The sequence below is a fragment of the Platichthys flesus genome, chromosome 11 (assembly GCF_949316205.1).
Source record: "Platichthys flesus chromosome 11, fPlaFle2.1, whole genome shotgun sequence".
Lineage (NCBI taxonomy): Eukaryota > Metazoa > Chordata > Actinopteri > Pleuronectiformes > Pleuronectidae > Platichthys > Platichthys flesus.
In genome coordinates, this window is record NC_084955.1 from 162,072 (window position 1) to 283,967 (window position 121,896).

Below are 121,896 nucleotides of genomic sequence, written 5' to 3' on the forward strand. Positions count from 1 at the left end.
GTTTTGTTAGGAAAAAGTGAAATACATGGGAGAAAAGATTCACCAGCACCAGCCACGCCCAGGGACCCACTGTAAAGCCCCACCCTGAGTGCTGAGAAATGCCTAGAAATGTCTCACTCTTTGTGTTAGGTAAAAAAATTACATCGGACACTTGTAGGCACTTTACATTATAGCAAGAATGCCTAGAAATGTCCCAAATGTTTTTTTAGGGAAAAACGCAAAACATGGTAGAAAAAAATCTCCAGCACCAGCCAAGCCAAGGGACCCACTCTAAAGCCCCACCTTGAGTGCTGAAAAATGCCTAGAAATGTGTCACTCTTTGTGTTAGGTAAAAAAATGACATGGGACACTTTTAGGCACTTTACATCAAAGCAAGAATGCCTAGAAATGTCCCAAATGTTTTGGTAGGGAAAAATGAAATACATGGTAGAAAACAGCACCAGCCAAGCCAGGGGACCCACTCTAAAGGCCCACCTTGAGTGATGAAAAATGCCTACAAATGGCTCACTTTATGTTGTGGCTAAAAAAAATTAAAATACATGGGACACTTCTAGGCACTTTACATTATAGCAAGAATGGCTAGAGATGTCCTAAATGTTTTGTTAGGGAAAAATGAAATACATGAGAGAAAAAATTCTCCATCACCAGTCACGCCCAGTGACCCACTGTAAAGCCCCACCTTGAGTGCTGAAAAATGTCTAGAAATGTCTCACTTTATGTGTTAGCTAAAAAAAAAAAAAATACATGGGACACTTGTAGGCTCTTTACATTATAGCAAGAATACCTAGAGATGTACCAAATGTTTTGTCAGGGAAAAATCAAATACATGGGAGAAAAAAATCTCCAGCACCAGCCAAGCCCAGGGACCCACTCTAAAGCCCCACCTTGAGTGCTGAAATATGCCTAGAAATGTCTCACTTTATGTGTTAGGTAAAAAAAAATAAAAATGCATGGGACACTTGTAGGCACTTAACAGTATAGCAAAAATGCGTCAAAATGTCCCACAAGTTTTATTAGGGAAAAATACAATACATGGAAGAGATAAATTTCCAGCACCAGCCAAGCCTGGGGAGCCACTCTAAAGCGCAACATTGAGTGCTGAACAAAGCCTAGAAATGTGTCACTCTTTGTGTTAGGTAAAAAAATGACATGGGACACTAGTAGGCACTTTACATTATAGCAAGAATGCCTAGAACTGTCCCAAATGTTTTGTTAGAGAAAAATTAAATACATGGGAGAAAAAATTCTCAAGCACCAGCCACGCTCAGGGACCCACTCAAAAAGCCCCACCTTGAGTGCTAAGAAATGCCTAGAAATGTCTCACTCTTTGTGTTAGGTAAAAAAATGACATGGGACACTTGTAGGCACTTTACAAATAAAGCAAGAATGCCTAGAAATGTCCCGAAAGTTTATTAGGGAAAAATACAAAACATGGTAGAAAAAAATCTCCAGCACCAGCCAAGCCTGAGGAGCCATTCTAAAGCGCAACATTGAGTGCTGAACAATGCCTAGAAATGTGTCACTCTTTGTGTTAGGTAAAAAAATGACATGGGACACTAGAAGGCACTTTATATTATAGCAAGAATGCCTAGAAATGTCCCAAATGTTTTTTTAGAGAAAAATTGAATACATGGGAGAAAAAATTCTCCAGCACCAGCCACGCTCAGGGACCCACTCTAAAGCCCAACATTGAGTGCTGAAAAATGCCTAGAAATGTCTCACTCTTTGTGTTAGGTAAAAAAAAAAAATACATGGGACACATGTAGGCACTTTACATTATAGCAAGAATGCCTAGAAATGTCCGAAATGTTTTGTTATGGAAAAATGAAATACAAGTCAGAAAAAATCTCCAGCACCAGCCAAGCCCGGTGACCCACTCTAATGCCCTACCCTGAGTGCTGAAAAATGCCTAGAAATGTCTCACTCTTTGTGTTAGGTGAAAAAATGACATAGGACACTTGTAGGCACTTTACATCATAGCAAGAATGCCTAGAAATGTCCCAAATGTTTTGTTAGGAAAAAGTGAAATACATGGGAGAAAAGATTCACCAGCACCAGCCACGCCCAGGGACCCACTGTAAAGCCCCACCCTGAGTGCTGAGAAATGCCTAGAAATGTCTCACTCTTTGTGTTAGGTAAAAAAATTACATCGGACACTTGTAGGCACTTTACATTATAGCAAGAATGCCTAGAAATGTCCCAAATGTTTTTTTAGGGAAAAACGCAAAACATGGTAGAAAAAAATCTCCAGCACCAGCCAAGCCAAGGGACCCACTCTAAAGCCCCACCTTGAGTGCTGAAAAATGCCTAGAAATGTGTCACTCTTTGTGTTAGGTAAAAAAATGACATGGGACACTTTTAGGCACTTTACATCAAAGCAAGAATGCCTAGAAATGTCCCAAATGTTTTGGTAGGGAAAAATGAAATACATGGTAGAAAAAATTCTCCACTACCAGCCACGCCCAGTGACCAACTCTAAAGCCCCACCTTGAATGTTGAAAAATGCCTAGAAATGTGTCACTCTTTGTGTTAGGTAAAAAAATGACATGGGACACTTGTAGGCACTTTACATTATAGCAAGAATGCCTAGAAATGTCCCAAATGTTTTGTTAGGGAAAAATGAAATACATGGGAGAAAACAATCTCCAGCACCAGCCAAGCCCAGGGACCCACTCTAAAGCCCCACCTTGAATGTTGAAAAATGCCTAGAAATGTGTCACTCTTTGTGTTAGGTAAAAAAATGACATGGGACACTTGTAGGCACTTTACATTATAGCAAGAATGCCTAGAAATGTCCGAAATGTTTTGTTAGGGAAAAATACAAAACATGGTAGAAAAAAATCTCCAGCACCTGCCAAGCCTGGGGAGCCATTCTAAAGCCCCACCTTGAATGTTGAAAAATGCCTAGAAATGTGTCACTCTTTGTGTTAGGTAAAAAAATGACATGGGACACTTGTAGGCACTTTACATTATAGCAAGAATGCCTAGAAATGTCCCAAATGTTTTGTTAGGGAAAAATGAAATACATGGGAGAAAACAATCTCCAGCACCAGCCAAGCCCAGGGACCCACTCTAAAGCCCCAACTTGAATGTTGAAAAATGCCTAGAAATGTGTCACTCTTTGTGTTAGGTAAAAAAATGACATGGGACACTTGTAGGCACTTTACATTATAGCAAGAATGCCTAGAAATGTGACAAATGTTTTGTTAGGGAAAAATTAAATACATGGGAAAACATTTTTTCCAGCACCAGCCAAGCCTGAGGAGCCACTCTAAAGCCCCACCTTGAGTGCTGAGAAATGCCTAGAAATGTCTCACTCTTTTTGTTAGGTAAAAAAATAACATGGGACACTTGTAGGCACTTTACATTATAGCAAGAAAGCCTAGAGATCTCCTAAATGTTTTGTTAGGGAAAAAAACAAAACATGGTAGAAAAAAATCTCCAGCACCAGCCAAGCCAGGGGACCCACTCTAAAGGCCCACCTTGAGTGATGAAAAATGCCTACAAATGGCTCACTTTATGTTGTGGCTAAAAAAAATTAAAATACATGGGACACTTCTAGGCACTTTACATTATAGCAAGAATGGCTAGAGATGTCCTAAATGTTTTGTTAGGGAAAAATGAAATACATGAGAGAAAAAATTCTCCATCACCAGTCACGCCCAGTGACCCACTGTAAAGCCCCACCCTGAGTGCTGAGAAATGCCTTCAAATGTCTCACTCTTTGTGTTAGGTAAAAAAATTACATGGGACACTTGTAGGCACTTTACACTGTAGCAAGAATGCCTAGAAATGTCCCAAATGTTTTGTCAGGGAAAAATGAAATACATGGGAGAAAAAAATCTCAAGCACCAGCCAAGCCCAGGGACCCACTCTAAAGCCCCACCTTGAGTGCTGAAAAATGTCTAGAAATGTCTCACTTTATGTGTTAGCTAAAAAAAAAAAAAATACATGGGACACTTGTAGGCTCTTTACATTATAGCAAGAATACCTAGAGATGTACCAAATGTTTTGTCAGGGAAAAATGAAATACATGGGAGAAAAAAATCTCAAGCACCAGCCAAGCCTGAGGAGCCACTCTAAAGCCCCACCCTGAGTGCTGAGAAATGCCTAGAAATGTCTCACTCTTTGTGTTAGGTAAAAAAACTTACATGGGACACTTGTAGGCACTTTACATTATAGCAAGAATACCTAGAAATGTCCCAAATGTTTTGTTAGGGAAAAATTAAATACATGGGAAAAAAAATTCTCCATTACCAGCCACGCCCAGGGACCCACTCTAAAGCCCCACCTTGAGTGCTGAGAAATGCCTAGAAATGTCTCACTCTTTGTGTTAGGTAAAAAAATGACATGGGACACTTGTAGGCACTTTACATCAAAGCAAGAATGCCAAGAAATGCCCAAATGTTTTGTTAGGGAAAAATGAAATACATGGTAGAAAAAAAATCTCCAGCACCAGCCAAGCCCAGGGACCCACTCTAAAGCCCAACCTTGAGTGCTGAGAAATGCCTAGAAATGTGTCACTCGTTGTTTTAGGTAAACAAATGACATGGGACACTTGTAGGCACTTTACATTAAAGCAAGAATGCCTAGAAATGTCCCAAATGTTTTGTTAGGGAAAAATACAAAACATGGTAGAAAAAAATCTCCTGCACCAGCCAAGCCTGGGGAGCCACTCTAAAGCCCAACATTGAGTGCCGAAAAATGCCTAGAAATGTGTCACTCGTTGTTTCAGGTAAAAAAATGACATGGGACACTAGTAGGCACTTTACGTTATAGCAAGAATGCCTAGAAATGTCCCAAATGTTTTGTTAGGGAAAAATGAAATACATGGGAGAAAACAATCTCAAGCACCAGCCAAGCCCAGGGACACACTCTAAAGCCCCACCTTGAATGCTGAAAATAACTAGAAATGTGTCACTATTTGTGTTAGGTAAAAAAATTACTTGTGACACTTGTAGGCACTTTGCATTATAGCAAGCATGCCTAGAAATGTCCCTTATGTTTTGTTAGGGAAAAATGAAATACATGGGAGAAAACAATCTCCAGCACCAGCCAAGCCCAGGGACCCACTCTAAAGCCCCACATTGAGTGCTGAGAAATGCCTAGAAATGTCTCACTCTTTGTGTTAGGTAAACAAATAACATGGGACACTTGTAGGCACTTTACATTAAAGCAAGAATGCCTAGAAATGTCCCAAATGTTTTGTTAGGGAAAAATACAAAATATGGTAGAAAACAATCTCCAGCACCAGCCAAGCCCAGGGACCCACTCTAAAGCCCCACCTTGAGTGCTGAAAAAATCTAGAAATGTCTCACTCTTTGTGTTAGGTAAAACAAATAAAAATACATGGGACACTTGTAGGCACTTTACATTATAGCAAGAATGCCTAGAAATGTCCGAAATGTTTTGTTAGGGAAAAATGAAATACATGGGAGAAAAAAATCTCAAGCACCAGCCAAGCCTGGGGAGCCACTCTAAAACCCAACCCTGAGTGCTGAGAAATGCCTAGAAATGTCTTACTCTTTGTGTTAGGTAAAAAAATGACATGGGACACTCGTAGGCACTTTACATTATAGCAAGAATGCCTAGAAATGTCCCAAATATTTTGTTAGGAAAAAATACAAAACCTGGTAGAAAAAAATCGCCAGCACCAGCCAAGCCTGGGGAGCCACTGTAAAGCCCAACATTGAGTGCTGAAAAATGCCTAGAAATGTGTCACTCTTTGTGTTAGGTAAAAAAATTACATGGGACACTAGTAGGCACTTTACATTAAAGCAAGAATCCCTAGAAATGTCCCAAATGTTTTGTTAGGGAAAAATACAAAACATGGTAGAAAAAACATCTCCAGCACCAGCCAAGCCGAGGGACCCACTCTAAAGCCCCACATTGAGTGCTGAAAAATGCCTAAAAATGTCTCACTCTTTGTGTTAGGTAAAAAAATTACGTGGGACACTAGTAGGCACTTTACATTATAGCAAGAATGCCTAGAATTGTGACAAATGTTTTGTTAGGGAAAAATTAAAAACATGGGAAAAAAAATTTTCCAGCACCAGCCAAGCCTGAGGAGCCACTCTAAAGCCCCACCTTGAGTGCTGAAAAATGCCTAGAAATGGCTCACTTTATGTTGTAGCTAAAAAAAATTAAAATACATGGGACACTTCTAGGCACTTTACATTATAGCAAGAATACCTATAAATGTCCCAAATGTTTTGTTAGGGAAAAATACAAAACATGGGAGAAAACAATCTCAAGCACCAGCCAAGCCCAGGGACCCACTCTAAAGCCCCACGTTGAATGCTGAAAAATAACTAGAAATGTGTCACTCTTTGTGTTAGGTAAAAGAATTACTTGGGACACTTGTAGGCACTTTGCATTATAGCAAGAATGCCTAGAAATGTCCCTTATGTTTTGTTAGGGAAAAATGAAATACATGGGAGAAAACAATCTCCAGCACCAGCCAAGCCCAGGGACCCACTCTAAAGCCCCACATTGAGTGCTGAGAAATGCCTAGAAATGTCTCACTTTATGTGTTGACTAAAAAAAATAAAAATACATGGGACAATTCTAGACACTTTACATTATAGCAAGAATGCCTAGAAATGTCCCAAATGTTTTGTTAGGGGAAAATTAAATACATGGAAAAAAAAATTCTCCATTACCAGCCACGCCCAGGGACCCACTCTAAAGCCCCACCTTGAGTGCTGAGAAATGCCTAGAAATGTCTCACTCTTTGTGTTAGGTAAACAAATAACATGGGACACTTGTAGGCACTTTACATTAAAGCAAGAATGCCTAGAACTGTCCGAAATGTTTTGTTAGGGAAAAATGAAATACATGGGAGAAAAAAATCTCAAGCACCAGCCAAGCCTGAGGAGCCATTCTAAAACCCAACCCTGAGTGCTGAGAAATGCCTAGAAATGTCTCACTCTTTGTGTTAGGTAAAAAAATGACTTGGGACACTCGTAGGCACTTTACATTATAGCAAGAATGCCTAGAAATGTCCCAAATATTTTGTTAGGGAAAAATACAAACCATGGTAGAAAAAAATCGCCAGCACCAGCCAAGCCTGGGGAGCCACTGTAAAGCCCAACATTGAGTGCTGAAAAATGCCTAGAAATGTATCACTCTTTGTGTTAGGTGAAAAATTGACATGGGACACTAGTAGGCACTTTACATCAAAGCAAGAATGCCTAGAAATTTCCGAAATGTTTTGTTAGGGAAAAATACAAAACATGGTAGAAAAAAATCTCCAGCACCAGACAAGCCGAGCGACCCACTCTAAAGCCCCACATTGAGTTCTGAAAAATGCCTAAAAATGTCTCACTCTTTGTGTTAGGTAAAAAAATTACGTGGGACACTAGTAGGCACTTTACATTATAGCAAGAATACCTAGAAATGTCCCAAATGTTTTGTTAGGGAAAAATTAAATACATGGGAAAAAACAATCTCCAGCACCAGCCAAGCCCAGGGACCCACTCTAAAGCCCCACCATGAGTGCTGAGAAATGCCTAGAAATGTCTCACTCTTTGTGTTAGGTAAAAAAATGACATGGGACACTTGTAGGCACTTTACATCAAAGCAAGAATGCCTAGAAATGTCCGAAATGTTTTGTTAGGGAAAAATGAAATACATGGGAGAAAAAAATCTCAAGCACCAGCCAAGCCTGAGGAGCCACTCTAAAACCCAACCCTGAGTGCTGAGAAATGCCTAGAAATGTCTCACTCTTTGTGTTAGGTAAAAAAATGACATGGGACACCCGTAGGCACTTTACATTATAGCAAGAATGCCTAGAAATGTCCCAAATATTTTGTTAGGGAAAAATACAAAACATGGTAGAAAAAAATCGCCAGCACCAGCCAAGCCTGGGGAGCCACTGTAAAGCCCAACATTGAGTGCTGAAAAATGCCTAGAAATGTGTCACTCTTTGTGTAAGGTAAAAAAATGACATGGGACACTAGTAGGCACTTTACATTATAGCAAGAATGCCTAGAAATGTCCCAAATGTTTTATTAGGGAAAAATACAAAACATGGTAGAAAAAAATCTCCAGCACCAGCCAAGCCTGAGGAAACACTCTAAAGCCCAACCCTGAGTGCTGAAAAATGCCTAGAAATGTGTCACTCTTTGTGTAAGTTAAAAAAATGACATGGGACACTTGTAGGCACTTTACAAATAAAGCAAGAATGCCTAGAAATGTCCCAAATGTTTTGTTAGGGAAAAATACAAAACATGGTAGAAAAAAATCTCCAGCACAAGCCAAGCCCAGGGACCTACTCTAAAGCCCCACCTTGACTGCTGAAAAATGCCTAGAAATGTCTCACTCTTTGTGTTAGGTTCAAAAAATAAAAAATACATGGGACACTTGTAGGCACTTTGCATTATAACCAGATTGACTAGAAATGTCCCAAATGTTTTGTTAGGGAAAAATACAATACATGGTAAAAAAAAATTCTCCAGCACCAGCCACGCCCAGGGACCCATTCAAAAAGCCCCACCTTGAGTGCTGAGAAATGCCTAGAAATGTCTCACTGTTTGTGTTAGGTAAAAAAATTACATGGGACACTTGTAGGCACTTTACATTATAGCAAGAATGCCTAGAGATGTCCCAAATGTTTAGTTAGGGAAAAATTAAATACATGGGAGAAAAAATTCTCCAGCACCAGCCACGAACCAGGGACCCACTGCAAAGCCCCACCCTGAGTGCTGAGAAATGCCTAGAAATGTCTCAGTCTTTGTGTTAGGTAAAAACAAAAAAATATACATGGGACACTTGTAGGCACTTTACATTATAGCAAGAATGCCTAGAAATGTCCCAAATGTTTTGTTAGGGAAAAATGAAATACATGAGAGAAAACAATCTCTAGCACCAGCCAAGCCTGAGGAAACACTCTAAAGCCCAACCCTGAGTGCTGAAAAATGCCTAGAAATGTGTCACTCTTTGTGTAAGTTAAAAAAATGACATGGGACACTTGTAGGCACTTTACAAATAAAGCAAGAATGCCTAGAAATGTCCCAAATGTTTTGTTAGGGAAAAATACAAAACATGGTAGAAAAAAATCTCCAGCACAAGCCAAGCCCAGGGACCTACTCTAAAGCCCCACCTTGACTGCTGAAAAATGCCTAGAAATGTCTCACTCTTTGTGTTAGGTTCAAAAAATAAAAAATACATGGGACACTTGTAGGCACTTTGCATTATAACCAGATTGACTAGAAATGTCCCAAATGTTTTGTTAGGGAAAAATACAATACATGGTAAAAAAAAATTCTCCAGCACCAGCCACGCCCAGGGACCCATTCAAAAAGCCCCACCTTGAGTGCTGAGAAATGCCTAGAAATGTCTCACTGTTTGTGTTAGGTAAAAAAATTACATGGGACACTTGTAGGCACTTTACATTATAGCAAGAATGCCTAGAGATGTCCCAAATGTTTAGTTAGGGAAAAATTAAATACATGGGAGAAAAAATTCTCCAGCACCAGCCACGAACCAGGGACCCACTGCAAAGCCCCACCCTGAGTGCTGAGAAATGCCTAGAAATGTCTCAGTCTTTGTGTTAGGTAAAAACAAAAAAATATACATGGGACACTTGTAGGCACTTTACATTATAGCAAGAATGCCTAGAAATGTCCCAAATGTTTTGTTAGGGAAAAATGAAATACATGAGAGAAAACAATCTCTAGCACCAGCCAAGCCCAGGGACCCACTCTAAAGCCCCTTCTTGAATGCTTAAAAATGCCCAGAAATGTATCACTCTTTGGGTTAGGTAAAAAAATGACATGGGACACTAGTAGGCACTTTGCATTATAGCAAGAATGCCTAGAAATGTCCCAAATGTTTTGTTAGGGAAAAATATAAAACATGGGAGAAAACAATCTCCAGCCAAGCCCAGGGACCCACTCTAAAGCCACACCTTGAATTCTGAAAAATGCCTAGAAATGTGTCACTCTTTGTGTTAGGTAAAAAAATGACACGGGACACTAGTAGGCACTTTACATTATGGCAAGAATGCCTAGATATGTCCGAAATGTTTTGTTAGGGAAAAATGAAATACTTTTGACAAAAAAATCTCTAGCACCAGCCAAGCCTAGGGACCCACTCTAAAGCCCCACCTTGAGTGCTGAAATATGCCTAGAAATGTCTCACTTTATGAGTTAGGTGAAAAAAAAAATACATGGGTCACTTGTAGGCACTTAACAGTGTAGCAAAAATGCCCTCAAAATTTCACACAAGTGTTATTAGGGAAAAATACAGTACATGGAAGAAATAAATTTCCAGCACCAGCCAAGCACGGGGACCTACTCTAAAGCCCCACGTTGAGTCCTGAAAAATGCCTAGAAATGACTCAGTCTTTGTGTTAGGTAAAAAAAAAAAATACATGGGACACTTGTAGGCACTTAACATAATAGCAAGAATGCATAGAGATGTCCCAAATGTTTAGTTAGGGAAAAATGAAATACATGGGAGAAAAAATTCTCCAGGACCAGCCACGCTCAGGGACCCACTCTAAAGCCCCAACCTGAGTGCTGAGAAATGCCTAGAAATGTCTTACTCTTTGTGTTAGGTAAAAAAAAAAAATATACATGGGACACTTGTAGGCACTTTACATTGTAGCAAGAATACCTAGAAATATCCCAAATGTTTAGTTAGGGAAAAATAAAATACATGGGAGAAAAAAATCTCCAGCACCAGCCAAGCCCAGGGAGCCACTCTAAAGCGCACCATTGAGTACTGAACAATGCCTAGAAATGTGTCACTCTTTGTGTCAGGAAAAAAAATGACATGGAACACTAGTAGGCACTTTACATTATAGCAAGAATGCCTAGAAATGTCCCAAATGTTTTGTTAGAGAAAAATTTAATACATGGGAGAAAAAAATCTCCAGCACCAGCCAAGCCCAGGGACCCACTCTAAAGCCCCACATTGAGTGCTGAAAAATGCCTAGAAATGTCTCACTTTATGTGTTAGCTAAAAAAAATAAAAATACATGGGACACTTGAAGGCACTTTACATTATAGCAAGAATGCCTAGAAATGTCCCAAATGTTTTGTTAGGGAAAAACTAAATACATGGTAGAAAACATTCTCCAGCACCAGCCACGCTTAGGGACCCACTCAAAAAGCCCCACCTTGAGTGCTAAGAAATGCCTAGAAAGGTCTCACTCTTTGTGTTAGGTAAAAAAATGACATGGGACACTTGTAGGCACTTTACATTAAAGCAAGAATTCCTAGAAATGTCCCAAATGATTTGTTAGGGAAAAATACAAAACATCGGAGAAAAACATCTCCAGCACCAGCCACGCCCAGGGACCCACTCTAAAGCCCCATCCTGAGTTCTGAAAACTGCCTAGAAATGTCTCACACTTTGTGTTGGGTAAAAACAAAACAAAAAATTACATGGGACACTTGTAGGCACTTTGCAGTATAGCAAGAATGCCTCAAAATGTCACAAGTTTTATTAGGGAAAAATACAATACATGGAAGAAATACATTTCCAGCACCAGCCAAGCCTGGGGAGCCACTCTAAAGCGCAACATTTAGTGCTGAACAATGCCTAGATATGTGTCACTCTTTGTGTTAGGTAAAAAAATGACATGGGACACTTGTAGGCACTTTACAAATAAAGCAAGAATGCCTAGAAATGTCCCAAATGTTTTGTTAGGGAAAAATACAAAACATGGTAGAAAAAAATCTCCAGCACAAGCCAAGCCCAGGGACCTACTCTAAAGCCCCACCTTGAGTGCTGAAAAATGCCTAGAAATGTCTCACTCTTTGTGTTAGGTAAAAAAATGACATGGGACACTTGTAGGCACTTTACATTAAAGCAAGAATTCCTAGAAATGTCCCAAATGATTTGTTAGGGAAAAATACAAAACATGGGAGAAAAAAATCTCCAGCACCAGCCAAGCCTGAGGAGCCTATCTAAAGCCCAATCCTGAGTGCTGAAAAATTCCTAGAAATGTCTCACTCTTTGTGTTAGGTAAAAAAAATGACATGGGAAACTTGTAGGCACTTTCAATTATAGCAAGAATGCCTAGAAATGTCCCAAAAGTTTTGTTAGGGAAAAATGAAATACATGGGAGAAAAAATTCTCCAGCAGCAGCCACGCCCAGTGACCCACTCTAAAGCCCAACCTTGAGTGCTGAAAAATGCCTAGAAATGTGTTACTCTTTGTGTTATGTAAAAAAATGACATGGGACACTTGTAGGCACTTTACATTATAGCAAGAATGTCTAGAAATGTCCCAAATGTTTTGTTAGGGAAAAATACAATACATGGTAGAAAAAATTCTCCAACACCATCCAAGCCCGGGGACCCACTCTAAAGCCCCACCTTGAATGCTGAAAAATGCCTAGAAATGTCTCACTCTTTTTGTTTGGTAAAAATAAAAAAATACAGGGGACACTTGTAGGCACTTTACATTGTAGCAAGAAGACCTAGAAATGTCCCAAATGTTTTGTTAGGGAAAAATACAATACATGGTAGAAAAAATTCTCCAACACCAGCCAAGACCTGGGACCCACTCTAAAGCCCCGCCTTGAATGCTGAAAAATGCCTAAAAATGTGTCACTCTTTGTGTTAGGTAAAAACAAAACAAAAAATAACATGGGACACTTGTAGGCACTTTTCATTATAGCAAGAATGCCTAGAAATGTCCCAAATGTTTTGTTAGGGAAAAATGCGATACATGATAGAAAAAATTCTCCAACACCATTCAAGCCCGGGAACCCACTCTAAATCCACACCTTGAATGCTAAAAAAAATGCCTAGAAATGTCTCACTCTTTGTGTAAGGTAAAAACAAAACAAAAAATAACATGAGACACTTGTAGGCACTTTGCATTATAACAATAATGCCTAGAAATGTCCCAAATGTTTTGTTAGGGAAAAATACAATACATGGTAGAAATAATTCTCCAACACCAGCCAAGCCCTTAGACCCACTCTAAAGCCCCACCGTGGGTGCTGATAAATGCTTAGAAATGTCTCACTCTTTGTGTTAGGTAAAAAAAAAAATACATGGGACACTTGTAGGCACTTTACATTGTAGGAAGAATGCCTAGAAATGTCCCAAATGTTTTGTTAGGGAAAAATACAATACATGGTAGAAAAAATTCCCCAACATCAGCCAAGCCCTGGGACCCACTCTAAAGCCCCACCTTGAATGCTGAAAAATGCTTAGAAATGTCTCACTCTTTGTGTTAGGTAAAAAAAAAAATACATGGGACACTTGTAGGCACTTTACATTACAGCAAGAATGCCTAGAAATGTCCCAAATGTTTTGTTAGGGAAAAATACAATACATGGTAGAAAACATTCTCCAGCACAAGCCAAGCCCGGGGACCCACTCTAAAGCCCCACCCTGACTTCTGAAAAATGCCTAGAAATGTCTCACTCTTTTGTTAGGTAAAAACAAAACAAAAAATAACATGGGACACTTGTAGGCACTTTGCATTATAGCAAGAATGCCTAGAAATGTCCCAAATGTTTTGTTAGGGAAAAATACGATACATGGTAGAAACAATTCTCCAACACCATTCAAGCCCGGGAACCCACTCTAAAGCCCCACCTTGAATGCTGATAAATGCCTAGAAATGTCTCAATCATTGTGTTAGGTAAAAAAAAAAAAAATACATGGGGACACTTGTGGGCACTTTACATTGTAGCAAGAATGCCTAGACATGTCCCAAATGTTTTGTTAGGGAAAAATACAATACATGGAAGAAAAAATTCTCCAACACCAGCCAAGCCCTAAGACCCACTCTAAAGCCCCACCCTGACTTCTGAAAAATGCCTAGAAATGTCTCACTCTTTGTGTTAGGTAAAAATAAAACAAAAAATAACATGGGACACTGGTAGGCACTTTGCATTATAGCAAGAATAGCTAAAAATGTCCCAAAGGTTTTGTTAGGGAAAAATAAAATACAGGGTAGAAAAAATTCTCAAACACCAGCCAAGCCCTGGGAACCACTCTAAAGCCCCACCTTGAATGCTGAAAAAGGCCTATAAAATGTGTCACTCTTTGTGTTACGTAAAAAAATGACATGGGACACTTGTAGGCACTTTACATTATAGAAATAATGCCTAGAAATGTCCCAAATGTTTTGTTAGGGAAAAATACGATACATGGTAGAAAAAATTCTCCAACACCAGCCAATCCCTGGGACCCACTCTAAAGCCCCACCTTGAATGCTGAAAAATGCCTAAAAATGTGTCACTCTTTGTGCTATGTAAAAAAATGACATGGGACACTTTTAGGCACTTTACATTATAGCCACATTGCTTAGAAATGTCCCAAATGTTTTGTTAGTGAAAAATACAATATATGATGGAAAACATTCTCCAGCACCAGCCAAGCCCAGGGACACACTCTAAAGCCCCACCCTGAGTTCTGAAAAATGCCTAGAAATGTCTCACTCTTTATGTTAGGTAAAACAAAACAAAAAATAACATGGGACACTTGTAGGCACTTTGCATTATAGCAAGAATGCCTAGAAATATCCCAAATGTTTTGTTAGGGAAAAATACGATACATGGTAGAAAAAATTCTCCAACACCATTCAAGCCCGGGAACCCACTCTAAAGCCCCACCTTGAATGCTGAAAAATGCCTAGAAATGTCTCAATCTTTGTGTTAGGTAAAGAAAAAAAAAATACATGGGGACACTTGTAGGCACTTTACATTGAGCAAGAATGCCTAGAAATGTCCCAAATGTTTTGTTAGGGAAAAATACAATACATGGTAGAAAAAATTCTCCAACACCAGCCAATCCCTGGGACCCACTCTAAAGCCCCACCTTGAATGCTGAAAAATGCCTAAAAATGTGTCACTCTTTGTGCTATGTAAAAAAATGACATGGGACACTTGTAGGCACTTTACATTATAGCCACATTGCCTAGAAATATCCCAAATGTTTTGTTAGGGAAAAATACAATACATGTTAAAACACATTCTCCAGCACCAGCCAAGCCCAGGGACCCACTCTAAAGCCCCACCCTGAGTGTTGAAAAATGCCTAGAAGTGTCTCACTCTTTGTGTTAGGTAAAAAAAAAATACATGGGACCCTTGTAGGCACTTTACATTGTAGCAAGAATGCCTAGAAATGTCCCAAATGTTTTGTTAGGGAAAAATACTATACATGGTAGAAGAAATTGTCCAACACCAGCCAAGCCCTATGACCCACTCTAAAGCCCCACCTTGAATGCTGAAAAATGCCTAGAAATGTGTCACTCTTTGTGTTATGTAAAAAAATGACATGGGACACTTGTAGGCACTTTACATTATAGCAAGAATGCCTAGAAATGTCCCTAATGTTTTGTTAGGGAAAAATACAATACATGGTAGAAAACATTCTCCAGCACGAGCCAAGCCCAGGGGACCCACTCTAAAGCCCCTTCTTTAATGCTGAAAAATGCCTAGAAATGTCTCACTCTTTGTGTTAGGAAAAAAAAAAATACATTGGACACTTGTAAGTACTTTGCATTATAGCAAGAAAGCCTAGAAATGTCCCACACGTTGTATTAGGGAAAAATGCAATACATGGTAGAAAAAATTCTCCAACACCAGCCAAGCCCCGGGACCCACTCTAAAGCGCCACCTTGAGTGCTGATAAATGCCTAGAAATGTCTCACTCTTTGTTTCAGGTAAAAAAAAAAAATACATGGGACACTTGTAGGCACTTTACATTGTAGCAAGAATGCCTAGAAATGTCCCAAATGTTTTGTTAGGGAAAAATACTATACATGGTAGAAGAAATTGTCCAACACCAGCCACGCCCTATGACCCACTCTAAAGCCCCACCTTGAATGCTGAAAAATGCATTGAAATGTGTCACTCTTTGTGTTATGTAAAAAAATGACATGGGACACTTGTAGGCACTTTACATTATAGCAAGAATGCCTAGAAATGTCCCAAATGTTTTGTTAGGGAAAAATACAATACATGGTAGATAACATTCTCCAACACCAGCCAAGCCCTGGGACCCACTCTAAAGCCCCACCTAGAGTGCTGAAAAATGCCTAGAAATGTCTTACTCTTTGTGTTTGGTAAAAACAAAACAAAAAATAACATGGGACACTTGTAGGCACTTTGCATTATAGCAAGAATGGCTAGAAATGTCCCACATGTTTTGTTAGTGAAAAATACAATACATGGTAGAAATAATTCTCCAACACCAGCCAAGCCCTAAGACCCACTCTAAAGCCCCACCTTGAGTGCTGATAAATGCCTAGAAATGTCTCACTCCTTGTGTTAGGTAAAAAAAAAAAATACATGGGACACTTGTAGGCACTTTACATTGCAGCAAGAATGCCTAGAAATGTCCCAAATGTTTTGTTAGGGAAAAATACAGTACATGGTAGAAAAAATTCTCCAACACCAGCCAGGTCCTGGGAGCCACTCTAAAGCCCCACCTTGAAAGCTGAAAAAATGCCTAGAAATGTGTCACTCTTTGTGTTATGTAAAAAAATGACATGGGACACTTGTAGGCACTTTTTATTATAGCCACATTGCCTAGAAATATCCCATATGTTTTGTTAGGGAAAAATACTATACATGGTAGAATAATTTGTCCAACACCAGCCAAGCCCTATAACCCACTCTAAAGCCCCACCTTGAATGCTGAAAAATGCCTGGAAATGTGTCACTCTTTGTGTTATGTAAAAAATGACATGGGACACTTGTAGGCACTTTACATTATAGCAAGAATGCCTAGAAATGTCCCAAATGTTTTGTTAGGGAAAAATACAATACATGGTAGATAACATTCTCCAACACCAGCCAAGCCCTGGGTCCCACTCTAAAGCCCCACCTAGAGTGCTGAAAAATGCCTAGAAATGTCTCACTCTTTGTGTTAGGTAAAAACAAAACAAAAAATAGCATGGGACACTTGTAGGTACTTTGCATTATAGCAAGAAAGCCTAGAAATGTCCTTAATGTTTTGTTAGGGAAAAAAACAATACATGGTAGAAAAAATTCTCCAACACCAGCCAAGCCCCGGGACCCACTCTAAAGCGCCACCTTGAGTGCTGATAAATGCCTAGAAATGTCTCACTCTTTGTGTCAGGTAAAAAAAAAAATACATGGGGACACTTGTAGGCACTTTACATTGTAGCAAGAATGCCTAGAAATGTCCCAAATGTTTTGTTAGGGAAAAATACAGTACATGGTAGAAAAAATTCTCCAACACCAGCCAGGTCCTGGGAGCCACTCTAAAGCCCCACCTTGAATGCTGAAAAAATGCCTAGAAATGTGTCACTCTTTGTGTTATGTAAAAAAATGACATGGGACACTTGTAGGCACTTTGCATTATAGCCACATTGCCTAGAAATATCCCATATGTTTTGTTAGGGAAAAATACTATACATGGTAGAATAATTTGTCCAACACCAGCCAAGCCCTATGACCTACTCTAAAGCCCCACCTTGAATGCTGAAAAATGCCTGGAAATGTGTCACTCTTTGTGTTATGTAAAAAAATGACATGGGACACTTGTAGGCACTTTGCATTATAGCCACATTGCCTAGAAATATCCCAAATTTTTTGTTAGTGAAAAATACAATACATGGTAGAAAACATTCTCCAGCACCAGCCAAGCCCAGGGACCCACTCTAAAGCCCCACCCTGAGTGCTGAAAAATGCCTAGAAGTGTCTCACTCTTTGTGTTAGGTAAAAAAAAAAATACATGGGACCCTTGTAGGCACTTTACATTGTAGCAAGAATGCCTAGAAATGTCCCAAATGTTTTTTTAGGGAAAAATACTATACATGGTAGAAGAAAATGTCCAACACCAGCCAAGCCCTATGACCCACTCTAAAGCCCCACCTTGAATGCTGAAAAATGCCTACAAATGTGTCACTCTTTGTGTTTTGTAAAAAAATGACATGGGACACTTGTAGGCACTTTGCATTATAGCCACATTGCCTAGAAATATCCCAAATGTTTTGTTAGGGAAAAATACAATACATGTTAGAACACATTCTCCAGCACCAGCCAAGCCCAGGGACCCACTCTAAAGCCCCACCCTGAGTGTTGAAAAATGCCTAGAAGTGTCTCACTCTTTGTGTTAGGTAAAAAAAAAATACATGGGACCCTTGTAGGCACTTTACATTGTAGCAAGAATGCCTAGAAATGTCCCAAATGTTTTGTTAGGGAAAAATACTATACATGGTAGAAGAAATTGTCCAACACCAGCCAAGCCCTATGACCCACTCTAAAGCCCCACCTTGAATGCTGAAAAATGCCTAGAAATGTGTCACTCTTTGTGTTATGTAAAAAAATGACATGGGACACTTGTAGGCACTTTACATTATAGCAAGAATGCCTAGAAATGTCCTAAATGTTTTGTTAGGGAAAAATACAATACATGGTAGAAAAAATTCTCCAACACCAGCCAAGCCCCGGGACCCACTCTAAAGTGCCACCTTGAGTGCTGATAAATGCCTAGAAATGTCTCACTCTTTGTGTCAGGTAAAAAAAAAAATACATGGGACACTTGTAGGCACTTTACATTGCAGCAAGAAAGCCTAGAAATGTCCCAAATGTTTTGTTAGGGAAAAATACAATACATAGTAGAAAACATTCTCAAGCACCAGCCAAGACCAGGGACCCACTCTAAAGCCCCACCCTGAGTGCTGAAAAATGCCTAGAAATGTCTATCTCTTTGTGTTAGGTAAAAACAAAACAAAAAATAACTTGGGACACTTGTAGGCACTTTGCATTATAGCCACATTGCCTAGAAATATCCCAAATGTTTTGTTAGGGAAAAATACAATACATGGTAGAAAAAATTCTCCAACACCAGCCAATTCCCGGGACCCACTCTAAAGCGCCACCTTGAGTGCTGATAAATGCCTAGAAATGTCTCACTCTTTGTGTCAGGTAAAAAAAAAAATACATGGGACACTTGTAGGCACTTTACATTGCAGCAAGAATGCCTAGAAATGTCCCAAATGTTTTGTTAGGGAAAAATCCAATACATAGTAGAAAACATTCTCAAGCACCAGCCAAGACCAGGGACCCACTCTAAAACCCCACCCTGAGTGCTGAAAAATGCCTAGAAATGTCTCACTCTTTGTGTTAGGTAAAAACAAAACAAAAAATCACATGGGACACTTGTAGGTACTTTGCATTATAGCAAGAAAGCCTAGAAATGTCCTAAATGTTTTGTTAGGGAAAAATACAGTACATGGTAGAAAAAATTCTCCAACACGAGCCAGGTCCTGGGAGCCACTCTAAAGCCCCACCTTGAATGCTGAAAAAATGCCTAGAAATGTGTCACTCTTTGTGTTATGTAAAAAAAATGACATGGGACACTTGTAGGCACTTTGCATTATAGCCACATTGCCTAGAAATATCCCATATGTTTTGTTAGGGAAAAATACTATACATGGTAGAATAATTTGTCCAACACCAGCCAAGCCCTATGACCCACTCTAAAGCCCCACCTTGAATGCTGAAAAATGCCTGGAAATGTGTCACTCTTTGTGTTATGTAAAAAAATGACATGGGACACTTGTAGGCACTTTGCATTATAGCCACATTGCCTAGAAATATCCCAAATTTTTTGTTAGTGAAAAATACAATACATGGTAGAAAACATTCTCCAGCACCAGCCAAGCCCAGGGACCCACTCTAAAGCCCCACCCTGAGTGCTGAAAAATGCCTAGAAGTGTCTCACTCTTTGTGTTAGGTAATAAAAAAGACATGGGACCCTTGTAGGCACTTTACATTGTAGCAAGAATGCCTAGAAATGTCCCAAATGTTTTTTTAGGGAAAAATACTATACATGGTAGAAGAAAATGTCCAACACCAGCCAAGCCCTATGACCCACTCTAAAGCCCCACCTTGAATGCTGAAAAATGCCTACAAATGTGTCACTCTTTGTGTTTTGTAAAAAAATGACATGGGACACTTGTAGGCACTTTGCATTATAGCCACATTGCCTAGAAATATCCCAAATGTTTTGTTAGGGAAAAATACAATACATGGTAGAAAAAATTCTCCAACACCAGCCAATTCCCGGGACCCACTCTAAAGCGCCACCTTGAGTGCTGATAAATGCCTAGAAATGTCTCACTCTTTGTGTCAGGTAAAAAAAAAAATACATGGGACACTTGTAGGCACTTTACATTGCAGCAAGAAAGCCTAGAAATGTCCCAAATGTTTTGTTAGGGAAAAATACGATACATGGTAGAAAAAATTCTCCAACACCAGCCAATCCCTGGGACCCACTCTAAAGCCCCACCTTGAATGCTGAAAAATGCCTAAAAATGTGTCACTCTTTGTGCTATGTAAAAAAATGACATGGGACACTTTTAGGCACTTTACATTATAGCCACATTGCTTAGAAATGTCCCAAATGTTTTGTTAGTGAAAAATACAATATATGATGGAAAACATTCTCCAGCACCAGCCAAGCCCAGGGACACACTCTAAAGCCCCACCCTGAGTTCTGAAAAATGCCTAGAAATGTCTCACTCTTTATGTTAGGTAAAACAAAACAAAAAATAACATGGGACACTTGTAGGCACTTTGCATTATAGCAAGAATGCCTAGAAATATCCCAAATGTTTTGTTAGGGAAAAATACGATACATGGTAGAAAAAATTCTCCAACACCATTCAAGCCCGGGAACCCACTCTAAAGCCCCACCTTGAATGCTGAAAAATGCCTAGAAATGTCTCAATCTTTGTGTTAGGTAAAGAAAAAAAAAATACATGGGGACACTTGTAGGCACTTTACATTGAGCAAGAATGCCTAGAAATGTCCCAAATGTTTTGTTAGGGAAAAATACAGTACATGGTAGAAAAAATTCTCCAACACCAGCCAGGTCCTGGGAGCCACTCTAAAGCCCCACCTTGAATGCTGAAAAAATGCCTAGAAATGTGTCACTCTTTGTGTTATGTAAAAAAATGACATGGGACACTTGTAGGCACTTTGCATTATAGCCACATTGCCTAGAAATATCCCATATGTTTTGTTAGGGAAAAATACTATACATGGTAGAATAATTTGTCCAACACCAGCCAAGCCCTATGACCTACTCTAAAGCCCCACCTTGAATGCTGAAAAATGCCTGGAAATGTGTCACTCTTTGTGTTATGTAAAAAAATGACATGGGACACTTGTAGGCACTTTGCATTATAGCCACATTGCCTAGAAATATCCCAAATTTTTTGTTAGTGAAAAATACAATACATGGTAGAAAACATTCTCCAGCACCAGCCAAGCCCAGGGACCCACTCTAAAGCCCCACCCTGAGTGCTGAAAAATGCCTAGAAGTGTCTCACTCTTTGTGTTAGGTAAAAAAAAAAATACATGGGACCCTTGTAGGCACTTTACATTGTAGCAAGAATGCCTAGAAATGTCCCAAATGTTTTTTTAGGGAAAAATACTATACATGGTAGAAGAAAATGTCCAACACCAGCCAAGCCCTATGACCCACTCTAAAGCCCCACCTTGAATGCTGAAAAATGCCTACAAATGTGTCACTCTTTGTGTTTTGTAAAAAAATGACATGGGACACTTGTAGGCACTTTGCATTATAGCCACATTGCCTAGAAATATCCCAAATGTTTTGTTAGGGAAAAATACAATACATGTTAGAACACATTCTCCAGCACCAGCCAAGCCCAGGGACCCACTCTAAAGCCCCACCCTGAGTGTTGAAAAATGCCTAGAAGTGTCTCACTCTTTGTGTTAGGTAAAAAAAAAATACATGGGACCCTTGTAGGCACTTTACATTGTAGCAAGAATGCCTAGAAATGTCCCAAATGTTTTGTTAGGGAAAAATACTATACATGGTAGAAGAAATTGTCCAACACCAGCCAAGCCCTATGACCCACTCTAAAGCCCCACCTTGAATGCTGAAAAATGCCTAGAAATGTGTCACTCTTTGTGTTATGTAAAAAAATGACATGGGACACTTGTAGGCACTTTACATTATAGCAAGAATGCCTAGAAATGTCCTAAATGTTTTGTTAGGGAAAAATACAATACATGGTAGAAAAAATTCTCCAACACCAGCCAAGCCCCGGGACCCACTCTAAAGTGCCACCTTGAGTGCTGATAAATGCCTAGAAATGTCTCACTCTTTGTGTCAGGTAAAAAAAAAAATACATGGGACACTTGTAGGCACTTTACATTGCAGCAAGAAAGCCTAGAAATGTCCCAAATGTTTTGTTAGGGAAAAATACAATACATAGTAGAAAACATTCTCAAGCACCAGCCAAGACCAGGGACCCACTCTAAAGCCCCACCCTGAGTGCTGAAAAATGCCTAGAAATGTCTATCTCTTTGTGTTAGGTAAAAACAAAACAAAAAATAACTTGGGACACTTGTAGGCACTTTGCATTATAGCCACATTGCCTAGAAATATCCCAAATGTTTTGTTAGGGAAAAATACAATACATGGTAGAAAAAATTCTCCAACACCAGCCAATTCCCGGGACCCACTCTAAAGCGCCACCTTGAGTGCTGATAAATGCCTAGAAATGTCTCACTCTTTGTGTCAGGTAAAAAAAAAAATACATGGGACACTTGTAGGCACTTTACATTGCAGCAAGAATGCCTAGAAATGTCCCAAATGTTTTGTTAGGGAAAAATCCAATACATAGTAGAAAACATTCTCAAGCACCAGCCAAGACCAGGGACCCACTCTAAAGCCCCACCCTGAGTGCTGAAAAATGCCTAGAAATGTCTCACTCTTTGTGTTAGGTAAAAACAAAACAAAAAATCACATGGGACACTTGTAGGTACTTTGCATTATAGCAAGAAAGCCTAGAAATGTCCTAAATGTTTTGTTAGGGAAAAATACAGTACATGGTAGAAAAAATTCTCCAACACCAGCCAGGTCCTGGGAGCCACTCTAAAGCCCCACCTTGAATGCTGAAAAAATGCCTAAAAATGTGTCACTCTTTGTGTTATGTAAAAAAAATGACATGGGACACTTGTAGGCACTTTGCATTATAGCCACATTGCCTAGAAATATCCCATATGTTTTGTTAGGGAAAAATACTATACATGGTAGAATAATTTGTCCAACACCAGCCAAGCCCTATGACCCACTCTAAAGCCCCACCTTGAATGCTGAAAAATGCCTGGAAATGTGTCACTCTTTGTGTTATGTAAAAAAATGACATGGGACACTTGTAGGCACTTTGCATTATAGCCACATTGCCTAGAAATATCCCAAATTTTTTGTTAGTGAAAAATACAATACATGGTAGAAAACATTCTCCAGCACCAGCCAAGCCCAGGGACCCACTCTAAAGCCCCACCCTGAGTGCTGAAAAATGCCTAGAAGTGTCTCACTCTTTGTGTTAGGTAAAAAAAAAAAGACATGGGACCCTTGTAGGCACTTTACATTGTAGCAAGAATGCCTAGAAATGTCCCAAATGTTTTTTTAGGGAAAAATACTATACATGGTAGAAGAAAATGTCCAACACCAGCCAAGCCCTATGACCCACTCTAAAGCCCCACCTTGAATGCTGAAAAATGCCTACAAATGTGTCACTCTTTGTGTTTTGTAAAAAAATGACATGGGACACTTGTAGGCACTTTGCATTATAGCCACATTGCCTAGAAATATCCCAAATGTTTTGTTAGGGAAAAATACAATACATGGTAGAAAAAATTCTCCAACACCAGCCAATTCCCGGGACCCACTCTAAAGCGCCACCTTGAGTGCTGATAAATGCCTAGAAATGTCTCACTCTTTGTGTCAGGTAAAAAAAAAAATACATGGGACACTTGTAGGCACTTTACATTGCAGCAAGAAAGCCTAGAAATGTCCCAAATGTTTTGTTAGGGAAAAATACAATACATAGTAGAAAACATTCTCAAGCACCAGCCAAGACCAGGGACCCACTCTAAAGCCCCACCCTGAGTGCTGAAAAATGCCTAGAAATGTCTCACTCTTTGTGTTAGGTAAAAACAAAACAAAAAATAACATGGGACACTTGTAGGTACTTTGCATTATAGCAAGAAAGCCTAGAAATGTCCTAAATGTTTTGTTAGGGAAAAATACAATACATGGTAGAAAAAATTCTCCAACACCAGCCAATTCCCGGGACCCACTCTAAAGCGCCACCTTGAGTGCTGATAAATGCCTAGAAATGTCTCACTCTTTGTGTCAGGTAAAAAAAAAATACATGGGACACTTGTAGGCACTTTACATTGCAGCAAGAATGCCTAGAAATGTCCCAAATGTTTTGTTAGGGAAAAATCCAATACATAGTAGAAAACATTCTCAAGCACCAGCCAAGACCAGGGACCCACTCTAAAGCCCCACCCTGAGTGCTGAAAAATGCCTAGAAATGTCTCACTCTTTGTGTTAGGTAAAAACAAAACAAAAAATAACATGGGACACTTGTAGGTACTTTGCATTATAGCAAGAAAGCCTAGAAATGTCCTAAATGTTTTGTTAGGGAAAAATACAATACATGGTAGAAAAAATTCTCCAACACCAGCCAAGCCCCGGGACCCACTCTAAAGTGCCACCTTGAGTGCTGATAAATGCCCAGAAATGTCTCACTCTTTGTGTCAGGTAAAAAAAAAAAATACATGGGACACTTGTAGGCACTTTACATTGCAGCAAGAAAGCCCAGAAATGTCCCAAATGTTTTGTTAGGGAAAAATACAATACATAGTAGAAAACATTCTCAAGCACCAGCCAAGACCAGGGACCCACTCTAAAGCCCCACCCTGAGTGCTGAAAAATGCCTAGAAATGTCTCACTCTTTGTGTTAGGTAAAAACAAAACAAAAAATAACATGGGACACTTGTAGGTACTTTGCATTATTGCAAGAATGCCTAGAAATGTCCTAAATGTTTTGTTAGGGAAAAATACAATACATGGTAGAAAAAATTCTCCAACACCAGCCAAGCCCCGGGACCTACTCTAAAGCGCCACCTTGAGTGCTGATACATGCCTAGAAATGTCTCACTCTTTGTGTCAGGTAAAAAAAAAAATACATGGGACACTTGTAGGCACTTTACATTGCAGCAAGAATGCCTAGAAATGTCCCAAATGTTTTGTTAGGGAAAAATCCAATACATAGTAGAAAACATTCTCAAGCACCAGCCAAGACCAGGGACCCACTCTAAAGCCCCACCCTGAGTGCTGAAAAATGCCTAGAAATGTCTCACTCTTTGTGTCAGGTGAAAAAAAAAATACATGGGACACTTGTAGGCACTTTACATTGCAGCAAGAATGCCTAGAAATGTCCCAAATGTTTTGTTAGGGAAAAATCCAATACATAGTAGAAAACATTCTCAAGCACCAGCCAAGACCAGGGACCCACTCTAAAGCCCCACCCTGAGTGCTGAAAAATGCCTAGAAATGTCTCACTCTTTGTGTTAGGTAAAAACAAAACAAAAAATAACATGGGACACTTGTAGGTACTTTGCATTATAGCAAGAAAGCCTAGAAATGTCCTAAATGTTTTGTTAGGGAAAAATACAATACATGGTAGAAAAAATTCTCCAACACCAGCCAAGCCCCGGGACCCACTCTAAAGTGCCACCTTGAGTGCTGATAAATGCCTAGAAATGTCTCACTCTTTGTGTCAGGTAAAAAAAAAAATAAATGGGACACTTGTAGGCACTTTACATTGCAGCAAGAAAGCCTAGAAATGTCCCAAATGTTTTGTTAGGGAAAAATACAATACATAGTAGAAAACATTCTCAAGCACCAGCCAAGACCAGGGACCCACTCTAAAAACCCACCCTGAGTGCTGAAAAATGCCTAGAAATGTCTCACTCTTTGTGTTAGGTAAAAACAAAACAAAAAATAACATGGGACACTTGTAGGCACTTTGCATTATAGCCACATTGCCTAGAAATATCCCAAATGTTTTGTTAGGGAAAAATACAATACATGGTAGAAAAAATTCTCCAACACCAGCCAATTCCCGGGACCCACTCTAAAGCGCCACCTTGAGTGCTGATAAATGCCTAGAAATGTCTCACTCTTTGTGTCAGGTAAAAAAAAAAATACATGGGACACTTGTAGGCACTTTACATTGCAGCAAGAATGCCTAGAAATGTCCCAAATGTTTTGTTAGGGAAAAATCCAATACATAGTAGAAAACATTCTCAAGCACCAGCCAAGACCAGGGACCCACTCTAAAGCCCCACCCTGAGTGCTGAAAAATGCCTAGAAATGTTTCACTCTTTGTGTTAGGTAAAAACAAAACAAAAAATAACATGGGACACTTGTAGGTACTTTGCATTATTGCAAGAATGCCTAGAAATGTCCTAAATGTTTTGTTAGGGAAAAATACAATACATGGTAGAAAAAATTCTCCAACACCAGCCAAGCCCCGGGACCTACTCTAAAGCGCCACCTTGAGTGCTGATACATGCCTAGAAATGTCTCACTCTTTGTGTCAGGTAAAAAAAAAAATACATGGGACACTTGTAGGCACTTTACATTGCAGCAAGAATGCCTAGAAATGTCCCAAATGTTTTGTTAGGGAAAAATCCAATACATAGTAGAAAACATTCTCAAGCACCAGCCAAGACCAGGGACCCACTCTAAAGCCCCACCCTGAGTGCTGAAAAATGCCTAGAAATGTCTCACTCTTTGTGTTAGGTAAAAACAAAACAAAAAATAACATGGGACACTTGTAGGTACTTTGCATTATAGCAAGAAAGCCTAGAAATGTCCTAAATGTTTTGTTAGGGAAAAATACAATACATGGTAGAAAAAATTCTCCAACACCAGCCAAGCCCCGGGACCCACTCTAAAGTGCCACCTTGAGTGCTGATAAATGCCCAGAAATGTCTCACTCTTTGTGTCAGGTAAAAAAAAAAAATACATGGGACACTTGTAGGCACTTTACATTGCAGCAAGAAAGCCCAGAAATGTCCCAAATGTTTTGTTAGGGAAAAATACAATACATAGTAGAAAACATTCTCAAGCACCAGCCAAGACCAGGGACCCACTCTAAAGCCCCATCCTGAGTGCTGAAAAATGCCTAGAAATGTCTCACTCTTTGTGTTAGGTAAAAACAAAACAAAAAATAACATGGGACACTTGTAGGTACTTTGCATTATTGCAAGAATGCCTAGAAATGTCCTAAATGTTTTGTTAGGGAAAAATACAATACATGGTAGAAAAAATTCTCCAACACCAGCCAAGCCCCGGGACCTACTCTAAAGCGCCACCTTGAGTGCTGATACATGCCTAGAAATGTCTCACTCTTTGTGTCAGGTAAAAAAAAAAATACATGGGACACTTGTAGGCACTTTACATTGCAGCAAGAATGCCTAGAAATGTCCCAAATGTTTTGTTAGGGAAAAATCCAATACATAGTAGAAAACATTCTCAAGCACCAGCCAAGACCAGGGACCCACTCTAAAGCCCCACCCTGAGTGCTGAAAAATGCCTAGAAATGTCTCACTCTTTGTGTCAGGTGAAAAAAAAAATACATGGGACACTTGTAGGCACTTTACATTGCAGCAAGAATGCCTAGAAATGTCCCAAATGTTTTGTTAGGGAAAATCCAATACATAGTAGAAAACATTCTCAAGCACCAGCCAAGACCAGGGACCCACTCTAAAGCCCCACCCTGAGTGCTGAAAAATGCCTAGAAATGTCTCACTCTTTGTGTTAGGTAAAAACAAAACAAAAAATAACATGGGACACTTGTAGGTACTTTGCATTATAGCAAGAAAGCCTAGAAATGTCCTAAATGTTTTGTTAGGGAAAAATACAATACATGGTAGAAAAAATTCTCCAACACCAGCCAAGCCCCGGGACCCACTCTAAAGTGCCACCTTGAGTGCTGATAAATGCCTAGAAATGTCTCACTCTTTGTGTCAGGTAAAAAAAAAAAATACATGGGACACTTGTAGGCACTTTACATTGCAGCAAGAAAGCCTAGAAATGTCCCAAATGTTTTGTTAGGGAAAAATACAATACATAGTAGAAAACATTCTCAAGCACCAGCCAAGACCAGGGACCCACTCTAAAGCCCCACCCTGAGTGCTGAAAAATGCCTAGAAATGTCTCACTCTTTGTGTTAGGTAAAAACAAAACAAAAAATAACATGGGACACTTGTAGGCACTTTGCATTATAGCCACATTGCCTAGAAATATCCCAAATGTTTTGTTAGGGAAAAATACAATACATGGTAGAAAAAATTCTCCAACACCAGCCAATTCCCGGGACCCACTCTAAAGCGCCACCTTGAGTGCTGATAAATGCCTAGAAATGTCTCACTCTTTGTGTCAGGTAAAAAAAAAAATACATGGGACACTTGTAGGCACTTTACATTGCAGCAAGAATGCCTAGAAATGTCCCAAATGTTTTGTTAGGGAAAAATCCAATACATAGTAGAAAACATTCTCAAGCACCAGCCAAGACCAGGGACCCACTCTAAAGCCCCACCCTGAGTGCTGAAAAATGCCTAGAAATGTTTCACTCTTTGTGTTAGGTAAAAACAAAACAAAAAATAACATGGGACACTTGTAGGTACTTTGCATTATTGCAAGAATGCCTAGCAATGTCCTAAATGTTTTGTTAGGGAAAAATACAATACATGGTAGAAAAAATTCTCCAACACCAGCCAAGCCCCGGGACCTACTCTAAAGCGCCACCTTGAGTGCTGATACATGCCTAGAAATGTCTCACTCTTTGTGTCAGGTAAAAAAAAAAATACATGGGACACTTGTAGGCACTTTACATTGCAGCAAGAATGCCTAGAAATGTCCCAAATGTTTTGTTAGGGAAAAATCCAATACATAGTAGAAAACATTCTCAAGCACCAGCCAAGACCAGGGACCCACTCTAAAGCCCCACCCTGAGTGCTGAAAAATGCCTAGAAATGTCTCACTCTTTGTGTTAGGTAAAAACAAAACAAAAAATAACATGGGACACTTGTAGGTACTTTGCATTATAGCAAGAAAGCCTAGAAATGTCCTAAATGTTTTGTTAGGGAAAAATACAATACATGGTAGAAAAAATTCTCCAACACCAGCCAAGCCCCGGGACCCACTCTAAAGTGCCACCTTGAGTGCTGATAAATGCCTAGAAATGTCTCACTCTTTGTGTCAGGTAAAAAAAAAAAATACATGGGACACTTGTAGGCACTTTACATTGCAGCAAGAAAGCCTAGAAATGTCCCAAATGTTTTGTTAGGGAAAAATACAATACATAGTAGAAAACATTCTCAAGCACCAGCCAAGACCAGGGACCCACTCTAAAGCCCCACCCTGAGTGCTGAAAAATGCCTAGAAATGTCTCACTCTTTGTGTTAGGTAAAAACAAAACAAAAAATAACATGGGACACTTGTAGGTACTTTGCATTATTGCAAGAATGCCTAGAAATGTCCTAAATGTTTTGTTAGGGAAAAATACAATACATGGTAGAAAAAATTCTCCAACACCAGCCAAGCCCCGGGACCTACTCTAAAGCGCCACCTTGAGTGCTGATACATGCCTAGAAATGTCTCACTCTTTGTGTTAGGTAAAAACAAAACAAAAAATACATGGGACCCTTGTAGGTACTTTGCATTATAGCAAGAAAGCCTAGAAATGTCATTAATGTTTTGTTAGGGAAAAAAACAATACATGGTAGAAAAAATTCTCCAACACCAGCCAAGCCCCGGGACCCACTCTAAAGCGCCACCTTGAGTGCTGATAAATGCCTAGAAATGTCTCACTCTTTGTGTCAGGTAAAAAAAAAAATACATGGGACACTTGTAGGCACTTTACATTGCAGCAAGAATGCCTAGAAATGTCCCAAATGTTTTGTTAGGGAAAAATCCAATACATAGTAGAAAACATTCTCAAGCACCAGCCAAGACCAGGGACCCACTCTAAAGCCCCACCCTGAGTGCTGAAAAATGCCTAGAAATGTCTCACTCTTTGTGTTAGGTAAAAACAAAACAAAAAATAACATGGGACACTTGTAGGTACTTTGCATTATAGCAAGAAAGCCTAGAAATGTCCTAAATGTTTTGTTAGGGAAAAATACAATACATGGTAGAAAAAATTCTCCAACACCAGCCAAGCCCCGGGACCCACTCTAAAGTGCCACCTTGAGTGCTGATAAATGCCTAGAAATGTCTCACTCTTTGTGTCAGGTAAAAAAAAAAAATACATGGGACACTTCTAGGCACTTTACATTGCAGCAAGAAAGCCTAGAAATGTCCCAAATGTTTTGTTAGGGAAAAATACAATACATAGTAGAAAACATTCTCAAGCACCAGCCAAGACCAGGGACCCACTCTAAAGCCCCACCCTGAGTGCTGAAAAATGCCTAGAAATGTCTCACTCTTTGTGTTAGGTAAAAACAAAACAAAAAATAACATGGGACACTTGTAGGTACTTTGCATTATTGCAAGAATGCCTAGAAATGTCCTAAATGTTTTGTTAGGGAAAAATACAATACATGGTAGAAAAAATTCTCCAACACCAGCCAAGCCCCGGGACCTACTCTAAAGCGCCACCTTGAGTGCTGATACATGCCTAGAAATGTCTCACTCTTTGTGTTAGGTAAAAACAAAACAAAAAATGACATGGGACACTTGTAGGTACTTTGCATTATAGCAAGAAAGCCTAGAAATGTCCTAAATGTTTTGTTAGGGAAAAATACAATACATGGTAGAAAAAATTCTCCAACACCAGCCAAGCCCCGGGACCCACACTAAAGTGCCACCTTGAGTGCTGATAAATGCCTAGAAATGTCTCACTCTTTGTGTCAGGTAAAAAAAAAAATACATGGGACACTTGTAGGCACTTTACATTGCAGCAAGAAAGCCTAGAAATGTCCCAAATGTTTTGTTAGGGAAAAATACAATACATAGTAGAAAACATTCTCAAGCACCAGCCAAGACCAGGGACCCACTCTAAAGCCCCACCCTGAGTGCTGAAAAATGCCTAGAAATGTCTCACTCTTTGTGTTAGGTAAAAAATAATTAAATATTAACATGGGACACTTGTATGCATTTTGCATTATAGCAAGAATTCCTAGAAATGTCCCACACGTTGTATTAGAGAAAAATGAAATACACTTGTAGGCACTTTACATTATTGCAAGAATGCCTAGAAATGTCCCAAATGTTTTGTTAGGGAAAAATACAATACATGGCAGAAAACATTCTCCAGCACCAGCCAAGCCCAGGGACCCACTCTAAAGCCCCACCCTGAGTTCTGAAAGATGCCTAGAAATGTCTCACTCTTTGTGTTAGGTAAAAACAAAACAAAAAATAACATGGGAGGCGGACAGGATTACGGTAAGCGTGCTGCGTCATTTCCTGTTTTCTTGCCACTGGTGGTGGTCGCTCTGCGAATTAGCTCCGCTGCTAAACACAACTGTTTCCCTGTAGCACTACGGCTAAAATCACCGGTCTGTAGTTAAACACTCGCACATACCAACCCTTATTCTATCGTGCTTAGTGATTCTGTGTTCTGTCTGAGCTCACCTTCGTAGCTATATAGCAGCGATGTCTTCTCTCTCTCCCTGTTGCTCTACTGCTCTCTCTTGCTCCGAGTGTCTAATGTTTACCTACTCCTCTGCCTCCCTTAACAGTAGTGGTACATGTAATAAATGTAGTGTGTTGATAGCGATGGAGGCGAGGCTTAGCGACTTAGAAGCTCGGCTCAGCAGCTTAGAAACTCCGTTAGCTGTAGTTAGCCGGCTCCCGCTAGCCGCGGAGCCACCTAGCTTAGCACGTAGCTTAGCCTTAACGAGCAGTCCCCAGACTAGTCCCGTGCAGCCGGGAGCCCAGGGCAGATGGGTGACGTTCCAGAGGGGGCATAGTGCTAGACTTAGAAAGCCCACGATTAAAGAGCCACCAGATCACGTTTCAAATAGATTCTCTCCACTCAGCGAGGCACCCGCTGATAAACAAACTCTGATTATTGGCGACTCGGTTCTGAGAAACGTCAGGTTAGCGACACCAGCGACCATAGTAAATTGTATCCCAGGGGCCAGAGCCGGCGACATCGAATCTAAACTTAAGTTAATGGCTAAATCTAAAAAAGGTAAATACAATAAAATCGTAATTCACGTCGGCAGCAACGACTCCCGGCTTCGTATGTCGGAGGTCACTAAATTGAATGTTGAGTCGGTGTGTGCTTTTGCTAAAACGATGTCGGACACAGTAGTTTTCTCTGGCCCGCTCCCTAATACAACAGGTGATGACATGTTTAGCCGAATGTTGTCTTTTAACCGCTGGCTGTCGAGGTGGTGTCCTGTAAACGGCGTGGGCTTTATAGATAATTGGCTAACTTTTTTTGAGAAAACCTGGTCTTGTTAGGAGAGACGGCGTTCATCCCACTTGGGATGGAGCAGCTCTCTTATCTAGGAATATTACTAAGTCTATAACATGACAACCCATAGTTGGGACCAGGAAGCAGAGCTGCAGTGCTAAACACTTCTCTGCGCTCCCTCTGGATCAGTCACAAAACCCCATAGAGATTGTGTCTGTTCACCGTCCGATTAAATTATTGAAATTAAACAATAATAGAGCGAGAACTCCACACAAAAATTTAATACAAATTAAAACAACCTCTGAAACAATACAGGAAACCCAGACTTTTAAATGTGGTCTTTTAAACATTAGATCACTGGAAAAAAAGGCTCTTTTAGTTAATGAAATAGTCTCTGATTACAACATAGATTTATTGTCCCTCACTGAGACGTGGCTGCATCCTGATGATTATGTCAGTCTAAATGAATCTACTCCCCCCAGTCATATCAATTCACAGGTTCCTAGAGAAATTGGGCGAGGAGGTGGAGTTGCTGCTATTTTTAACTCCAGTCTATCAATTAATCCTAAACCTAAACTCAGCTACAAGTCATTTGAATGTCTGGTTCTTAGTCTTCCACGCCAATCCAGGAACCACCAACAGCCAATCATATTTGCTGTAGTTTACCGTGCTCCCAGGGCTTATACTGAATTTTTAAAGGAATTTTAAAGGAATTTAAAGGAGTTTTTATCAAACTTAGTCCTAAAGACCGATAAAATGATTATTGTTGGTGACTTTAATATTCATGTTGATAATAATAAAGATTGCCTTAGCGTAGCATTTATTTCAATACTAGACTCTATTGGTTTCAGTCAGTGTGTGCACAAACCTACTCATTGTGGTAACCACACACTTGACCTTGTATTATCGTACGGTGTCGCAATTGAAAATTTAACAGTACTTCCGCGCAATCCAGTTCTATCAGACCATAATTTAATAACCTTTGATTTTTCAATAACTGAATATATGCCACTAATAAAAAATTCATTTTCTAGATGTCTACCTGATAGTGCTGTAGCTAAATTTAAGGAAATAATCCCAATTACATTTAAACCCGTATTAGCAGTAGATATAAACAACAAATTCTTTAAAACCCTGAGCTCCATTGAGATCGACCACCTCGTCGATAGCTCTGCAGACTCATTACGATTAACATTAGACTCAATAGCGCCTCTAAAAAAGAAAAATGTCAAACATAGTAAATTAGCTCCGTGGTATAATTCCCAGACAAATGAGTTAAAACAATTATCAAGAAAACTAGAAAGGAAGTGGCGCTCCAGCAACAATTTTGAAAACCTCATAGACTGGAAGAATAGTGTTAAAGAATATAAAAAGGCTCTCCACAAAGTAAGAGCCGCCTACTATTCAAAACTAATAGAAGAGAATAAAAATAACCCCAGGTTTCTCTTCTGCACTGTAGCCAGGCTGACAGAGAGTCACACCTCCACCGAACCCAGTATTCCTCCATCCCTAAATAGCAATATCTTTATGACCTTTTTTAATGATAAAATTCAAACTATTAGAAATAAAATCAACCATCTCCTGCCCTCAATTGGCACTAATACCCTCCCAACAACAGAGATCTCAGAAACGGCTGAGAATCCTACCCATTACTTAGACAGCTTCTCTCTGATCACCCGTGATCAGTTTACCAAATTAATCTCAGGTTCTAAACCAACAACCTGTATCTTAGATCCCATTCCTACCAACTTACTTAAAGACATTCTGCCCCTAATTGATAGTTCGTTACTTAACATTATCAATCTGTCATTATCATCAGGTTATGTACCACAGTATTTTAAAATAGCTGTCATCAAACCCCTACTCAAAAAACCCACCCTAGACCCAGAGGTTTTAGCCAATTACAGACCAATATCTAACCTCTCCTTCATTTCTAAAATCTTAGAAAAAGTGGTAGCCAATCAGCTGTGTGAGTTTCTCCAGGAAAATAATATATATGAAGACTTTCAATCGGGGTTTAGAGCCAATCACAGTACAGAGACAGCCTTGGCAAAAGTCACTAATGACCTTTTAATAGCCTCAGATCAGGGACTTGTGTCTGTCCTCGTTCTGTTAGATCTCAGTGCAGCATTCGACACAATTGACCATCAAATTTTATTACAAAGACTAAAACAGTTAATTAACATTAATGGAACCGCCCTTAACTGGTTTAAATCGTATTTTTCTGATCGCTCCCAATTTGTGCAAATTAATGATGAGTCATCTGTGCGCACCAGAGTTAATCATGGTGTTCCACAGGGCTCTGTGCTAGGCCCAATTTTATTCTCATTATATATGCTTCCACTAGGAAACATTATCAGGACACACTCGGTAAATTTCCACTGCTATGCGGATGACACCCAGTTATATTTGTCAATAAAACCTGAACAAAGTAATCAATTAACTAAACTTCGAACATGTCTCAAGGACATAAAAACCTGGATGACCCGCAATTTTCTATTATTAAACTCAGACAAAACAGAGGTTATAATACTTGGCCCCAAACACCTTAGAGATGCATTATCTAATGATATAGCTGCGCTAGAAAACATTGCCCTTGCTTCCAATGAAACAGTCAGGAACTTGGGAGTGATCTTCGATCCTGATTTATCCTTTAATAGTCACTTAAAACAAATTTCTAGGACCGCTTTTTTCCACTTGCGTAATATTTCAAAAATTAGACATGTCCTTTCACAAAAAGATGCAGAAAAACTAGTCCACGCCTTTGTTACATCGAGACTGGACTATTGTAATTCATTATTATCAGGCTCCAGCAGGAAGTCGTTAAAGACTCTACAGCTTGTCCAAAATGAGCCTACTTAAAAGTAGGCTCAAAACCTTCCTTTTTGATAAAGCTTATAGTTAGAGCTAATTAGTGCGCCAGAACGTTACTTGTTCTATTTTATGACACATGACACACGGAGCTTCTCTTTCCAGCTTCTCCTTCCTCTTCTCCATCCCTATCCCCCTTCCCCGGAATCCCTTTGCTTTATCACCCGCAGATCCAGGGCCTCTGTGGCCGCATCATGGATTACGGTTTGTGGATCGCGCACCGGGGGTCGTGGTGTTGGATCCAGTGTGGCGGATTCTGAGTCATGTGGGCTGATCGTGGTGCTGGTGGCGGACCCTGTGTCGCGTTGGCATTGGGCACGGGTGGTGGACCAGGACCGCAGTGGTGGCTTGTGATGGGTCCTCCTGGTGGGCGGCGGTGGACGGTGACTGAGGACTGAAGTGGCGTCTGGTCTGGATGGTGGATCGTGGTCTAGATGGTTGCTGAGCATGGACTGTGCTTCATCAATGCTGCTAGAGACTTTGATTATTGATGATGTTCTCCTGCACGTGGCATCTATTGCACTTCTGTCCGTCCTGGGAGAGGGATCCCTCACATGTGGCTCTCTCTGAGGTTTCTACATATTTTTACCCTGTTAAAAGGGTTTTTTGTAGTTTTTCCTTACTCTTGCTGAGGGTTAAGGACAGAGGATGTCACACCCTGTTAAAGCCCTATGAGATGAATTGTAATTTGTGAATATGGGCTATACAAATAAAATTTGATTGATTGATTGATTTTATGGAGAGGTTGATGAGTGAGTGAGGGCAGGTGTGCTGCAGAGGAGAAACCAGCCACGCCCCCTGACAAACACAAGACCTGCCGGGAAAGAACAGAAAGGGGAGGGGGAGAGAGATAGACTGCCACTTATTATCATTGTGGCAGTGGTGCTTGCCACGGGGTTCTCCAACATCGTTATTCTCACCACACACGTGCACAAACAAATACTTAAATCACACCCACAAAGTAATTAGCTTTCCAGCTTCCTGCTGCTCTCCTCAGGTATCTCGAGTCTCCATGAGGCAGCTCAGACGCTCCCTCTTAAGTGTGAGGACCCATCAGCTAACAGCTCTCACCTGCGCTGATTGATCCTCTGTGGTGCAGATGAGGGTGCTCTCCCCGCCCCCCCTCACCTCCACAATCATGTTGTTGTAAATTCTGTTGTGTCTTAACATAGAATCAAAGTGTTCACATTCAATTCCATTTCACTCTCAGATTCTCCCACATGTTCTCCATCCATTCCATTCATGACTCTGTTCCACACTTGTTCTTCAGCCGGTCTCCTCCTATCTTTTCCTCTCCTACATTTATACATCACTCTGGTTTTAACATTTGTCAGTCTCACCTTGCTCTCTCCTTCTGCAACATCCATCTCCATTTTATCTTCCTCCCTCACCACGTTCTCTCTTAATCATTTCCAACCATTCTTTGTGTAGCATGAGATAAAGCGGGGATATTGATAGTTGCCACAACGCCACCTGGGGAGTTTCACCTCTAGGAAAATTAACTACGTGCGACAGCACAGGTTCTTGGAATCACTGGGCAGAGACACGCACAAAACGGGGCCTGAAACCTGCGTACGCCACTGCTCACGCCAAAGTTGGGATCTATAAAAACGAACTTGAAGGTAAATCTGCGTATTTCTAAGAAAACTCTGACCCATGCGTACGGACGTTTTGGAGATGGGAAAGTGGCGATGCAGACTTGAGGTGGTGAACTGAAGTCAGATTATTGATCCACTTCATAATTTACATTAAAGCCAACATCTTAGTTTTGCTCACGCGACAGGTCTGTTCAACACAAACCTTTTAATTTATTAATATATAAAAACAACTTACAGCAAATTACGTTCATATTCTATTTTACAGTTGAGTTACAGAGCCGAGTCATTAATAGTTTTTAATAATATCTTCTATAATATCTTCAGTACATTTTTTCACTGCAGTGAACGTGCCCGTACCTCTCCTGGAACCGTCACCTTATCGTGGTGGAGAGGTTTGCGTGTCCCTGTGAACCTGAGGGCTGTGTTGTCTGGAGCCTTGTGCTCCTGGTAGGGTCTCTCATGGCAGAGTGGTCTCAGGTGAGGGGCCAGACTAAGAATGGTTCAAAAACCCTCAATGAATAACGAAAAAAGAGGAGATGGGACCCGGCCCGTGTTGGAGTTTACCCCGGTAGAAGAGAGGGTCGCCTCCCTGCGCCTAAGGGTTGTAGGGGGGAAAACTCTGACTGTTGTTTGTGCGTATGCACCAAACAGCAGCTCAGAGTACTCGGCCTTCTTGGAGACCCTGAATGGAGTCCTGTATGGAGCTCCCGTAGGGGACTCCGTAGTTCTGCTGGGTGACTTCAACGCCCACGTTTGCAACGATGGAGACACGGTTACCGCCCCTCCTCAAGGGGCGGTAACCCTCGGACACCGTGGTGGACACCGGTGGTCAGGGAAGCCGTCCGATTGAAGAAGGAGGCCTTCCGGGATATGATATCCTGGAGGACTCCTGACTCGGTTGCAGGGTACCGACAGGCCCGAAGGGCTGCAGCTGCTGCCGTGTCGGAGGCTAAGCAGCAGGTGTGGGAGAAGTTTTGAGAGGCCATGGAGAAGGACTTTCGGTCGGCACCAAAGTGTTTCTGGAAGACTATCCGGCACCTCAGGAGGGGGAAACGGGGAACCATCCAAGCTGTGTACAGTAAGGATAGACTCTGTTGACCTCAACTGAGGAGGTCGTCGGACGTTGGAAGGAACACTTTGAGGAACTCCTGAATCCGAATAACACGCCCTCTATGTTGGAGGAAGAGCTCAAGGTTTCATCGTCAATTTCCCTGGTGGAGGTCACTGAGGTTGTCAAACATCTCCGCAGTGGCAAGGCCCCAGGGATTGATGAGATCCAGCCAGAAATGCTAAAGGCTCTGGGTGTTGAGGGGCTGTCATGGTTGACACGCCTATTCAACATCGCTTGGGAGTCGGGTACAGTGCCAAAGGAGTGGCAAACCGGGGTGGTGGTTCCCCTGTTCAAAAAGGGGGACCAGAGAGTGTGTGCCAATTACCGGGGCATCACACTTCTCAGCCTCCCTGGTAAAGTCTACTCCAAGGTGCTGGAAAGGAGGGTTCGGCCGATCGTCGAACCTCAGATTGAAGAGGAACAATGCGGTTTTCGCCCCGGACGTGGAACTACGGACCAGCTCTTCACTCTCGCAAGGATCCTGGAGGGGGCCTGGGAGTATGCCCATCTGGTCTACATGTGAGAAGGCGTATGACCGGGTCCCCCGGGAGAAACTGTGGGAGGTGCTGCGGGAGTATGGGGTAAGGGGGTCTATCCTCAGGGCCATCCAATCCCTGTACTCCCAAAGCGAGAGCTGTGTTCGCGTCCTCGGCAGCCAGTCAGTTTCGTTCTCAGTGGATGCTGGTCTCCGCCAGGGCTGCGCCTTGTCACCAATCCTGTTTGTGATATACATGGACAGGATATCGAGGCGTAGTCGTGGTGGGGAGGGGTTGCAGTTCGGTGGTCTGAGGATCTCGTCACTGCTTTTTGCAGATGACGTTGGATCATCGGCCTGTGACCTGAGGCCATGACTCTTAGCAGGAAACCGATGGATTGCTTACTCCGGGTAGGAAATGAGTCCTTAGCCCAAGTGAAGGAGTTCAAGTACCTTGGGGTCTTGTTCGCGAGTGAGGGTACTATGGAGCGTGAGATTGGCCGAAGAATCGGAGCAGCGGGGGCGGTATTGCGTTCGCTTTACCGCACCGTTGTAACGAAAAGAGAGCTGAGCCGCAAGGCATAGCTCTCGATCTACCGGTCGATCTTCGTTCCTATCCTCACCTATGGTCATGAGGGCTGGGTGATGACCGAAAGGACGAGATCGCGGGTACAAGCGGCCGAGATGAGTTTTCTCAGAAGGGTGGCTGGCGTCTCCCTTAGGGAAAGGGTGAGAAGCTCAGCCATCCGTGAGGAACTCGGATTAGAGCCGCTGCTCCTTTACTTAGAAAGGAGTCAGCTGAGGTGGTTCGGGCATCTGGTAAGGATGCCTACTGGGCGCCTTCCTTGGGAGGTGTTGGGGAGGAGACCTTGGGGAAGACCCAGGACTAGGTGGAGAGATTATATCTCAACACTGGCCTGGGAACGCCTCGGGATCCCCCCGTCAGAGTTGGTCAATGTGGCCCGGGAAAGGGAAGTTTGGGGCCCCCTGCTTGAGCTGCTCCACACGCGACCCGACCCCGGATAAGCGGATGAAAATGAGATGAGAATATCTTCTATAATATCTTCAGTACATATTTTCACTGCAGTGAACGTGCCCGTGCCACAGAGCGCACGGAGCACAGAGTGCACAGGAAATTACTTTCCAAATAATATCTCAGTGGAGGTAAGGATCCACTGATGTGAGGGAATAGGTCTGATTCTCTTAACAAATAAATACTATCGTGACAGTGGTGCTGGGTTCTGCGCGATGTGTGCATGCGAATGGAAGAATGAGGAGGAAGAGAGGGTTCAGCTGATCTCAGACATTGTGTTATCCACTGCAGCGGCAGAGTGTCAGTGTATGTTCTTTATTAGTGACATCACTGCGGTTCCATAAAATCGCTCTTCACCTCCACCTCACTAACAAACACCTCGATGTCGGTGTCAGAAACTTCACTTACTTTTCACATCGCTTGATGCCGTGCCTCCGTCAGGACTCAAGGTGGGAACCCATTGGTCAGCGCCATCATTTAATGTCGGTGCCATGCTTTGTATTGACCATTCATGGCTGATGGTGGGCGTGTGGAGGGCGGATTTGGAGACAGATCCACGTACTAATGTTTCCAAGTGGACTGTGAATATTGCGTTTAGGCAGTGTCGGTTTTGGGCACGGACGAACCGGGCAGCCGCCTGGGGCGGCACCTTCTCATGTCACGTGGGGGGCGGCACGAGCACTGTCAAAATGCTGTTATGTGGGGTGGAACTGCTAGCTCTACGTCCAGCCCTCCTCCTTTATCCGGTCTAGGGACCAGCAAAATGATTCAAAAGAGACACTCTGGCAGGGCAAGTTAATTTTTTTTCCTTCTTTAGTTTGGTTTAGTTTTCAGGGCCCTGAAAGGGTTCAGTTTCACCACGATCCACACAAGAGATGAGGGAATGTCTCGATTCTTAGATGCATCATGATGTGCTCTTTGCATCTATGAAGAGACTGAACTCATTGATTCATGTTTTCCCCTGACAGTGAAGATATTGGATGATGTGCGCGGCAGGATGATGTGCGACACATGATGAGGTGTGCCGTACGATGATGTGCGGTGATGATGATATGCGCCGCAGGATGAAGTGCGCCACAAGATGATGTGTTCTGCAGGATGATGTGTGCCCCAGGATGATGTGCACAGCAAGATGATGTGCTCCGCAGGATGATGTGCACCGCAGGACGATGTGCGCCGCAGGATGACGTGCGCCACAGGACCTTCAGCGTGCAGCAGACAAGATCCTGCAGCGCACATCATCACCGCACATCATCTTGTGGCGCACATCATCCTGCGGTGCATATCCTCATCACCGCACATCACCATGAGGCCTGCATTTTCCTGTGGCGCTCATAATCCTGCAGCGCACATCATCCTGCAGCGCACATCATGCTGTGGTGCACATCGGCGCACATTGTCCTGTGGCACACATCATTGTGCACCGCACATTGTCATGTGGCGCACTTCACCCTTTTGCTTACATCATCCTGCAGCGCACTTCATCCTGCGGTGCACATCATCCTGCAGCACACATCATGCTGTGGTGCACATCGGCGCACATTGTCCTATGGCACACATCATTGTGCACCGCACATCTTCATGTGGCACACTTCATCCTTTTGCGTACATCATCCTGCTGCGCACTTCATCTTGCGGTGCACATCATCGTGTGGCGCACATCATCTTTTGGAGCACATCATCTTGCTGCGCACATCATCCGGCGCACATAATCGTGCAGGGGCGGAGCTCGGAGGGGGTCTCGCCCGGGGCGCAATTCCATGTAGCCACTGCGTTCAGGTGTTCGTACGCACGGTTTTATAAATCGGAATTAGCTTTGGCCAACGCCATTTCCGGCTTTTGTGCGTACGCACACTTTTAGTAGGAATCCTACGCACTCTTTTATAAATCCGAGGCATGGGCTGCAGTCTCTGTCGAAGCCACGCCGCTCTGTGTTTCTCTCGTGTAGCAAAACTCAGCAGATGTCTGCCGCGCCGTGCTGTACTGTTCTCCGCAGTCCGTGCTTTTTTCGTTCTGTTTTTTTTCATTGTTCAGTTATTTTCTCCCCTTACTCCCTTGTAAGCAAACTGACTCCCAGCTCTGCAATGTCCTCCGCTCCTTTTTTTTCTCCTCCTCCCTCCCGCTTCGCGCCAGCCGCCTCCACAGTAAAAAACGGAGTGTCAAAATGTCAGAGTAAACCTTTTTCTAACCTAGATGGAGTATTTACAACTATATGCAGAGTAAATCCACTCTAAGAGTAGAGTAAGAGTCCACACAGCACGGACAGCCCAGAAACTATTCGGAATGAGTTAAAATGAATTTTGTGTTTTATTTTAAATTTTAAATTTCATGAGAGGAACTGGCAATTTTGAGCATTTCATTTCCCAGTTAAATATGATTAAAAGGTCCTCTTATGCTCACACTAAGCTAGAAACATTTTACGTCCTTCTGTTCTACTACCCAATATGGACTTAGAATGAACTATTTTGTATTTGTCATAGACTATTACATTCTGCTGTCAGAGTGCACCAGAATGATCCATTTGACTTAAGATCCCCAACTATATTCTCTCAAAATTATGTGAGAAACCAATTTAGTTAACTTATGGCATTATCGATTTGTTAATCTCAATTTAACTATATTATCTTTGTCTTGGTAAGTAGGTTAAGGTTATCTTTGTCTTGGTAAATAGGTTAAGGTTATCGAACAATAGTCCTATACATTAATTTTAATTTAATCATTAAAGGTAACTGTTTAACAGCTGGGATTGACCTATTGGCTTAAGTTTCATCTCAACAGCATTTTGTGAGGACATGACACTCACTCTACTTAGTTGATGTTTTGATTCTCATCATAACAAAATTGTCTTTCCAGTTTGTTGCAATTGATATCATAACCCTTTTCTTTTCATTTACTTCAGTGTGCCTAAAATTTAACATACCAGAAGGCAGGCAACCAGACTTGAAGGTGTTTGACCAATCCGACACAGAAGTTGATGGAGAAGTCTTTGAAGAAATAGTGAAGGAGCCACCTGGAACCTTCAAAGTCATGTTGAGCAAAGAAGAACTAGGTAATCACTCACCATTCACATATGTGTTCATATTAAACTTTAGGGTTGGGACATGAGTAATAACAGCTTAATTTAATATACGTCTGTTTTGTTCATATTCTTTATACACAGATGCCTCTCTATCATCAACATCATCATCATGCTCAGCAGCATCTGACAATACTATCATTCTGAACTTCACAATGTGTGACCCTCCTGAAGAAGCAGCTGCTGTCGAAGGAAGTCAGCCTAAAAAGCCATGCCACATTAGCTTAGAGGCGAAAGCGGTGAGTAGTGGGCATTGTTAAGTCTAATCTGGATATTGTTCCATTTGATGGGGAATATTTTTATGTTATCATTTTCCAGTTGTACATTTGGTTGCATATTTTGTTTCCATTCAAGTTGATTGAAAAAATCCTTACAACAAAGCCTTGTTGTGAAAAAATCATGCAGGAGTATGCAAAAACAAAATCACTGAAAGATGCCACCAGAAGACAGATGATTAACATTCTCACTGCTGAGATGACACAAACACATGGGTAAGAATCAGACATGTAGGCTATAGAAACATTTTTAGTTTTTGTATTGTGGTTAATTGTGCCCAGTTGAGTGACTGTAATCATTGAATTCATACGTTAGGACATCCCCCCCAAAAAGTGTCAGAGTGTTGTATGTGCAGGGGATAGTTGCTCTATTTCCATATCTGGAGGACCCATATTCACAGCATGGATATGTAAGTAAAAAGGTCCTCACTGCGTTAAACACATACTTGTCCTTTGTTGACAGTATAGTCAGTCTGTGTGTATTTGAATTACATATAGGAACATTACTACGACCCAGAGAGTGGGTCCGGATACCTTGCATGGCGGTTGAAAACCATCCAACGAAAAAGTGCAGAGGAAAGAGGTGTGTCTCTGAGCAAATCTCTTAAAAGTAAGTTCAATTACATACAGGCTTGTCACAGTTATCAATAACTTGAATGATCGCAATTATTATGCATAGCTGTCATAATTGTTTTCATTAATCGTTACAAAAAACGCAGGATGAAACTAACAGAAATGTCAGATTTTCATCCCTTCATCACTATTTCAATGTTGTTTCCCACCATCTAAGGTTTGATTGGCCCTCTTTTAATGACATCATGTCATTCAGTCAGATGAGTGTCTAAATGTAGATGGTGCACGTTAACAGACAGTTTAACGTGGTGTAGCTAAAGAAATACAGCCGTTAAACACGGTTGAAAAATCCAGTATTTAAAGAAATGCTGAAAAAGACTGACAAGCAGAAAAAGATTAAAACAGTTAAACGCAATTATTTGTATGGCAGTTATTCGTCAACTTCGTCAAGTGTGACAGCCCTAGTTACATATGATATTGATGAATTGTGTAGGCAGGAGTCAATAAACTTGTGTTTTGTCTTTGAAGGTGGTGGGCCAAGCCGTGTTCAACCCAGACCCTTCACTGCTGACAAAGTGTTATCTGATGAGGATGTGGAAGCAGCTATTGCCGTTTTGAAACACTCTGCTGATGAAGACACCATCCATGAGAAGATGAAAGCTACCTTCATTTATCGTCAGTCAATGGTCAACAATGACAAGAGAGCAGGGGATGTGTTCTCAGTCTTCCTGAGATTTCTAGACACACCTGGACTGGTAAGACATCTCCAGTTGTTCAAAATGAGAAAGCGGCTAAATTAAGTTTCCCCAGAAACAGTCCACAAATGTGGGCATCACACATGCAGTGGGTCTCATCACTCCCTTCTTTGCACTGTATTTTTGCATTACAGATAGAACAAGATTTCAGACTGCTGTTTTGGGAGGCCATAGCCAACAAATTCCTGGAAAAGTGGGCCACTAATCTGAAAACAAAAGTGATAAAAGAAAGCCATGGACTGGTACCGACCACAGAGCTCTTGGATCTAACGCGCAATGCTGAGTCAACTGCTGAAATTGAGAATGGTATGACTGGGACTGTTTTTAATTGCTATTTTTTTGTATTTATGCCAATTAAATGTACATGTGGTGTAAATCTTTCATATTTTACATATCTTACATTCTTATATATTACACTGTGTCTTTATGTTTGATTATTTCTTGAAATAGGCACAATAAAACATTTCACTGTGCATTGTACTATGTATAAAGTTGTTTCTGATAAGTAAATCTTATCTTGTCTTATCTTAATGCTAATGTCTGTTGGTCTGTAGGCTGGGACAGTGACATGTCTGCTATCTTGCTGCTCCTCCATCTCCTACCACCATCTGCACAGGGAAGGAAGAGGCCGGGGAAGGCGGCATGTCAGGCTGTGGAACACCTCATCAGATTCATAAAGGTATGCTTAACAGTTGTTAAAAACATAGTTTTCATCACCTCAGTTTCATGCACAGTGATCTGTTGTGAGTGGTTGTTCACTAAGTATTGCTGTTGAATGTTTGTTTGGTTGTAGGCTGGAACCAGTGTACAGCAGCACCTGGATAACATCAGCCAAATCAGCCAGCCCTACCTCCTCGCTCAGGGGCCTGCAAGAAGCAGCATTCACACCTTCTTTATTGTGATTGACAAGTATGCACTTCCATGTAAGGCAACAGGTTCAGTGGGAGCCCTAGACGAACTCTTTAAGGCCCATTACGTCTTTGGTACCTCTTACAGCTCTTCCTTGATCAACTTTTTTCTCTTTTCTCCAAACAACCATTTACATTATTGATGTTGGGGAAACAAAGGAAACTCCCAGAGTTGCAGAGCTGCGAGCAAGAATTGTGCGTTAGTGTCAAATAATGAAGTGTTTTCTTTGCAAAAGTGACCATGGGAGGCCAAACAGCCTTATAAAGCACCTTAAGGTAATTCATGGTCTCTGTACTGGCCGGACTCTTCATCTTAAATGTGGCCAAGTTGGATGTTCACGTTCTTTTGGTAGCTTTTCAGGCTTTAGAAAGCATCTGAACAAGTGCCATCTAAGTGGTTCATTTGATTCTGTAGAAAAAGTGATTTTTCACCACACCAAAGTGTTGAGTGTAATGCCACTGATGTTGATGTGTCGTCTGAACATTTGGAGGGAAAGTACACCTTAACTTCAGCCCACCTTGTAAATAGTTGTGCAGCAGTAATTTCTGATTTAAAGGCAGCAGGTGTAAGCCAAAGTGTAGTGAACTCTGTTGTGACGTCCATGGAAGAGATTGTTCAAGATATCCAGCAGCATGCTAAAGAAACTGTCATAGAGCATGTATTTGGTGATGAAAGAGAAACTGAAATGTGCAAGAAAGTTGAAGCATGTTTTGAGGAGTTAGAGAATCCTTTCACAGTTCTTAATTCGGAATACAAACAATCAAAATTTGTATCAGGCAAGTGGGAAACAGTGGAACCCATTGAATGTGTAATTGGCTCAAGATTTGACACAAGGAGAAATAAAAAGACTGGAACATATGATCAGACAGTCGTTCAAGATAAATTCATGTATGTTCCCATTTTATCTACATTGGAGTCAATATTTAAAAGTCAGTATGTTGCAGAAATGTTGAAAAGCTCAGACACTGTTGACTCAATACTCAGAGATATTCATGATGGATCTTCTTTTAAGACTCACCCTCTGTTTTCAACTGAAAAGCACACTGTGCAGATCCAAATGTTCTATGATGACTTCGAGGTTGCAAATCCTCTCGGTTCCAAGCGAGGTATTCATAAATTGGGTGCAATATATTTTACCTTAAGGAACTTCTCTCCAAAATGGATTTCTCTTTTGGCCAACATACACCTGTGTGCCTTATTTCATGCACAAGATCTTAAACGGTACAGTTATAGTGAAATTCTTGCTCCTGTTGTTCGAGATATTAAAGTTTTAGAGAATGATGGTATTGAGATTCCACTTTATGGTGGTCGTGTTCGTGGCAGTGTGGTACAGGTTACTGGTGATAATTTAGGCTTACATAGCTTGTTTGGTCTGGTCGAGTCCTTCAGTGCAAGATACTGTTGCAGATTTTGTTTAACTGAAAAAGAGAACTTTCAAACAGAATTTTCTGAAGATTCTTCCAAAATAGTGTTGAGCACAAAAGACACCTACACTGCTCACTGTCAAGAAATGGCTGATAATCTATCTCTTCCTTATGTTTTTGGTGTGAAAAGGTCATGTTCATTGAATTCATTGTCATATTTTCACACAACTGAGAACTTCTCAGTTGATGTGATGCATGACATTTTGGAAGGGGGGGCCCAGTACGAATTGAAGCTCTTGTTTTTGTATTTTAAAGAACAACATGTAACACAGGGGGAGCTGAATTCGAGAATACAAAGATTTGATTATGGATTCATGGAAAGAAACAATAGGCCTGTATCTGTGAATTTGGAGATTTGGTAACCTCTATTGACCAACATTGGGGCCTTCTTCTTTTATTACTACAAATAATGAACATTGTATTTTCTTCCATGTTATCTCAAGGTCTGTGTGTATATTTGAAACATTTGATTGTGGAACACCACAAACTGTTCAAGATGTTGTATCCCCAGAAAAAACTTTTACCAAAGCAACATTTTCTTATCCATTATCCTCGCATTATCAATCAATCAATCAAATTTTATTTGTATAGCCCATATTCACAAATTACAATTCATCTCATAGGGCTTTAACAGGGTGTGACATCCTCTGTCCTTAACCCTCAGCAAGAGTAAGGAAAAACTACAAAAAACCCTTTTAACAGGGTAAAAATATGTAGAAACCTCAGAGAGAGCCACATGTGAGGGATCCCTCTCCCAGGACGGACAGAAGTGCAATAGATGCCACGTGCAGGAGAACATCATCAATAATCAAAGTCTCTAGCAGCATTGATGAAGCACAGTCCATGCTCAGCAACCATCTAGACCACGATCCACCATCCAGACCAGACGCCACTTCAGTCCTCAGTCACCGTCCACCGCCGCCCACCAGGAGGACCCATCACAAGCCACCACTGCGGTCCTGGTCCACCGCCCGTGCCCAATGCCAACGCGACACAGGGTCCGCCACCAGCACCACGATCAGCCCACATGACTCAGAATCCGCCACACTGGATCCAACACCGCGACCCCCGGTGCGCGATCCACAAACCGTAATCCATGGTGCGGCCACAGAGGCCCTGGATCTGCGGGTGATAAAGCAAAGGGATTCCGGGGAAGGGGGATAGGGATGGAGAAGAGGAAGGAGAAGCTGGAAAGAGAAGCTCCGTGTGTCATGTGTCATAAAATAGAACAAGTAACGTTCTGGCGCACTAATTAGCTCTAACTATAAGCTTTATCAAAAAGGAAGGTTTTGAGCCTACTTTTAAACGAACAGATGGTGACTGCCTCCCGAACTGAAAGTGGTAGATTATTCCACAGCCGAGGGGCTTGATGGCTAAAAGCTCTGGCTCCTACTCTACTTTTAGAGAATTTAGGGACGACAAGTAGGCTTGAATTCTGGGAGCGGAGTGCTCTAGTGGGTTTATAAGGTATTAACAGCTCTTTAAGGTATAAAGGTGCTATATTATTAAGGGCCTTGAAGGTGAGGAGGAGAATTTTAAATTCTATTCTAGATTTAACTGGAAGCCAGTGTAGCGATGCTAATATTGGAGAAATGTGCTCTCTTCTCTTTGTTCTCGTCAGGACACGTGCTGCGGCATTTTGGACAAGCTGTAGAGTCTTTAACGACTTCCTGCTGGAGCCTGATAATAATGAATTACAATAGTCCAGTCTCGATGTAACAAAGGCGTGGGCTAGTTTTTCTGCATCTTTTTGTGAAAGGACATGTCTAATTTTTGAAATATTACGCAAGTGGAAAAAAGCGGTCCTAGAAATTTGTTTTAAGTGACTATTAAAGGATAAATCAGGATCGAAGATCACTCCCAAGTTCCTGACTGTTTCATTGGAAGCAAGGGCAATGTCGTCTAGCGCAGCTATATCATTAGATAATGCATCTCTAAGGTGTTTGGGGCCAAGTATTATAACCTCTGTTTTGTCTGACTTTAATAAGAGAAAATTGCGGGTCATCCAGGTTTTTATGTCCTTGAGACATGCTCGAAGTTTAGTTAATTGATTACTTTGTTCAGGTTTTATTGACAAATATAACTGGGTGTCATCCGCATGTGACTCATCATTAATTTGCACAAATTGGGAGCGATCAGAAAAATAAGATTTAAACCAGTTAAGGGCGGTTCCATTAATGTTAATTAACTGTTTTAGTCTTTGTAATAAAATTTGATGGTCAATTGTGTCGAATGCTGCACTGAGATCTAACAGAACGAGGACTGACACAAGTCCCTGATCTGAGGCTATTAAAAGGTCATTAGTGACTTTTGCCAAGGCTGTCTCTGTACTGTGATTGGCTCTAAACCCCGATTGAAAGTCTTCATATATATTATTTTCCTGGAGAAACTCACACAGCTGATTGGCTACCACTTTTTCTAAGATTTTAGAAATGAAGGAGAGGTTAGATATTGGTCTGTAATTGGCTAAAACCTCTGGGTCTAGGGTGGGTTTTTTGCCATCCTTTGACTCCACAAGGATTTACACACACCATGATGTTTAACACCTTCTGTCACTGAAGTTTTGTGGCAATTGTCCTTCTGTTTATTCATCCTCTGTCACTCTGCCTCAAATGGAGTTTGCTTCACTGGTACAAAAAGCAACAAAAAACTATACACATACAGTAGTGTGTAATGCCAATAAAGTCTAGTAATGCTTAGTGTAAGGAATCTACATATAACTCTATGGAGAAAAAACATTGGAAGCTGAGCAATGTAAACCTTGGGTCAAACACGGTCCGGATTACCTTTCCCTTTGGTGGTGTTCTGCTGCTCCACCTGTCTCTCGGTGGTGCTGGCATCCTCCTGCTCCACCTGTCTCTCGGTGGTGCTGGCATCCTCCTGCTCTACCTGCCCCTCGGTGGTGCTGGCATCCTCCTGCTCTACCTGCCCCTCGGTGGTGCTGGCATCCTCCTGCTCTACCTGCCCCTCAGTGGTGCTGGTCTCCTCCTGTCCCACCTGCACCTCATCCTGCTCCACCTGCCCCTCAGTGGTGCTGCTCTCCTCCTGTCCCACCCGCACCTCATCCTGCTCGACCTGCCCCGCAGTGGTGCTGCCCTCCGCTGGGTCACACGGTGTGAGGTTTAGTATTATTACTTCCCCACTGGCATCCTGGGTACAACCTGTTAAATAGAGTGTTTTTCTTACTTAAAATAATGAGACTGACCATGGGCTTTTACAGTACCTGAAGTATTCATCTCTGACAATCGTTATAGTCCAATTCTTCCCGAACAGATTTGTGGTTACTTTAGATTATAGAAGAACTACTGACTACCACTGACTACCACAACTATCATCATATCTATCTTTAATGGTGCATGACTGTAACAAATAGAATATATTGTTTTGAGAGTGAAAGCATACTCATAATATCTATTCAAAGAATGACACCAAGCCTAACGTTTGTTTACAGACTGGGCCAAACTGTTTAGTTCACACTGTGTGTACTAAAAAACTTTTGGTTTTATGCCTCCAAGTTAGTATAAGTGGCATTTGTGATGTATCCAGCCAACATTTTCTTTTTCTTTGAGATACTTTTGTAAATAGTTTATCTGCATCTAAAACTCTAAATTTGAGCACCATCCTAAATGTTGTTTCATTTGTGTAGAGTTTATTAAGACCTTTACTCCATTCAATCATTGACTCTGTACTTTGCAAATTGAATGTCTAATTAGTATATGTTAATACAAAAATGTGTATGTGTTATAATCAGTGAAACATAAGACGACTCTTACATATTCAGCTCATTCAAAATGGTATTAGTAGTATTTGCACATTGTCATTTAATTTCTGCTGCTTTAAATTTACTTTAACTTAAATTGTTTTGAAAACAGTTGATCCAGCGTTCTACTAACTGTGTTGGTTATATTAAAATGGAAACCTTTACTATCAAGGAATTGAGTTGATGATTTAATTTGAGTTTTAAGGGTGAACCACTTCTTTAGGATATAAACATTGATCCAATCTTTTGCATACCCAACACTACATCTGAAATCTTACTTAGAAAATACTGTGCATGCTTCTCACCTTCACAATAGTACTCATACAATGAGGCTATTCGTTCCAATTGGTGCTTGGCAGTGGCAGTTAGTGTGCAGCGAGGGGTCAATACTTCGCTCTTCTTGGTGTCCTTGACTAGAAGCAGCAGTGGCTTGTTACCCACTGCTTGGAGTTTTTCAAGCTGTAATGACAAAAATATGAATTTGCTTTTTAAATAAATGGAAAAGCAACAGTAGAACAGAAATACAACATTATTTGTGAAAGTATCCATGTAAATGCCATTTTGAATTATATTGACTTCATGGTGGGTTTAGCTTTTTTGTGATGATGTATGTGTTAATAGGAAAGACTCAAACAGTAGAAGCATGAACCAACTATATGTTAACAAACAGCAAAACAAATCTAAGTTGGATTTTCCCTAAAATCTCACTCAATCATCAATTAAACAGGGTTCAAAGCAAGGAAATATTGGGACAGCTGGGGCTCAGGAGGTAAGCAGGTCGTCCACTAGTCAGATGGATTCTGGTTCCATCCCCAGCTCCTCCAGTCTGCATGTTGAAGTGTCCTTGGGCAAGATGCTGAACCCCTAATTGCTCCTTGTAAGTCGCTTTGGATAAAAGTGTCAGCTAAATGTAAAAAATGAAAAGTTCAGGAGAAAATGTGGACAGGTATTACATGAATTAGAAACTGCTCTACGCCTGAAAAAAGGCATAGTGCCCGAGAACTTAATCCACGCTTATAAACCACTAGAGGTGTGTGCCTGTATCTGTACAGATTTTTTGTGGTGTGGGTGTAAGATGAGTTGTGTGTTGTTGTTTAGCATATTGTTATTGTTATATTATTCTTTTGTAATCCGAAAATGTAATCTTGATTAACCTACATGTAATTGTTTACTACACAGTCGTGCCTATATTAATATTGATAGGTTTAAAATGTGTATCCGAATGAAGGAATTGTAGTTTTCCGTGGCGTCTTCAGTAATTACGATAAGAGACTGGCAACTGTACCACAGTCACATTCTACTCTTTAAAAAGGTTGATATTTTTTTTTATCGATTCTACCTTTCAGCTGATGGAAATGAAGCATTGCGCTAGCTTATGTTGATCGTAAGCTAGCTAGCAAACCTATTTTCACCGTGAAAAATAAAATTTATGTTGCTGACAAAGTCCAAACTATCGACCAGGCTTTGGCTCATTGGCCTTATGTATAAACTAAGCATGTCAAGGCAACGAACGGCATCATTAATGACATTTCAGGCACACAGGCAGCAGAAACCCAACTTACCCGATGAGCCGATCTCCGCCGGAAACGCGCCGTCGCCTGCAGGTGATGCTGCGCGCGTCGTATAATAATGTCCATTTTACAGTCAAATATAGCTTATCCTGATATAAAAGCTTTACTTTCTAACTGTGCTGACTTAAGAAGGTGCAAATAAAACGTACAAATGATGTTCACTGAATATTGGCTTACATAGTTGGGCCACTTCAGCCAATCAGAAGGCTTCAAATTCTGTTTCCTGTGCTGTTTGTTGCAGGCCAATTTTTAATTATACACTTCTTTGCATTTCAATATAACTGCTACAGGGAAGTATTTCGCCACTGACGATAACCACCCAGCGGCAAAAGAAAACGTTATACTAAAAGCTGGCGTGGTCACCATAGCAACGGTCGCTGAGACTCATGGGAAATGTGGTGTAAATTGCCGCAACAAACCAATGAAATTACGATTTTTCTCGGAAAAGAAGCATAAATATTCCTTCGCGATGGCCACCACACAACTCTGCAGTATCGTCAATGATCAGGAGTATACTTTTATTTTATTTTGACCCGAAAGAATCACCACGAACAACGCTCATGTGCCGCCTACGCATGAAAACATCGCGCTTCCGTGACACATTCATTACAGAAAGACAATATATGGGACATTAAAATCACATAAATGCGATCATCAAAACCAAACCTCAGAGCTGTAAACTACGCGGCGCAAGCATGAGAAGTGCGGAAACGCTCAGACCACAGCTGTACGTGTCACCAGCAGGAAAGATGCTTCCCATAGAAATCCATTCATTTTAAAGTCGTGCTGAGCAGCACGACTTTGTCAGGGAGATCGTGGCAGGGAGCACGAATCTGATACATTATTTTCGTGACAGTTTCACGAAATGCCGTGAGACCGGGTTGCAACCTCACCTGTGCTCTCCTCGCTCAGATTGACTTCCTCACTGTCCCCAGACTCATCTTGAACCTCCTGTTTCACTTTTGTTGCACACACACTCCTCCAATTTATTTAAACACAGGCTGCATTTAGTATCGTTCCTGCTGCACTCCCTTGCGTAGTGCCCCTGGACCCCACATTTGTGACACATGGAGTCCGGGCATTATCAGAATCAGAATCAGGTTTAATTGGCCAAGTAAGTTGTACAAACAAGGAATTTGACATGTTGAAGTGGCTCTCAATGTTCTTACATATGTAGCGGGTCAATTCTTAATAAAGTTTTATACTTTTAGCAGTGTCATTTTCCCCGTTCTGGATGTGTTAATTAACCTGACAGGACCATAACTCCTTTAGGCTGCGGGGAGGCGGAGGAGTTTATTTAGGGAGACCTTAGCACTCTCCCTCGTCCCCTCTCTCTCTCTCCCCACTGCCGGTCCTGTGGGTGTGTACGGAAGGTTAGCGTGAGCGCAGCACGTGTGGTCGGAATTGTTTGTCACGGTAAGTTGCTGGAAGTTATGTAATGATAACGGAGATTCGAAAGAAAGCGTCCGCAAATATTAACCAAAGTTTGTCCTTAGAGCCCAGCGTCAAGCTGTGCGTGTGTGCGCGACGGCGTCGGAATCGTTGTGGATGCACGCTGTCCCTGCTTTATTTTAATGAATTAAAGATATGAGATAAGGATGTGTTTTAATGTTTTTATGCCCTCTTTTGTCATTTTGTTGTTGTATATTGTTTGCAGTGATTCTCTTAAAGTGTGTTGTGTTTGGTTTTAAATGGAAGGTATTTTAGTATTGTACAATTGGGTGTGGAGCCTCTAATTTCTCTCCTTTTTTAGCTGTCATTTATATCAAGTCCATGGGCCAGCTTTTCCAAACTTTGTACATGTCACTTTACTGTTTGAGCAGTCTGTTTTAAATCATTTGCATCTATTAAATATATTGTATTTTTTTCTGATATCTCAGCCTCCTGTCCCGTCTTATTCTGGATACGTGTTGAACCAAATTGACATTACTACACATAACACAAAACAAACAATGTGATGGTCTAAGAAAAATAAAGAAATGAAGTGCAGGGATAAATATTCAATGGTATGAGTATTACAGTTGTACAGTGAGGGTGAAATAAATACAATAATTCAATATAATTACAATATAATATAACTTCAGAGTATTTGTACAGTGGTTATTTCAAAGAACCAGGGTTATTGCACAGTGCCACAGTGGATTGGCTGTTCAGGAGTGAGACGCCGTGGGGGAAGAAACTGTTTTTGTGTCTGGAGGTTTTGGTGAACAGAGATCTGTAGCGCCTCCCGGAGGGGAGGAGATGCCCGTTTCCTGACTCTGGAAGTGTACAGGTCCTGGATGGTGGGCAGGTTGGCACTATTGATCTTTCCCACAGACCTGACTGTCCGTTGGAGTCTGTTCTTATAGTTTCTGATTCTGGTGGCCGATCCAAACCAGACAGTTTTTGATGTGCACAGAACAGACTCGATGACTGATGCATCACGATGTGGACTCTGCATCGATCAAGAGACTGAACTCAATGGCTCATGTTTTCCACTGACAGTGAAGATACATTGACACTTACATCCCGCTCTGTAAGCCAGATCAGCGGCGGCTTTGCGCACGCGCGATTCATTTGCAGTCTGGAGGACGCGGAGCGTGGGTCTCCTCTCTGCACTGACTGCAGCTGGGACTGCTGCGCAAGGCTACTGGGAGACTGACCGCCTGTGAGTGCGTTGGGACGGCGAAGGGGCTTAGGGCTGCACCCGCTGCTCGTTGAGGACAGTCACTGCAGAACGATACGTGATTTCACGTCAGTCTCCAAAACACCAGAATTTTTACTCTTTTATCAAACGAGTGTATTGGAATGAAATTAAACACAGTTTGACCCACTCAGGTGACCCATGCCGTCCTATTATACACAGTGGCACAGGAATTTTATCCATTATCATGATTTTTAGTCATTTTCATGCATTTTTACTCTTTTTATCAAATTAGTGTATTGGATTGAAATTAAAAACAGTTTGACCCACTCAGGTGACCCATGCCATCCTACTATACACAGTGGCACAGGCATTTTATCCATTTTCATGATTTTTAGTCGTTTTCATGCATTTTTGCTCTTTTTATCAAATGAGTATTGGAATGAAATTCAACGTGGTTTGACCCGCTCAGATGACCCAGTGATGACCTCGCAGTACCCACCTGAACTGCTGCAGCCTCCCCGGTACCCACCGCAGCTGCCCCGGTCCCACCGCAACCGGCCCAGCATCCACCGGAACCGTCAGAGCCGGCCCGGCATCCACCGGAACCAGCAGAGCCCCTCTGGAACCCACCGGAACAGCTGCAACATCGACGGTGAAACCTGAAAAAGTTTGAACGCACTTTCCTTCACCTCCTCTCTTCACAACTTCACCTCCACCAGTGAAGAAGAAGAAGAAGACAATGCGGTGGCACATGTTTTGCTAGTTTTTTTTTTTGGTGTATCGTATTATTGCAGATCCCTAACCACAAATCCAGGACATTTCTAGGCATTTTGCCTCAATGATAAGTTCCTAGGCGTGGCTGGCTCATTCTGATTGGATGGGGAACTTCTAGGCATTTTGCTACTATGACAAGTGCCTAGAAGTGTCCCAAGTATTGCACTTCCGTAACCACAAGTGTGGGACACTTGTAGGCATTTTGCCTCAATGATAAGTGGCAAGAAGTGTCCGGCTCATTCTGATTGGTAGGGACATTTCTAGGCATTTTGCTACTATGATAATTGCCTAGAAGTGTCCCAAGTATTGCCATTCCCTTAGGCACCGGGGGAGACCCGGGGAGCGCGGGGTCTTGAGACTGCGTCTCTGGGGGCGAGAGAGGGTTGGTATGACAGCGGGACACTGCACACCTCTTACTGCCTAGAGATGTCCATCACAACCCTAAGGGGGGATTAGGGTTAGGGATAAAAGCACCATGGGGAACGAGATAATAACAACAACTATAATTTCATTTAATCTTTCGTCCGTCTGTCTGGTCGTTTTAATTGTTTTTGCGGACAGACAGGCGGAAGGATTTTTTTTTCCGTTTGTCAATGTCAAATAAAACGGACAGACAGACGGACGGAAAAAAATAATCGTAAGCATGTAGAAGGATTTTTTTAATTTAAATATTTTGTATCCTTTTGCCCATATCATAATTTTTTTTGGGACAGACAGACGGACGGATCTTTTTTTCTAAATACATGTTTTCGTCTGTCCGTTGGGGGAACTCCAGTTAGATACCGGGTAGATCTGGCTCTTAGTCACAGAGCGTATGCCCTATGTACACACTTCTTTTTTTAACTCTCTATTCCCTTTAATCACAATGAGCTCCCACCCTTTCCTATGCTGCTGCAACTGAGCGAACTGTTTTTTCATGCGCCTTCAGTATAACTGTGCAACATAGAATCTTTAACTATCTTTGTACATCATTAAAATGAGTAGATAATAATATAAATTAGCAACACAACTATAAAAATGAATAAATGACAATAAAAACGATTATGATAAAATGATAAATGAGATGGTTAAACATAAAAAAACATAAATGATTAAGTGATTAAATGAATGATTGATGAATGAGCTAATACTTCGTCAAGAAAAGGAATAAACATATACTTCTCCTGTGACAAACTTTCTCTGTCATTATTAATAAATAAATATATTAATTAATTAATACCACTGGTGTCTTAACTTAATGGAGGACACCTTCATAAATTCCTGGATTTTCAAACAAACATGATTATGCGCTATATTATCTTAACACAACAATAAAAATAAATAAAACACACTTTCAGTCTTACTCATATTTGATACTTATGTATGATAATAATATAATAAAGCGCAATATAAGAAGTAGATTGCATAATGCATTTCATCCTTCTTTGGTCAGACAATTTCTTGCCAGGGCTGCTTTGGAGTTATTCCTTATTTAGATTTTGGTCTTTCTTGTTTTGTTTTCTATTCATATGAATGAAGACGCAACCACTTCTCTTACGATCAATAGGTTACGTTCATGAGACCAACCCGAAATATTTAATAAAAGTAAAGTGACAAAGCAAATTAAATAGTCACATAATGCTATTCTTTCAATAGGACCTAAATCACACGGAGTCATGAGGCCAGATACCTGAGTGAAGTCTTTGATTCAGACCTGAATTTCTCAAAACATTTTAGCAATATCAAATCAGCTATTGGTCACCTCAAGTGCATTGACAAAAATAGATAATTTCTCACATTCAGTGATGCACAGACGTTATTCATGCTTTTCATCAACCCCATTCACGCCTCATTGAACTGGCTATTTGTCACGCTCAGAATAGACAATTTTATTAATAATTTAAAAATCTCTTACTGGCATTGCCCCCTCTTATATAACTGACCTAATCCTGTACATACCTGCACTTGATCTCAGATCTGCATATCCACTGTTCCTTATGGTTCCCAGGGTACAGAGTGAAAGTGAGGGCAGTAGAGAGTTTTAAGTAGGGGCTCCACAACTATAGAATAACATTCCACTCAGAATCAGACAAGCAACCCCATTGTCCTCTTTTAAATCTTGTTTAAAGAAAAAGAAAATTCATGAGACTTTTAACTAGATTTCTCATGTCTTTATGTATGTCAATTTTCTGTTTTTATGTTTGTGAAGCATGTTGTAAACTTGTTTTTGGAAAAGTACTATATATATATGAAGTTTTAATATTATTATTAATTATTATGGTCTGATTGTCAGTAGTTATTACTCTGTCCATTTCAACTGCTACTCCACACAAAAACCTTTTCATTGCATGACCTGTAGCACAGCAAATCAAAGAATGAAGGTGTGAGTGATGGTAAAAAGTTTTATTGCAAAGAACTAAATTCAAATCAAACATATTTAAGTAATTTTAAAACTAATTAGAAAAACGAAACAGTAAGAACTTCACCAACTCCAGCTGATCACAGGCCTCCTTAGTCAGGGAATGGCTTCCCATTGTCTCTGTCTTCGGCAGAGGTCAAAGGATCCAGAGTGGATGGATCGTGAAGATAGGTTTGGCTTCAAGTTTACATTGTCCTCCTCTTTTGGGAAGGGCTTCTGTCTGAGCAGGTCAGAGGACATGAAGAGGAACCGGGAGGGGCCATCTGCTGCTGTGTTGTCATGGCAGAGGGGACGGGTGGCCAGCCTGTCCTGAAGCAACAGGCTGATCAGCTGATCCTTCTGAACGTTGACACTAACCAGAGAGTTGAAGAGAGGCTGAGATCGAGAGACATTTACCACTAGAGAGAGGGAAAGAGAGAGAGAGAGAGATTAGAAACTAAAATTAAATGCAGAATGTACATGGACTCAGGAAATCCTTTAAAGTAGTAAAGCAATAATTTTGACAGCATGCTGGTGTTCAAAATTACATCTGATGAGGAACTGTCAGAAGAGTCGAGCAGAAATCTCACCCTGTTCTCAAATAAGATTTTATTTTTGAATGAATTTTAGATTGTGTTCATCACCAAATTGTGTCATAGACAGACATTTAAATTTTTTCAATGCTGCTGAATTTAATTTTGTGCCATAGCGAGTTGTCCTTGTTTACCATTTTCCCTGTCTGTTGTGGAGAAACCTAAAGAAACATGGAACAGCAGGAACTTAAATCAAATTAAGCAAGTAAGAGGATATTTGTGAATTCTATTGATGTAAAATATGGGCCCTTTTAAGTATAAAATGTAAAAAAAAAACTAATTTTCAAACTTTCTGGGATAAAATTTTAGGTATTGGTACCCCTCAGATGATAGTGGCTTAAATTCGAAAATTTCTGCAATCTGTATATCCATGTCCTCTCTTCAATGGTGTATAAAGTACTTGAAATCCATACTTGAGTAAAAGTACAGATAACTTACCTGAAAGTGACTACGGTAAAAGTTAAAGTCCCTCGTAAGAAAATTACTTGAGTCAAAGTCTTAAAGCAGATCATAGTAAATGTATTTAAGTAGCAAAAGTATCTGGTGTTGAAATGTACATGATAATTTTTTAAGCTGACCCAAAAAGAGTGCAGACGTATAATATAGAAGTATAATTACAAGCATTTCAGTGTCAAAGGATTTTATTGACAATTACATTAAGTTTATGCAAAGAGTCAATATTTGCATATTTGCTGTCAATTAACGTCTGGGCCACATCCAGACTGATAGCAGCCCATTCTTTCATAATCAATGCATGGAGTTTGTCAGAATTTGTGGGTTTTTGGTTGTCCACCCACCTCTTGAGGACTGACCTGAAGTTCTGAATGGGATTAAGGTCTGGGGAGTTTCCTGGCCATGGACCCAAAATGTCCAATATGTTTTGTTCCCCGAGCAACTTAGTTATCACGTTTGCCTTATGGCAATGTGCTCCATCATACTGGAGCTCACCAAACTGTTCTTGGATGGTTGGGAGAAGTTGCTCTCAGAGGATGTTCTAATACCATTCTTTATTCATGGCTGTGTTCTTAGGCAAAATTGTGAGTGAGCCCACTCCCTTGGCTGAGAAGCAACCCCACAGATGAATGGTCTCAGGATGCTTTACTGTTGGCATGACACAGGACTGATGGTAGCGCTCACCTTTTCTTCTCCAGACAAGCTTTCTTCCAGATACCCCAAACAATCTGAAAGGGGATTCACCAAAGTAAATTACTTTACCCAAGTCCTCAGCAGGTGGCTTCTTTGCTGCCCTTTTTGACACCAGGCCATCCTCCAAACGTCTTTGCCTCACTGTGCGTGCTGATGCACTAACACCTGCCTGCTGCCATTCCTGAGCAACCACTGCACTAGTGGTACCCCGATCCAGCAGCTGAATCAACTTTTGGAGATGGTCCTGTCTTTGCTGGACTTTCTTTGACGCCCTGAAGCCTTTTTCCATAACAATTGAAACTCTCTCCTTGAAGTTCTTGATGATCAGATAAATGGTAGATTTAGGTGCAATTTTACGAGCAGCAATATCCTTGCCGGAAAAGCCCTTTTTGTGCAAAACAATGATGACTGCACGCGTTTCCTTGCAGGTAACTATGGTTAATGGAGGAAGAACAATTATTTCAAGCACGACCCTCCTTTTAAAGCTTCAAGTCTGTTATTTTGTCTCAATCGGCATTAAAGAGTGATCTCCAGCCTTCTCCTTGTCGACACTCTCACCTGTGTTAACAAGAGAAGCACTGACATGATGTCAGCTGGTCCTTCTTTGGCAGGGCTGAAATGCAGTGGAAATTTTTTTGGGGGAATAAGTTCATTTTCGTGGCAAATAGGGACTTTGCAATTAGTTGCAGTTCATCTGATTAATCTTCATAACATTCTGTAGTATATGCAAATAGCCATCATAAAAACTGAGGCAGCAGACGTGAAAATTAATATTTGTGCCATTCTCAAAACGTTTGGCCACGGCTGTAGACGGTCGTGATTTTGATGAGTGGTTAAAAGTGGGGGCCAGCCTGAAACCAGTTCTACCAGTTTCCACATTCCAATGGGCCATAAAGTGCCCCTCTGAGTCGGGAAGCAGACACCTCGGCAGGCTTAGGAGTCTCCCCCTGGTGGTGGAAAATGTCCTGGGGATCCTTTAGGACCCGTGCTGAGTTCCAAGCCCCGCCCACTGAGGTCCAGCTCTGACACCCAATTGGCTTAAAGCCAGCATCATCCCATGACCACACCTCAAGGAGGCAGGACCTCTCAGGTAGAATAAAAACACTGAGACCTCAATAATCGCTGCCATTTTACCCTGCTCTGAAGACGTCAACAGACCCCTCCGGGTCTTCAGATGATTTACTTGCTAAAGGGGGCAACCAGAGTTATTTTCTTTTATTTCTTTCATTTTCTTTTATCTTAAGTTGATTATTTTGAAAGACTGTTTTTGTTTTTAACTTGAAAAGGCCGCACAGGAACTCGCTCGCAGGCCGAGCATCAGAGACTTTCTTTCCACAATCCACAGCTGCGCCACAGCAGATCATCCCTGCAGAGGGGACGAGGCAGAATTCCGTTGCAGAAGGACGAAGCAGAATCCCGTCAAAGAGGACGAACGAAGGTTAATTCCGTTCTAAGAGCAAGAGACGAATTCACTCCATTTCCGGTCTCAGCACGCAGCCGCTGCAACAGATGAACCAGCGCTACCAAGCTCAAGCCATGACTCCGTCACCTAATTCCGGGGATTCGCTGATCGCATGTACCCCGAGATTCACTGGACTTCCGGAAAATCCGCGCGCCACACGCAAGCAACACTGCAGAGGTCACAGTAAGAGGCTTTATTGTCTGGGCAGAGACTTGATTAAATACTTAGCTTGTCATTTTATTTTGAGTGTTTGTTTGTTTGTAGATTGCTGATCTGTTTTCAGTCCGTATTAAAACGCGGCGAAACGATACGTCACTTCCGGTTCCTTTGTACCGTGTTGAAATGTTTTAAAGTGCTTCACGCCATTATGGAGAGTCTACGGCAGCACTGTTATCGTCCGACTGGGTTCGTAGAGACTTATCCGATAAAAAGATCGGTACACAACTCCAATTTGAGTACCGAGTGGTAAAGTTTCTGCAACCTTGTCTCTGACGATGTTTTGAGAGCTTTCCTGATCTCTCTCTATCTCTCCCTCTCTCTTTTCTCCTAAACCTGTTTTTACACACGTCCCGACCTACACTTACATATTTCATGTGGCATGGATAAATCTAGACTAAAAGAGTCTAAATTTATCTCAACGCCGTTTGGCGCCAGAACCAGGAGATAAGAAATCTCTTTGTCTAAAGATCCCCTTTGTTTAAGGTCCGTGACCGGCCGCCATTTTGCTTTTCGCAACGTGGCTTCACTTAGGCAACCTCCATCTTGAAAGTACGTGAATGTAACCTTGAATTCGGCCAAAGGACGTCACCACGTGACCTCGTCATTACACCATAGCCACTCCCCCTTTTCTTTCTCACACATAGAGACACACACACATAGATACTCAGTATCACCTATGTGGTTCCAATTGTGATAAGTGCTGCTGCTGCTGTTGCCATCCTTGAAATACTGGAGTTTGTTAAATGAAGAATCATTGAAATAACATTAACTTTATTTCCCCTTTTTAATAAATACTTTTGTAATTAAAGTATTCGTATTTCTGTGATTATTTGTGCATATGTATGTGAAAACAGCTGGATTACTATAGCCTGTGCTCGAACTTAAAACCCTTCATTGTTTATTATATAATCATTAATATTAAATATTGAGATTATTAACATAACTTATATCATTTGAGACTGATATTTAAAGATTGAATTGTTGGTCCCTGTAAACAGGGTGGTGCCCCGCAACGATAAGCAATGATTACAGATTGTATTATTCTTGATTGATAATTTTATTGTTTTCATTAATTATTTAACTATTATTAATGGATAACCTTATCATTTCTATTTAATTGTTTTACCATTCTTAATTAATAGCTTTATAATTTGTAATTATTTTTAATAAATATTTTTTATTTTAATAATCATATTTCATGTCAAAGTTAATAGTCAGGTCGTGGGTAGGAGAGTCTTTCCCTGGAAGGAAAAGTAGTCTTGTCAATGGACTAGGGCCCACTGTATTGCACTTCTTAGTTTAAACACTGGGTGGCGGCAAACTTACTCCTGACCTGTCAGCTGTCCTTCAGACCAAATCGTAACATTCTTCCCATTACAGGTGAGTTAAAAACATACACATAGTTTTCCTTTGTTAATTAGCCCAATTACTTAATAAATTCAGTCAATTAAAGTTGATGACAATTTGTTAACAAGCCCAATAATTTATTCGTGTAATAAGTAGGGTTGCAAAATTCCAGGAATATGCAAAACTGGAAACTTTCCATGTGAATTAGCGGAAATATACGGGAAATAACGGGAATAAACTGGAAATTGTGTGAGTAATTTATAGTAACTGTATTGACCTTGTCATATACAGACATAAATATAAACATTTTGTTTTGTCTTCGGCTGATTTCAGCCCTGAGGAAACTTTGGGCTCTTGCCTATATGCTTCTGGATCTTTGTGTCATTCTTGACATAGGTCTTTGCACAGTATTTGCAAATGTACACAGCCTTTCCTTCTACATTGGCTGGGGTGAAATGTCTCCACACATGAGATAGTGCACGTAGCAATGTTCTGTAGAATAAGATGAGAAAAAAGCTTGTAAAAAACACTAAAGCAATGCCAGAGATATAAATAGTTGGCCAATTGGAATCGTCTTTAAAAATATTTTAAAATTGATGGATAAATGAATAGAAATAGGCTAGATGAACAGATGAACAATCCTTAATCAGCATGTTAATATATTTCCCCCAGTAATATCATCAAAACCTACCTGACTTGACCTGCACACTCCAGCAGGCCTCAATAAACCTGCTGTAGTATCCAGGATGCTGGGAATTATCTGTGCATGAGATGGAGAAATGCACAGTGTAGGGTTGAAATTTAACGTGCAGCGTGTGCTGCATTCTATACATTTTAAAATAGAGTTTGAATGATGTTTTCAGTGCTCAGCGTTTAATTTGTGTAATTTCTTTTTTTTCATAATTCCCAAAATTCCCGAGCTGAATATTCCCCTGGAATATTCCCCTGGAAAGTTTCCGGAAATTTACCGGAAATGTTCCGCCCCTTTGCAACCCTAGTAATAAGCTTGAAAAATATCCACATTCCTTCTTGTCTCTCCCTTCATAGACAATGTAGGGGGATCAGCACCCTAAGAACTAATTTGAGGGTTTCACTAAGAGAATGACCTACCAACCTTTTTGTAAAAAATTTACTATTTTCACATTTTTCTAATCTGATTGATTAAGCCAATATTAGTGCATTAGAAGTGAGGCAGTATACCTCACATCTAGTGAGTGGCCCAGACCTTCGTATATTTTTCTGTATGTGGTGGCCCTCTGGAAAAAAAGTTTGGACATCCCTGATCTGGAGGGAGTAAAAATCTAACAAAGTTTCTGAAGGTTAACATGCCGAGGGATCATTACCGGTACAGCCTGCTCAACCCCGGCAGAAATGGATTTGAGACCAATGCAGCAATATCTTCCATTACAGATAACTCACCAATACACTGAACTGTGTTGCCATTTTGTCCAAGTGAGCAAAGTACTGCTAACGGGGAAAGGCATCCTCTTCTTTGATGGCCAGGGTATGACTGTGTCATCCTTCCATTTTTTTCAATATGTGGTCTGAACACCAAGCTTGGCCTGAACGCATTCACTGCGCTTATTATGTGGAGTAAGTGTCTGACTTTTCCCTGGAGCTCGCTGTTTAGTGCATTCAGATTTGGTCTGTCAGAAACCCACGTCCAGTAGCCATGCATCATCTGACATTTCCTGGTGCTCATCATTCCTTCCCGACAGAAAAGTAATGATCTCATGCAGCAAGTCAACAAATCGCTGAAGCACTATGTCATGAATCAACCATCAGACATCAGCATGGAGGAGCAGGTCTCCGTAAGCGGCATCAAGCTCATGCAATAACGCCTTGAACAAGCAGTGCTGGAGAATTTTGCTAAAAATATGAATCAGTTTGACCACCATTGTCATTACATGAGAAAAGTCTATGACCTTCCAGTCAAGGCCGGCTAATGAATCATTCAGATAATTCACGAAGTAAGGAAAATCAGGGTAATTACCGCACAGTGCTACAAAGCGCACATTGCCGAGACCCCATCAGTTGTAATTGCCACCAGTTTATAACTGGGGAAGTCATTTTCACAAATATATTTGTAAACTGATTGTAAACATCCTTAACTTCGGGTCTCTCCTTTAAGTGCAAATGAGCTGATTTCTTTTTTTTTAAGTTCTTGACTCTGCGGTAATGGCTATTGCTGCCTTGAATAAATCGCCATTTGTAATAGACTTCTTGTGTTTAATCAAAAGGTGACTTACACAAAATTATACTTCAGTTGCAGCCTATATTTTGTGTAGCAGGTTTTGTGAAAAGCGATTGCTCACGTTTCAACTCCGATTTTAGCATGTCAACTTTCCTTGTTTGGATTTGGCGGTAGCAGTATTTGAATTTGTGGTGGTTGGTGTTGTGGTGCCGCTCCAGATTTCCTCTTTTAGACAATGCTCATGTTTGATGGCACAAAATAACACGTCACCATTTTTCTCAGTAAATACATTTCTAAAGGGTTGTTATCGACAACCGGTGAAAATGTCATGTCAAAAGCACCTTTAGAAATATATTTAGTCTGACTAATTGTGAGGTGTTCAACACTTATTTTACCCGCTGTACATACGCACTTGTCTTTCACCAAAATAAAAATAAATTCCTCTTCTTATTCTGAATGGCAATTGTACATTTTCACCTTCTGTCATGGAGCCTCAGCCATGCTAGCTAACTGTCATCAATGGTGAGTGCCCTATGGTGACGTTTGCGATAGTTAATATACCGGCACTCATCTTTTATCTCATTGGTCAAGTCAGCACCCGTTACTCTGAAAAAAATAAACAGCAGCAGGAGCCGGGGCATAAAATAATCATTCATTAATCGTAATTGAGGTAAAAGTTTGAAATAATCATCATATTGATCTTGTAGCAGATTGGAGAAAAACTAAAAGGACAGAATGGCCCTTTAGGCCTCAACAGGAAAAGGAGGGGCAAGGAAGATAATAAAGGTGACAAGCCTGTGTGGAAAAAAGAGAGGGAAACTCAAACAAAGAACTGGTGAAGGAGCGTGACTGTAGGAAGGAGAAAAAAAACAGCTAAACAAGTTAAAGAAAGTTGACCAAGAACTGGATGGAGTGATGGCACCAACGTCCTGGACCCTGAGCAACAGAAGCTAATCCCTGGAGCCGGAAGTGGATTTTAAACCCATGTACCCTGCTCGGATCAGAATGCGATTCCCTCAGTCCTGGATGGAACCAACCAGATAAGTCTACTCTCGACACTCTCCTGGCTTCACCGAGCTCTCTTGGCTCTGGAAAATACCCCCTTCATCTTCCCTCTACCTGGAGATAAAGGCCCTCCAAAACAAAGAACAAACATTTCCCTTACTGCACCTTTTCATTGGACCCTAACTCCCCTCTCCAACAAAACCCCACACACACACACACCAACTAACACTTGAACTCTTAATGAAAGTTTCTTCCACATGTTTACTGAAGGGATGGTTAATTGTTCTTATTTTGAAAAGAATTTGATTTCATGGAGTACTGAAGATTTTGGTTGAAAGTAGCTATTTTTCTGTTTATCTATCTGTCGTACGTATTGGATTTGATGTTAACCTGAGTAAATAATATAATTGAAGATATACTGATTAACCTTATTTATGGATGTGATTTATTTTCCTATGATGTTTTGTGTAGCTAGGTACATGAGCTATCCGGGTTACCTCTCATACCGGGATATATTATAAATGTTGACAGGCGAAGAATCCCTGTCTGGAGCCCAACTTTTATATTTTTTCAATTTAGAAAACCTACGCTATAATCTGAAGTCAAATTGTCCAGCCCTACACGAAGACATGAAATAAGGCCAATGAGAAGCATCCATTGTGTGGTCATGTGTATTACCTTTAGTAGCTCTTGCGTTGATCAAGTTCTTAGTCCTCTCTGACCTATACAGAGTCTCTTGGATGGCGTTCTGGAAATTAAACTCCACAGCCTGCAGGTCAAGAAACATGTTACTATAGTAACAAAATGTTAATGATCTCAGTGATGATTTAGTGATAAACAGTGTTGACCTGCAGTGACTGCAACTCTGCCCTCAGAGCCAGAGTAGTGTTTAACTCCACCATCTCCAGGCAGTCAAGTTCTTGATTTGATGTTTCAGCTGGAGGCTCCACTGACAGCCTAAGGGCTTTATACCAAGCAGAAGAGAGGAAGATTTTTTATTCATCGTTCAATTATTCAATGACCAAAGAAACAATCTGTTTGATGGGGAGGAAAAATAAAAAATAAATAGAATACATTCTCCAGGATAAGACAAAAAGCCCAACTTAATAGAAAGTTACCTTACTTTCATAAAGAGGAGCACTTTTTCTGAATAATTGTTCATTTCAGAGGATGAAATAGTTTATCTAAATTATGATTAATATGAGCTTAAGATAGTCTGTCATTATTTAACGATATATATATTGGAAAATTTACTTTTTGGAACATACTTTTGTATGTTATACTTTCGTTTTCTCTGGACCTATACCTAACACAACAGGTGATGATATGTTTAGCCGCATGTTGTCTTTAACTGCTGGCTGTCGAAGTGGTGTCCTGTAAATGGTGTGGGCTTTGTTGATAATTGGCAAACTTTTTGGAGAAACCTGGTTTTTAACCTGGCTCCATCCCAAGTGGGATGGAGCAGCTCTCTTATCTAGAAATATTACTAAGTCTGTAACATGATATCCCATAGTTGGGACCAGGAAGCAGAACGCAGTGCTAAACACTTCTCTGCGCTCCCTCTGGATCAGTCATACAACCCCATAGAGATCGTGTCTGTCCATCGTCCGAATCAATTATTGAAATGAAACAGAGCGAGAACTCCACACAAAAATCCAATACAAATTAAAACAACCTCTGAAACAACACAGGAAACTAAGACTTTTAAATGTGGTCTTTCAAACATTAGATCACTGTCAACTACGGCTACTTTAGTTATTGAACTGGTCTCCGACTACAACATAGATTTATTGTCCCTCACTGAGACGTGGCTGCATCCTGATGAATATGTCAGTCTAAATTAATCTACTCCCCCCTGTAATATAAATTCACAGGTTCCCAGAGAATTTGGGCGAGGAGTTGGATTGGCTGCTATTTTAACTCCAGTCTATCAATTAATCCTAAACCTTAACTCAGCTATAACTCATTGGAATGTCTTATTCTTAGTCTTCCATGCCATCCAGGAAGCACCAACAGCCAATCATATTTGCTGTAGTTTACCGTGCACCGGGGGCTTAAACCGAATTTTTTACAGAATTCCCTGAGTTTTTATCAAACCTAGTACTAAAGACCAATAAAATGATTATTGTTGGTGACTTTAATATTCATGTTGACAATAATAAAGATAGCCTTAGCGTAGCATTTATTTCAATACTAGACTCAATTGGTTTCAGTCTGTGTGTACACCAACCTACTCATTGTTGTAACCACACACTTGACCTTGTATTATCTTACGGTGTCGGAATTGAACATTTAACAGTACTTCCGCGCAATCCAGTTCTATCAGACCATAATTTAATAACCTTCGATTTTTCAATAACTGAATATATGCCAATAATAAAAAACTAATTTTCTAGATGTCTACCTGATAGTGCTGTAGCTAAATTTAAGGAAATAATTCCAATAACATTTAAACCCGTATTATCCGTAGATATAAAGAACAAATTCTTCGAGCTCTATTGAGATCGACCACCTCGTCGATAGCTCTGCAGACTCATTACGATTAACATTAGATTAAATAGCGCCTCTAAAAAAGAAAAATGTCAAACATAGTAAATCAGCTCCGTGGTATAATTCCCAGACAAATTAGTTAATACAATTATCAAGAAAACTAAAAAGGAAGTGGCGCTCCAGTAACCATGTTGAAAATCTCATGACTGGAAGAATAATGTTAAAGAATATAAAAAGGCTCTCCACAAAGCAAGACCTGCATACTATTCAAAACTAATAGAAGAGAATAAAAACAACCCCAGGTTTCTCTTCAGCACTGTAGCCAGGCTGGCAGAGTCACACCTCTACCGAATCCAGTATTCCTCGATCCATGAATAGCAATATCTTTATGACCTTTTTTAATGATAAAATTCTAACTATTAGAAATAAAATCAACCCTCTCCTGCCCTCAATTGGCACTAATACCCTCCCAACAGCAGAGATCTCAGAAACGGCTGAGAATCATTCCCATTACTTAAAGAGCTTCTCTCTGATCACCCGTGATCAGTTTACCTAAATAATCTCAGGTTCTAAACCAACAACCTGTATCTTAGATCCCATTCCTACAAAATTACTTAAAGAAATTCTGCCCCTAATTGATAGTTCGTTACTTAACACAATCAATCTGTCATTATCATCAGGTTATGTACCAAAGTCTTTTAAAATAGCTGAAATCCAACCCCTACTCAAAAAACCCACCCTAGACCCAGAGGTTTTAGCCAATTACAGGCCAATATATAATCTCCCCTTCATGTCAAAAATCTTAGACAAAGTCGTAGCCAACCCGTTGTGTGAGTTTCTGCAGGAAAATAATATATATGAAGACTTCGAGTCGGGGTTTAGAGCCAATCACAGTACAGAGACAACCTTGGCAAAAGTCACTAATGACCTTTTAATAGCCTCAGATCAGTGAAGTGTGTCTGTCCTCGTTCTGTTAGATCTCAGTGCAGCATTCGACACAATATCATTATATAGGCTTCCACTAGGAAACATTGTCAGAACACAGTCTGTAAATTTCTACTCCTATGCGGATGACAGCCAGTTATACTTATACATATAAAACCTGAACAAAGTAATCAATTAACTAAACTTTGAGCATGTCTCAAGGACATAAAAACCTGGATGACCCGCAATTTTCTCTTATTAAACTCAGATAAAACAGAGGTTATAATACTTGGCCCCAAACACCTTAGAGATACATTATCTAATGATATAGCTGTGCTAGACGACATTGCCCTTGCTTCCAATGAAACAGTCAGGAACTTGGGAGTGATCTTCGATCCTGATTTATCCTTTAATAGTCACTTAAAACAAATTTCTAGGACCGCCCTTTTCCACTTGTGTAATATCTCAAAAGTCGCAAAAAGATGCAGAAAAACGAGTCCAGGCCTTTGTTACATCGAGACTGCAATATTGTAATTCATTATTATCAGGCTCCAGCAGTAAGTCGTTAAAGACTCTACAGCTTGTCCAAAATGCCGCAGCACGTGTCCTGACGAGAACCAAGAAAAGTAAGCACATTTCTCCAGTATTAGCATCGCTACACTGGCTTCCAGTTAAATCTAGAATAACATTTAACATTTTCCTCCTCACCCTTAATAATATTGCGCCTTTTTAACTTAAAGAGCTTTTACTACCTTAAAAACCCACTAGAGCACTTCGCTCCCAGAATTCAGGCCTACCTGTCGTCCCTAAAGTCTCTAAAAGGAGAGTAGGAGCCAGAGCTTTTAGCCACCAAGCTCCTCTGCTGTGGAATAATCTACCACTTTCAGTTAGGGTTAGGGTTCTATTTTCTAAAATAAGGAAGCGTTTAGTCTAAAAAGGCATAGAGGTATTGATGGCTGATCTACTGAGTGGGCCACATGGTTTTCATAGTACTACCATACAAACAGTCAGATTTACCTTGAGCCTCAGTGTAGCCTCAAGTTCAGCCTGTATCATTGTATCATTGATTACAGGGCAAAAACCCTGATGACGCTAAGACGCAAAGGGAATTTATGACCCATGACACACAGAGCTTCTCCTTCCAGCTTATCCTTCCTCTTCTCCATCCCTATTCCCCTTCCCCGGAATCCCTTTGCATTATCGCCCGCAGATCCAGGGCCTCTGTGGCCGCACCATGGATTATGATTTTGTGGATTGCGCATCAGAGGTCGCAATTGTGGATCCAGTATGGCGGATTCTATATCGCGTGGGCTGATCAAAGTGGTAATGGTGGATCCAGTGTCGCGTTGGCATTAGATACGGGCGGTGGACCAGGACCGCGGCAGTGGACAATGTCTGTGGACTAAAGTGGCATCTGATCTGGATGGTGGATCATGATCCAGCTGGTTGCTGACCATAGACTATGATTGCAGCAGGACTGCTTGACATATCGTATTGAAGTTATCCTTCAAGATGTTTACCCTCATCAATGCTTCTAAAAACTTTAATCTTGATGATGTTTTCCTACACGTGGCATCTATTGCACTTCTGTCCGTCCTGGGAGAGGGATGCCTCACATGTGGCTCTCTCCGAGGTTTCTACATATCTTTACCCTGTAAAAGGGTTGCTGAGGGTTAAGGACAGAGGATGTCACACCATGTTAAAGCCCTATGAGACGAATTGTGATTTTTCGAATATGTGCTATACAAATAAAATTTGATTGATTGATTGATGTGACAGAATTTTGGGGCTTATTGGATAAAAAAAAATCTGTTTCCCAGTGAATGAGTGCCTTTTTATGACTTGAATAAGCCCTGAAAGAGCAGTACTTGCAAACAATGTTGGAGCAGGTCCAAGGCTTTTTTCCTGCCCAGCCCAGGGTTAATTTTACCTCTAATATTACCATGGTAACATCCTCTCCTCCACAGCTGACCTCTAATGGGCTGCGTCTGTGGGGCATCTCTGACGACCACTGATTCTCCAAAACACACCTTAAAAACAAAAGAAGAGACATGCATCATTTAGAAAGAGGGAGTAAAAAATGTATGAATCCAATAAGGTGACAAAGATCAATTGGATCCCATTTTAATTTAGTGTGCCTTAGCCTTTGAGAGAAACTGTTATGATGAGAATTAATTAGCCCTTAATAGGATTTTTTGTATTTTATCTTGATTGTTACTGCTGAAATTATTGTAAATAAAAACTTTATACGGTAGCATCATACATGTACAATCTCTCAATTTCTCACGAGAAACTGCATTGTCAAAAAGCCTTTGGTACCACGGTGTATCATTTCACTATTAAATTTGTTGGGACGAACAATTTTGCCCTCTTGCTCTGAGAAATACAGTGCATGGCCCATTATACAAAAACTCTCAGCCTAGGCTGCGACACACTCCCTTTTTATGCACACACACGTGCACTGCCATATCCTCCCATTAAGTTAACATCAGCTCTGTTAAAACCTGATATTAAAATCCGTCCTGAGAGATCTAATCACAAGTTTACTACTCAAATTACATCTACTCACAGACGTACCTATAGTTGTTGGATGTCACCTAGACTATATGCACATAATCATGTCATTTGTGTTCAAAAAGTGGTCACAAAGAAATCAGTATATGGGAGAGCTGGGTAATGTGGGACATTTTTTACATTTGCTCCCCTCTAGGCGAGGTAAAATGATATATCAGTAAAATTTACATATTTCCCATTAATTCAGGATGTTTTCTAGCAATATAAATGATCAGAATGTCTTCAGGACAAAGGGCAGTGAAAATATGATTGTTTTAAACATAGTGGTCTTGTGTTCCACTTTACCCCGGCTACTATTACAACACATGTTGTAATAGTTAAAATCCCGACAGCTAGATTGACAACCACTAATATCGGACTACTAACAGAATCATGGGGATTGGTCAATTAAGCACATTTATGATTATTATGATTCACGTGATCTCTTGCACACCCTAGCTTACCTGCACATTGTTTCTCTGTCCAATTGGCAGGGACTGGGATATTGTTTTTCTCTGCGTATTCAAATGCCAGTTCACGGCACTTAACTGGAGCAAGGACATGGAACTGGTCAGCTAGTTGTTTCAAGTGTTTGGCAAGCTCCTCCTCCATCTCATCTGTGAATATTCTCTTAAACTCAGCTACTGCACCCAGGGCTACTGATTTTACTTTCCCTTTCTGTTTTTTCTGCATGAATCTTATGAGGGTTGTCTTATCAATATTTATATTCCTTCCGGCTTTTGTTAAGAACTTCTTTCCTTGCATGACCTCAGCGGCTACACTCTCCATCTCTACGACGGTTGCTGGCTTTTCTACAATGTTTATGACATTAAAAATAAAACATATATAATGTAATATAACACTAAAATATGTTTAAGACTAGACTTGACTTGTGCTTCATGGTGACACTGTCTCACTTTACCCCACAGCCACCGTTTTAGAAAAACATCTCTTAGCACATTTTTGTGAAAAAACATACTTTCCACAGCACCAGCACCAACTTCTCCTTCATGGCAAGGGGGGAATGGGAGGGGCTTGAAAACATTATGGTCAAATGACCACAAATGCGTTCCGTTGCCTAGATACTTGAAGCAAGAATGTGTTCACTTGCATCAACATTTTTACCAATGCGTACTGATATTTTGGAGACGTAAGGAGCTACTTTGGAGATTATTTGATCCACATCCTTGTTTTCCAATATTTTGAAATGATCAAGTCATCTCAAACACAAACAATTTTGAACAACTGCAGTGCAGCACACATGATAAATTAAATTTCCAAAAGATATTGTACAATATAGTATTGGTGAAAAGAAAATAAGCGGCAAATTACAGTTAAAAGTAGACTGATAAAGGGCAAGAAAAGGACATAAATCAGATTAGTGCAACAACTTGATCGATCTTACTTATACGGGTCTGCCCTCCTTTTGAGGTTGTCCCTTAGCGATACAGGAAGGCTGGACCATGCCTGCACAGTAGCCGGTTTGGCTTTGTTTAGAAGGATTCGAAGGATGCCATTCAGTAATGCATTAAGGGCAACGTGGGATGAAACTGCATTCTCATTATGGTATTTTTTATTGTTGTGCCTGAAGAAGTGTTTGATGATTAAAAGTGAAAGATAGTGTCGAATCATCATTGAGAAGGCAAAGGCGTGGGTTGGGTGTTATATGGATTCCAGTCATTTCGATAGTGTCGACATTACACCCTTCAAAAATCTATCATCATTGCATCATTGTGCCTGGTACCTGATCTAGGCAGTGAATGCAGTTAGATTGGTGACCAAAATAATATTCAAAATGTTAAGGAGAGTGGCAATTGCTCAGTGAATTACTTTAAAGTGTATGATTTTATTTTTTGAGGTATCTTTTTTTTTAACGTAGGTTTTTATTAAACTTTTCTTAGGCATGGTACATGGCAAATTAAACATGTTTCTTTATACAGGGACAAGTAGTATATGGCTGAGAACTGACTCTAATAACAGACTTCGCACATATTTTCTCAAAAATAGGCAGCTATTACAAAACAAAGTGAGTACATAATGATATCCGCTCATACATTAATTGCATACCTGCACAAACCACCATTCATGATATAGCATACATCATATAGACATGTTGCTGCGGTACACAGTATTACAGGATCCCAATTGGGAGAAAAACAGCAAAACAATAAAACCAGAGTCCTAGTGGGAATCATTATTTACCTTTATGTAATTCCAAAACCTGTCCCAAGGGATCACCCCCTCCTCCCTGTCATCACTCAATCTACTAAGCATACATTCATAGGATGCAGTTTCAGTCATTGCACATACCCATTCTTTCACTTGTGGAATTTCTGACGCCTTCCTATGTCTTAAGATAACTCTGCAAGCTGTTGTTGTACCCACCGAAATTACCGAAAAATTACATTTGGTTATATTGGTTAATTGAGACTTGTCCCCCAGTAAACAGAGCTCTGGACTTAGGGGAATCTCTGCTCCAAGCCAGTTACTTAAAATATTTAGAATCTGAGTCCAGAAAGGTCTAATCAAGACGCATTCCCACATACAGTGGAGGAAAGTACCAGTTTCCTCCGTGCATTTCCAGCACAGATCATCACCCAATAGTTTCATCCTATACAGTCTGGATGTTGTGAAATAGTATTTATGTAATACATTATATTGTGTTAGTTTTCCCCTTGCCTCTCTCACATATTTACCACAATCAGCCACAATAACTGCCCATCTATCACTATTAATCTCTCCACCAAGGTCCCTCTGCCAAATCATCTTTAACTGGTCATAGTCAGTGCCGAGAGAAGAATTTGCAATTTTATAAAATTGTTAGGCTTTTCGTATTCTGAGTGGAGATTTCATAAAATCGCTCATCATATTATTGGTAATATTGTATGGCTTCGAGGTAATGCAACTCCTCATTTGAAAAAAAATTCCAAAAATGATCTTTTCCCACCAAATCAAATTTCTGCAACAGCTTATCATATGACAAAAACACTCCATCTTCAAATAGATAATTAATGGTGTTTAAACCTCTAGCGTGCCACTGTTTCCAATACACAGGTTTTCTTCCCAATGCAGACATCGGGATAATCCAACATTGATGAATATCTTTGTCACATAACTGAATTGCGGGGCAATTATCATTTTTTTAACATTAATTTTTCCCCACAATGTCAGTTTAAGTTTTCCCCACTCGTCAAGGTTTATTTTCATCTTTTGAAGTAAAGTGTTAAAGTTAAGTGCCACTATTTCGTCTATATCCTCATAAAGTTTGATGCCAAGATACTTCATTCCCTGTCGTAGCCATCTAATATTAAACTTCTCCACCATAGATGAAATTCATGACTTGGAGAGAGGCATTGCCTCGGATTTGCTCCACTTGATGGAGTAGCCTGAACATTTTGAAAAAGATTGGATGGTGTCCATCAGATGTGGCAGCGAAGTCAGAGGTTTGGATACTACTGCTTAAATGTCATCAGCATTGTTGTGCAATAGTAGGGGGACTCGACGTTGGCTAGTTATCGATAATCATGGAATATGATTATTGAAACAATAAAGATTATTTATTTAAAAATAATTAGATTATTAATTGAAGATGATCAGTAATCAAATAACAATAAAACCATTAATGAGTAAATAAGGAAGTTTAACAGTTAAGAATTGTTAAATCATTAATTTGAGAATGATAAAGTCTATTGATTAAGAATAATTAAATAATTAATGTAAACTTATGAATAATCAATCAATGAATAACAACTACCAATGAAAAACAAGTAATTTATCAATCTAGAAAGTACCAGCTATCAATCAATAATCATAAGGTTATCAACCAAGAATAATTAAATAATTAGTCAAAACCATAAAATCGTTAATTTAAGGATAATACGATCTATATTAATACTCGAGAAGGGGCACCACCCTGGTTACAGGGACCAACAAGTCAGTCTATAAGCATCAGTCTCATCTGATAAAGTAAATCAATAATCTCAATAATTTATTTTAATGATTATATAATAAACGATGAAGGGTTGAGTTCAAGCACTGGCTATCGTTATCCAACTGTGTTCACATAAACATGCACCAATAATCACAAGATTCAAATACTTTAAGTATAAAAGGATTTATTAAAAGATATAAAAGAAAAGGTCAATGTTGTTCCAAATGATTCACTTAACACAATCCGCTATGTCCAATACAGTCGCAGCACATTCATCACAATTAATCACACTGCAAATCCTTCTGATAGGGTTGTGTGTGCGTTCTTGTGTGCGTGTGTGTGTGAGTGGGTGTGTGTGTGTGTGTGTGTGTGTGAGAGAGAAAAAGGGGGGTCGATGACTCACGAAGTTTAAGAGGGCTGGCTTAACCCTGGGGGTTTGACTACAAAATTGGTGATGTCATATACACCAGGACTACAACTCAAAATGGCGGAGTCGCCTAAGGAATTTGGAGTCCGAATGGAGGCCGGGCCTCGATGTGTATTGCAATCAATGGTCGACGGACCACGTAACTTAGAGTCAAGATGGTCAAAGATGGCCGACTTAAAACACACGTGAGACAAAGTTTGAGGGAGGACAAAGGGATTCTTTGTCTTAGCTTAGCTTTAGCGCCGAATGGCGTCGAGGTGTGTTCAGACCCCCTTGATCTCAGAATGACTATATGTAATGTGACTATATGTGTGTGCGAGGGCGAGGATGGGTGTGTCGGCGGATGTGGGAGAACAAAAGGGAGAGAGAGAGAGAAACATGCAGTAACACAGATCGGAGATGATCCTAAAAACGCCGTCAGAGGCGATCACACAGTGAGGCCGGCAAACCAGCTACGTGAGAGGTGTCTTTTAACAGATGCACGTCTTCTGTGAGATCGGCCTGACGGAAACACGAATCAAACAGGAAGCGCCGGATCGTCACCGCGCGCTTTTCACAATAAGATCGACACGGCGGTCTTTCTATAAAAGCACAATCATATAACAGCACGCTAAATATTAAACTAGACTCTGCCCAGACATATGCCTCTTACTTCGTGTTGCTTCGCGGAGTTTCGTGCACGACCGTAGTTGCGCGAATTCCGGAAGGATGAAGTGGATGGGGTCCTGGCCTCAGGACGCTGATCGCGGAGCCGCGGATGCGGCGGCGAGATGATGCTGGGCCGAATTGGAGAGGATGCGTCTCTTTCTCCTTGGCAAGGTCTTTGCCCGTCTGCAGGAAAGGAACCGTGGCCGGATTGTCCGTGAATGGCGGGGAGAGTGTCTCTGTGCTCGGCCAGCGAGTGAGGGGAAGTTTCTGCCGCGCTCGATTCGAAAAAATAAAAGCAACTAAAAGGAAGCTATTCAGAGTAAAAGCTTTAAGGGAAAAATAGGAAGGAATAAGCTTACGATGTACTAAAAAGGATAAGTTAAGCTTAAACTGGATTAGAAAAAAGTAGCTTGAAACTAAAAGTGAAAACTACAAAAAAAGATAAGTTTAAAATAAACTTCAGAAAGATCAAACAGCTGTTGAATTTGTTTCCTTTGTCTCCTCTGGATCACTAAGAACTAACCTGGAGATGTTAGCTCTATTGTGAGTGGAACTGGAAAGAACTATTTTAGCTGGGTCTGACCTTAAATAGTACCTTGGAGGTGACTCCCGCCTTCTAGCAAGGCTAAGGGTCTTAGGCCAATAGGAAGGTCAGAGTTCAAAATCTGAGGAGCGGCTAAAAACACAGCAGGGGTCATTGACAGTTTCGACTGTGGCTTGCTCCCCCAAAGTACCTGAGGCTGGATCGGAATTCCCCACAAGGCCTCATGTTTACAGTCTCTGTGACTGTAGATCCCAACAGCATATACTAATAATTTATGTTCATTGTCTCCTCCCCTTACACCTCTTATTCCAGGGTGTGCTCTAACAGACACCGCTAAAATCTCTAAAAAGATGATAAACAGTAATGGGCTCAATGAACATCCCTGTCTAGTTCCCCGGGTCAGATTAAAGAAGGGAGAGGTTATTCCATTTGTCATCACTGCCGTCTTGGGTTCTTTATACAGCATTTTTATTTAATGAAGTTGGAGTTGAAACCAAAATGAGATAGGGTTGAGAACAGAAATTGCCACTCCACCCTATCAAAGGCCTTTTCTGCGTCTAGGGAGATGGCAGCTATAGGAGTATTTGGGGATTTACTCAGCCATATTAGGTGTAGCAAGAGTCTAACATTATCAGTTGAAGTTCTATTTTTCATAAAACCAACCTGACTGGAATGAATGATGCTCGGTAAAACCAATTGTAAACGTGTTGCCAAGATTTTTGTGATAATCTTACAATCCAGAATTGAGCAGACTGATAGGTCTGAAATTTGAGGGATCTGCTGCATCTTTACCTGCTTTGGGAATTAGTGAGATTACCTCTTCATTAAAAGTTGGAGCTACACGACCCTTATCAAATATCTCTTGATACACCCTCTGTAAAACCGGTATAACAATATCTGCAAATGTTTTATAATATTCTACTGGGAGCCTGTCATAACCCGGTGACTTCCCATTTTTCATTGAAAAAATTGCCTTCCTTATTTCATCCTCGGTTATAGGTGTTTCCAAACTAGCTGCCTCCTGAGCTGGGAGCTTGGGTACGTCTATATTAAGAAGAAACTGTTCCATATCTTTCTGTGGGGCACTAGGAGACATGGAGGATGTATATAAATTCTCATAATATTGTTGAAATATTCTATTTATATATTTGGCATCAAAAAACTATGCACCCCCCTGTTTTATAACTGGTATGGTATTGGCAAAGATTTTTCCTTCAACTGTCTGGCTAATAATTTTCCCATTTTTTCCCCACCTTCATAAAAGTTTGTTTTCAGTCTATAAAGAGCATATTCTGCTTTTTTATTATACATATCATGTAAAGAGTATTTAAGCTTACAAAGTTCTTGAAATTTCCCATTAGAAAAGTGTTTTGACAGGTCTAATTCCTTCTCTTTTATCTCCTTCTCCAAATCTTTAATCCTGGTAACATTCTCACTTTTCTTTTTAGCGGCTTGTGCTATAAATTTTCCTCTCATATGCCTTTGATGCTTCCCGCACAGTAGTTATATCTTCAGTGCTACCAATATTGATTTAAAAAAAACGTTTCAAATCTTCTCTTTTTAAAAGTTGAGACCGACATTAAGCCAATGTTTAGTCTCCATCTACCTCTCCTTTCAGTTTTTAGATTGGCCTTAATAAACAACTCGACCGGTGCATGATCTGTAAGGGAGATTGCTTTTATGTCACAGTTAGCCACATTATCTGCCAGGGAAGTACTTATCAGAAAAAAATCAATTCTAGAATAAGTTTTTGGGCAGTGGGAGAAGAAAGTAAAATCCTAGACATTTGGATTCATCAGCCTCCATATATCCATTAGTCCTACAGCTCTACTCAACATATGTAAGGCTTCTCTCTTCTTGGTCATGAGAGGAGGTCTGAATGAGCTCTTATCCAGTACTGGATCCATAACTTCATTGAAATCCTCAGCTAGGACAATTTCACCCTCAGTTTATCCCAGTATTTTATTTACCTCGTGGAAAAAGTTGGGATCTTCCCTATTAGTTGCATGTATGTTGCATAATACAAGAGGCACCCCCTCAACCACTGATTCTACACAGATAACCCTTTCCTCTGCATCTTTAGTTTGTTTTAACAAAATGAAACTTACATTCTTGTGAACCAAAATCAAAACACCATTACGTTTACTCGAAAATGAGCAATGGAATGTCCTACCCATCCAACTTTAAATTTCTCCACCTCCAGACCCTGCATGTGGGTCTCCTGTATCAGCACAATGTATGCCTGATTATTTTTCAAAAATGATTTTTTCATTCTAAAATAAAAGGGTTAGGGTAATAATAATAATAATATAATAATAAAATCAATAGGAAACAAAAAGAGAAAGGAGGAAGATGAGATAAGTACTCTGTGCTTTAAATGTATGTCTGCAACCATTCGTAATAGAAAATGTTACCATTTTTGGCTCCTTATAATAACCACTCATTACCCTGTACCTGCCTGTTTTTTAACACATATAACAAAACCACAGTATAACAATGCAAACTGGGCTTGCACATAAAGTTGAAACAAAAGGTGTCCGGCTGCTACAACTCAACCGGAGTCCGAGTGCTGAATGCTCCTCGCTGCTGAAAAAAGAAAAAAGAAAAGAAAAAGAAAAGTAAAAGGATAACATGCATAAGGTCCGCGGGATTAATGCCGCTCCCATAGAGACCGGCCCGTGTCAGGAAAAGCCTCTCGTTGGCCCGCACAGGGGTCGCTTCAGTTCAGTACAAAACGCATAGTCTCACATCGGGTACAAACAGCAACTCACCCCTCTCCATTCATCTCAGTCCATAGCTCCTCCCGATCATTGTTCATTAATGACTTTCTCCGCGGCTTCGACAGTGTTACAGCTCACGTTTTTTCCTCTCCATTTAAAGTGCAGCGTTGCGGGGAAAGCCAATGTGTATCTAATGTCGAGCTCGTGTAATTGGCGCTTCACCGCGCCAGCTCTCTAGAAATGTCCAGAAACATAGATAGGCGACATTTTTCCCAGGCGAATCCTTGCTTTACCTTGGCTGCATTGATCACGGCATCCCTTGCGGATGCCTCAAGAAGCGGATCAGCACCGACCTTGGAGGTTGATCTTTACTCGGCATCGGTGCCAGTTGCCTGTGCACCCTCTCTATCTCCATCTCCCCGTCAGTTTCAACACCGAGTCCCTCCGCCAGAATCTTTCGAACACAATCAAGCATCGTCCAATTAGTACCAAGGGTCTCCTTTAGTCCCACCAACCTCACATTATTTCGTCTGCTGTGGTTTTCAAGGGCTTGTACTCGGTTCCATAGTTGTTACTTCTGTTTATCCTTGCTCCCCTTGTCCTTCAGCAGCTGCTCCGATATCTCCTCCAGGTGTGTGATACGCACCTCGGCCTCGCCCAGCCTCCCCTGCATGGCCGTCACCGTGTTATTCAGCTCCGCCGTTGTTTGTTTAATACAGGAACAACTCCAGGGTGAGCGTTAGTGTGACAACCCTGGAGTTGTCTGCTGTGCTTGTGTTCTGTTTCAGGCTCCTGTAGGCGGAGTCAGCCCTTAGTCATCAGCAGTGATGTGTCGCACCTGGGGGACCACTACTTAAGAGACCTGCAGACTGGGCTCTGGTCTCTCTCACTCACCGGGTCGATCTCCACATGGACATGTGGAGGAGTTCTTTGTTTTTTGGTGTTTGTAATATTAGTTATGTAAAATAAATGCTATATCTTCAGAACTTGTGCTATTCAGGTTTTTCTTGTTGCTGGACAAGAGCCAGCCTATCACACGGGGCCATCTCGGATGCTCGGATCTCGGATGCTGCACCCACGTGACTCTTTTTGGTATCTTGCGATCTGGTTCCAGGATATCTTCTGCAAGTTCCCTGTCCTACACCCTTTCCACTAGGGCTGGGTATTGCCTACAACCTCATGATAAGATACGTAACACGATACAGAGGCCACGATACGATACACGTTGCTTTAGAATAATCACCATGTCCTGCACAGAATTTACTACAACAACTGCTCTTTATTATTCCATATAACAGTAAAGGCGAAGTCTTAGGGATCGCACTACTGAAAATACTTAAAACTATGGCCATTAAAGGATCTTAAAAGTAAAATAAAATAATTATCTTTCTAATCCTAATTAAAAAAAAGGCGATGCACAGAAAGGATCTGTTGCTCACGTAACTCTTTCCAAGTTCCCCGGATACAGTGTTTTTAATTTCCCTCGTAAGAGCCAAGTCTGTTGCTTGAACATGAGCGCAGTTGCACAGCTGGGCATGCAGGGGTCTTTTCTTCAGACATTACGAGTGTTGCAACTTTTAGCGGTTTTCGGGGCTTTAGCCTCATCTTCAGCACAGGACAGGTCCGCTTCAGTTAAGGTCAACAACTCCTTGACATTATTCCACACCTCAGTGGGGAGTAAGTAAGAAACAGTTGGCGTCTCGAGTGCATGTTGAGCGGCACAATTTATACTGCGGGCAAAGCATTTCACGTGCAATAACTCCGCCAATTTTTTCGGTGTTTCTCCCTTGTATGTTTTGAATTGCGATGTGTGCTGTTTTTGCCAATACTGCCGCCTATTGGCATTATTGTGCACTGCACCATAGGTGAAGTTTCGTCTTCAAGACGGCCGTCAGAGCATGTGTATCGATGCCTGCATCGGCATCACGATGTCACGATATATCGCCTTATCGATTTTTTTAACACATCCCTACTTTCCACTGCTAATGTCTTCAGTGAATTGTTAAGTCGAGAACTATATACATGTGTAATCACCACCCAAGAGACATTCTCAGGGTCAATTCAAGATTCAAGATTCAAGATTCAAGATTTGTATTTGTCAAATGCACAACAATAACATTAAGCAGTTGCTGGCAGTGAAATGCTTGAGTCTCAGGCTCTCTTCTAACAATGCTCAAGTAATTACACACTATACAATAAAATAAGAAAGAAATTATGCAAAATTGAATAAAATAGAATATCAAAATTGGAAATAATGTATATATATATAAATATATATAAACAGCTGAGGAGAAAATAAAACAACAGAAGTGCAAATATGCAAATATGTCACGGTGCTAGTTTGGTGGAGTTATTGCAGTTCAGAGGAGTTTAAAAGTCTTATGGCCTGGGGGATGAAACTGTCTCTGAGCCTGGTGGTGCGGGCCTGGATGTTGCGGTACCGTCGGCCAGATGGCAGCAGGCAAAAATGTTTATGGCTGGGGTGAAAGGGGTTTCTAATAATTCGGCTGCTCTTCTTCCTGCACCGCTGGGTGTAGAGGTCCTCTATGGATGTTAGCGCTGTCCTGGTGTTGTGCTGGGCAGACTTCACCACCCTCTGTAAAGCCTTACGGTTCAGGGCGGTGCAGCTGCCATACCAGACAATCCACTCTTCCATAGGGTGCTTAGAGAAGGGCCTGTTCCAATGCTTTTCGTAAAAGAATGAGGTGCCCGGTGTAGAAGCCATTAATAAGTTAAAAAGTATTTTTATTAGAATAACTTTGTTATGATTTAACTTTAGTAGCACTTAAATGGCGCTTACTAATAGCACTTTCGCTTTCTTTAAAAAATTGTAATTTCTTGATTCTTGTTTTTCTGGGTTTGTACCCTCATTGTTGAATCCACTTATTGTAAGTCGCTGGATAAAAGCGTCAGCTAAATGAAATTTAATGTAATGTAAAAGATCTGATGGGTTTGTATTTTGGATGGATTATTTGTTATTCATTGTTTACCAACTATGGTATTAATTTGACAGGAAATAGATCATTAGGATAGTGAATGGGGGGGTAAAAAATGTTGGCCCTCATAAAACATTAAGCAATATTTTCAAATAAAAAGTGACTGAAATATATGAATTCAAGTGTATTTATTCAATTATCTAAACATAAGGTAAATATGCTTTGTATTAATTGTAATTTTAACAAATCGAGTAAACATTATTTGACTAGATCACTAAAAGGAGACTATGCGAGTGTGAGGAAATGTCATGTCGTTACCGACGTAAACCCCATCCTTGGATGGAGACTACGTATTTTGACTGAGCGGGATAAACGTGACGTCAACCTTATAAGGAAAGTCCTCCCTTTTGCCATTTCTTGTGGTGTAGCAATAGGATTGTTTTATAATTTGCAAAGAAAAATATGGTTGTTTTATATTAGAATCACTCTAGGTTGACGTACTACACACTGACGTATTACAGTAAGAAAATTGCATCACTTCATGTTTTCCTGCAGCTGGTGTTGGCCACTCTCTCTGAACTAGCTCCTCTGTTATTATATTTCTCTATATTACTACGGCTAAATCGGCAGTCTATAGTTAAACATCCACACATACCAACCCAGTGTTTCCCCTAATAATAATGATAGCCTTAGCGTAGCATTTATTTCAGTACTAGATTCAATTGGTTTCAATCAGTGTGTAGACCAACCGACTTATTGTGTTAACCACACTCTTGGCCTTGTATCAGCTGTGTGAGTTTCTCCAGTAAAGTAATGTAATGAAACCTTGGCAAAAGTCACTTAGGAACTTCTCATAGTTTCATATCAGGGATTTGTGGGCGTTATATCAGAGAATTTGGGCTAACAAGCGTCTGATAATGTACTATGGCCTGTATAACTAAAGGCTGGTTAGCCCTGGCTGCATCATGGCCTGCTAGCAAAAGCAGCACTAGCTAGTAGCACCGCTTTGACCCTGGTTTACGTAGTGAAACTGGTTGTGAAATATGCCTGACTTCATCGCGGCATTGCTTCCAAAGCAGAGGACACTTTGGAAAACACTGCTTCAAGTTAGGCTACTGCCGTTCAGTTATCTGGCTTATCATTAGTTAGCAACACAGTTTAGCTCAGTGACTAGCTTTACCCCGTGAAAGGTAAGCCTGGTTGTGGTACACTGCGGGTCTCGTGTAGCCAGACTAATATCTTAATGTTATTAGCCACACTTCAGTCGATCTACAGCGGGCCAGCTGAACTACAAACAATGTCCAGACGCCATGGCCATAAAGATATTTAGGAAAGATATATTTAATGTTAACCTAGGCACACACACACACACATGTGATTGCATTGATAAGGTCTACATTAACTCAGCCATAGTTTTCTGCAAACAAGTTAGCTAATTTATTCCCTGACTTTGTGTTCTTTCTAGGAAGAAAAGGTGAATGTGTGTGGGAATGTAAGGTTTGTGAAAAATCACTTGTAAGGACGTATGAATTGCTTAAACATTGCAAGCTAAAACATGGCCATCTTGGGAACAGGTTCAGGCATCCTTGCCCATACTCTAACAGTCTTTTGAGTCATATATACTGTACTCACGAGATCTCTCTGAGTTATCTACATTTTCATGTCCGTTGTGTACATTTAATGAGCTTTCAATTGAACGAAAATACTTCAGTCATTTAAACAAACATTTACGGAAACATGCAAGTGTAACCTGCATGATTAAACGTTGTGTGTTTAAAACATCCACAATACATTTCATACCCATACAAACAGCGAACATAATCCCCTATAGTTTCGATTATTTTAAAGCTGCGGTTGTCACTGTCTGATTACAAGAATCAGACAGTGACAACCGCAGCTTTAAAGTTCAATTGTTGATGATGTTGCTTCTTTTGCTGCTGATACAGATGCAGAATCTGAAACTGATGAAGATGCACATAGTTATTCTAGTAGTGAAGATCTTCCCAAGGTTATTGAGCAGAACATAGCCTCAGTTATATTGAATTTGGAACATGATTAGTTTGTGCCCGCCACAGCTATTGATGAATTGCTGCAGGAATTACACTTTTTGTTAGGCGCCCCATCTGTTTCGATAATCTTTAACGGCCTGTCTTGCATTCTTAAAAACCATAATGTTCAAGTTGATGAGTCAATGTCAAAGAGCTTTCTTCAGTTGTGGGAAAATCCAATCCTTTTGCAAAAGCCTTTGCAAGAGATGGCGCTCTGGCTACAGCTCACAAAAGGAAAAAGTATTTTAAAGAACTTTTCAATGTGGGGAGCCCAGTTGAGTAGATCCTTGATCCTAAGACCGATAAGATAGTTCAGTATATTCCTATTTTGCCTTCCCTGCAGAATCTGTTAAAGGTCCTATATTATGTAAAAAACTTTTTCTAGGCTTTTTCTATCCATAATTACTTGAAGGCGGTCAGGAGGTTCACTCAAGGTATAAAAACAGTCACTAGGCTGACCTTTTCCACTCAGTCCATTCTAAGAAACATGTTACTAAAACATCTTGTTTCATACTTCCTCCCCCGTATGAGTCATTCGGGATTGCACTCGTCTCAAGGCCCCACCCAGCCGGTTCCAGTCCAGCCTCCAAACCCACCACCCCGCTCCCCGTAACATCCAACACCCCTCTACACCGAACGTGACACCAAGCCGACTTGTTGCTGAGCTAGCAGGTTAGCTACCACAGGCTAACCACAAAAAACAACACTGAAGAAACACTCCAGCGTGGAGGGATGGCAGGAAGAGAATGTGTCCTTGCACATTCCTCCAAAGAACATTACTGTTCGAGACCAGAAGTTAGGCTTCATTTCTTCTGACATGCCATGTCGCAATGCTCAGTACGGAGTAACGTAGAAACTCTGTTGTGTAACTCCTCACTGTAACTCCATACTGTATCTTTGCCGACTGTACTGCTAAATTCTTGAACACCATTCAGAAGCATCCTGTTGCAAGCGACTGTAAATATGTGGCTGGTATTCTGTAGATGTATCCAAACTCAACGTGACTTTCAGCTGTGTTTACCAGAGTGAATGCCCCAGAATGAGACCGGTGATACAACTGGGGTCTCTTTTATAACCGTTGCGTATGCACAAAACAGGGCCTGAATCGTGCGTACGCCACTGTTCACGCAAAGGTTTTGATTTATAAAAACAAACTTGATGGGAAAATTTGTGTATTTGCACATAAACTATGACCCATGTGTACAATTTTTTTGGAGATGGGGAGGTGGCGACGCACACGTGAGGTGGTGAACTGCAGCCTGATTATTGATCCAATTCATCATTTAAATTGATACCAACAGCTTAGTTTTGCCCGCGCATCATATCTGTTCCACACAAACCTCCTAATTAAAAAAATATATAAAACAACTTACAGCAAATTATGCTTAGATTCCATTTAACAGTGTAGTTACGGAGACGAGTCATTAATAGGTTTTAATAATATATTTTAACACTGTGTGTGTATCATCAAATCACTGCAGTGAACGTGACTATGGGGCGGATGTGGCTGAGGGGTAGAGTGGTCGTCTTCCAACCTGTAGGTCGATGCACAGAGCACCCAGTGCATGGAGCGCACAGGATATCACTTACAAGAAATGAAGAAACTTTCCAAATAATATCTCAGAGGAAGTGAGGATCCACTGATAAGGGAATCGGTCCGATGCTCTAAATAAATAAATACCGCTGTGAGAGTGGTGCGGGGTTCTGCGTGATGTGTGCATGCGAATGGAAGGATGAGGAAGAGTAGAGGGTTCAGCAATGTCTGATCAGCTGATATAGATTCTATCAATCTGTGATCTTTTTTGTACTTCAGGCTCCATTCTTTGTATCGTCTTCACTCTCACACATTGTATTATCCGCAGCAGCGGCAGAGTGTCAGTTTATTTTCTTTATTAGTGACATCACTGCTGTCTCATAAAATCTTTCTCCACCTCACGAACAAACACCTCGATGTCAGTGTCATAAAGTTTTGCTTCCTCTTCTCCATCGCTTGATGCTGCGATATCACGCCGTGCTTTGCATTTAACATTTATGTTTGAAAGTGGGCATGTTCACTTTTAAAGAGTAAAACCATGTTTTACATATATGGAGACAAATCTGACAAATTATTAGCCAATCAACTCAAAGGTCACAAAGCAAAACAAAATATTTCTAAGATCCGGTTACCAAATGGCCTTTTAACTGCAGATCGCCTACAGATTAATGAAGCATTCAGGGACTTTTACACCCAGCTTTATACCTCAGATTGTCAGAGTGATTCTAATGCAATCTCTGACTTTCTAAGTGGTCTTAACATCCCTAGTCTTTCATCAGACATAACGAAAAGATTGGAAGAACCTATATCCCAGACAGAAATAGCTTCAGCCATTTCTTCAATGCAGTCAGGCAAGTGCCCAGGCCCCGATGGCTTTCCGGCAGAATTTTTTAAGAAATTCTCTTTGCTGCTTTCCCCACTGTTATGCTCAGTCCTCTCTGAATCTTGCAGGCAAGGTTCACTTCCTCCATCATTTACTGAGGCCTGTATTACCCTTATTGCAAAGAAGGGTAAAGATCCGACTGAATGTGCCTCCTACAGGCCTATTTCCCTCCTTAACACGGATGCTAAAATTGTAGCCAAGGTCCTAGCCCATAGATTGGAGACTGCCCTCCCTATAATCATATCCAAAGACCAAACTGGCTTTGTTAAAGGTAGGCAATCCTATTTTAATATTAGACGACTGCTCGACATTATCTACTCTCCCTCTGAAGAGATCCCAGAATGCATTGTCTCTCTCGATGCAGAGAAGGGATTCGACCGGGTTGAGTGGGGGTACTTATTTGCTGTGCTTGACAAATTTGGCTTTGGCCCAAAATTTACTTCATGGGTTAAGTTACTTTATTCACACCCCACAGCCACAATTCACACGAACTCAGAGCGGTCAAGACCGTTCGATTTGCATCGCGGAACCCGCCAGGGATGCCCTTTAGTCCCATGCTTTTCGATATGGCCATTGAGCCGCTTGCTAGAGCACTCCGTACTTGCAAGGACATATCTGGCATCTGGAGAGGTAGCACGGAGCATAGAGTTTCATTATATGCTGACGATATTTTACTTTCTTATCCGACCGCCTCATTACATCCCGCTCTTTCGGTGCTCAGTCAGTTTGGTAAATTTAACTATAAGTTTAACCTTAACAAAAGCGAGCTGTTTCCTATCAACAACATCGCACAAGCTTTAGACCTTGCCAATTTGCCTTTTAGAATTGAGAATAAGAAGTTTTCCTATCTAGGCATCTCAGTTACAAGAAAGCACAAAGATCTATTCCAAGACAACTTCACCATGTTATTGAATCAGACTAAACAAATATTAGCACAGTGGTCACCCATGTCATTATCTCTTGTCGGACGTATTAACTCTGTCAAAATGACCATTTTACCAAAATGTCTGTACCTCTTCCAGGCCCTACCTCTCTTTATCCCTGGTTCCTTTTTTCAACTTCTTGACTCAGTTATTTCTTCATATTTATGGCAAGGTAAACGACCACGTTTGAGCAGGAACCACCTACAGAAAACCAAGGCTGCTGGTGGTCTTGCTCTCCCAAATTTTCGTTTCTATTACTGGGCTGCTAACTTGCGCTGTCTTGCGTTTTGGTCTTTTTATTACAGCCGATCTGACTGCCCTGACTGGGTAGAGATGGAGCTACAGTCGGATGATAATATGTCAATTCTTGCACTTCTCGGATCCCCACTCCCACTTCCCTCACTCAGATTCATTAAAAATCTGGTGGTTAAACATTCTTTAAAAATCTGGGCACAATTTAGGAAATATTTTGGATTTCACAGCTTCTCTTCTGAGCCCCATCGCATCAAACTATCTTTTTAAACCGTCCTGCCAGGACTCAGCTTTTCGTGAATGGCACAGGAGGGGTATCATGCGCTTTAAAGACCTGTTCATAGGCAACAGCCTGGCATCTTTTGAGCAGCTAAGTGAAAAATTCAGTCTTCCCAAGTCCAATTTTTTCAGATATCTTCAAGCAAGGCATTTTGTTGTTTCTCACTTACCTGGCTCTTTAATATCAACAGACTTGACCACTGTTGATAGAGTCCTCTCTGTAAATCCACTTAAAAAAAAGTTAATTTCAGCTCTGTATAGCATGGTTTTGGATCTTGGGCGTGCCTCCACAGATCGGATTAGAACAGCATGGGAGGAAGACTTGGGTCTCTCTCCATCAGAGGACACTTGGACTTCCATACTTAAACTGGTTAGCTCGACCTCCCTCTGTGCACGTCACAGTTTAATTCAGTTCAAAGTGGTGCACAGGGCTCATATCTCAAAAGCAAAACTATCATCTATGTACCCTAATATTAGCCCACATTGTATCAAATGTGGTTTTGCTGAAGCTTCACTCATCCACATGTACTGGTCCTGTTCGAGCTCTTTTTGGGCTCATGGAGGCGGAGATCGAGTTGTCAATAGAAAAACGACGTACTATATCCTTTGTCTCCCTGCTAGCTAGGCGACTGATCCTGCTCAGATGGAGGGATGCCTCCTCCCCCACTCACGCACAGTGGCTAGAAGAAATCATCTCCTGCTTAAAATTGGAGAAGGTTAGATACTCGCTTAAGCAATCAAGTGGAAAATTTCAGAAGGCGTGGGGTCCTTTTCTTGATGCATTCCAGACTCTGTGAAATCCTGGCCATTAGATTATTTTTAGCACAGGTTCTAGATGTGACAATGTGCTCATATTAATGTAGTGTATTGGCAGTGACTGGGAAGGGTTTATTCTTCATTTGAAGATTACATTTGATATATTCTTTCTTTTCTGTATAACGTTGCATTTTTTTTTTTTCTGTTTCTCTTTTTCTGTTGTTACCTTGTGTTTTCTTTTCCTGAAGTTATATTGCCCAATTCATGTCTGTCTGGACACATTGGTGTTGATTGTTAACCTCATGTTTACCTCCTCTGTAATGTCCATTCAGCATTGCACTTATATATATATTGAAAATCCTTCAATAAACAGATTTTGATTTAAAAGAAAGTGGGCATGTGGAGGTGGAATTTGGAGGCAGATCCGTGTAAGAACGCTTCAAGGTGGACTGTGATTTATAAAGCGAACATAACATACAGGTGTGCGTGCGCACGGTTTTATAAGTTGTAATTTTCTTTGGCGTACGCCATTTCTGGCTTTTGTGCGTCCTTACACTTTTAGTATAAATACTATGCACTGTTTTATAAATGAGACCCCTGGTCCGGTCACTCAAAGTGCTATCAACCAATCAGAGCATGGGCTCAAGAATACAGAAAACTGTTCTGTCTACAGCTCCAGAGAGAGGCAGAAGAGAGGACAAGAATTACATATTGCAACAGTTTTTAAACTTCAGAAAGTGTAATCCATACCCATAAGGACTACCCTCCTAACATTGTTCAATATTTGTTTGAGGGTGTTATTCCAGTTGAGATTGCCCTCTGCATTGGTGTATTCACTTGCAAAAAGAATCTGTCTCTTAACAATGACATCAAATTAATCCTGAACTTTCCATGTGAGTGGGATATAGAACTAATAAACCTCTTATTATACCACAGACGTATGCCTGACTATCAGAGGTAACGCCCATGAAAATTCAGAATCAGAATTATTTTTAGTAACAAGTTTATTTACACATACAGGGATTTGCCTTGGTGTGGTTGTTGCATTGGACTAGGGTTGCAATGATTAATCGACATCGTCGACAAATCAATGGCAAAAATATTCCACAACAAATTTACTCGTCAATGTTTCGTTGGTTACGTCATAGCGCTGGTTTTTCGTGCTGTGCAGCTGATATTAAATGTCGTTTTATCGGAGGAGCTGATAGAAGTAGCTGAGGAGTGAGACATCTCGCTTTCTTCCTGTTTCTGAAAGTAGCGCATATGCAAAAGCGACAAAACATGGAACAATGGCGAGGTCCGTTGCAACAGCATCGCTTACCAGGAAGTCAATAGTTCGTGAGAGTTTCACTCTTAACATAGCCCGAAAAAAAACTACGTGCAATATCTGTAGGGCGGACCTGCTCTCCATGGAAGCAGGACACCCGCATTTGAGGAGAAGGCACGTTTGATACGAAACGTACATGATGCAGATTTGCCTCGGTAAGTTGCCTGTTAGCTACCTGTGCGCAGGATTCTAGAATCGATTACAAAAGTATTGTTAAAACTTTTCTTTAACGAGTTTAAAAGCGTAATGTTATCCTATTGCCCGACAAACCTCTTTTTAAATTACCATTATGCAGTCCGTGGTTTCGTTTGTTGATGTTTTTTATAGCTGATCCTTTCCCGGTTCTTTTTTGCTAACAGGAAAGATGGATACTTGATTTTTTTTTTTTTTATTATCACTTTGCCTGTCCTTGGTTTAAAATGGACAAAAAATGTTGCTTTGCTTTTGTGTAAACAGTACCCTTATATGCAGCAAAGTTTATTAAGACATTTTTTTTTAATGAAGTATCAATCTTTATTGTCGTCATTTTCAGTCATCACATGCCTCGAACAACCTCAAGCTAAATTTAAAAACTGTTGGCTAAATGAGAGCAATTGAAATTTGTGTCATTTATAATCAGATTAGTCGATAAATCGTTTCAATAAACGATAACTAATTGTTAGTTGCAGCCCTACATTGAATATAAAACAACAATCGGACATAAAACAACAATACATGCAAGGGGGGGGGGCAGATTCGGTGTGATGCAGGGGGCTAGTTATTGAGCCCCACTAGGCCGGAACCTTTCCGGATGGGAGTCTCTGAAATAGGTGGTGACTGAGGTTTGGGCTGGGCTCCTCCTGAAGTCTGCTACCATCTCTATAGTCTTCAAAGTGTTCAGCTCCCGGCATTTCTGGCTGCACCAGCAAGCCAGGCTGTCGATTTCCTCTCTGTAGCGGCCTCGTCCCCATGTGGAGATTAATCCAATTATGATTGTGGTGTCTGAAGACTTCAGGAGTTTGACAGAGTGGTGGTTGGAGGTGCAATTGCTGGTGTAGAGGGAGAAGTGTAGAGGGGAGAGCACACAAACTTGTGGGGCTCCAGTACTGAGGGTCCGGGGCTCAGAGACAAGCTTGCCAAGCCTCACACGCTGCTTCCTGAAGTTCCCTAACCCAGAAAGTCAGTAATTGCCCTGCAGGTGGGCTAAGGTCAACTTGTCTCAGAGAAAAGCTGGGAAGCACGCAAGAGAGGGTACGCCAGCGCGCAAGGGTCACACAAGGGGCTCTTGTGCTTCGTGGCCTTTAGAACTGGGACAACTCGACAACTGGTAGAATCTGCAGTAAAAGTCATAAGGTCGTTTGCAAGTTTAAGGTCTTCCACAGAGTGGGGGTATTTGGTTTTGCAGCCGGTGATCACCCGAAGGCCTTTCCAGACTGACGAGCAGTTGTTGGCTGCAAATTTTTGTTCCAGCTTCTTGGAATACTGTTGTTTGGCCTCCTTAATCTCCTTGCCAAACGAGTATTTAGCCAGTCTGAACCTATCCTTGTCCCACCTCTTGAAGGCCACCTCTTTCTCCAAACGAAGCAGTTTGAGTTTGAATTTGATTTTGAAGTGTATTGAAGTTGCTTCCATTTATAATTGGAGACTTGATACCAGAGGCAGATCCTGCTCGGCTTGTGTTGCTTGACTTAAAAGAAATAGCTTACCTCGCTGTTGCCCGTCTTCAGGCTATAGAGACAATTGCCTAGAGCACAGAAATAGATTCTTGGAGCTTTTTCCTGCACAACTCTTGCCAAAACCTCGCTATCTTGAATATTACCTTCAAATTATCAAATATTTTGGGCCTTTGGTAATGGCATCCCATTTCCTTATGGTTCAACTTGTGGTCTGCCTGAGTTTGCAGAACTTCTTCAAATATGCATTGTCAAAAACAGTTTGAGCCTTGTTGTAAGAATATTGTGGGCATGGTATCATGAGAACATTAGAGCCTATGAGTTGACTGTATCTCCTACTCCAGGAGTTTCCCTAGTTGATCTTCAAGACCTGACCGATGTTCATCCTCTCTGCGATATCATTTTAGGTGTGAGACAGATTGTTATCTTGAAAGGAAACATAATTGTTTAAGGTTGGTCTATAATGTGACCTGTATTTCTCTCTCTTTTTAGAAATTCAATGTATCGCAACTCAAAAAGATGACCGTAGATACTGTAAGGACATGCAAATTTAGCTGATTCACAATTAAGTGAACTTATTGGCTTAAATGCCTAATACAGAAATGTCATGATATGAGAGATACTGTATTTGCACAAGCGTATAGTATCATTAATACAAAGCCCCTCTCTATATTTGCATCCATATTGTTCTATGATTTACATGTTCAACTTATTATTTGTATCTAGTTCTCACCCTGTTTTACCTTTAATCCTGAGTACTTTTCCTAACTTTTGTTAAGTGTATTTGTTTTGACCCTAGCAAATATTGTGTGAAAGATGTCAAGTCCCCTCCATCTATGAGTTGTTTGGGTAGAGATGACATCCAAAAACTTAGCCTCATGTCAGGGATACCAGTGTTTGTTGATCAAGATTGTTTTTGGCCTTAAAAAACTATTCAGGCTCCAAAAAAGGACAAAGACTTTGGAAACGAATGTCAATCTTGTTTCAACCATTGAAATTAGAGTCAGGGATACCTCTAAGGCCTTGGTGCATGCCCCTCCATGCTTGAGGGAAAGAGGAACTTGTGCCAGTCATGAGGGATGGAACCAATATCTAAAGACAAAGGTTTCCAATTGTCGCTCAAAACTTTGAAAGATTGGACACCCAGAGGTCAGTGTAAAATCTCCAACCACTTATTTATCTCTTACTCTCTCCCACTATCTCAAACTGACCCCCTACCATTAAATTACATAACATTTCACTGGTAACCAGTGAAGGGAGTGGAGGAGAGGAGCAGTGTGATTGAATTTAGGTTGGTTAAAAACCAGTCGAGCTGCTGCATTCTGGATGAGCTGCAAAGGTCGGATGGCAGTAGCAGGTAGACCTGCCAGGAGGGAGTTACAGTAATCTAGACGTGAGATGACCAGAGCTTGGACCAGAACCTGCACCGCCTTCTGAGTGAGAAGGGGGCGTATTCTCCTGATGTTGTACAGCATGAATCTACAGGACCGTGTTGTTGCAGTAATGTTGGTAGTAAGGGAGAGTTGGCTGTCGAGTGTTTTACGCCCAGGTTCCTAGCCGTCTGAGTGGGGGTTAACACAGAGTTGTCAAAGTTAATAGTCAGGTCGTGGATGGGAGAGTCTTTCCCTGGAAGGAAAAGAAGTTCAGTTTTGTCAAGGTTAATCTTCAGGTGGTGTTGAGACATCCACTGAGAGATGTCGGTCAGACAGGCAGTGATTTGTGCTGCTACCTGTGTTTCTGATCGGGGAAAAGACAGTTGGAGGTTACCAAGGTCAGAACTTGATTGGGAGACAGGGGGGTGAAAAAGGAGAGCGAAGGGGATGAAGATGAAGTAGTTGGAAGTGTGTTTATAGAAGGAGGATCAGAAAATGAAGAGCGTATGTCATCTATCTTTTTGGTAAAGTAGTTGACAAAGTGGCTTGGTAGAAGAGAGGAAGGAGGAGGGGGACTGGGAGGGTTGAGGAGGTTGGAAAAGATGGAGAAGAGTTTTTTGGGGTTAGAAAATGAGGCATGATTGCAGTTTGCTAAAAAGTGCTTTTGGCTGTGGAAATAGAGGCAGAAAAAGAGGAGAGAAGAGACTGATAAGCTAGCAGGTCGTCCAGGTGTTTAGATTTCCTCCATTTCCTTTCTGATGCTCACATAGTGGCTCTGATGGCACGCAACGAGTTAGACAACCACGGAGCTGGGAAGGACTTGCGGACCTGTCGTGACATAAGAGGACAGAGAGTCAAGAGAGGAGGACAGAGTAGAAAGGAGAATGTCAGTGGCAGAGTTAGGATGCATGAGTGAGAAAGAGTCAGTGGAAGGGAGGGCTGATAAAACAGAGGAGGCTAGAGAGGAAGGAGAGAGGGAACAAATGTTGCGACGGACAGGTACAGACTCTGTTGATGTGTTAAGGTTGTCAGTTTGAGATAATGGGAGAGAGTAAGAGATAAAGAAGTGGTCGGAGACATGAAGTGGGGTTACAGTGAGGTTAGATGTTGAGCAGTTTCTGGTGAAAATATAGTCCAGGGGGTTACCGGCTTTGTGAGTAGGAGGGGAAGGACTGAGTGAGAGAGCAAAAGAAGACAGTAAAAGTAAAAGATCAGATGACTTGTCTGTCTGGATGTTAAAGTCACCCAGAAGGATAAGTGCAGGGCCATTTTCTGGGAAGTTTGACAGGAGGACATCTAATTCCTCCAGAAAATCTCCCAAAGAACCTGGTGGACGGTAGAGGACACAATAGTTAATTGTACCGGTTGAGTAACAGTCACAGCGTGAAATTCAAAAGATGTTGGGGTAAAGATTGGAAGCGAGTAGAGAGAAAAACTCCATTTGTGTGAAATGAGTAAACCTGTACCGCCACCCCTACCAGTGGGTCTAGGTGTGTGGGTGAAGGAAAAGGCAGTGGAGAGGGCAGCTGGGGTGGATGTGTTGTCCGGTGTAATCCAGGTCTCAGTGAGAGCAAGGAAGTCAAGTGATTGCTTTGTAGCAAAGCCAGAGATGAAGTCTGCCTTGTGGGTAGCTGACTGGCAGTTCCATAGGCCCCCTGTGACAAGGTGTTGGGTATGTGTGCAGCGGGTTGGATAGATAAGACATGAAAGGTTACGGTGTTGGTGTGAACGAGTACAAGGCCTATAGTAACTACGATGAGAAATAGGCACAGAAATTATACACATATTAAAAATAAAAATGCAGCTTTATACTCAGCCTCCCCCGAAGACTCCAACGAAAGACTCCTTTGTCTTTATCCTCCTGAGTCCAACGAAAGACTCCTTTGTCTTTATCCTCCTGAGTCCAACGAAAGACTCCTTTGTCTTTATCCTCCTGAGTCCAACGAAAGACTCCTTTGTCTTTATCCTCCTGAGTCCAACGAAAGACTCCTGTGTCTTTATCCTCCTGAGTCCAACGAAAGACTCCTTTGTCTTTATCCTCCGAGTCTTCATACGATGAGTCCTCACAGACGCTGAAGCTGACGCTCCAAACAATTCCTGGTTTTAAACCAGAGTTGACGATGGCTGGCTTCAGCTGTGCTGACCACTCCCCCTGCTCATGAGCCAATCAGGCACCACGTGGTGTTAATGGCCCAGCAGCAGATAATCAACAGAGTTAAATAACAAGAGAGACTTGTCTCTTTAATCAGTGGCTTTGCTAAGTGTCCTATTTGGCCAGAAACTGTTTCTGGACAAAGGCTATTTACCCCAGCAGGTAGAAAGTAAAATAGAATTATGCTTTTTAAATGGAATTGGAATAAAAAGAAAGCAATTTAACCTTTAGCTGATTCCTATTTTAACTCTCAATTAGGGCTGACCGATAAATCGTATTTTCATCGTCATCGCGATATGAACATGCGCGGTTAACACATCGGAAAAGATGCCTGAAACGCGATGAATAAAAATCATTTTATTTACACCCGCCATGTATTCACACCCAGCATGCGAACATTTGACCTATCAGATGGAGCCCTGGATACATGCGCCATGCATTCACACCATTTGGCCAATCAGATGAAGCAACAGCTAGCCGACAGCTAGCTGCCGACTGCGAGGCTATGTAACACGATGGCGGAGAAAGGAGAGAATAGCGAGGAAAATGTGGTTGACGAAGACCTTGTGGTGAAAAAGAACTGCACTTCTGCAATTTGGAGTTATTTTGGATTCCGTAGCGACGACGTGTTACAAACACAGGTACTGTGTAAAACATGCCGAACAGCTGTGGCAACTTCCAGAGGAAACACAACAAACCTCCATCACCACCTGCAACACAACCATAAAGAACTACACGAACAATTCAAAGCTAGCCAAACCACAAAACCAAAAACGTTGAGTAGCAGCAAATCTAAAACCTTGCAACAGTCCATTTCTCAGAGTTTTGCCTGCGTGACTCCTTACGAGAAAACATCCAAACGCCACGGAGAAATAACAGAGGCCATTACTCGTTATTTGGCTAAGGACATGATGCCTATAAACACAGTGACCAAAGATGGTTTTGTGAGTCTGATAAGGAAACTGGACCGAAGATACAGCATTCCATCACGCAATTATTTTTCCCAAGTCGCCATTCCAAAAATGTACGACACATGCAGGAAGACAGTGGAATCGGAACTGGGTCAAATTGAACACTACGCCTGTACCACAGATCTTTGGTCCAGTCGAACGACAGAGCCCTACATCAGCCTCACTGTACACTTCCTGGATCAAGACTTTGAACTGAAAACGCGATGTCTACAGACAGCCTACTTCCCCGGAGAACACACTGGGGAAAACATTGCGTGTGGACTACGTGAGGCTTTGACCAGCTGGAATTTGCGGGAAGAGCAGCTAGCTTGCATCACCACCGACAACGGGTCAAACGTTGTGAAGGCCACCGAACTCAACCACTGGGTCAGACTTCAGTGTTTTGGCCACAGGCTGCATCTTGCCATCGGTAAGTGTAAATTAATACATTTGCTTTACGTGGCATTATTGTTATCTATTGCCGTCTTATTTTGTAATATTATTGTTTTATTATTGTTTTTGTTATTTATTGTTATTATTTTATATTGTTTTTTGTTTTTTGAGAACCTCTGTGTCTATTGTTTTGTAACCTATTGATTTTGAGCTCATGCCTACAAGTTAAACTACTACTACATGCCACATAATGGTAGTCTGTCTAGTCCCTGAATCATTACTTTGTAATTACTGTAGTTAACTAGTATGTAGTCCCTGAATTATTACTTTGTAATAATTGTAGTTAATTATGCAGTCTCTGAATTATTTCTTTGTAATTATTAGAAAATTGTTAGATTTTGCAGTTAGGCTACAATGATTACTGGTAGGTTTTAATATTTTTTTTATGTGTTTTCCTGTCTTTCCAGAAAATGCTGTTAAAGATGACAGCCGCATTGCCCGTGCTGCTGGGCTTTGTAAAAAATTGGTGGGACATTTCTCCCACAGCTGGAAGCAGAAGATGGCACTGAAAGAAGCACAACAGGAGCACAACCTCCCAGAGCACTCACTCATCACAGAATGCCCAACTAGGTGGGGCTCGAGGCAAAAGATGATGGAGAGGATCTTGGAGCAGCGGCAAGCCATATCTAATGTCCTCTCGGCAGACCGAAAAACACGGCATCTGGTTCCCTCCTGGCAGGACCTGGATGTACTGGAGTCTGTAAACCTGGCATTACACCCTTTGCAAGTATTTACTGATGCTCTTTCCGGGGAAAGCTATGTGAGTGTTTCATATGTGAAACCAGTCCTTCATCTCTTGAATACATCAGTTCTTGCAGAAAAGGAAGATGACACCAATTTAACCAAGACCATTAAAGTGAAAATCCTGGATTACATGAATACAAAGTATGATGACCCAGCAACACAAGAACTTTTGGACACTGCATCCTTCATGGACCCCAGGTTCAAGGTCAGCTACATCAGCAGCGAAAGAGTCCAAGACATCAAGACCAGGTGATGTCAGAAATGAAAGAAACAGCACGGAAGGTAATTGGGTTATACATTTGACATGAGCACTGGTGGGATACAAGATGTCACATACTGTAATCAGATGGTGCATTATCTGAATGTGAATGGAACATGTGTATTTTTCTATGTATTCTTAATTGTCTCTCTGTTTTAGGAGGGAACACCTTCTGACAACACTGAGGCCCAAAGCATGGATCCACCCAGCAACAAGAAGGCAAAGCGATCATTGGGCAGTTTGCTCAAAACAAGTCCAGGCCCCACCACTTCCACCGCATCTTCCATGCAGCTGGAGCAAGCTCTTGAAGCTGAACTTAACAGCTACTTGCTGTCCCCCACCATTGACAGTGAGGCAGACCCTTTGGCTTGGTGGAAACTCCAACAGGTCACCTACTCAAAGCTGAGCAAACTAGCTCGGAGGTATCTTTGTATAGCTGCCACTCGTTCACCCTCTGAGAGGCTATTCAGCACATCAGGGAATGTGGTAACATGTCAACGTGCATGTTTGAAACCCAGCAAAGTCAACATGCTGGTTTTCTTGGCCAAGAACTTGCCCTAAAGAATAACTTGCCATAAGGGTAGATTTTTTTTTTCCTGATTGTATCTTGATTTAGTTATTTCAATTTTCCCCCGCATACTATAGATCTCTGCACCTTGTTGGGCGGAGTCGAGGGCCTTGATGATTGTAATGGGAGACATTAGTTATTTTAAATTGCCATGCCCATGTTTAATTTATATTTATTTAATTATTTAAGTTGTTTTCCCCCAGATATTTTTTTATTTCAAGAGTTCAATGGTTTTGTTCAGTTTAGAAGAAAATATTTTAAATAGAGCAGGGGCAATTAAACTTCGTTGGGTGTTCATGTTGTGCACTTTGTTCAATAAAAGTTAAATAAAATAATTTATTTCATTTCTTTATTCAGTGGGCATAGGCTATTCAATGTTTGGGGTCTATGTTAGCAGTGTACCTATTATAGCAGAAAGACAGGAACTGTATAGCTAATATGCACACTTCAATATTTGTTTATTTATCGCAAGTCATATCTCATCGCAATATTGAACAATGGTATCGCACATCGCAGATTTTCCTCATATCGTGCAGGCCTACTCTCAATCACCTGAGTGAAACTACAAGCAGTAGACAGAATTAAAAAACAAAGAAGCATCCGTCTCATACAATTCCAGGTGAGACCAAACAGTTGAAACTATCAATCTAGTTAACCTAAGACAGCAGATACAATAGTAATTTAATAGAGAAGCTTAATAAAGAATATACTTAACTGAATCTAAGAAGTCCAGTAGTATGAAGGCCCCAGAAGTCAGAATGCACACTTTAAAAGACTCTGTGAAAACTAAATGTCATAGTGTCCCTCATAACGCTATTGTACCGGTATATCATCCAATTCATTGACCAGATGGATATAAGAAGATTCTTTAGCAGAGGTGACAGCTCCGCCCAGTCAGATGAGAGAGAGAAGCAGGAGACTGACATGGCTGAAGGAGCCTGTGTGATGGAGGTTAATGGTCTACAGGGCTAGAAGGAAACGACTGGAGTTTTTTTTATTTTCTTCTACTGTGGTAGAAATGTTTGCATTTGTTGTCAGGCCCAGGCTACTCCAAGGGATAGCCTAAACTAGATTGTTTCATGAAATGTTCATGGCATACAATTGGCATCAGGATTTCGATCAATTAATGTTTCCATGTTTGAACTTTTCTTAAAGGTTCATGCAGAAGGAGAGGCTGAGGCAGAAAAGGGAAGCTGTTCAAGTCATATACAGGAAGAGACAGACCAAGCAGCTGCATCAAGACTAGGGATGGGCGTTCGATTAAACAGTCTTCATCGATCGTCGGGAGAATTAATGACGAATTTTCGATTAATCAATCATATTTTCAAGTTCACTATTTATTTTAATATAGGCTATATTAAAATGAAGTGAAAAAACAAAGCGTGTTTCCTCATTGAGATCTTTATTACAAGATGAACAAAATATGCGCTGCCGTAATCTTAAGCAGCGGAGCCGACAGCTAGAAGCCGGTACTAAAAAACACAACTGACCCTTGTGTTTTCAAAATGATATAATAACAATAATATAAAAAACATCATGTTAAACAACAACTTAACCACATCTATATAATACTTAGGTCTGACAGGTTTTGCCAGATGTAACTCAAAACTATCAAACAAGGCACTGAGTCGAGAAAACTTCATAAAAATAACCAGTAAATCACATACCTCAGCACCAGCCTACTGGTTTGTGTTGAGAAAGATGAGCATGTTAACATGCGCAGGGGTCAGACGCGAACGCAGCCTGGTGACCGTCAGTCCAGCCGCCGGAAAAACTCACTCTGAGGGGACTGACGTCGCCGTGATACACAGGTAGCTCTGTGCTAACTTGGCTAGCCTTGCCGCGGCTCCGGTGTTTGCGCTCCCTCGTCCGTGTCAGGCCACACAGGCTCCTCGTCTCCCCCAGTCTCGGGGATAGCTTCGCAGTATTGGCAGTGAACCAAGTCATTTTTTAACTCAAAACGGTCCCACTCTACACTTCGTGACCTCTTCATGTTTATTTTGGAAATGGAAATACACGGTAACTCGCGTTGTAGTGGTCTCTCTTGAACTATTACGAAATAAAAAGATATATAATAACTAAAGACTTTTATTATTATCTCAATATAAATAAAGATTTGTGCACCTCAAAATAATTATCAACTTAAAGTGACCTCTTTTGGGATCATAATAAAGATATGTTCTCAAACTGAACTCATGAACTTAATTATAGCTAAACACTTTCTCCCAAGAAATAAATCATTAACTAAGTTTTAAATAAAAGATTAGCTCAAAACATATTTTTTTAATATTCATCATCTTAAAATATCTCCTTTAAGGATAGAAAAGAATACTGACAGGTAGCTTGTTTCCGTTTGCTTCGGGGAGGCTTTTCGCATCAGGTCATTCAGATGACCTGAATTCAGAAAGTTTCCTCTTAAGAAACTCAGGTGGCTTACCAACATGACTTTCATGTTTTGTCTGGAGATACCGCTGGAGATGTGGTGGCTTAATGCCACTGTTGGCTAATCTCTCCCCACAGAAAAAACATAAAGTGTAAATAACCCAATCCATGTTAATGTTAATATTGGTGAAGTGTCTTTCTGTTATTTTATTGTGACATATTTGCTCGCTTTAGGGGTCATACAATTTCATTTCCGCTTTTGTATTACATGCTTTTATTTTGAAAGGGTACCGGTAGAGACGCAGACTTATTGTTATGAATCATTAACTTCACAACGGAAAACTTTTCCATTTTAGCGCCCCTCCGAAGAGGCACTAGCTCTCACGGTGTTGTTTAGGGAAGGCTCTCTGCTCTGGTTTCGCCATCTTTGGTACTTGTCCCTCCGTGTTTCAGCAGCATTGCTGCTTCACTTCAACTCGACTCCATTGTTGAAGTTTTCAAAGCAGGTGATGACAGGTGGCGTGTGCCAGGTTGGGTCAAACCATCGGTATGGGGGAGACTCTGTTTTTTTAGGATAATTAAATTGAAAAGCCTACTGAATATAAAATTGAGTTCATGAACTTACACTTATATTTTATTGAATATTTGTTAAATAACAATTTTTCAAGGATTTTTTAATGGATGCTAATTTTAAATATATTTAAAAAAAATCTCAAGTACCCCCTGGAGTACCTTCAAGTACCCCCAGGGGTACGCGTACCCCCATTTGAGAATCACTGTACTAGAGAGTATCTTAGGCGAATTGTTGCAGTCACCTCCATGTTAAGGCGACAGGGACTCCCTTTTCGTGGCAGTGATGAAGGCCAAGACAGCACAAACAGAGGCAACTTTCTTGCTTGCATGGAATTTTTGAAGGAGTTTGATTCTTTCCTTCAAAAATATAACCCTCCCTCAAAAGCTACCTATAACTTGCCAACATCTCAGAATGAGATGATTTTATGTTGTGCTCAAGAAGTTACCAGTGTCATTGTATCTGAGATGACAAAATGTCCAAAATGTATGCCATTATGGCAGATGAGGCAAGGGATACACGGTCAGAGCAGCTGGCTGTTTGTGTTAGGTACGTGTCAGAGGGGGCAGTGAAGGAATGTTTTCTAGCACTTACAGAGATAATGTCATTCAATGCCCAGTCCATTGCAAACGAGCTGCAGCAGCAGATCCAGAACAATGGTCTTGCAGAGCTTAAGTGTGTAGCACAGACATATGATGGTGCAGCTGTTATGAGTGGGTCCACTGGAGTTGTGCAAGTACATTTTAGAAGGCTCCATCCTTAGGCTATATATGTGCATTGTTATGCTCATGAGCTAAACCTAGTGTTGTGCCATACTTGCAGGGCTGTTTCAGAGGCTGTGGAACTTTTCAACTTGTTGGAGTGTGTGTATTCTTTTTTTCAGCACCTCACTAGTCAATCATCACAAGTTCCAAGAGGCTCAGTCCAAGCTTGGCTTAACAGCAGTTGAGCTTGTACAACTTTCAAACACTCGCTGGGCATGCCAGCTGCGATCAATCAATGCAATTCTTGAGACATTACCTGCCATTTTTGAGTGTGTCTCTGCCATTGGATCCCCCATAGCTGTTGGTCTCAAAGCAAAGCTCTACAAGTTCTCAACAGTCTATTCACTACTGATGTTCCAGACACTTCATTCAGAAAGAGACTTTAGACCCGGCAGAAGCTTTTATCAGCAAACAAGCAGTATGTGACACACTGAGGGGCAAACACACAGATGTATTTGCCACAGAGCTGTAGGAGAGAACCAAGGCCCTGTGCTACACCCACAGTATCCCAGAACCAGATGCTAAGAAAAGGCATAAACAGAGAAAAATGGAGGATTGTGTGTTGGAGACAACTTTGGGTTCAGGAACAGAGTTGATCAGCTCACAAACCTTGAAAGCAGAGTTGCTTTTCCCCTGTGTGGACAGGATGGTTAGTGAGCTTGAACTACAATTTTCTAGTGTAGATGCAGGCCTACTAAAAAGGCATCCAGGCATGCAGCCCTAAATCTGAGAACTTCTTGAATGAATCACACTTGGATGAGCTTGCCAAGCACTACAGCATTGATCTGAATACAGAGGAGGTTCTGGTGGCCAGAAACGTCCTTGCCCGCAAAACAGAGGCTGGATGTCCACCCCAAGATATGTTAGCTGTGCACAATCTCCTAGATTCAGACATGTTTCCCTCTCTGAAAGCAATTCTGAATTTCCCTCGGGATTAATAAAGTATCCATCTATCTATCTATCATTCAAGTTGCCTTAACAGTGCCTGTGAGCAGCTGCTCTTGTGAAAGATCCTTTAGTGCACTGCATCGCATGCACTCATGGCTGCAGAAAACAATGAGGCCGAAAAGGCTTAATAGTCTTGCAGCCATGTTTTTTTCAGTCTTGCAGCTGATTTGACCCACTTAAAAACAGAAGGCATTCTTTGACGCTTCCTCCCACTAAATATAGTCATTAACCTGTGCTTCCAAACCACCCCCTTCCCTGTCAATGTCCCGATGACCTCACTTCCTCGGAACGGGAATGGAATGCACTGAACATTCATGTTTTCTCAATGGTATGACTATGGCCATAGAAACATGATTACAGTTTCTAAAATCTCCTGTGCATTGGTTTCTATTTTTGAAATAATTTGAATGTATTTTTGTGGAAAATTTCATATGAATGCAAGCAAAGATACAGAGAAAAACCACACTCTTTCTGATTGAACCAATCTATGAACTGTCTGAAACAATGGATATCCGCAGCCCCAAATGACCCCAAAAACAATTGGCGCCCGCTACGCGTGCAAACATTCAGCATCCTTAAGGGCTAAGGATGCCCCCCCTTTCTTTCAATCCTAGAAATGCCCCTGACCTGCCCCCATCCCATCTCACATTCTCCAGTCTATCACTCCTGACCGTCTTCCTTTTCTTACCCATCTTATCAACTCTTCCCTATCAACTGGCTGTTTCCCTAACTCTCTGAAGGAGGCAAGATTAAATCCTCTCCTGAAGAAACCCACCCTCGACCCCTCTGAAGTAAATAACTACAGCCCTGTCTCTCTTCTTCCCTTTCTTTTTAAAACTCTCAAGCGAGCTATCTTTAATATACTCTCCTCCTATCTCCACTATAACAACCTTCTTGACCCTCACCAGTCTGGTTTCAAGGCAGGCCACTCAACTGAGACTGCCCTCCTTGCTGTCTCTGAGAAACTTCACACTGCTAGAGCAGCCATCCCTCCTCTGTATTTATCCTTCTAGATCTCTCTGCTGCATTTGACAGTGAACCACCAGATCCTTATTTCCTTCCTTCAGTACCTGGGTGTCTCAGGTTCTGCTCTCTCCCTGCTCTCTTCCTACTTCAATGGCCGCACTTATTGGGTAACTTGGAGAGGATCTGTTTCTGATCCTTGTCCCTCTCAGTACTGGAGTCCCTCAAAGTTCCATCATGGGTCCCCTCCTCTTCTCTCTGTAGACCAACTCTCATTCACTCACATGGATTTTTCTACCATAGCTATGCTGATGACACCAAAGTAATCCTTTCTTTTCCCCGATCTGAAACCGTTGGCAGCACGAGTCTCTACCTGTCTGACTGACACACCACCGGAAAATTGACTTTTACAAGACTTTTCCTCCCAATGAAAGACTCTCCCACCCAAGACCTGACTATTAACTTTGACAACTCTGTGTTAACCCCCACTCAGACTGCTAGGAACCTGGGTGTGACACTCTCCCTTACTGCCAACATTACTGTAACAACACGTTCCTGAAGATTCATGCTATACAACAGGGCCCTTCAATGGGCGGCCCGCGGGCCAAATCCGGCCCCCAAGCTGCTTTGGACTGGCCCCTGGAGTGTGCTTAAAAAGTGCTTGAATAAAAAAAAAAATATATAATTTTTTTTTTTTATATATATATATATATATATATATATTTTTTAAACTAACAATTTAGTAGCACTTACTCAGATGACTTTGTCGTTTTGCTTTATTTTAAACCGGGCCGTGGGTCATATGGTACCAGGCCGCCCATAAAGAATAAACAACTTTGGAACGGTGTTTTATTTTGAAAAATGACCGGCTCCTCTCCGTTATGACTCATGCTTTACGCATGTCAGGTCGTTTGTCTCGGTCACGTTTTCGCTGAACACAAACCCAGACGGTATTTGTCGGACCCATTTGTTAACAAACCAGGTGAATCCAGCATGTCTGTGCAAGGAGAAGATCAGCTGCCGGAGATCGCAAATGATGGCGGCCTTAAAAGTATGTTCGAGAAAACAACTCTACCGGTGTTCTGGATTAAAGTCACGGCAGAATACCCTGAGATCGCCACAAGAGCACTAAAAGCTCTGTTGCCATTTCCGACATCATATCTGTGCGAAGCGGAGTTTTCTGCTGTGACGGCAACCAAAACGAAATTACTGAGTAGACTGGCAGTGGCGATTCTACATGGAATTGCTCCCCGGGCCATGGTTTTTAATTTGAAGTTCTTAATTATTATATTTTGTTTCTAAGAGTCTTCTTAATTTGTTGGGTTTCATAGAGTTTTCAGACATAAATAACACACTGGTCTCTCCTCATGTCCTACCACATTGACTGTGAACCAGGCGTCATCGTACTTTCTTTCAACTTGGTTTTTGAACACTGTCTCTTGTTTGTCCCTGACTGTCACTGGCTGCTTGACGTGAACGAGCTCTGATCTCCTCTGTGTGTCTCTGAGAGAGTGAGCAGGGCGGGGGCGGAGCCCTGGAGCCTGTGTGTGTGCTGTCCGTCCGCGAAAAATATGCGCCACAGGCACAACACTGTTCAGGGGTCCGCTGCAGAGGAGCTGAAGAGCCGCCCGCAGCTTCAGATCCTCGGGTGGCCGGCTACGGCGAAAGAGCGATTTGTTTACTGCTCTGCCATTAAAGAGATGCAGACGTTAAAACATTGGTTCGGCTATAATATTAGTTTATGCCGTGTTGGGCGCGCCACATAGTTTGAGAACCACTGCTCTATACAGTGGGTACCCCCTTTGTCCGTTCCATCTGGGAGTCCCCCTTCTCAGGCAGCATCAAGCAGGGGGCGCCAATTTGCCAATTCCCCACACGGTGATATGATAGATAATAGAAAACTGCTTCGCGGGCCAGATGTTTTTTTTTTTTTTTTTTAAGTGCTCGTGCCGCCCCCCACATGTCATGAAAAAGTGCTTTTAAACGATATTGACGACATATTTTATATGATGTAAATAATAAAATATGCATCCCATACTTTGTATTCACCTTCTGTTGTCCAGGAGTTTTAATTTTACCACTTTTACCGAACACATTATTAAATGCCCCCCTCTGCCCATCCACTACAGCCACACAAGCAGTGATACAGATAAAAAGAGAGAGAGGGGGGGGGCTACGTATTCTCAACATAGGCTTGAGTGGAGAATACGTCATTTACCCTCGACAACCGACATTTAACGGAGCAAACAGCGGAGAAGTTCTTCAACATGGATGACATTAAATTAATAATTGAAGTGGAGAAGTACAGTGAGTTGTGTGATCCTCGGAACATGTTGTATAAAGACAACACTAAAAAGGACACATGTTGGGACGCGGATGCAGTTAATTTTGGAGCAACAAGTAAGTATATGCTTGAAAAAAAGTATTAAATGCCGTTATTACTGCAGGCTGATAACAGCGGCACTTCGGCGTCGCTACCGCGCCCGGTGTGAACCGCCAAGCGCCGGCGCTTTAGGGATTAGCGCTACCGCCTCGCTTCGGCGTCGCTTCCGGTGTGAACCCGGCGTTAGGGTGTTATTGTCACTACTAGTCCTAGATGGGACCGCCTTGTTGCAGAGAAACAGGCTCAGGGCTTCCACTGATTCAGCGTTGTGTTTAGTTTGCACTTTGCAAACTAAACACAACTAAACCCACTCATGCACTTTATAGTTGTTTTTTATTTGTGATTAAATCATTGTTACTCACTGTTGTGTTGTTCATTGTTGCATAAGAATACACCTCAGTTTAACATTTATTATTATTATATTTAGAAAATACCCCAGTTGTTATGCTAGTCGTATATCATTATATTTTGTCGTATTTATCTGCCACATACGGAGCCCTTCTAGTGACATCGGTTGAATTTTTTTTTATGGCAAATGTAGGCAAATTACATGCAAGTTAATAGGCATGTTAGTCAAGCAAGCAATTAAGGTTCATTTTTGTAACAGTATGATTTAATTATGATGTTATTCACCTCATTAATTGTCATGCATTGTCATGTTGTAATTCAATTCAGAGGCCTACTATGCAGTTTTATTTTGTATTTGTTGGTGCACTTGGAAGTTGTTCTTAGTAAATTCTAAACAACTGATACAGTTCACCTGAACTGAGTGATTAATTTTGAAACACATTTCCTTGATAGACTACCATGCACTTTTAAGTTGTTGCAATTCTATTCAGTTCCATGCAATGCACGTTGTTTGGTGGAGATACATTTGATTCTGCCTGTCACTCAAATCAGTTTAATCTTAAGTATTGAGGATAATGACCAGTAAAGTTGTGTTGGTACAGCTATGTACAATGAAGTGCATGTTTTTGTTAGTTAATTGCATTTCTCCAATTGTCTGTTAATATGGCTTGGTTATTGCTCACCTGGTTTGATTTTTGAATCCTTGGGCCTATGCGTCCTCTTGGGCATATGTTGTAAAGCTTTTACAAAATAAAATATATTGAATCCTTCGGTATGTTGTTGTAATTTCTTGTTACCGTGATCACTCATATCCTCCGGCCCCTGATTTTGCCTCAGTTTCAAGAACCGGCCCCAGCTCCAAACTAATTGAAGAGCCCTGCTGTACAACATCAGGAGAATAAGCCCCCTTCTCACTCAGAAGGTGGTGCAGGTTCTGGTCCAGACCCTGGTCATCTCACGCCTAGACTATTGTTACTCCCTCCTGGCAGGTCTACCTGATAGTGCCATCCGACCTTTGCAGCTCATTCAGAATGCAGCATCTCGACTGGTTTTTAACCTACCTAAATTCACTCACACTACTCCGCTCCAACACTCCCTTCACTGGCTACCCTCGGGAATGCACTTATTGTAAGTCGCTTTGGATAAAAGCGTCAGCTAAATGAAATGTAATGTAAAAAAAGACATTCTCCTACAGACAGGAGGTTGTCCAGGATGCAAATTTGATCTCTTAACTTGTAAACAGATGGCCTGCTTTGTTTACTGTGAGTGAAGTGAGTATTGATATTTTGCACACTGCTTTGCTGATGTATAACTGCTTACCATATTTGTGTACTGATATTATTTCTCCCCTATTTTTTTAATTGTTTGTACAATAAATCCATTATAAAGGTTTGTTTTCCCAACGTTTTCATGTGGATAGCATTTCTGGAGAACATTTATTATAAAAGGGACACTCTACTCACTTTTACAATGGCACATATTTGATCTCTAAAAGCGGTGGCATATCAGCATTATGACATGCTATCAGTTAATCAAATTGTCAGATTTTGAGCAGCTGCACAACTTTGGTATTGATGGATTGTACAGGTAGGGATTAGCTCAACGACAATGGTGCTAGCCCAGGCAGGCCAAGTGTTGGCCTGTAAATCACCACATTAATGGTACAGGTAAAAACCCGATATGTTTGTTTTAAAAAAAGCTCCATACATCGACAACATGCCTGACACAAGCTGGTTCATAAGCAGGGCCAAGTCTGCAGATTTTCATTCAAAACAGAATGTAAGGCAGGTGATTTCACCGATTCCTCCTCTGTGCTTAAGATAAGATAATGAATGAATTCAGGTGCTATGGTATTTGGTTGAAATGAATACCTGACTGTTGGCTCTCCATGGAATATGGTTCCATGGCAACAAAGAATGCTTCGGCAAGTAAGAAAATTGAAATCTTACAGTGTGGATAGCGTATGTGTACTGGACTCAGTGAGTGATACTGTTGTCCTTCATTTTATGACACCATGTTGGTAACAGTTTGGCTCAATCCGTAAATACAGACAGCAAATACAGGCACCAGAATGTAAGATAAAGACAACTCCCCATTCAAGGAGTGAGGGCTCTACTTAGCCTGGTTGCAATTCATTTCCCCAAGGGAGTTAAAAAGATGTTGACCAAGTGCCATTGCGTCACTGTTTGTCCGTTTTTCAGCTCAGAAAAAAAAACGCACATTGTTTAGATGTGTATCTCTTTTCTTTCACTGTTTCTCCCACAGATAAATGCTGAATTTATGTGATTAAAAACTAGGTCCTGACACAACTTGACAAATACACAGCTAAGTAATTGAAGATCTTCAACAGTAGAGGAGGAGCTGCTGGAAGGAAGATCCGATTTCTCATGGCTCCAACATCTAAAGCAAGTGCATTACACTGTTGCGTTATTTAAGTAATGTTTTAAAAAATTTTGAAAACCTAGACATTTTATTATATTAAAAAACAATTTGATCATATCTAACAGGTCAAACAGAGAATGACACCTTTTGCATTGCTTGTCAATAATGTAACCACATGGCTGAGAAGAGGGTTATGAACAATGTAAAGTGGTCCCTCATGATATTCAATATGCCTTCTTTTGTAGAGTGCGGACATTAACTCAAGAGGGACTGTTTGCTTAGTTTGTGTGTCTACCTCAATGAGGACAGCAACACTGTCATCAAGGAGTACTTGGTTAGTAATGTCATTTTACTGTAAGCTTTCTGTAACTTGCAATGCTTTCTTTATTTCAAAATTGTAAATTAATTTTTCAATATTGGGATGTCAACGGTGAGGAACCTAAGAGAGAGACTGGCGCAGACCACCATGGAGCTTTACGTGATTCGCAAAGCAGGTGATGAAGAGGACAAGCCGGAGGACGTTGAAGTGGTTATTGAGGGCATTGAGGCTATGCGACCTAAGATGCATTTCCTAACATAGTGCGATACTGTTTGGGCTGATTTAGACACTCAACCTGAGATATCCCAAGGATCTCAAATTCACATTTGAGTTCTTCCAGAAAGTGTTGATGAACTTGGATGGCAACAAACTGTCCCCAAAGGTCCACACTTGATTTGTTGAATATTGCCATTTTGATGACCTGGTAAATCACTGGAATGAGCCCCCCCTCACTAGGTCAAGTGTTTAAACAATTTTTTTTAGCAAACACTAGAATACCTATTTTTTCTCAGATTTGTATTTCTTGCCATCTTCTTTTCCACTTAATGTGTGAACTTGCTGACTCTTAAGATTTCCTGGAGCCTTTGGTGGAGGAAACTGCTCTTAGACCTTTTGGTCATTTTCTGCATTGATATTTCCTAGTTTTATCTGTTACATATGGAAATGACTGCTAGATGAATCACCGTTACTTGTTCAACAGCCACCTAAAGCAGCAACTGGGACTTTTATCTTGTAAACATTTCCTTGAATTATCGCTATAAATGCTACTAAGTGACAATTGAGATACCTCGGAAAAAATCAGTCTGAAAAGGAAGGCTTTTTACAACGGACAAATTAATATCATCAGGAGTTATTTGAAAATGTCATTTAAGGAATTCCACGATGTGGGAATGGAGATGCCTTTGTGTAATGTCAAATTAATTTGATCCAAGATGGTTTTATATTGCACATTGTCAATATTGGTATGTGCAGAGCGTTACAGGTTTATATGGATTTGTTCTCTTATCTCACCTTCTCAAGCACCTGGAGCTGCTCCACAAGAGCTGAGAAAAGCAGACAGTTATATAGGATGTGAACAGATCATCTGTCCATGAGATTGTTATCACAGCTTTTATAACACACCCTAAAACTTCCTAACTGTTGCAAATGTTAACATGCCTCTGCTTTATTGCGCAACTTTGAATGGTGGTGCCAATAAGCTGCGCTCACATTGGCCTCCCTCATAGTGATGCTATTAGGAGTGCGTTCTTGGAATTAGGACTCAATAGTTAATTTGTTTAATAGGGTTATTAGCTTTCTTATTTGGTTCCGCTTTTGCCAATTATTTCTTTGGAGAATAGTGCAACCCCTAAAAACTGATTCTTCCAAATGTTGTGTTATTAGTTTAGATGTATTTTTTGGTTGAATCCTTAATTCAACACATGTGCATGTGCAGTATTATTCAACCCCCCAGCTTCAGTACTTTGTGGCGCATCCTCTAGCTTTTATAACTTCTAAAAAATGTTTTCGGTAAGTGCGGACAAGCTTCTTACACCTCGCGATTGGAATCTTTGCCCATTTTTCATGTGAAAAAGCCTCTAGATCAGTGATGTTTGATCGCTTCCATGCTGCAACTGCCTTCTTTAAATCCCACCAAAGATTTTCAAATCAAATTTGAATCTGGTGACTGTGAATGCCACTCCAGGATGTTCTAGGATCTTTTTCTCAACCAAGCTTTGGTGGACTTGGAGATTTTGCTTTGGATCAGTCTTGCTGGAAAGTCCAATGATCACCAAGGTTTAATTTGTCAACAGAAGGAATCACATTCCTCTTTAAAAATGGCCTGGTATTTCTGTGAATCCATGATGCCATGTACACAATAAAGATTGCTAGTTCCTGCCGCAGAAAAACAGCCCAACATCATCTTTGACCAACCTCCATGCTGGACTGTGGGGATGGTATTCTTCTGGTCATAAGCCTGTCCTTTTACACGCCAGACATACCGCTGGTCCAAATGTCCAAACAATTCCAGTTTGGTTTCATCAGTCCATAGAACTGTCACCCAAAACTCTGTAGGCTTATCCAAATTCCTCCTGGCATATTCTAGTCGACTTTTGATGTTGCTTGTGGTCAAGAGCTGAGTGCGTCTTGGAGCCGGCCATTAAGTCCTTTATTATTCAGTGCACGTCTTATAGTTGCCACTGCAGCACTTGTACCAGCCTTCATCAGGTCATCCTGTAGGTGTCTTGCAGTCACACAGAGATTTATCTGAGTTGTTCTGACTAAGTTGCTGAGGGTCCTTGATGAAATGCTGGGCTTTCTTCCACGGCCAGGCATGTTTGAAGCTGCTCCATCAGTTGTAAACTTCCTTATAATGTTCTCAATTGTGTCTATTGGAATATAATTTTTTGGGGAATTCTTCTTCTACCCAAGGCCTTTCAGGTGTGATGAAATAATCTCCTCTCTCAGCTTTTGTGTAAGCTCCTTTGTCTTTCCCATGATTGCAACTCACCTTGAATACCTTCATGGGTGTGGTTTATATATGCATCACAGCTGAAGCAAATGAAGGATAATTATAGAGTTCCCAAAGGCTTAATAGTGTTTCAACTCAACTTTAGGACAAAAAAAACTGTCAGACAGCTTTAAAAACAACAATATTATATAGGGGTTGAATAATTGTGACATGGCTATCTTTACAAAATATACTGCTACACACAAATACTACATCATGCATTTTTCGTGTTGATTTTCTTTATCATTCAACTCATAAAGAAGGCATCCAAAGCAGAATCTTGATCAAAGAACAAGATTCTGTCTACTTTAATTGATAAATCCTTAAAATCTTTGGGGGGTTGAATATTTCTGATTGCAACTGTAGATGATCAGGCAGTAAGAAAACATTGGGGGGAAATCACAGACGTAAGCGCTGGCTGTCAAACCCTTCAGATACAGAGTTAAAGCAAATCACAATAAGGCAACCTTATGGATGGAAGAAAGGAAAATAAAGCTGTATATGGAAGAAATGCCGGCTGCATCTTGAATAGTTTGTTCATTGGGGACAAGTGCCTGGGTCCCCTCCTTTTCATTACTTACCTCCTTCCCCTTGGCCTTATTTTCCGTAAATTCAATATTCCTTTTCATTGCTACGCGGATGAGACCCAGCTCTACCTCTCCACTAAGCCCAACTCCATTCTTCCTCCCTCATCCTTGACAGATTGCCTTTCTGCACTTCCTACCTGGTTCACCTCAATCTTCCTCAAACTTAACAGTGATAAAACCGAAATCCTCTTAGTCGGTACTAAATCCACTCTACTCAAAGTTGACAGTTTTTCCCTCTCAATTGACAGCTCCATAGTTTCCCCTCCCCCCAGGTAAAGAGTCTGGGTGTCATCGTCGACGGCTCACTCTCCTTCAAATCTCATATCAACATCACCACCCGCACCGCCTACTTCCATCTCCGTAACATAAATCGCCTCCGTCCCTCCCTCACCCCCCATACCACCTCTATTCTTGTACATAGCCTTGTCACCTCCCGTATCGACTACTGTAATTCTCTCCTCTTTGGTCTCCCCCAGAAATCCCTCCATAAGCTCCAACTGGTCCAGAACTCAGCTGCCCGTATCATCTCCCTCACCCCCTCTTTCCACCACATCACCCCCATCCTACAGCAACTCCACTGGCTTCCAATTCACTTCCGTATCAACTTTAAAATTCTTCTTCAAACTTTTAAAGCCATCCACAACCTTGCCCCTCCTTACCTGTCTGACCTCCTTCACACTGCCACCTCCACCCGCTCCCTCAGATCCTCCTCTTCCATCCATCTAACTGTCCCCTCTGCCCCGCTTACCACCATGGGGAGCAGAGCTTTCAGCCGCTCTGCTCCCAAACTCTGGAACTCACTCCCACCTGACATCCGAAACATTGACTCCTTCCCTCAGTTCAAATCCTCTATCAAAACCCACTTTTTCAGGATTGCATTCACACTGTAGTTGCCATGCTGTTTTTACTTGCACTTTTAATTTTAATTGTTTTGTTATTTGTTTGCTCCTGTTTTAAATTGTAAAGCATCCTTGAGTGACATGAAAGGCGCTGTGAAATAAAATGTATTATTATTATTATTATTAAGTGCTGGAATGATTAAGGATTGAATCACTCTGCACATTAATCAGTGATCGCTAAATCATGGTAAAATGTGAATCATCACTCTGTCTCTGAGTTTGCTGCCGATCTGCTGCTTTGTTGGAATAACATTTGCTGGATGTTTCTCTGTCTTAAAATTTTTTGATGCAAAAGGTTTTAGAATAAAAATCCAACCAGAAATAAATTAACGAAGGAAAATGAGTCAAACAAATGCTGGTGTTGCAACCCAAATTGAAAGAAATCCATGTCAAAGCGTTCAAAAGCAATGAACTCATATCAAATCAAAAGCACAAACTCTCTATCCAAATGTTGAATCAATCCACAAGTCTCACAAAACCTAAACATGACTACTAGGATCCAGGAGCATGGCCCAAGGAGAAAGTTATATCTCAGTTCATTCTGTCTGGGACTTAATCCACCATGTCAATATTGAAAGAATCTCACTGCAACAGAAAACCCACACTCTCAATGCAGAGACATCTTTAATGCAAATTTTGGGTCACAAAATGATGAAAAATACAGCATTGAGCATTATGAGAAAGCAAAATTAAATAACACTCTTGATACAACAACAATGCCTCTCATCTTTGGCAAAAAGAGAGATCCCAATTTGTGATTGAGATCCACTAAATTAGCATGTGCTCATCAAGGCTTTTGAGAAAGGTGGGGAGAGGAACACTGGAAACTACAGTGACAGACTGTATTTTTATGAGAAGCTGCCAGCAATTAAATCCAGAGAGGGGATATGTTAAAGCTCAAGCTTTTCCTGTTCGATTTTGGAAATGAGCGGAAAGTTGCATCAGCATACATGGACAAGGCTATTTCATGGAATCCAGTTAAAATGGAAGATGTTAAAGCTCTTCAGGACTACAGCCTTTTCCACAGAATCCGCAATATCGGGCGGCTGTGGCTGAGGGGTAGAGTGGTCGTCCTCCAACCTGAAGGTCGGCGGTTCGATCCCCAGTCTGAACAATCTGCATGCCGAAGTGTCCTTGGGCAAGATGCTGAACCCTGAATGGCCCCCATAGAATAAAAAAGTGCTGGGATAGATGCACTGTATGAATGTGTGTGTGATTGGTTGAATGTGAAACTGTAAAGCGCTTTGAGTGGTCATCAAGACTAGAAAAGCGCTATATAAATACAAACCCATTTACCAATATAAGGAGTTGATTATTTGCATGAGCTAGATCTGCCTGCCATTATGATGACAGGCATAAGGAAATTGCCTTATAAACATAGTGACAAATGGAGAACTGTGGCCTGTGCAAGAGAGGCGACATAACAGAGTTTTCAGTGACATCACAAAATTTCAGATATTTGAGCGCTGATTTAAATTAAGATTAGACCAAATCAAACTTTATTAATCCACAACCCTGGGAAATTTCAGATATTTGAGCGCTGATTTAAATTAAGATTAGACCAAATCAAACTTTATTAATCCACAACCCTGGGAAATTTAGTTTTTACAGCAAACAGGCACGTCAAAATGAGGTAGACAGGAGATTAAATAAGTATAAAAACTCAATAGAATAAAAAAAAATATTAAAGCAAAAAAATGCTGAGTATGTACTTTATATACACATTTTCACTGTAGTGAATGCAATTAACATGTGTTTAGTGCGTGAGAACAAACGTTTGCACATAAGGAGAAATGTGAAGAAAATTTGTTTTCTGGTTATTTGATTCATATCGTTATATATATATATATATATATATAGAGATATCGACTGATATTAAAAAAAATATCGGGATTCGATTTTTTTCTATTTCGCCAAGTACTATTTGAAACAAAAGGATTTCTTGCCCTTTACTGACTTGTGACTCAGGAAGAAAGACTTTAAATATTAAGCTTTAATTGTCTAATGTCTCCTATCACTATGAATGTGTGTAATTATTATGTTTGATATAAAATGTAAAAGGTTTGTATTTGGGGAGTCTTATGGGATTGTTTGTAATTTATTGTTTACTTGTGATCATTTTAATTTCACAGGAAATAGGTTATATGGATAGGGGCGGGGTTTATATAAGCACCTGTTCACCAGCATAGGAGGGACAGAGGGTGAGTTGGTTTGCTGAACTTTGCTTTGCAACCCAACCCTATTTTCACTTTGAGTGCTCTCATCTATGAGTTTGTGCATGTTCAAATAAGTTGATATTTTGTTTCTGCTAAAAGCAGTCCGTCTCTGATATATATTACATTACATTACATGTCATTTAGCAGACGCTTTTGTCCAAAGCGACTTACATTGTTAGAACACTCAGCATTTATGAGGGGCCATTTTAGGGGTTCAGTATCTTGCCAAGGACACTTAGGCATGCAGATGGGAAAGAGTGGGATTCAAACCGGCAACCTTCTTGTTGCAGAACACCCGCTCTATCCCCTAGGCCACGCTCTCCCATATACAAATGTATACACACACAAACACTTGTAGATATACTCAGAACCCCAACTGTAAGCTCTGCAATCCTTGTTGAGAGTAAGACAAGCGTCAGTACATGGCTATGTATAAGTGAACAATATGAGAACAAAGAAAGTTGAGTAAGAAAGTTCCTATTGTAGAATTACAGGCATGTAGGAGTGTTTACCACGAAGATTCCCTATCCCATGATGATGACTGATTGATCAGCTGATTTAGATTATGTAGAGCTGTGATCATGGAGCTTTGTGCTTAACTATGACCAGGGGTATAATTTATAACCGTTGCATACACATTACTAGCCTGAAACGTTGGGATTCATAAAAGCAAACTTGACGGGAAAATTCCACGCTTTTGACCAATGCGTACAAACATTTTGGAGACGGGACAGTGGCGATGCAGACGTGAGGTGGTAAACTGAAGCCAGCTTATTGATCCACATCATCATTGACAATAAAACCAACCGCTTTAGTTGTGCTCGTGCGACATAACTGTTCCACACAAACCTTTAAAAAATATATAAAACTTACAGCAAATTATGTTCAGATTCCATTACACAGCGCAGTTACAGAGCCAAGTCATTTTAACAATATCTTCTAACATTGTGCGTCTATCATCAAATCGCTGCAGTGACTGTGCCATCAGGCACAAGGAGCGCACATGGGATCACTTACAAGAAATGAAGAAACTTTCGAAATAATATCCCAGAGTGGAGGTAAGTATCATCTGATGTACGGTAATTGGTCCAGTTGCTCTAAATGAATAAATACTGCTATGACACTGGTCTGTGATTCTGCGTGATGGATGCACCCGAATGGAAGGATTAGGAGGAAGCGAGGGATCAGCGATGTCTGATCAGCTAATATAGATTTTATTGATCATCGATCTTTGTGCTCAATTGAGTACAAAGATCGGAACCGAACCATCCCAGTACAAATATGCATATAATAATAATTTGGTTAAATTCTATAAATTGCAGAAATCACAGCTGTCTCTGAATTTAAAATCCTACAGTTTTGGAGGATTGAAATTCGAACAGACATTACAACAAGTTCCGTCACATTCTGAGAACGTGCCTCCACCTTTGAATTGGATCTTCTTTTATTTTCGGCTCCTTTTTCCATCGTCTTCACTCTCACACATTGTGTTATCCACAGCAGCGGCAGAGTATCAGTGTAATTTCTTTATTAGTGACATCACTGCTGTGCCATAAAAATGGTCTTCACCTCTGCCTCACTAACAAACACATCAATGAAGTTTCACTTCCTCTTCTCATCACTTGATGCCGTGACTGTCAGGACTCACAGTGGTAATGGTAAATGGTTTTGTATTTATATAGCGCTTTTCTAGTCTTGATGACCACTCAAAGCGCTTTACAGCACAGTTTTACATTCACATAGTCACACACACAGTCATACAGTGCATCTATTCACAGCACTTTGTTATTCTATGGGGGCCATTAAGGGTTCAGCATCTTGCCCAAGGACACTTCGGCATGCAGATGGGTCAGACTGGGGATCGAACTGCCAACCTTCAGGTTGGAGGACGACCACTCTACCCCTCAGCCACAGCCGCCCCATTGGATCCCCATCGGTCAGCAGCATAATTTAATATTCATGATGTGCTTTACATTGATCATTTATGGTTGAAAGTGGGCATGTGGAGGGCAGACTTGGAGGCAGATCCACTTACGAATGTTTACAGGTGCACTGTGATTTATAAAGTGAATATTGCGTTCAGCTGTGTGTGCCCACGGTTTTATAAATCAAGATTTTCTTTTTCGGACGCGATTTCCGGCTTTAATGCGCACATACACTTTTAGTACGAGTGCCACGCACAGTATTATAAATTAAACTCCAGGTGTCTTAGACGGTGTTTGGGTGCTGTAAACTTGATCAAGTAATGTCCGCAGTTGAGTTAATACGTTACTTGCTGTCTCTGCCTGCTTGCACCCACTGCTCCAACTCTCGCCTGAATTTTTTTAATTTACTTTTTATATTTGCCTTTATTTAACCAGGTCGGTCACGTTGAGATACAATGACCTCTTTCCCAGGGAAGCCTGGCCAAGACAGCAGCATACAAAAAATGTCAACAGTCACAAGACACACAAAAATCATATAACACAGATCAAATAAGATACGTTCCCTGTTCCCTTAAGATAAGGCAACAGGACTAAAGCTCCGGATTCCCACCAAAACAAGAACAAGTGCGGTATGAAGCCGCTCCAATTTCTCTCACACGAGTTTTCAAAGTTTCAAGGTTTATGAGCTCCTTTAACTTTAGAGTTTTTTGCAGTGCATTCCAAGCAGCAGGTGCAGCGAACTTAAAACAGTGCTTACCGTATTCAGAGTGTACAATGTGACGGATGGTTACTGTTGTAAACGTGTCTGTGAAGAGAACCTCCCGCTGTGTTGTGCATGTGAGAAAAGCAAACTGCAGGTAAACTCCATAGCCCATTCTCTAGAGTATACCTGCAGTTCATGTCTGAACAGAGCGATATAAGGACTAAATGATAAAATTGTCACCTGTTCTTTCTTCTTTCCTCTGGTATTCCCTGGGGGACTGGGCTTCATCTCTGAGTGGCCAGTGTTGGGGGTGGGGCTGAGTGTGACAGACAGGTCGAGTTCTGCACAGCCACTTAAAGATGAGCTGGACATCAGAAGGGGTGCAGGATGTGGAGGAGATAGGAGCGAGGAGGGCCTCATTCTGACAAAAACACCATAAAATAGCAACCCTTTATAACTACTCACTGTAGAGCTCCTTTAAAGAAAATGTTTTGGCCTCTGCTGTAAACATCATTACTCTCACGGTCTAGTAAATGACTATTAGAAACAACGATTTTCAGTCACTCTAGGATCACAACACACAAGACATAGGGAAATAAAGAGATTACATATAAAAAATGATGTGCTCATTTGTTCTTGAAGAAAAAAGCATCACCACTGACTGAAGCATATAAACTGTTGGTATTTAAACAGCGAACTAAACTGCTTTAACCTTAGGTAGTCAACTTGTTACTTACCCCACTTTAAAGTTAATGTGGGGTACCTTTTCGATTTATCAACTGCAGTCAAGCAAGCCAGTTCGTGGTAATGCAGTGAAGAGGAACTGTTTTTTCCGGCACAAAACTGTATCGAAAGAGCTCAGTTTATTCAAGAAATGCGATAGCGCACATACCCTTGCCAGCTTTTCTGTTCCAACAATATAAATCCGATGAAGAATTTATGGCAAACAATGATTTTAATCACTTATAACAGAGATAACAGAAAAGGCTCGTTCATGTTCTCTAGTTAGCGCCCATTATATCGAGTTACCTGTTGCAGACCTGTCAACGACCCTAAGCAGCGAGAGATCACGAGAGATTGATCAGAGAAGGTATGCAAGGGACTCACCCTCTCTTTTTATCTCTCTCTAGACGATGTAAAACGTTTAAATTAATCCATTGTTTCGCAAATGCAACTTCTCTCAAGTTGTTCTTCTTCCTCTTCTTCTTCTTCTTCTACTACTACTGATATTAAATGGCGGTTGGCAAACAACTCTTTGGTGCATTACCGCCACCGTCTGGAAAGAAGTGTGGTTCAGAAAGGATGGTTGACTTAAAATCTATTGGTTTCTGGACGTCTGAATATCGCCCTGTATCATGTATCACACGAATCCCTGAGCAAGATTTCTCTTAAACCTAATGTTAAACTATTTTTTTGGTGATAGATTTTAAATGTTTCTCTCTCTCAATGGTATTTTGGAGACAAATAAAATATATGCTCCACTTTTTTGTGCCTTCCTGATTTTATGCGCTAAACATCTTTCATGTCTTTTATGTTAATTCCGTTCCTAAATCCACTCTCATAACATTTTAACTACCTTTCATTTGTAGATAGTAAAATAATCTTTTATTAATCTTTTTCTCCATCATCTTTCCTATATTAGACTTTAGAGCAGTTGGCCTATAAAAACTCTGTCAAACAAGGATCTTTTCTCGTTTACACAATAGAAAATATATTTTTCTTTTCACTTGGCCGACAACGATCCATATCGGCATACCTGATTATAAAATAACAACAATACTATCTATCTATTAATCTTTCCCTGGAGTTGATTTCCCAGATTTCTTCAACACCTTATTCAGATATTGTGAACAGCATATAACATTTATGTTGATACTCCCTTCCATCCCATAGTGCTTCAATATTATTTGATAATTTCTTCTATCCTTCTTTCTCATGATCACTTAAATTGGCATATACTATAGAATAGGGGGTAAGAGTGTAGCTGATAAGTGACCAAGACATAATAAAACAACAGAAAAAAACCCACATGCCTCCATACTGCACATGTGGTGTCATTCAAGTGTCCGGAAGCCCCGACATTTGTATTCGACTCGAAACGAGGTCATTTACACCAAGTTTTACCAGAAGTGTCTCAGCCAGCGGACGTTAACATTTCCGACGGTCCCTGAATGCACCTCATCGTAAACGATCAGAGGACATTTAGGCTTAAAACGTTATGTAAATTACGTCGTTTCGAGTTAAATATGAACGCGGGGCTTCCGGACACTTGGATGACACCTAATGGAATAATGTTATGGTTATCAGTGGTGTATAAAGTCCTTGAAAGCCGTAATTGGGTAAAAGTAAAGAGAGATCAGCTCCGCAGCGTCTTGATCGGGGAGAACTGCATTTGGTTTGTACCGAGCTTCAGTTTCGGTGACCGCCTCCAGTCTGACCTTCTCTCAAGTTTTGTTTCAATATTTCCTCAACTAAAATATGCGTCACATCCATTTACGGCCCGGCAATGTTCCCTGCTGCAGGTCGCTTATCTTAGGGGTGTTCAAACTTTTTGTCCCGAAGACCACGTACAGGCACGCAGGTGCTACGTCATTTCCTGTTTTCTTGCTGCTGGTGGTTGTCGCTCTATGTATTAGCTCATCTGCTAAACACAGCTGTTTCCCTGTAGCACTACGGCTAAAATCACCTGTCTGTAGTTAAACACCCACACATAACAACCAATACTCTATCTTGCTTAGTGATTCTGTGTTCTGTTTGAGCTCACCCTCGTAGCGCTATACCATCGATGTCTTAATCTCTCTCCCTGTTGCTCCACTGCTCTCTCTTGCTCTGAGTGTCTAATGTTTACTTACTCCTCTGCCTCCCTTAACAGTAGTGGTACTTGTAATATGTGGTGTGTTGGTAGAGATGGAGGCGAGGCTTAGCAACTTAGAAGCTCGGCTCCGCAGCTTAGAAACTCCGTTAGCTATAGTTAGCCGGCTTCCGCTAGCCGCGAAGCCACCTAGCTTAGCACGTAGCTTAGCATTAACTAGCAGTCCGGGAGCCCATGGCAGCTGGGTGACGATCCGCAGGGGGCATAGTGCTAGTCTTAAGAAGCCCACGATTAAAGAGCCACCAGCTCACGTTTCAAATAGATTCTCTACACTCAGCGAGCCACCCGCTGATAAACAACAAACTATGATAATTGGCGACTCGGTTTTGAGACACGTCAGCTTAGCGACACCAGCAACCATAGTTAATTGTATCCCAGGGTCCAGAGCTGGCGACATCGCATCTAAACTAAAGCTGCTGGCTA

At 41.0% G+C, this 121,896-nt stretch overlaps 1 protein-coding gene across 3 annotated transcripts; it reads right to left on the reverse strand.

The window, feature by feature from the left end:
- Positions 1 to 57,418: 57,418 nt before the first annotated feature.
- ppp1r35 (protein phosphatase 1, regulatory subunit 35) lies at positions 57,419 to 121,461 on the reverse strand. Of its 3 annotated transcripts, none has more exons than XM_062398419.1 (6): positions 121,366 to 121,461; positions 118,842 to 119,022; positions 70,739 to 70,838; positions 66,243 to 66,358; positions 66,073 to 66,163; positions 57,419 to 57,847 (listed from the first exon to the last, which is right to left on the reverse strand). In XM_062398419.1, the coding sequence occupies exons 2-6, from the start codon at positions 119,019 to 119,021 to the stop codon at positions 57,546 to 57,548; spliced, it is 789 nt and encodes a 262-aa protein (XP_062254403.1). In that variant the 5' UTR covers position 119,022; positions 121,366 to 121,461; the 3' UTR covers positions 57,419 to 57,545. The 3 variants fall into 3 exon arrangements, with proteins under 3 accessions (XP_062254403.1, XP_062254401.1, XP_062254402.1); XM_062398417.1 differs by lacking the exon at positions 121,366 to 121,461 and adding an exon at positions 119,709 to 119,869; XM_062398418.1 differs by lacking the exon at positions 121,366 to 121,461 and adding an exon at positions 119,631 to 119,835.
- Positions 121,462 to 121,896: the final 435 nt, after the last annotated feature.

What these genes read in the sequence shown, in the direction of transcription:
- ppp1r35 (XM_062398419.1), bottom strand. Translation starts at nt 119,021, where the DNA reads ATGAGGCCCTCCTCGCTCCTATCTCCTCCACATCCTGCACCCCTTCTG. An exon ending in GAGGAAAGAAGAAAGAACAG is followed by an intron (nt 70,839 to 118,841) that starts GTGACAATTTTA and finishes TTTGTTTTTAAG; the next exon opens with GTGTGTTTTGGAGAATCAGT. An exon ending in CAGAGTTGCAGTCACTGCAG is followed by an intron (nt 66,164 to 66,242) that starts GTCAACACTGTT and finishes CTTGACCTGCAG; the next exon opens with GCTGTGGAGTTTAATTTCCA.